The 107,909-nt window shown below is 54.0% G+C and overlaps 5 protein-coding genes across 6 annotated transcripts; 3 read left to right on the top strand and 2 right to left on the bottom strand.

Annotated features, from left to right (window-relative positions):
- Nucleotides 1-2,073: 2,073 nt before the first annotated feature.
- Nucleotides 2,074-12,972, top strand: INIP (INTS3 and NABP interacting protein). The gene is made up of 4 exons (XM_032959199.2): nt 2,074-2,309; nt 4,354-4,438; nt 7,518-7,605; nt 10,984-12,972. The coding sequence occupies exons 1-4, from the start codon at nt 2,288-2,290 to the stop codon at nt 11,077-11,079; spliced, it is 291 nt and encodes a 96-aa protein (XP_032815090.1). The 5' UTR covers nt 2,074-2,287; the 3' UTR covers nt 11,080-12,972.
- A 1,384-nt stretch (nt 12,973-14,356) lies between these two features.
- Nucleotides 14,357-59,767, top strand: DPYD (dihydropyrimidine dehydrogenase). 2 transcript variants are annotated; one of them, XM_076065066.1, is made up of 24 exons: nt 14,357-15,215; nt 28,597-28,679; nt 33,259-33,372; nt 35,429-35,511; nt 36,004-36,091; nt 38,859-39,020; nt 39,660-39,856; nt 41,139-41,220; nt 41,705-41,792; nt 42,021-42,128; nt 43,110-43,282; nt 43,916-44,126; nt 44,749-44,933; nt 45,169-45,384; nt 47,272-47,436; nt 52,722-52,790; nt 53,133-53,216; nt 54,450-54,570; nt 55,924-56,043; nt 56,506-56,648; nt 56,995-57,174; nt 58,216-58,350; nt 58,562-58,702; nt 59,386-59,767. In XM_076065066.1, exons 2-24 carry the CDS (start codon nt 28,641-28,643, stop codon nt 59,542-59,544), a joined length of 3,063 nt encoding a protein of 1,020 aa, XP_075921181.1. In that variant the 5' UTR covers nt 14,357-15,215; nt 28,597-28,640; the 3' UTR covers nt 59,545-59,767. The 2 variants fall into 2 exon arrangements, with proteins under 2 accessions (XP_075921181.1, XP_075921180.1); XM_076065065.1 differs by lacking the exons at nt 14,357-15,215; nt 28,597-28,679 and adding an exon at nt 21,587-22,155.
- Nucleotides 47,584-52,713, top strand: LOC142925121 (uncharacterized). Its single transcript, XM_076067991.1, has 3 exons — nt 47,584-47,589; nt 49,052-50,373; nt 50,414-52,713. The coding sequence occupies exons 1-3, from the start codon at nt 47,584-47,586 to the stop codon at nt 52,266-52,268; spliced, it is 3,183 nt and encodes a 1,060-aa protein (XP_075924106.1). The 3' UTR covers nt 52,269-52,713.
- A 13,901-nt stretch (nt 59,768-73,668) lies between the features above and the next one.
- LOC142924110 (uncharacterized) lies at nt 73,669-75,685 on the bottom strand (the record flags this gene model as incomplete). Its single annotated transcript, XM_076065789.1, has 1 exon — nt 73,669-75,685. A coding segment is annotated over one exon (1,218 nt), but the record flags the coding sequence as incomplete, so codon positions are not given.
- Nucleotides 75,684-96,922, bottom strand: LOC116941685 (prostaglandin E2 receptor EP3 subtype-like). Its single transcript, XM_076065336.1, has 5 exons — nt 96,709-96,922; nt 80,963-82,343; nt 80,798-80,858; nt 80,463-80,588; nt 75,684-79,177 (listed from the first exon to the last, which is right to left on the bottom strand). The coding sequence occupies exons 2-5, from the start codon at nt 82,054-82,056 to the stop codon at nt 78,662-78,664; spliced, it is 1,797 nt and encodes a 598-aa protein (XP_075921451.1). The 5' UTR covers nt 82,057-82,343; nt 96,709-96,922; the 3' UTR covers nt 75,684-78,661.
- Between the last annotated feature and the right edge of the window lie 10,987 nt (nt 96,923-107,909).

The following is a 107,909-nucleotide window of genomic DNA, read 5'->3' as shown; positions in this document are numbered from 1 at the left end:
CTTTATGACGTGAGCCACACCGACAACCCGTGTAGCCCCAGGCCACACCGACCACTGTGTAGCCCCAGGCCACACCGACAACTGTGTAGCCCCAGGCCACACTGACCACTCGTGTAGCCCCGGGCCACACTAGGCCACACCGACCACTGTGTAGCCCCAGGCCACACTAGGCCACTGTGTAGTCCCAGGCCACACCGACCACTGTGTAGCCCCAGGCCACACCGACCACTGTGTAGCCCTAGGCCACACCGACCACTGTGTAGCCCCAGGCCACACCGACCACTGTGTAGCCCCAGGCCACACTAGGCCACTGTGTAGTCCCAGGCCACACCAACCACTCGTGTAGCCCCGGGCCACACTAGGCCACACTGACCACCCGTGTAGTCCCAGGCCACACCGACCACTGTGTAGCCCCCAGGCCACACCGACCACTGTGTAGCCCCAGGCCACACCGACCACTATGTAGCCCCAGGCCACACCGACCACTGTGTAGCCCCAGGCCACGCCGACCACTGTGTAGCCATAGGCCACACCGACCACTGTGTAGCACGGGCCACACCGACCACTGTGTAGCCCCGGGCCACACCGACCACTGTGTAGCCCCGGGCCACACCGACCACTGTGTAGCCCCCGGCCACACCGACCACTGTGTAGCCCCCAGGCTACACCGACCACTGTGTAGCCCCAAGGCCACACCGACCACTGTGTAGCCCCCAGGCCACACCGCCACTGTGTAGCCCCTAGGCCACACCGCCACTGTGTAGCCTACAGGCCACACCGACCACTGTGTAGCCCCAGGCCACACCGACCACTGTGTAGCCCCAGGCCACACCGACCACTGTGTGACCCTAGGCCACACCGACCACTGTGTAGCCCCAGGCCACACCGACCACTGTGTAGCCCCAGGCCACACCGACCACTCGTGTAGCCCCAGGTCACACTTGGCCACACCGACCACTGTGTAGCCCCAGGCCACACCGACCACTGTGTAGCCCCAAGGCCACACCGACCACTGTGTAGCCCCAGGCCACACCGACCACTGTAGCCCCAGGCCACACCGACCACTGTGTAGCCCCAGGCCACACCGACCACTGTGTAGCCCCAAGGCCGCGTGTACGACTTTGACTGACCGCCTGATGATGCTGGTTGTAATTACTGTAAATGCTGAAGTGGGTTTACGCTCCAACACACAAGCGGTGTGTGCTTAACTAGTAATGAATTCACACGTTTTGTTTACGTAGCAGACCTTAACAAATTGGTTGTGTCGGGTGGTGGGGGGATCACGACACATTTACGCGATCTAATCGAAAAAAAAACCCTATTATGGATACTTTGCATGAGTTTTTTTTGTAATTCAGGGACTTTTATTTATCTGCAGTTCAAACCACTCGGTCAAAATGTCATCAATCTAACCCTAGGCAAAATAAAATAATGTATAATTTAACGTGGAATTTGACACGCGCACCAAATAGAGCGTAAATAAAAACAAATATTTAAAGAAATCGTGATTAAGTTGCATTTGAAATGCACAAAACGTTCGTCAGTGACATTGTGTGTGGCCTTTAAAGGGAGGGAACTGAACAGCTGATCAATGGCCCCAGCATTGTACCGTGCTGTGCGTTGAGCCTCTTTCGCACCGTACGTAGCCAACCTCACTGCCCCTTTTCAAGCCACGGTGTCACACAAGCGAAAGGCGTCGAGTTGCCTCGTTATTTATGCGGGCCAACGCAGAATAATACATTTTTAATTGCCATAACATTGTTTGACTTAAAAAAAAAGTTATCTATCCCCTGAGTAAGATGGCGGATGTGTGTGTTGAACTTTAACCGCATTACCTCGATACGTAATACATCATATTTTCCTTCTTTTAAAGCCATGGTGTTTCAGAAGCGTCTAGTTGCTTTGTTGTTTATGGCTTATGGGCGCCAATGCAGAATAATAACATTTGAAGTTGCAAAAAAAAAATGTTTGACTTTAAAAGTTATCTGACCCCCGAGTAAGATGGCGCCGATCGCAGCACAGCGTTACGTCATCAGAATTCGTACATTACAAATCGTAGTTCGCATGCGCAACGAATGAGGGCCATTTCCCGAAACGTCGCCTATTATATGTATTTATATAGATCTTGTTCTGTCTCTCTTTTAAAGGCCACGCGTGTGACTGCCGAACGTGTTTGCGTGGTTTGTTTGTTTTGTTGTTGCTGCTGCTGACGTTTGAGCGCCTTGCGTATGTGAACTACGGAATTGGAGTGCGCGCGGCGGCCTCCGTAGGCGCGAAAGGCAGAGACATGGCGAGTGGACCGTCGCAAGGTGAGAGGGAATGATCGACAACAACAACATCATCATCAACAACATCGTCGTCAACAACAACATCATCAACAACAACATCATCATCACCATGATCAACATCATCATCACCATGATCAACATCATCATCACCATGATCAACACCATCACCATGATCATCATCATCACCATGATCAACATCATCATCATCACCATGATCAACATCATCATCACCATGATCAACATCATCATCACCATGATCAACATCATCACCATGATCAACAAAATCATCAACATCATCATCAGCATGATCAACATCATTACCATGATCAACAACATCATAAACAACATCAACATCATCATCACCATGATCAACATCATCATCACCATGATCAACATCATCATCACCATGATCAACATCATCATCACCTTGATCAACATGATCAACATCATGATCAACATCATCACCATGATCAACATCATCATCACCATGATCAACATCATCATCATCACCATGATCAACATCATCATCACCATGATCATCATTGCTCTCAGCAACATCCATCATCACCATGATCAACATCATCATCATAATCGCTCTCAGCAACATCACGTTCTTCCAAAGAATGCTTAATTTGAAGTTAGGTATGAGTTGTGTGGAAATCCTACGGGGAGTGAATGAGTGCGTGAGAGTGAATGAGTGCGTGAGAGTTAATTTAATGTGTGTGAGAGTGAATGTGTGTGAGAGTGAATGAGTGTGTGAGAGTGAATGAGTGTGTGTGAGTGAATGAGTGTGAGAGTGAATGGGTGTGAGAGTGAATGAGTGCGTGAGAGTGAATGAGTGCGTGAGAGTGAATGAGTGTTTGAGAGTGAATGAGTGTGTGTGAGAGTGAACGAGTGTGTTAGAGCGAATGAGTGTGAGTGAGTGTGTGTGAGAGTGAATGAGTGTGTGTGAGAGTGAATGAGTGTGTGAGAGTGAATGAGTGTGTGTGGGAGTGAATGAGTGTGTGTGAGAGTGAATGAGTGTGTGAGAGTGAATGAGTGTGTGTGAGAGTGAATGAGTGTAACAGTGAATGAGTGTGAGAGTGAATGAGTGTGGTGCGTGAGTGAGTGCGTGCGTAGAGTTTGTACGTTCTCCCCCTGTTATACAGAGAGTGTGTGAGAGTGAGTGAATGAATGGAGTTAGTATGTCTTCACCCTGTTCTACAAACAGCGAGTGAGCAAGAGTATGGGAGTCTGGAGTTTGTATGATCTCCCCCTGTTCTGCAGAGAGTGAATGTGTGAGTGATGTTTGAATGTTCTCCCTTTGCTCTGGATGGGTTTCCTCCGGTTTCTCCCAATTCCTCCCATAGCTAAACCCACACACACACACCCAATGGAACTGGGATTGGCCAAACATTCCAATGCTGAAAAATTACGACTCATTTGGTATTACACAGCAGTAACATGGTCCCCGACAGAGGAAACTTTGTAGGACCCTCTTGAAAAAAGTCTTGAGCGAGGCCTTTTTCGACAAAACAAGCGGGAAAAAAAGAAATTAAGCCACTTCACTAACTTCACCACCATCAACATCAAATTCACCACAATAATAATACAACTATAAATCTATAAGCAATTTAGTATTTTACCAGGTAAGGCCCACTGGGCTGCTCTATAGCTCGTCTTTCAGGAGCGACCTGGCCACAAATGACAGCTCAACAAAGTGGCTTATCATTACGTGGAAATTTTGAGCAACCAAACACTCTAAAATGCGTGACGTTGATTCTCACTGTGGAGGGAAAAACCGGAGGACCCGGGAAAAAATCCACACGGCCACAGGGAGAACATGCAAACTCCAAATATACAACAAGCGTCAGGGTAGGGATTGGATCCACGACCTCCTGTTCACCAGGCAAGGTAGTTAACAACTCGCCACTGCATAAACCTCATCAACATCAGTATCATCGTCGTCAACATCAGTATCGACAATATCACTGTCGAAAACATCGCTAACGAATTCACCCATATCAATAATATTAGCAGCAGCGTTACCATCAGGGCTGTACGTGTGTGGACACTTGTGCTCCAGACGTGCAGAATAAAAACCGCGCGGCCATCCTGGCGGAGCTGAACAAGGAGAAGAAGAAGCTGATGTCACAGACGCCAGCGAGCAGGTGGCAGTGCCAACTGCACCACCACACACTCTTCAGCTGCGCCACCGCACACACCGCCACACACATCACCACACACCACCACCACACACACATCACCACCACACACACATCACCACCACACACACATCACCACCACACACCACCACACACACATCACCATCACACACCACCACACACACATCACCACCACACACCACCACCACACACACATCACCACCACACACACCACCACACACACATCACCACACACACCACCACACACACATCACCACACACACCACCACCACACACACATCACCACCACACACACATCACCACCACACACACATCACCACCACACACCACCACCACACACACATCACCACCACACACACATCACCACCACACACACATCACCACCACACACACATCACCACCACACACCACCACACACACATCACCACCACACACCACCACACACACATCACCACCACACACCACAACCACACACACCACCACACACACCACCACCACACACACCACCACACACACCACCACACACATCACCACACACCACCACCACACACACATCACCACCACACACACATCACCACCACACACCACCACACACACATCACCACCACACGCCACCACACACACATCACCACCACACACCACCACCACACACACCACCACACACACATCACCACCACACACACCACCACACACACATCACCACACCCACCACCACACACACATCACCACCACACACACATCACCACCACACACACATCACCACCACACACCACCACCACACACACATCACCACCACACACACATCACCACCACACACACATCACCACCACACACACATCACCACCACACACCACCACACACACATCACCACCACACACCACCACCACACACACATCACCACACACACATCACCACACACACACCACCACACACACACCACACACACATCACCACACACACATCACCACACACACATCACCACCACACACCACCACCACACACATCACCACCACACACCACCACCACACACACATCACCACACACACACCACCACGCACACATCACCACACACACACCACCACACACACATCACCACACACACATCACCACACACACACCGCCACCACACACCGCCACCACACACATCACCACAAAGATAAAAAGATCCCCCATATAGCCTTAACAGACTGTAGGGGCAAGTGCTGTTAGCGAGCACCTATGAATGCCGGTAACGGTACACGAGGGGGTGGGTGGCCAGCACCACGCCCGACCGCATTAGTCTCCCCAGTGGCAATGTTTTTATCCACCGCACTAGGTACTCATTTGAGGCTGAGTCGACCTAGGGGAGGCCTGAGGCCGGTTCAGATAATCGTCACTGGTGTTGGCCGCGAGCGGGAATCGAACCCGTGTCGCCGGGTTCATAGCGCAGCGCGCTAACCGCTACACTATCGCTCCCCACATCACCACACACACATCACCACACACACATCACCACCACACACACCACCACACACATATCACCACACACACATCACCACACACACATCACCACCACACACATCACCACCACACACATCACCACACACACACCACCACCACACACACATCACCACACACACATCACCACCACACATCACCACCACACACATCACCACCACACACATCACCACACACACACCACCACCACACACACATCACCACACACACATCACCACCACACATCACCACACACACATCACCACACACACATCACTACACACACATCACCACCACACACATCACCACACACACATCACCACACACACACCACCACCACACACACATCACCACACACACATCACCACCACACATCACCACACACACATCACCACACACACATCACCACCACACATCACCACACACACATCACCACACACACATCACCACACACACATCACCACCACACACATCACCACCACACACATCACCACACACACACCACCACACACATCACCACACACACATCACCACCACACACACATCACCACACACACATCACCACCACACACCACCACACACCACCACCACACACATCACCACACACACATCACCACACACACATCACCACCACACACCACCACCACACACATCACCACACACACATCACCACACACACATCACCACCACACACCACCACCACACACATCACCACACACATCACCACACACACATCACCACACACACATCACCACCACACACCACCACCACACACACATCACCACACACACATCACCACACACACATCACCACCACACACATCACCACCACACACATCACCACACACACACCACCACCACACACACATCACCACACACACATCACCACACACACATCACCACCACACACATCACCACCACACATATCACCACCACACACACATCACCACACACACATCACCACACACACCACCACCACACACACATCACCACCACACACATCACCACACACACACCACCACCACACACCACCACCACACACATGACCACACACACCACCACCACACACACATCACCACCACACATCACCACCACACACATCACCACACACACACCACCACCACACACCACCACCACACATCACCACACAGGGGATCCATGAGGACATCTCCACATACACCACGCCCGGTCGCCTCTTGTCTCTCCAGTGGCGATGTTTACACACCGCACTGGGTGCTCATTTGATGCTGAGTCGACCTAGGGGGAGGCCCCGGACCAGTTCAGATAATCGTCACTGGTGTTGGCCATGAGTGGGTATTGAACTCGGGTCGCTGGGTTCGAAGTGCAGCTCGCTAACCGCTACACCACAACACCACCACACACACACACCACCACAGTCCTTGTAGTTTCGGGGTGGTGATGAGCCTGTGTGTGCGCGCGTGTGTGTAGCCACTGGGGAGACAAAGGCGGCCGAGCATGGTGCTGGCCAACCACCCCCTCGTGTGTGGTTGCAGCCTTCACAGGTGCTCGCTAACAGCACTTGCTCCTACAATCTGTTAAGGCTATAGGGGGGATATTTGTCTTTGTAGTTTCACGTTGGCGCGTCCCGTCGCCAAGGAGATGCGGGAGCACGCGGAGCTACAGCACACGGCACAGCAGCAGAAAGCAGCACTGCAGGTACAGCCACAGCTGACACGGCCACAGCTGACACGGCTACAGCCGACACACTCACACAACTGACACACTGCCACAGGTGACACGGCCACAGCCGACACGGCCAGAGCCGACACTCGCATTTCAACTTTGCAAGTTGCTTTCGTTTAACCAGGCAACAACTCAAAAGTGACCAGCATGTCTCTCATTTGCAAGAGTCGTCTGGTGGCAGTAGGGGGCGATGATTGGTAGTGTGTGTGTTTAATCCCAATTTAGTCATTTTCGTATTTGGCGCATGACATCACGGGGTTTATGACGTCCCCTGTGAGTGAAACACGTCGTGTTATTGTTACTATTATCATAGTTGTGGATATCACACACTGCACGATTAGTCAGGGCAGGTACTGGTTGTCAACCGCGAAGCTCTGAAACCCGCTTTTGGCCGTGTCACCGCCCACAGTGGTGGCTGTTGGGTCGAATGTTGGTGCAGCGCACGGAGCGAGGGAGGGAGGTACTCGACTACACAGGGCTGTCCCCATACAAAATGAACGTGGAAGGACAGCTATTTATTATTGGCCTAGGACAGGGTATATTTGGAGGCGCTTTTATTTTTATTGTGACACTCCCTGGGAGGAGTTTGAATCAGCGCACGGGATATCTGTGAAAAAGAGCTTCATAGCTCGTCGGATTCCTCCAGTATAAATAAATATTCTCATTCTGAAATGGCCATCGACCGAGCGCCGCTGATTTTTATTCGTAATGCCAAACACGTGAGAAAATAACTCAAATAAGCCGTTTGATTTGAAAATAAATCAACGTCAAGTGGTTTTTGACTTGGTGTTATTTTTTATATTTGAATATTTTCTTTGGTTCTTTCGGTTAAGTCACGTAGAATGAGAATAAAATAATAAATTGATAAAATAAAATAACACAATAATATTCTCACGACGTTTCGGCCACAACACAAGCGGCCTTCATCAGGTGAAGGGACGAGACTGTCTGGAGGATAGCGCTGTCCTCCAGACAGTCTCGTCCCTTCACCTGATGAAGGCCGCTTATGTTGTCGCCGAAACGTCGTGAGAATATTATTGTGTTATTTTATTTTATCAATTTATTATTTTATTCTCATTCTACGTGACTTTACCGAAAGAACCAAAGAAGATGAATCCTTGCAGTCACGAAAGCTTTAAATCGATATTTGAATATTGTTTAGGTTGGGCACCACCCCAATGGCCCATACAGACCAGACACCACTGCCTGACACAGTCACAGCTGGCACATCTACAGCTAGCACAGTTACAGCTGACAAGGCCTCAGCAAAGACTCCGCCACAGCTGACATAGCTAGTGACGCAGCTAGTGACACAGCCACAGCCGACACAGCTATCGACTCGGCGACATCTCTTGCTACAATAGATGTACAGTGAGGGAAAAAAGTATTTGATCTCCTGTTGATTTTGCACGTTTGCCCACTGACAAAGAAATGATCAGTCTATAATTTTAATGGTAGGTTTATTTGAACAGTGACAGACAGAATAACAACAACAAAATCCAGAAAAACGCATGTCAAAATTTTTATAAATTGATTTGCATTTTAATGAGGGAAATAAGTATTTGACCCCCTCTCAATCAGAACGAATTCTGGCTCCCAGATGTCTTTTATACAGGTAACGAGCTGAGATTAGGAGCATACTCTTAAAGGGAGTGCTCCTAATCTCAGCTTGTTACGTGTATAAAAGACACCTGTCCACAGAAGCAATCAATCAATCAGATTCCAAACTCTCCACCATGGCCAACACCAAAGAGCTCTCCAAAGATGTCAGGAACAAGATAGTAGACCTACACTAGGCTGGAATGGGCTACAAAACCATTGCCAAGCAGCTTGGTGAGAAGGTGACAACAGTTGGTGCGATTATTCGCAAATGGAAGAAACACAAAAGAACTGTCAATCTCCCTCGGCCTGGGACTCCATGCAAGATCTCACATCATGGAGTTGCAATGATCATGAGAATGGTGAGGAATCAGCCCAGAACAACACGGGAGGATCTTGTCAATGATCTCAAGGCAGCTGGGACCATAGTCACCAAGAAAACAATTGGTAACACACTATGCCGTGAAGGACTGAAATCCTGCAGCGCCCGCAATGTCCCCCTGCTCAAGAAAGCACATATACATGCCCGTCTGAAGTTTGCCAATTAACATCTGAATGATTCAGAGGACAACTGGGTGAAAGTGTTGTGGTCAGATGAGACCAAAATGGAGCTCTTTGGCATCAACTCAACTCGCCGTGTTTGGAGGAGGAGGAATGCTGCCTATAACCCCAAGAACACCATCCCCACCGTCAAACATGGAGGTGGAAACATTATGCTTTGGGGGTGTTTTTCTGCTAAGGGGACAGGACAACTTCACCGCATCAAAGGGACGATGGACGGGGCCATGTACTGTCAAATCTTGGGTGAGAACCTCCTTCCCTCAGCCAGGGCATTGAAAATGGGTCGTGGATAGGTATTCCAGCATGACAATGACCCAAAACACACGGCCAAGACAACAAAGGAGTGGCTCAAGAAGAAGCACATTAAGGTCCTGGAGTGGCCTAGCCAGTCTCCAGACCTTAATCCCATAGAAAATCTGTGGAGGGAGCTGAAGGTTTGAGTTGCCAAACGTCAGCCTTGAAACCTTAATGACTTGGAGAAGATCTGCAAAGAGGAGTGGGACAAAATCCCTCCTGAGATGTGTGCAAACCTAGTGGCCAACTACAAGAAACGTCTGACCTCTGTGATTGCCAAAAAGGTTTTTTGCCATCAAGTACTAAGTCATGTTTTGCAGAGGGGTCAAATACTTATTTCCCTCATTAAAATGCAAATCAATTTATAACAATTTTGACATGCGTTTTTCTGGATTTTTTTGTTGTTATTCTGTCTCTCACTGTTCAAATAAACCTACCATTAAAATTATAGACTGATCATTTCTTTGTCAGTGGGTAAACGTACAAAATCAGCAGGGGATCAAATACTTTTTTCCCTCACTGTATACTTGTGTATACCTGTTTGTGAATACGTGTCTATTCATGTGCACGTGTGTGTGTCTTATATGCTGCGTTTAAGTGTATACTTGTGTGTACAGCATGCATTCGTGGGGAGCGGTACTGTGCTACAAACCTCGCCATCTTAGTTCAATTTCCTCTCACAGCCATCACCTAGGTCGACTCAGCCTCAAATGAGTACCTGGTGCGGTGTGTAAACATCGCCACTTGGGAGGCAAAGGCGGCCGGGCGTGGTGCTGGCCACCCACCCCCTCGTGTGCCGTACCGGCCTTTATTGATGCTTAGATGCTACTCGATAACAGCACTTGCCCCAACAGTCTGTTAAGGCTATACGGGGGATCTTTGTCTTTGTTTTTGCAGCACGCGCATGCACATTCCTTCGGATTCTTCATCACGCAGGACTCTGCCTTCGGGAACCTCATTCTGCCCGTGCTGCCTCGCCTGGAGCCCGAATAACACCCCCCTGCTAGCCTCCTCCTCGCATCCTCCTCGCATCCTCCAACCCACTAGCCCCGCCATCCCATCCCTGATCCTACCAGCCCAGTAACAGAAACAACAGCCTCCGTTCGCACCCAAGTTACTGTGACATCACCGCAGTTCTCGTGCCGGGGCTAGGTGCACTTTGAGGCTGCCTGAAGTGTCGGAAGCCTCCCTGGCAGGAGGTCACGGGACAGACCCAGGTGGTTATTTGGGGTCGGCTCGCTGAGATGACTCGCCCACTCTTCAGGTGGCACATTGAGCACGTGCGTTTGTGTTTGTGTGACTTGGGTGAGGCCAGGCCATGGGGACATGGGGAGGGGGGATGCGGAAAAACATGGGGACACAGGAGAGACAGCAGCAAGATGGGCGGTGCAGTGACATGGCAAGACGTGCTCGCTGGAGACAAGAGGACATGAGACTTTTGGGAGGCATTGGAGACACAGAGGCGTGCGATAAATTGGGACGGGGCAGATATGTGGGAGACATAGGGACGTGCAAGACAAATGGAGACAGGGGAGACAGGTTATTGACATCGGATTGAAAGCTGGAAGAACCCGGTGAGCTTTGAATATCGTTTTCAAAGGTGTCCAGCCCAAGCTGGGGGTCGGCTTTTGCAGAAAATGACAGAGATAAATGAAACAACTGCATGCATACTCATATGCAACGTCGAACAAAACATAAGTGTATAGAAAGAAAGAATATGAGCATTAGTTAAAACTCTACAAAGAAAGGATCAGTTACATTTGAAAATGCACAGTTGTCATAGCTGAGAGTCACAGTGGCAGATGTGGGTGTAATTGGCATCGAGTGTGAGTTTAAGAGCAAAGATGAGACAGGGTTTGAGAGCCAGGTGGGAGACATGGGGAGACAGAGGGTCATGTCCTGTCAATTCTGCGAAGGCGTGAATGGAGGTGTCTTCTTCTGTCTGGCTTTTGATGTATGTACCTCTTTCGCACCGCACGTAGCCGACCGTGCTAATCAGAGGTGCGGGAGAAGGACAACAAACTAAACACAAATAGCAGTTCTGAGCAGTTCTAAAGAAATTAGTTTTCAAAGTTGAGACTCCTCACCTCCAATGATACCATTGTAGATGTGATGTCATGAGGGCGCATGATACAGCCGGTGTATTGAGCATTGTGGGGGGAGCGGTAGTGCAGCGGTTAGCGTTACGCTGCGCCACAAACCCGGCGACCAGAGTTCGATTCCCGCTCACGGTCTATACCAGTGACGATTATCTGAACCGGTCCTGGGCCTCCCCTTGATTGACCCATCCTCAAATGAGTACCTGATGCGATGTGTAAAACATCACCACTTGGGAGACAAAGGTAGGCGGACGTGGTGTTGACTACCGACCCCCTCGTGTGCTGTGCCGGCCTTCATAGGTGCTGCTCGCTAACAGCACTTGCCTCGACAGTCTGTTAAGGCTACACGGGGGACCTTTGTGCTAAGCGTGGTCCATGAAACAGCACGCGCTTGTCGTTCTGCAAGGAGTGGGCCACGTGTGCCCCTGTTGCGGTCTAAATTTGGCAAATTTAGAAAAAAGCACGTCAATTATCGCCCCTCCCCACCCCCCTCATGAGAAATCGATCGGGAACCACCTGACAAAAAAAATATTTGGAAAATAAATGGTTCTTCGCTGTTTTACACCGGGGAAAACCTCGCCCAGTCTCAAGTTGTTCAAGAGCGTCCTGCCAAGTTTTCACCAAAAGGCGACCGATGCTGCTACGTTTGCTCAAATTGAGCAATGAGGTTTATGTAACAATATGGGACGGCTGATGTCAAGAGGCGGTCATTCTATGAGGCTGGCATTCGCACTATACTGATTTGTATATGAATGTTTCATTTGTAAAATAAATGTGGAAAATCCCACTTTTGTTAATTATCTGTGTGCTGTAAAGAAGGGACATTGCCCGAAACGTCAGCTATTTGTTTTCCTTTTCGGGTCACAGTCTTGACCAGGGCGTTGTGCGTTTATTTGTTCTTGTGCACCACCGCCAACGCAGCAGCAGTGGTAGTGACACGTGACCTCCCTCGCTTGCGATGCAGGATGGACGTGGGTTCAGTCCCGACCCTGACGCCTGCTGTATATTTGGAGTCTGCGGTGTCTCTCCGTGGTCGCGTGGATTCTTCGGGTACTGCAGTGTTTCGCTCCACATTTAGAATTGACGTCACGCGTGTTTTAGAGTATTTGGCTGCTGCTAGAAATGTCCACATGATGATGGTGAGCCACTTCGTCGAGCTTTCATTTGTGATCGCCAAGATCGTTTCTAAAAAAAGAGTTACGTAGCTCAGTTGGGCCCTTACCTGGTAAAATATAAACAGTTATAAAAGAAAACACCATTAATCTCTGCCCAGTGAGGTCATCGCGGAATGACGTCATTGCGTTGATGTCAACGCTTAGTGACGTCACACCGGTGACCGATTTTTTTTTGGGGGGGGGCAGTGATGAGGGGCCCCGAACCCTGCATGGTCGCGGAGGGGGGGGGGCGTAACGTGAATGCTCGCCAAGCCGCGCGGCCCCGGAACGGGCATAGAAACCCCATTAGTATGTGCGGGCGCCCCTATAGGGCCCCGGAACATGAATGACACTACTAGAGGGCCCCTAAAAGGGGGAAGTCCCGTTTTCGCCCCCCCCCATCCCCAGCAGTCGCTTATTAATTCCACAGTCGCTCGCTCACCGGCGGTGAGTCACCTCCGTATCACTCTTGTATCGCCACTACTACCATGGGGTGAATGTTCCCCGTGAGCTTCCCTTCCATTATTCCCTCGCACTGCTCCCCCCGCTCTCGAATTCCCTCCCAGCATCTTGTTCCACTCCCCCCCAAAACCAACCCCTGCCAAAAGCTCTGACCATCGTTGCGCAGTTCAAGAAACGCGTTCACTCTCGTCCGTGACTACTTTAAGGGTGTCGTTCGTTGCTAGTCTCTTCGTGTTATTTGTGTACCTTTGGGCCCTGTGCTAAGCAACTGTAGAAAATGCTCTTTGGTTTTTTCGGTCAAGTCACGTAGGCGAAATTTAGTTGCTTTATTTTATTTTGCCTACGTGACTTTACCGAAAAAACCAAAGAGTATGAATCCTTGCAGTCACGAAAGCTTCAAATTTAGAACTGTAGAAAAACAATGCGTGATCCCTCTTCTCACGCTCCCTCTCCAGTCTCGCCTCTCCATTGCCTCTCCCTTCTGCCTCTCTCTCTTCTCCAATCTCCCTCCCCCTCTCCCCCTCCCTTCTACCGCCCCTAAGGCTTGGGGCGCGGTTTTCACTCAATCTGCGTCTCCTGCTCCAGATCCCCTCGACACCCGGTTACCCCTCCCACCCCCAAGGGGACCCCTCCCAACAGGTCCCCCCTCTGTCTGCCGGGGAGCCCTCATTCACACAAGGACCCCTTCACGCCAACCCTCGGTTCAAACACGCACACACGCGTGTATAAAATACACAAGTGCCATACACACAGATTCACACACACACGCGTGTATAAAATACACACGTGCAATACACACAGATTCACACACACGCGTGTATAAAATACACAAGTGCCATACACACAGATTCACACAGTCACGCGTGTATAAAATACACAAGTGCCATACACAGATTCACACACACCCGTAGAGTACAATACACAGACATAACTATACACGTAAATCACCATGTAATTACACTCGGTGCCACGCACTCGCCCAAAATCACATGCATACCAACATACAAACAGGTCCACACAAATACGGACACGCGCGCAGTCTCACACACGCTGTAGCGCCATGGGTTACGCCCGTGCCCGCCTTTAACGGGAGTCATCAGCATCCATCGGCAGCAACATCTTCGGCAGCGGCAGGAGCGAGCACACCACCACCACCACCATCATCGTCATCAGCGTAAACATGTGCATCGTTCAGCATCAGCATTATCATCAACACCATCATCATGATGGTCTTCACCAGCAGCAGCATCTGTAGCACTATCATCATAAAACATCACCGACATCATCACCACCACCACCACCACGACCATCACCGCCACTGCCATCATCGCCATCACCACCACCACCGCCGCCACCACCATCATCGGCGTCAGCTGGAGCCGCGCCCTTATCGCTGGAGCCGCCCTGGGTCCAGGTAAGCGCTCTCGGGGGACCCACGGGGGATCGCGGGGACCCTAAGGGGATCCTCGGAGATTATAGTGGAGGGGACACGGGGGTTCTACAGGGGACCCGTGGGGAGCTACGCGGGTTATTGTAGGGGATCTCCCCCCCCCACCTCGCCGGAACGGGTCCCCGCCTCGGTTTTGAAACAGCGCTGTAACGTGCGTGTCGGATGTGTGTAAGGGTGTGCATGCGTGTGGGTAAGTGGAGGGTGTGTGTAAGGGTGTGCGTAGGGGGAGGGTGTGTGTCGGGTGTGTATACGGAGAGGGTTGTGTAGGGTGAGAGTGTCTGTAAGGGGAGGAGGGTGTGTAGGGATAGGGTGTGTGTGTAGGCTGAGGGTGTGTGTAGGCTGAGGGTGTGTGTAGGCTGAGGGTGTGCAGTGGTTGTGTGTGTGGTGGTTGTGTGTGTGTGTAGGGGTTGTGTGTGTAGGGCGAGGGTGTGTAGGGGTTGTGTGTGTGTAGGGTGAGGGTGTGTAGTGGTTGTGTGGGTGTGTAGGGTGTGTAGTGGTTGTGTGTAGGGTGTGTAGTGGTTGTGTGTAGGGTGTGTAGGGGTTGTGTGTGTAGGGTGTGTAGTGGTTGTGTGTGTGTGTAGGGCGTGTGTACGTGTAGGGGTTGTGTGTGTGTGAAGGGTGAGGGTGTGTAGGGGTTGTGTGTGTGTGTAGGGTGTGTAGTGGTTGTGTGTAGGGTGAGGGTGTGTAGTGGTGTGTAGGGTGTGTAGGGGTTGTGTGTGTGTAGGGTGTGTAGGGGTTGTGTGTGTAGGGTAAGGATGTGTAGGGGTTGTGTGTGTGTGTAGGGTGTGTAGGGGTTGTGTGTGTAAGGTAAGGGTGTGTAGTGGTTGTGTGTGTGTGTGTAGGGTGTGTAGGGGTTGTGTGTGTAGGGTGTGTAGTGGTTGTGTGTGTGTAGGGGTTGTGTGTGTCGAGTGAGTGTCAAGTAGTTGTGTGTGTGTGTAGGGCGTGTGTACGTGTAGGGGTTGTGTGTGTGTGTGAAGGGTGAGGGTGTGTAGGGGTTGTGTGTGTAGGGTGTGTAGTGGTTGTGTGTGTGTAGGGTGAGGGTGTGTAGTGGTTGTGTGTGTAGGGGTTGTGTGTGTGTGTCGAGTGAGTATGTAGGGGCTGTGTGTGTGTGTGTGTAGGGTCAGGGTGTGTAGGGGTTGTGTGTGTGTGTAGGGTGTGTCGAGTGAGTGTGTAGGGGTTGTGTGTGTGTATAGGGTGTGTAGGGGTTGTGTGTGTGTATAGGGTGTGTAGGGGTTGTGTGTGTGTAGGGTTAGGGTGTGTAGGGGTTGTGTGTGTGTAGGGTTAGGGTGTGTAGGGGTTGTGTGTGTAGGGTGAGGGTGTGTAGTGGTTGTGTGTGTGTAGGGGTTGTGTGTGTGTAGGGGTTGTGTGTATAGGGTGAGGGTCTGTAGTGGTTGTGTGTGTGTAGGGGTTGTGTGTGTCGAGTGAGTGTGTAGTGATTTTGTGTGTGTAGGGCGTGTGTACGTGTAGGGGGAGCGGTAATGTATCAATTAGCGCGCTGCGCTACGAATCGGACCACCCAGGTTCGATTCCCGCTCACGGCCAACACCGGTGACATTTACATAAACAGGTCCTGGGCCTCCCCTAGGTCGACTGACTAAAAATGAGTACCTGGTGAGATGTGTAAACATCGCCACTCGGGAGGTAAAGGCGGCCGGGCGTGGTGCTGGCCACCCACCCCCTCGTGTGCCGCTCCGGCCTTCATAGGTGCTGCTCGCTAACAGCACTTGCCACAACAGTCCGTTAACGCTATATGGGGGGTCTTTGATTTGTGTGTGTGTGTAGGGGATGTGTGTAGGGCATGTGTGTAGAGGCGTGTATGTATGGGCATGTGTGTTGAGGGGTATGTTTGTGTGTGGAGTGTGTTTGTATGGGTATGTGTGTGTAGTTTGTTGCATTGGTGTGTAAGCCTGTGTGTATGTATATATGTGTGCATAGGTGTGTGCATGTGCGTGTGCACGGGCTATGCAGGGGATCTTTGTATGTGTGCATTGGTGTGGGATTATTGCAGTACAGTATATAATATAGGTGAGGATTGCGTATCTTAAGGGGTGTGTGTTTCGGGTGTGCGTGGCTGGGTGTGGTTTTATGCCGCGTCGGCTTTGCGCTAATTGGCTATGTCGGGTGGTGGCGAGTTTAGCGACGCATTTTATATTTTACGCGATCTAACCCAAAAGGACCTCTATTAGGGATGGGTGTTGTTTGCGCAAGGAGGTTGGCGATGCCAGCTCGGGGTGTGGTAGGGGCCACAGTGAGTGCAGTGTGCGTCGGGGCTTGGCATCGTGTTTTTGGGGTGGGTGTGGGTGGTGTGTACGTGCTACCTGCATATTCGTGGTGTGATGTGCGTTTGGGATGTACCGTGTCGTGCATGGTGTGTTCTGTTTGTGTGCGCTGTGTTTGTCGTGTGAGTATGGGTGGTATGTAATCGTGGTGTGTGTGTGTGTTGTGAGTGTGGTGGCTGCGTATACGGCATGTGCAGTGCGTATGGTGCTGTGCGGTGTGCGAGCAGGAGTGCTGGGTTTGTCGGAATGTCTCGTGAGCGGCTGTGTTCGCGGTGTGCGGTGCCTTATGTGGTGTGTACCATGCTAGATTCAGCCTTCAAATGAGTACCTGGTGCGGTGTGTGTCTGTGTGTTAAGCATCGCCACTAGGGAGACAAAGGCGTCCGGGCGTAGTGCTGCCCCCTCCCCACACCCTCGTGTGCCCTGCTGGCGTTAATAGGTGTTCGCTAACAGCACTTGCCCCGACATTCCTTTAAATAGGAGGCTATACGGGAGGTCTTTGTCTTTTGTGTGCCATGTCCCGCTGAATTCACCCCGCGGTTTAACACGCGTGGCGAATTGAACGTGAACGCGCGTGCTGGTGGGCGATGTTTCCACCGTACACCCCGTGGCACCGGTGCTCGCAGTACGAGCACGTGCAGCGCGTTGAACTTTTTTTCGCACCGTACGCAGCCAACCGTGCTAACCGGAAGCAAGCTCTGGTCGCGCTCACCGAGCTCCCTTAACTCGGGGCTCACTGGCAACCTGTTGCTGCCCGGAGCGCCGGGGGCTGGGCGCGGCTGGCCCCGGGATGAATCTGTGCAGACGTAGCCCGAGGAGGAGGCCGTCACTGGGCGCACAATGTGCCGCGCGCGTCAATGGCGCCACAGGGTCTTTAATGTCCATCGCACAGCACGCGGCAGTCCAACTACTCCCACCTCCCCCCCGCCGTCTCCCTGTCTTCATGTCTCCCGTTCTCACCCCATCGATCGCTGACTTTGTCTATTTGTCTCCTCCCACGTTTCTCCCCGTGTCCCTGTCTACGTGTCTCTCTCACCGTCTCCCTCGATGTCTCCCTGTCTATTCCCCCTCCCGCTCCTCCGTGCCCTTCTCTGTCTCCCACCCCGTTTCCCTCCCTGTCTCTCTCTTCCGTTTTTCTCCTTTGGGTATCGCGTTTGCAAAGTCGTAGCCTCGGGGTTGAAGGTTGGGGGGGGGAGTGGGGGGGGACTATGCGGGTCAAGAAGCGAGAGGGAGGAGGTGGGGTGGGGGGCCACCCAGGGACTCGACCCTGGATCTGGGCCACGTGGTGACCGACTGACGAGTGCGGTGCAGCGACCGAGTTGAGCAGTGGGTGAGCGTGTGAGTTCTGTGAGTTGAGACGAGGCGGGGTGCTGTCCCTGGTGCTGAAGCGCGGTCCTGGCGAGACAGCGACCTCTAGCGCCTGCACGGGGCCCCCCGCCTTCCAGCCCTGACCTCGACGGCCCAGAACCCCAGGCAGCGGGAACCCCGCCTTGCTCTGCAAAGACCCCAAAGCCACAGGACACCCGTACCCAAGACCCCATGAGGCCCCAAGGACCCCCTTCCGCCGTCTTCCGTGCCCAATCCCAGGGCACGATAACCTCAGGACTCCAGACCCCCCCCCCAACCTAAAGTCCCCGTTGCTCGTTCCGACCCCAGATCCCTATGAACCGCGCCCCTCTTGCTTTCATCTCCCATTGCTAGGATCCTCGCAGGCCAAGACCCCCGATCCAGACCCCAGCAGCACCCCCCCCCCGCCCCACCCGTGTGTCCCCACGTGACGCCGCGCGGCGCCCCCGACCCCATTGTCATGCACGGCGCGTGCTGCCCTCGCCCACGCGCACGCGCGCTCCCGCTCCCCTCTCCCCACTCTCCCTATCACCACTCCCCTCTCTCCCCTCTCTCCCCACTCTTCACCCCCCCTCTCTCTCCCGTACGCTCCCCTCTCTTCCGTACGCTCCCCTCTCTTCCGCACGCTCTCCACTTCCCCCACCTCCCTCCCCTCTCTCTCTCTCTCTTGTGCGCTCTCATCCCACGCGCGCTCTCCTCTCCCGCGCTCTCCCCTCTCCCTTCTCCCACGCGCTCCCCTCTCCCACGCGCTCCCCTCTCTCCCCCTCTCCCACACGCTCCCCTCTCTCCCCTCTCCCACACGCTCCCCTCTCTCCCACGCGCTCCCCTCTCCCACACGCTCCCCTCTCTCCCCCTCTCCCACGCGCTCCCCTCTCCCACGCGCTCCCCTCTCCCCTCTCTCACACGCTCCCCTCTCTCCCCTCTCCCACGCGCTCCCCTCTCCCCTCTCCCACACGCTCCCCTCTCTCCCCTCTCCCACGCGCTCCCCTCTCCCACGCGCTCCCCTCTCTCCCCCTCTCCCACGCGCTCCCCTCTCTCCCCCTCTCCCACGCGCTCCCCTCTCTCCCCCTCTCCCACACGCTCCCCTCTTTCCCCCTCTCCCACACGCTCTCATCTCCCCTCGCCCTCCCACGCGCTCCCCTCTCTCCCCCACTCCCGCGCGCTCCTCACTCTCCTCCTCTCTCCCGCGCACTCCCCCCCCCCTCTCGTGCGCGCTTCCAACTCTTCCCCCCGCTCCCCCACCCCCAGCATCACCCCTCCTCCTCTCCTCCTTTTGCTTCTCTCGTGCCCCCTCCTTCTCTCCCGCGCGCCCCCCTTCGCTTAGTAGCGCGTGCACGAGCCACTCCCAGCGGGGAGATGGGGGCGGGTGGGGAGTGGATAAGAGGGGGGAGGGGAGACACAGGGAGTGGCGGAGACACCGGGGATGGGAGATGTAGGGAGATGGGAGAGTCGGGGAGAGACGGGGAGTGGCAGGGAGATAAATGTCACCGTCTGAGACGGTTAGTGGAGAGGAGGCACAGGGAGTGACAGAGAGAGGGGAGATAGAGGCAAAGGGGAGAGGCAGGGAGAGGGAAGGGAGGGAGAGGGGAGAGGCAGGGAAAATGCAGGGAGAGGGAAAGGCAGGGGTGTTGTGTTGGATGCTGAGTGTGATGATGTTGATGAGACGCCGATACAGGGACAGAGACTTGCGATGCTGATAGGAAGAGGGATGCTGGGAGTGACACAAGCTGCTGATTATGGTCACAATGCTGACGATGAGGATGCCGGTATGGTGAGATTATTTAGATTGGAGGATGGTGATATTATTGAGAGTGAGTAATGCTTGTGAGGTGGTGGTGATACCCCAACTAGTAGCGGCAGCAGCAACAGCAGCAACAACAATTGTGCCAACAACAGCAGGAGAGGCAGCAACAACTACACCAGCAGCGCCAACAACAGCAGCACTAGCACCACCATCAACACAAGCAGCAACATCAGTAGCAGAAACAGATGTGATAGCAGTAGCATATAGCAGCAGCATCATCAACACAATCATCAACATCATCAGCAGCAGATGTGATATCAGCAACAGCAGCAGCACCATCAACACAATCATCAACATCAGCAGCAGCAGATGTGATATCAGCAGCAGCAACAGCACCATCAACACAATCATCAACAGAAGCATTAGCAGATGTGATATCAGCAGCAGCAACAGCAGCATCACCAGCACCATCAACACAATCAGCACCATTAGCAGCAGCACCAGAACTGGTATCAACACCATCAGCAGCAGCAGATGTGATATTAACAGCAACAGCAACAACAGCATCATCAACACGATCATCAACAGAAGCATTAGCAGAGGTGATATCAGCAGCAGCGGCAAAAGCAGCAGCAGCATCAACACAATCAGCACCATTAGCAGCAGCACCAGAACTGGTATCAACACCATCAGCAGCAGCAGCAGATGTGATATTAACAACAACAGCATCATCAACACAATCATCATCAACAGCAGCATCATCAGCAGAGGTGATATCAGCAGCAGCAACAGCAGCATCATCAACACAATCATTAACATCATCAACAGCAGCATAGGTGATATCAGCAACAGCACCATCAACACAATCTGCACCACCAACAGCAGCACCAGAACTGGTATCAGCAGCAGCATCGGCCCCGCCGGCCACGTGTATTCTTGGTGAATAATACAGATGTCGCTGTTATTGCTTAAGAATACACGTAGCCGTAGGGAGCCCTGACAGCGAGCGACTTCTACACACGCCGACTCTTCATCGTCGTCGTCGTCGTCAGCAGCAACAACAACAAGAGCGTCAGCATCATAATCGTGAGCAGAAATATCGTCGTCATCAACACAGTCATCATCACCATCGCAGCGTTGTCATGATCATAATCATCGGCAACAGCGAGTATCACCAGAAGCAACAGTCGCAGAAATATCTGTACTATCATCATCATCAGCAGCAACAGCATTCTCAAGACCGCCAGCAACAACACCATCATCAGCAGCAGCAGTAGAAACGGCAGCACAATCATCAGCAGCAGTTTCTTCAATCAGTGGCAGCAGCGTAATGATCAAAATCATCATCATCACCATCATTCGCGTGGATGAAGAATTCTCAAATCACTCTGCCTGCTCAAACCGAGTCAGAGGCAGCGGCTCCTCACCGTGGAGTCCCATCCACAGGAAGAGCGATGACTGACTGCGGCTCGGCCGTGTGTTTGCCACTCCGGACAACGACAAACGCCTCCAGCGACTCTACACCCACATTGCAGGTGTGCATTTACATCACGAATTGAGCGACTGCGTCTCACGGCGCTGTGCAGACACAGCCGGGCGTAGTTGCATTGTAGAGAGCCGGAGAGAGAGAGGAGAAGGGGGGTAAGGCCTTGAGACTGAACTTGTGAAGAGGAGACAAGGAGGTCTGTAAGTCTCTTACCCGAATCTGTGGGTCATGTACGCGCATATGGGTCCGTGTGCGAGTCGGAGGAGGCTCGTGAAGGACGCTACCGGTCACTTGAAAGCAGTCGCCCTCCCACGGAGGGCAGCGGAGCGACGCTCACAACAACATAGCGGAAGCACGTGGTGGATAAAACTCAGCGCGTTGGCACAGTAGGGGGGCACGGCTGGTACATCTGACAGTCATTTCAGTCAGTCAACTCATGGCACCTGCTGGGTCTGTCCCGTGACCTGTCAGCAGCGAGCCTTCGACACTGCACGTGGCCTCAAAGTGCACCTGGCCTGGCACAGGCGCCGTGGTGACGTCACCGTCGCTTAGTGGCGAATGACGGGTGTTGGTTATTGGTGCGTGAGTCGATGTCGGTCTCTGCGAGGTTCTGGGTCTCTGCGTGTGAGCTTGCGGTGGTTTTATGTCGATGCTATGGGTCTCTACGCGGCTCTATGAGATTTCGACGTGCGTCCGTGGGTCTCTGTGGTGAGTCTCTGGTTGACTGCGCGAGTCTTTGAGAGAGAATGGCACTCAGTCAGTGATGGCCGTGGGAGGAGAGGAAGGTCTTGAGCCTGCACGAGCAAGGGAAGTCGACAGCACGAAGGGATGCCTCATCACGACGTTCGCGTGCTGTCGCTTCGCATTGAAACGTACGCCGTTGTGACGTCACTGGCGTGCCATATGATGACGCGTCTGACCAACTCGTGTTTTCTATTTACCTGTCGGTCACTGTAACATTTGCTTTTTTCGGGGTGGGGTGGGGTGGCGGGGGGGGGGGGGGGGGTGGTGGATCACGTAGGGACGGGAGTGGGTGCAGCAGGTAGGTTCTTCACGTGGTGGAGGGTTAGGTGTTGGCACCAGGCGTGTGTTTAGATTATTTCGAATTTTTTTACTGCTATAAATTTCCACATGGTTAAGCCACTTTGTTGAAGCTATCATTTGTGGCCAGGTCGCTTCTGACAAAAAAAAACGTTAATAGCTCAGTTTGCTTTGCCTGGTAAGAAACAAAAGTTGTTTAGTTTTATTAGTATGTATTTTTTAAGTGGTTTAACTTTTCGATACTTTGCACTCCTATCGTGTTTAATTTTGCATTATTTGTTGTTGTAACACTCTGACCCGCCCTCTACTGGACATCTGTGATGAAGAGCTTCACAGCTCATCGGACTCATCCAAGCAGAAATAAACTGATTCTGGGTAGGAACTCGGTTGGATCTCTCTCCCTGCGCGCGACAACGTTACCAAGGGCAACCCCTCGGCCGAGAGCCGAGTGGTTGCCCTTGCGAAAGAAGTTCCACACGCATCCATCACGAGCAACGTGTCCCTCGCTCGGACTCTCACCCGGCTGGACAGGTCAAGTCTGGACACGGCGGATGGGTGCGGCGCGAATGGGACGGGGCTACAGGGTGGGGCTGTTATGAGAAGGGGCGGGGCTAAATTAAGGGGAGGAGGAGCTATTGCGAGAAGGGGGCGGGGTTATTGTAAGAAAGGGGCGCGGTTAAATTAAGGGCAGAGTTATTATGAGGCGGGGGCGGGGCCAACTTGCTATTGAGTTCAGAATCAGAATCTATTTATACTGCAGGAGGAATCCAATGAGCTATAAAGCTCTTTTTCACAGATGCCCTGTCACGGGGTAAGAACGTTACAACAACAAACAGTACAAAAGGTAAAGAAGTCACCCAAACACATAAAAATGAAACTAAACCATCCCCATCCTTTTTTGGTTCTTTCGGTAAAGTCACGTAGAAGGGAAATACTAAAATAATAAAAAAATAAAAAAATTCTCACGATTGCAACACAAGCAATCAGGTGTGAAACCCACAGCAAGAACGTTTTGAAAAAAAGTTATGATGATTGCTTGTGTTGCAATCGAAACATCGTGAGAATTTTATTGTTTCATTATTATTATTATTTCCCTTCTACGTGGTGACTTTACCGAAAGAACCAAGAATATGAATCCCTGCAGTCACGAAAGCTTTAAATGGAAACATCCCCATCCTACCAGGCAAAGCCCACCGAGGGCATTGACTTATTAAATTTCGATTTAAAGCTTTCGTGACTGCAAGGATTCATCTTCTTTGGTTCTTTCGGTAAAGTCACGTAGAATGAGAATAAAATAATAAATTAATAAAATAAAATAACACAATAAAATTCTCACGACGTTTCGGCCACAACACAAGCGGCCCTCTTCAGGTGAAAGAAACAGACCCGTCGAGACGACAGAGCTTCAATGAACGTTGTTAAGATTCGTAACGTTCATTGAAGCTCTGTCGTCTCGACGGGTCTGTTCCTTTCACCTGAAGAGGGCCGCTTGTGTTGTGGCCGAAACGTCGTGAGAATTTTATTGTGTTATTTTATTTTATTAATTTATTATTTTATTCTCATTCTACGTGATTTTACCGAAAGAACCAAAGAACATTGACTTATTGTTAACGAAAGCGACCTCGCCAGAAATGATAGCTCATCGAAGTGGCGCATCATTTGTATATTTATGGCAGCGAAACTAATCTAAGTCGTCTAAACGCGTGGATGTTTTATTTATTTTTAAATGTGGAGGGAAAACCCCAGAGGACCCGGAGATGGCTGCTGCTGTTGGCGGCGATGCAACAAAAATAACAACAAAAATAATCGACTCTAAATCCGCATTCATAATCGATACCACAGGCGACGTTTCGGGGCAATGGCCCTTCTTCGGGAAGAACAACGTTGTGGGGAATGGCCCTTCTGCAGAAGAAGTTGTGGGGCAATAGTGCCACAAAAGGGCCGTTTCACGAAACGTCGACTCTTATATATTTATTTATTTCCCCGATTTAGGCCACAGCATTGGGAGCATTTTGGTGAATCTGGGGGCTGAGCCGTTCAGAGGGCGGGGCCCATAGTAAAGCTGGGCGGGGCCCAAAGGAGAGCTGGGCGGGACCGAGAGGAAATCTGGGCGGAGCCAAATGTAGGCCGGGCGGGGTCGTATCGATTTGGGAGGAGCTATTCTGTGAGTGGGCGGGGCTACAGGGGGAGTAGGCGGGGCCGTGAGACACGAGTGGAGGCATTGTGATTGGATGCATACCGGGGGGCGTCTGAGGGGCGTCTGTCAAGGGGTGACAACAACTCGACCCGTATCACGGGGGGGGGGGGGGGGGGGGTTACGGGAAAATACTTCAGATAAGATTTAAATATGCGTCCCGCGCATACAAACACACGAGTTACATTTATATAAAGTGCGTTTAATCGCTACGAGAGAGACTGCGCCTCTGAGCTGAGGTTCGGAGAGCCGTGAGGCGCTGCAAGAATGGGTGGTGGTCGCGGATTGCTGAGGAGATGGAGTCTGCCTCGGTGGCCCGCGATCACAAATCGCTCTTTAATTCCATCAAAAAAGTAACCTGCAGCGCCACACCTATTACCATCATTAGGGGGAAAGAACTGTGATCCAATCTCCGACCCCCAGGAACAGGTTCGCAGATTTGCTGAGCATTTCTGTGAGGTCCTGGGGGAGGCGAAATCCCTCAGCCAGGAAAACAACGTGGGACAAAGTGGGGATGACCCTGCTGAGGCTGCAGTGCCTCAAATACTGGAGGAGGAAGTCACCCCCTGTGAGTGGCTGGCTGAGGTGCCATGTGTTGAGGAAGTATTGAAGGCGATCCGGAGTCTGAGACCAGGAAAGGCAGCGGGCAGAGATGACCTCCCAAGCGAAATGCTGAGGGAGAGTGGCGTTTGTGCACAGACTGCCCTAAGTGACATCATAACAACAGTCTGGACCACTGGACGGGTTCCGCAGGATTGGAAGGATGCCCTGGTGGTCCCCCTCTTTAAGAAGGGGGACCGCACAGACTGTAACAACTATAGGGACATCTCACGCCTCAGTGTGCCGGGAAAGGTCCTGGCAAGGATTATTCAACATCGCCTTGCCAGGCACGCTGAGGAGAGGCTTGCGGAGCCCCAATGGGGTTTCAGGGAAGGGCGGTCCTGCACAGATGCCATATTTTCTGTCCATCTGCTACAGCAGAGGTGTAGGGAATTCCAACAAGACCTACATCTCTGCTTTATTGACCTGGTCAAGGCCTATGATACCATCAGTAGGCCTGGGCTCTGGGTTGTTCTTCGTGCTGTCGGAGTCCCTGACCCTCTGCTCACGATCATTAAGGACCTTCATGATAATGAGCAGGCCCGGGTAAAACTACGTGGCCGGGAGACAGAGCCATTCCCTGTACACCTTGGGGTGCGACAGGGATGTCCTCTGGCTCCCACATTATTTAACATCTATTTTGGCCACGTAGTTCGTGAAGCCTTCAATAGCTGTACCGGAGGAATTTTCATCTGGTACAGATATAATGGGAGGCTGATCGATGCCCGGGTGTGGTCAAGGGATGGCTCCCTATTGCTCAACCATGTTATGTATGCCGATTATCTGGTAATTTCTGCTCACTCAGAGGAAAAGTTGGAGGCGCTGCTGCTGAACCTGGAGCTTGCCACCAAGAGGTGGGGCCTTACCATCAGCCCCACCAAAACGAAGCACCTGCCTGGGTATTTTGTACCATCGGACACTCCACCACCACAACTCCCAATTGGTGCTAGGGCAGTTGTGGAGAGAGTGGAGAGTTTCCCATACCTTGGCAGTGTACTCATGACCGGCTCCGGTTTAACAGCAGGTCTCACTCCGAATCAGTCGAGCGGCAATATATTTTCATCGGTTGCGTAACGCCGTGTTGAAACTACCTGGTCTATCACTCCGCACGAAGCTTCAGGTCTTCTCGGCCAAGGTCATTCCCTCCCTTCTCTACGCTTGCGAAACGTGGACCGCCCTAATGGAACATCTTCGCCAGTTAGAAACATTTAGGCTGGCCTGCCTACGATCCATCCTGGGTTTAACCAGGATGGATTGTGTGAGGAGCTCACAAATCCTTGAAAGATGTGGACAAAGTCTCATCGGTGAGCTCCTCCGGCAGGCAAGGCTGCGTTGGCTGGGTCATGTAGCCCGCATGCCCAGCCACCGCATGCCTAAACAGCTATAGTTCGCCGGATCGAGGGGGCTAAACGGGCGCGGCACGGGCTAGAGAAGACATGGAGTGATGTGGTACAGGAGGACGTGGAGCTGAGTGGACTTGCCGATGACTGGTACCAGCGGTGTCAAGATCGGCCTCTGTGGAGGAGGCTCGTGAAGGATGCTACTGGGCAGTTGGAGGCAGTCGCCCTCCAACAACAACGGAGGGCGGAGGAGCGACGCTCACAACAACGAGCGGAGCGCCGGGTGGCTAAAGCACAGGAAGTTGGCACAGTAGGAGGCACAGGTGGTGCATCAGCCAGTCATCTTAGTCAGTTGACCCGTGGCACTTGGGTCTGCCCCGTGACCTCCTGCTCGCTGGCGTTCGACACTTCACGTGGCCTCAAGTTGCACATGGCCTGGCACAAGCGTCGTGGTGACGTCACCGCCACTTAGTGGCGAATGGCGGTTGTTGTGTGGTGGTGTGCGGGTGGTGGTGTGGTGGTATGCGGATGGTGGTATGCGGGTGGTGGTGTTGTGGTGTGCGGGTGGTGGTGTGGTGGTGTCGTGGTATGCGGGTGGTGGTGTGGTGGTGTGCGGGTGGTGGTGTGCGGGTGGTGGTGTGGTGGTGTGCGGGTGGTGGTGTGGTGGTGTGCGGGTGGTGGTGTGGTGGTGTGCGGGTGGTTGTGGTGGGCTAGGGGTGTGCTGGTGGTGGTGTGCGGGTGCTGGTGTGGTGGTGTGCGGGTGGTGGGGTGGGGGTGTGGGTGTGGTGGAGTGGTGGTGTGTGGGTGGTGGTGTGTCGGTATGGGGAGCGGTAGTGTAGCGGTTAGCGCTACGCTGCGTTACGAACCTGGCGACCCGAGTTCGATTCCCGCTCTCGTCCAAAATTAGTGACGACTATCAGAACCGGTCCTGGGCCTCCCCGAGGTCAACTCAGCCTCAAATGAGTATGTGGTGCGGTGTGTAGTAAACATCGCCACTGGGGAGACAAAGGCGGTCGGGCGTGGTGCTGGGCACCCACCCCCTCGTATGCCGTTCCGGCCTTCATAGGTGCTCGCTAATAGCACTTTCCCTAACAGTATGTTAAGGCTATACAGGGGATTTTTGGGGGTGTGGCGGTGGTGGGGGTGTGGCGGTGGTGGGGGTGTGGCGGTGGTGGGGGTGTGGCGGTGGTGGGGGTGTGGCGGTGGTGGGGGTGTGGCGGTGGTGGGGGCGTGGCGGTGGTGGGGGCGTGGCGGTGGTGGGGGCGTGGCGGTGGTGGGGGCGTGGCGGTGGTGGACCTCGTTGCCCGTGTACCAGAGACGCCGTGAGACCCCGAGAGAGAGAGAGACAGCCGGCTCGAGATGTCGAATCTCTTGAGTGAGGATGTGCCCGACATTGAGGTACGTGATACTTGCCCCCCTCCCCCTGCTATGAGGTGGGGGGGGGGGGCAACGTGTTGAGTGTGTCGTGGGGTGTGTTGTGGTGTGTTAGCGGTTGTGTCGTGGGGTGTGTTGTGGTGTGTGTTAGCGGGTGTGTCGTGGGGTGTGTTGTGGTGTGTGAGCGGTTGTGTCGTGGGGTGTGTTGTGGTGTGTGTGAGCTGTTGTGTCGTGGGGTGTGTTGTGGTGTATTAGCGGTTGTGGTGTGTTAGCGGTTGTGTCGTGGGGTGTGTTGTGGTGTGTGTTAGCGGGTGTGTCGTGGGGTGTGTTGTGGTGTGTGAGCGGTTGCGTCGTGGGGTGTGTTGTGGTGTGTGTTAGCGGGTGTGTCGTGGGGTGTGTTGTGGTGTGTGAGCGGTTGTGTCGTGGGGTGTGTTGTGGTGTGTGTTAGCGGGTGTGTCGTGGGGTGTGTTGTGGTGTGTGTTAGCGGGTGTGTCGTGGGGTGTGTTGTGGGGTGTGTTAGCGGTTGTGTCGTGGGGTGTGTTGTGGTGTGTGAGCGGTTGTGTCGTGGGTTGTGTTGTGGTGTGTTAGGGGTTGTGTCGTGGGTTGTGTCGTGGTGTGTGTTAGCGGTTGTGTCGTGGGGTGTGTTGTGGGTGTGTTAGCGGTTGTGTCGTGGGGTGTGTTGTGGTGTGTGAGCTGTTGTGTCGTGGGGTGTGTTGTGGTGTGTGAGGTGTTGTGTCGTGGGGTGTGTTGTGGTGTGTGAGCTGTTGTGTCGTGGGGTGTGTTGTGGTGTGTGAGCTGTTGTGTCGTGGGTTGTGTCGTGGGGTGTGTTGTAGTTGCGGGGTTCGCGCGCTGCGCTATGAACCCAGCGAAGAGCCCGGAGACACGACGAGACACGAGACGTGACGAGACGTGGTGAGACACGAGACGTGGTGAGACACGAGACGCGGTGAGACACGAGACGCGGTGAGACACGAGACGCGGTGAGACACGAGACGTGGTGAGACACGACGAGACACGAGACGTGGTGAGACACGAGACACGACGAGACACGACGGGACACAGTTGATACGCGATTAGAAACTGTACACGCAAAACAAACCGGCGCAGGACAGGACAGGTGAGAGAACGCAGAGAGACGCAACAATGAACAACGTTGCGCGTGTGGGGGGTACACGTGGAGCGGTGGTGTCACGTGGAGCGGTGGTGTCACGTGGAGCGGTGGTGTCACGTGGAGCGGTGGTGTCACGTGGAGCGGTGGTGTCACGTGGAGCGGTGGTGGTACACGTGGAGCGGTGGTGTCACGTGGAGCGGTGGTGGTACACGTGGAGCGGTGGTGGTACACGTGGAGCGGTGGTGGTACACGTGGAGCGGTGGTGGTACACGTGGAGCGGTGGTGGTACACGTGGAGCGGTGGTGTCATGTGGAGCGGTGGTGTCACGTGGAGCGGTGGTGTCACGTGGAGCGGCGGTGTCACGTGGAGCGGTGGTGGTGTCACGTGGAGCGGTGGTGTCACGTGGAGCGGTGGTGGTGTCACGTGGAGCGGTGGTGTCACGTGGAGCGGTGGTGGTACACGTGGAGCGGTGGTGTCACGTGGCGAGTGGTGTCACGTGGAGCGGTGGTGTCACGTGGGAGCGGTGGTGTCACGTGGAGCAGTGGTGTCACGTGGCGAGTGGTGGTACGTGGAGCGGTGGTGTCACGTGGAGCGGTGGTGTCACGTGGAGCGGTGGTGGTACACGTGGAGTGGTGGTGTCACGTGGAGCGGTGGTGTCACGTGGCGAGCGCTACGCCGCGCTCCGGACACAGCGACCCCCCGAGTTCGATCCCCGCTCACGGCCAACATCGGTGACGATTATCTGAACCGGTTCCTAAGCCTCCCCTAGGTCTACTCGGCCTCAGATGAGTACCTGGTGCGGTGCGTTACGAATCGGTCCACGCAGGCTCACGGCCAACATCGGTGACAATTGTACAAACAGGTCCTGAGCCTCCCCTAGGTCGACTCTGACTCAAAATGAATACCCTATGCGGTATGTAGTAAACATCGTCACGAGGGAGACAAAGGCGGTCGGGCGTGGTGCTGGCTGCCGTGCCGGCCTTCATTGGTACCGCTCCAGCACTTACCCCAACAGTCCGTTTGGGCTGTTGACCAAGGTGTTTGGTGTGTTGAGTGAAGTTTACGTTGCTCGTTTTATAGTCCGTGTGTATGTTGCCGTATGTTGAACTTATTTCGCACCGCACGTAGCCGCCACCGTGCTAATCGGAGGTCCAAGTGTAACATATGGAACAATGACCTCCTTATCTGAGAGAGTCGGTCTAACCCAGACATGGGCTATGTAACGTTATATCGACGGTCATACAACTCACAACTCGATCTTTAATACATTACTTTACCGAAAGAACCAAGAATATGAATCCCTGCAGTCACGAGAGCTTTAAATCAACATTATTATTAGTTTCTGTCACGAGCTACGGTTAATTCTGGCTCCCTATGGGACTGCCGTCTGTGCTCGTGTGTGCTAAATTGTTTGTTAAACTATGAGCGAAGGCGCTCTATATTTATACATTAGATGCGAGTGAGCGAGCGAGTGTAACAGCGGGGAGCGGCAGCGCTGCGCTCCCGAACCGCTCTGTGACCCGAGTTCGATTCCCGTTCATGGCCACCAACATCAGTGACGATTGTCTGAAGCCGGTCCCGAATCCCTGGTGCGGTGTTAAACGTCGCCACTGGGGGAGACAAAGGCGGCCGGGCGCGGGGTGCTGGCCACCAAACCCCCTTGGTGTTCCCGCGCCGGCATTCCTCGGCGCTGTCGCTCGCGAACAACACTTGTCCCCAGGAATCTGTCGAGGCTCACGATCTTGGTCTTGTTGATTGTTGGTAGTCGGGGGGTCTGTGGGGCCCCCTGGACTTTGTCTGGAGGGAGGCAGAGGGGGGGGGGTGGTGGCATTCTGTCCCAGTGCTCCGCTGCCGCGCAGAGTTCACGGCTGAGCTGTCGTTATGTTAAAGCTACCGTACACCTGGGGTTCAGCCAGCTCGCTGCGAGGGGGGCCTGCTCATCGGCACACAGGTGGGACAACAGGTGGGACACAGGTGGGACACAGGTGTGAGGAGGAGGAGGCTCGTGAAGGACGCGGCTGGTCAATTAAAGGCAGTCGCCCTCCCAACAAAACCAATGGAGGGCAGAGAGGAGCGACGCTCACAACAACGAGTGGGGGAGTACCGGGCGGCTGAACACATAGCGAGTGGGTACGGTCGGGGGTTCACCCGTGGTGCGTCTGCCGGTCTATCTCAGTGGGTCAGACCCATGGCGCCTGCTGGGTCTGTCCCGTGCCCTCCCGTCAGCAGCAAGCCCTTCGACACGTCACGTGGCGGCCTCAAGGTGCACGTGGCCTGGCGTAGTCGCCGCGGTGACGCCGCCATCACCCTTTAGTGGGCGAGTGGCGGCTGTCGACGTGTGTAAGGGTCCGTCCATAAATGACGTCACGCGCCTGGGGGGGGGGGCGGGGGTCAGACATTTGTGACGAGGGGGTGGGGGGTTTGAGAAATGTGACGTCACATCAAAATGCGCAACTTTAAATAAACATAGACAACACGTTCTACTTAATTAAATAGACTTTTTAATAAATGTTTTCTCCTACAACATCAGAGTGCAGCGCCACATTGAATACGCACTACAATGACAATAGTTTAAAGCTATTTGAAGCATGTTTTATTTTTTGGGGTGGGGATGGGGGGGCAGAGCTTTGTGCCGTCATATTTGAGGGGTGGGGTGGGGTCTGACTTTTTGTGACGCCGTTTAACGAAGAGAGGGGGGCGGGGGGTGTGGTCAAAAATCGTCCAAAATCGCGTGACGTCATTTATGGACGGCCCCGAAGTGGACATATTGGCGGTACCACACCGGTGCGGCATAACAACACCAGGCCTCGTAAAACAGTCTGAAGATGTCCACTGTTGCCCGTTGCAGAGACCCATCGTCAGAAGGAAGTTGCCACTTGCATTCAGCAGCTGCTTTGCCCCCGTTCGAGCGTCTGGTGGTGGTGGTGACGACACGGCGATTTATGATCTCTTTTGATGGTCACCGTCCGACAACAAACGATGCCGGGATAAATGAATCTAGGAGGAACCCGTCCAACCGAGCCTAGGGCCAAGGGGGAGGACAAATCTTGCCGCCTTTGGGACGACGGAGCCAGCCAAATCGGCGTCAGGGCTGGGTTGCTGCTGCTAGTGCGGCAATGGACTGTGACGCTTCGTGTTCAGCTGGCCGGCTCGTAGACACAAACGTTCCGTCTTCCTACTTCTTCAACATCCCGAGAACGGATTTTGGCTCGCACCACAACCACCACCACCACCACCACACCCACCACCACAACCACCACCTTCACCCGCTCACCCACCCACCCTGCAAGATTTTCTGACGGGCGGTTGCAAATCGCAGCAAAAGTAAATAATTATTGGGAAAATTCGTATTTTTTAAAAAAAACTCATACACCGCAGACCACCGGTCTAAGCGCCAATAACGTTGAGTAGGCGAGCGCGTGAGAGGTGACGGTGCGGCCGGGTGACCCCGTGACCCCGTGACCCCGTGACCCCCCCCCCCCCCCGGCGCAGGCTCTGCTGCACCTGAACCCGCGGGTCGCCACCTCCGCCAAGCTGCGCTCCACCACGGCAGCGCAGAGCGCCAAGAAGCACTGGAAGAGAAACTCGGCCAAGGGAGGGTGCGACGTGAGTGCTTTCTCACCACTCCCCTCACCACTCCCCTCACCACTCCTCGTCCTCACCACTCCTCACCGCTCCTCCTCACCGCTCCTCACCGCTCCTCACCACTCCTCACCACTCCTCACTGCTCCTCACCGCTCCTCCTCCGCCGCTCCTCCTCACCACTCCTCACTGCTCCTCCTTTCCGATCCTCACCGCTCCTCCTCCGCCGCTCCTCCTCACCACTCCTCACCACTCCTCACCACTCCTCACCACTCCTCCTCACCACTCCTCACCGCTCCTCTTCTCCGATCCTCACCACTCCTCACCGCTCCTCTTCACTCCTCACCGCTCCTCCTCACCACTCCTCACCACTCCTCCTCACCACTCCTCACCACTCCTCCTCACCACTCTTCACCGCTCCTCACCACTCCTCACCGCTCCTCCTCACCACTCCTCACCACTCCTCCTTACCACTCCTCACCGCGTAACTCACATTAGTGTGGTTGGCTACGTCCGACACAAAAGAAGACCAACATACATGAAGACTGACACTGATCCAAAGACGAACCCCAACTCTACCTTGGCGCTAACCCCAGTCAAACAACATCTTCTACAAAATGACCAAAAATAAAATCTGCCTCGTGCACTTCCTCCAGCTCTCCCTGGGAGTGCGTGAACGAATCCCACGAGGCTCCCTGTACATGCCACTCCTCACCACTCCTGTTCCTCAATCAACCTCTTCACTACCTCCTCACTCCACCACCTCTTCCTCCTCACTCCTCTTCACTTCTACACCACCACCACCACCACCTCCCTCGCCTGGTACGCAGGAGGTCGTGGGTTCAGTCCTGACCCTGACGCCTGCTGCTGCTGTATATTTGGAGTTTGCGTGTCTCTCTCCCTCTGGTGAGATGTTAACTACCTCGCCTGGTATACAGGAGGTCGTGGGTTAAATCATGACCTTGACGCCTGCTGCTGTATATTTGGAGTTTGCGTGTCTCTCTCTGTGGTGAGATGTTAACTACCTCGCCTGGTGTACAGGAGGTCGTGGGTTAAATCCTGACCCTGACACCTGCTGCTGTATATTTGGAGTTTGCGTGTCTCTCTCTCTCCCTGTGGTTGCGTGGATTTGTCTCCGGCTTCTCCGATGTCCCCCTCCACGTTTAGAATCAACGTCACGCGTTTAGGATTTTTGGATGCTGCTATACATTTCCACGTTATAATAAGCCACTTCGTTGAGCTATCGTTGGTGGCTATGTTGCTTCTGAAAAAGAGCCACAATATGGGGGCCATCCATTGAGTAGGTAGCAAAAATCTGTCAAAACTTGACCCCTCCCCCCCTCCCTGTACTCACGCGGACTTTTTACACCCCCCCCCCCTCACCTGCGTACGTGCGCCTGACGCACCCCCCTCAGACCCCCCAAATCCTATAGAACGGCCGATATTTAATCCGTGCAGAAACGATCAAGGATTAATAATATTAACGTGTTTAAGCAAACTCATAGTCCACCTTGCACAATCTAACTCATTTGAAGGCCAATGTAGACAAATTATAATTATTATCGAGGCTTCACCCCCCCCCTTCCCGTTTCCTATGCGTACGTACATTGTCAGTAGACCCCCCATTCGCAAGCGTAAGCATTTGGGTTAACCCCCCCCCCTCCATGCGTACGTACTAAATGGATGGCCCCACATCTGAGCGGGGCCTTACCTGGTAAAATAAATGAAATAGTAATGGTTACTCTTTGGTTCTTTCGGTAAAGTCACGTAGGTATAAAAATAAAATAAAACGGAAAATAAATCACGACGTTTCGATCGCTACACAAAGCGGCCGTCCTCGGGCGGAAGAAAATAATCCAGCAGTGGAAACAGCCGAGCCAGCGCTGAGGACGACCGCTTGTGTTGCCATCGAAACGTCGCGCTATGTTATTTTTCGTTTGATTCTTCTACCTGCCTACCTACCTACCCTACGTGACTTCACCGAAAGAATCAAAGAGTGTGGATTCCTGCAGTCGCGACAGCTTCAAATCAAGATCGTCATGGTCACTTCGAGAGCCTCTGTTGTCCCGCTGTCGCCCAGACGTGCGAGTCCTTGGAGAAGAACTTTGAGGACATAAAGCACACGACGCTGGGAGAGAGGGGGGCTCTGCGTGAGGCATCCAGGTACCGCCAGCACACACCGCGGACGAAGATCTCCCTTGCGGCCCACACAGGCTGCTGGGACAAGTGCCGTCAGCGAGCACCTGTGAAGGCCGGCACGTGCGCATCCAATGAGGGGGTGGGGTATGGCCGCGCTCGGCCGCCTTTGTCTCCCTTGCGCTGATGTTCACGCCATGCAGCAGCCGCTCATTTAAGGCTGAGTCAACCTAGGGGAGGCCAGAAGCGGTTTAGATTATCACCGGTCACCGCTGGGTGGGAGTTGAAGCCAGGCCGCCGGGTTCGCAGTGCAGTTCACCGACCGCTGTCCCACCACTTGCATAACGTATTTGCGCACGCACGCACGCACCATGGAATGTTACGATATCGTAGAGGTCACGGCGAGGCTACGAGAGGGGGGGGGAGGGGTCACGAGGGTGAGGGTCGTCGCGGAGGTCGCGGTGAGGACCCCTGACTCCGAGGGGGTTGGGGGGGGCTGCCCGTGCCGCCCGTGCCCAGGTGCCTGAAGTGTGTGGACGCGCCGTGCCAGAAGAGTTGCCCCACCCAGATCGACGTGAAGGCCTTCATCACCAGCATCGCCAACAAGGTGAGTCTCGTCCTCAACCCCTCTGACCTTCATCACCAGCGTCGCCAGCCCCTCCCCTCGACTGCCTTGGGGGCCGTCCATAAATGACGTCACGCGATTTTTGACGATTTTGGACCCCCCCCCCCCACTCGTCACACGGCGTCACAAAAAGTCAGACCCCCCACCTCGAATATGACGTCACAAAGCTCTGCCCCCCCCCCTCAAAACCATATTTCCATTTTGAAAACATGCTTCAAATCGCTTTAAACTATTGTCATTGTAGGAGAAAACATTTATTAAAAAGTATATTTAATTGAGTAGAACGTGTTGTCTATATTGATTTAAAGTTGCGCATTTTGATGTGACGTCACATTTCTCAACCCCCCCTCCACCCCTCGTCACACATCGTCACAAATGTCTGACCCCCCCCCCCCTCCTAGGTGCGTGACGTCATTTATGGGCGGCCCCTTACGCCATTATTGATCTTGCGGCGTGATGTGGGGACGGCGGTCTTGGCTTTCACCGCTAAACCTTGGGGGGCGGCAGGGGAGGAGGGCAGGGAGGGGAGTGTGGGGTGTGTGACGTCACCAGGGGCCGCAGTGGGGGGGGGGGGGCACGTGGACTACCCGGAATGAAAGGTCCAGAACTCCACAACTGCACGTGGCTGTGAACTTTGGCCCCGGGCAGAGAGCTGGAGCAATACATCCCTACACAGAGTGCACCCCAGTGTACCCCTTCACAGAGTGTACCCCAGTGTACCCCTTCACAGAGTGTCTCCCAGTGTACCCCTACACAGAGACCACCCCAGTGTACCCCTATACAGAGTGTCTCCCAGTGTACCCCTTCACAGAGTGCACCCCAGTGTACCCCTACACAGAGTGCACCCCAGCGTACCCCTTCACAGATTGCACCCCAGCGTACCCCTTCACAGAGTGTACCCCAGTGTACCCCTTCACAGAGTGCACCCCAGTGTACCCCTATACAGAGTGTCTCCCAGTGTACCCCTTCACAGAGTGCACCCCAGTGTACCCCTTCACAGAGTGCACCCCAGTGTACCCCTACACAGAGTGCACCCCAGCGTACCCCTTCACAGAGTGTACCCCAGTGTACCCCTACACAGAGTGCACCCCAGTGTACCCCTTCACAGAGTGCACCCCAGCGTATCCCTTGTGTCTTCCCGTGTGTCTTCCCGTGTGTCTCCCTGTGTCTCCCCGTGTGTCTCCCTGTGTGTCTCCCTGTGTCTCCCCGTGTGTCTCCCAGTGTACCCCTACACAGAGACCACCCCAGTGTACCCCTATACAGAGTGTCTCCCAGTGTACCCCTTCACAGAGTGCACCCCAGTGTACCCCTACACAGAGTGCACCCCAGTGTACCCCTACACAGAGTGCACCCCAGCGTACCCCTTCACAGATTGCACCCCAGCGTACCCCTTCACAGAGTGCACCCCAGTGTACCCCTATACAGAGTGTCTCCCAGTGTACCCCTTCACAGAGTGCACCCCAGTGTACCCCTTCACAGAGTGCACCCCAGTGTACCCCTACACAGAGTGCACCCCAGCGTACCCCTTCACAGAGTGTACCCCAGTGTACCCCTACACAGAGTGCACCCCAGTGTACCCCTTCACAGAGTGCACCCCAGCGTATCCCTTGTGTCTTCCCGTGTGTCTTCCCGTGTGTCTCCCTGTGTCTCCCCGTGTGTCTCCCTGTGTGTCTCCCTGTGTCTCCCCGTGTGTCTCCCAGTGTCTCTCCCTGTGTCTCCCCGTGTGTCTCTCTGTGTCTCCTCGTGTGTCTCCGCGTGTCTCCCTGTGTGTCTCCCTGTGTGTCTCCCCGTGTGTCTCTCTGTGTCTCCTCGTGTGTCTCTGCGTGTCTCCCTGTATGTCTCCGCGTGTGTCTCCCCGTGTGTCTCCCTGCGTCTCCCCGTGTGTCTCGCCGTGTGTCTCCCTGTGTCTCCCATGTGTCTCCCTGTGTGTCTCCCTGTGTGTCTCCCCGTGTGTCTCCCCATGTGTCTCCCCGTGTGTCTCCCTGTGTCTCCCCGTGTGTCTCCCTGCGTCTCCCCGTGTGTCTCCCTGTGTGTCTCCCTGTGTGTCTCCCTGTGTCTCCCCGTGTGTCTCCCTGTGTGTCCTCGTGTGTCCTCGCGTGTCTCCCTGTGTGTCTCCCCGTGTGTCTCCCTGTGTCTCTCTGTGTCTCCCTGTGTCTCCCCGTGTGTCTCCCTGTGTCTCCCTGTGTCTCCCCGTGTGTCTCCCCGTGTGTCTCCCCGTGTGTCTCCCTGTGTCTCCCCGTGTGTCTCCCTACGTCTCCCCGTGTCTCCCTGTGTCTCCCCGTGTCTCCACGTGTGTTTCCCTGTGTCTCCCCGTGTGTCTCCCTGTGTCTCCCTGTGTCTCCCCGCGTGTCGCCCTGTGTCTCCCCGCGTGTCTCCCTGCGTCTCCCCGTGTGTCTCCCTACGTCTCCCCGTGTGTCTCCCTGTGTCTCCCTGCGTCTCCCCGTGTGTCTCCCTGTGTGTTTCCCTGTGTCTCCCTGTGTGTCTCCCTGTGTGTCTCCCTGTGTGTCTCCCTGTGTCTCCCTGCGTCTCCCCGCGTGTCTCCCTGTGTCTCCCCGCGTGTCTCCCCGCGTCTCCCCCTGTGTCTCCCCGTGTCTCCCCGCGTGTCTCCCCGTGTCTCCCCGTGTCTCCCCGCGTGTCTCCCTGTGTCTCCCCGCGTGTCTCCCCGTGTCTCCCCGTGTGTCTCCCTGTGTCTCCCTGTGTGTCTCCCCATTTTTCCCCGTGTGGGCTCCCCCCCCACTCCGTCCGCTAGAACTACTATGGAGCGGCGCGCGCCATCCTGTCGGAGAACCCGCTGGGGCTGTCGTGCGGCATGGTGTGCCCCACGTCCGACCTGTGCGTGGGGGGCTGCAACCTCTACGCCACCGAGGAGGGGCCCATCAACATCGGGGGGCTCCAGCACTTCGCTACCGAGGTGCGCGCTCACCAATGGAGGGGGAGGGGGGGGGGTGGAGGCGTGGGATATGGGGAACGTGGTGGTGCCAGGGACGTGGGGGTATGGCGGGGACGGGGGTACACGGGACATAGGGCAAACGGGCAGGGAGATACGGGGATACCAGCGGTTTTGTTCATACACTGGGTGGGGGTCTTGGACTTGGGGTGTGTGAATGTGTGTGTGGGGAGCGGTAGCGTAGTTGTTAGCGCTACACTGCGCTACGAACCCGGCGACCCGAGTTCGATTCCCGCTCACAACCACCAACACCGGTGACGATTATCTGAGCCGGTCATGGGCCTCCCCTAGGTCGATTCAGCCTCAAATTAGTACCTGGTGCGGTGTGTAGTAAACATTGCTACTGGGGAGACTAAGGTGGCCGGGCGTGGTGCTGTTTACCCGCCACCCTCGTGTGCCGTGCCGGCCTTCATAGGTGCTCGCTAACAGCACTCGCCTCAAAAGTATGTTGAGGCTACACGGGGGATCTTTGTCTTTCTGAGCACGTGTGTGTGTGTGTGTACGTGTGTGCGTGTCAGTCAGAGTTGCAGTTCCACGAGCTCTACGAACCCGGTTTGACTCCCGACCGTGCTCCCCCCCCCTCCACTCCCCCTCTCCCCCAAGGTGTTCCGCCTCATGGGAGTCCCTCAGGTGTGGGACCCGGCGCTGCCCCCCGTGGAGTCGCGGGCGGCCGCATTTGGCGAGCGCGTGGCCCTGCTGGGCTGCGGTCCGGCCAGCATCAGCTGCGCGTCGTTCCTGGCGCGGCTCGGCTATTCGCACCTCACCGTGTACGAGCGCGCCGACTACACCGGAGGGCTGAGGTGCGACCCGCTCACTCGCTTGCTCACTCACTCACATACTCACTCGCTCACATACTCACTCGCTCACATACTCACTCGCTCTCTCACTCACTCTGTAACTTGCTTATTCGCTCACTCGCTTGCTCACTCGCTCGGTTACTCTCCCGCATATTCACTCACGCACTCGTTCGTGCACTCACATGCCCATTGGATAACTCGCTCGCGCACTTGCTCACTCGCTCACATACTCACTCACTCTCTCACTCACTCTCTCACTCACTCTCTAACTCGCTTACTCGCTCACTCGCTCACATACTCACTCGCCCACATACTCACTTGCCCACATACTCACTCGCTCACATACCCACTCGCTCACATACTCACTCGCTCACATACTCACTCGCTCACATACTCACTCGCTCACATACTCATTCGCTCACATACTCACTCACTCTCTCACTCACTCTCTAACTCGCTTACTCGCTCACATACTCACATACTCACTCGCTCACATACTCACTCGCTCACATACTCACTCGCTCACATACTCACTCGCTCACATACTCACTCGCTCACATACTCACTCGCTCACATACTCACTCGCTCACATACTCACTCGCTCACATACTCACTCGCTCACATACTCACTCGCTCACATACTCACTCGCTCACATACTCACTCGCTCACATACTCACTCGCTCACATACCCACTCGCTCTCTCACTCACTCTCTAACTCGCTTACTCGCTCACTCGCTCACATACTCACTCGCTCACATACTCACTCGCTCACATACTCACTCGCTCACATACTCACTCGCTCACATACTCACTCGCTCACATACTCACTCGCTCACATACCCACTCGCTCTCTCACTCACTCTCTAACTCGCTTACTCGCTCACTCGCTCACATACTCACTCGCTCACATATTCACTCGCTCGCTCATTTTCTCGCTTAATCACGGACTCTCTCACTCACTCGCTCACTCATACCTCGCACCTTGCAGTACTCCGCAAGCGGTGGTGCAGTGGCTAACGCACTGCGCTACGAACCCGGGGACCCGAGTTGAACTGGTCTTGGGCCTCCCCTAGGTCGACTCGGCATTAAATCAGTACCTGGCGCGGTGCGCAAAAAAAACATCAGTACTGAGTAGACCAAGGCGGCCGCACGTGGCGCGACCCACCACAACGCCCCCTCGTGTGCCGTGCCGGCCTTCATCGGTGCTACTCGCTAACGGCACTTGCCCCAGCAGCCAGCGTTGGCTACACGGGGGACCTTTGCCTGTGTCCGTGTGAGCGCAGCGCGTCGGAGATCCCGCAGTTCCGCCTGCCGCTGGAGGCCGTGCGCTTCGAGGTTCGGCTCATGCAGGACCTGGGCGTCAAGGTAAACTAAAATTTAACAGAAACTATTTTGATTTAAAGCTTTCGTGACTGCAGTAATTCATGTTCTTAGCTCTTTCGGTAAAGTCACTTTGAAGGGAAACAATAAAATAATACATTTTATTATTTTATTGTTTCCCTTCAACGTGACTTTCGGTAAAGTCACTTTGAAGGGTAACAATAAAATAATAAATTTTATTATTTTATAATAAAATTTTTTATTATTTTATTGTTTCCCTTCAACGTGACTTTACCGAAAGAGCTAAGAATATAAAACTATTTTATTTTATTTTACCAGATAAGGCCCACTGAGCTGTTATATAGAGCTCTCTTTCAGGAGTGTGGTTGACTGTGGTTGAGTGTGATTAACTGGTTGTGGTTGCAGGTTGACTGTGGTTGTGGTTGCAGGTTGAGTGTGGTTGCAGGTTGACTGTGGTTGTGGTTGCAGGTTGAGTGTGGTTGCAGGTTGACTGTGGTTGTGGTTGCAGGTTGAGTGTGGCCGTGCTCTGGCTGTGGGAGACCTGACGCTCGAGTCTCTGCGAAAGGACGGATTTGCAGCGGTGTTCATCGGCATCGGTACAACCACAACCACCACAACCACAATCATGAACCACCACAACCACAATCATGAACCACAACCACCACCACAACTATCACAACTCCTCACGCCTCCTCCATTCCTCTTCCTCAAATTGTCACCTGCTCTTCCCGCGGCCCCCTCCCTTCTCACCCATGCCCCCCGCCCTCTTTCTCACCCCGCCCCCTCCCCCACCCGTCACCTCGTCGCTGCGCGTCATTGCTCAGGGCTGCCGGAGCCCACGGTGGCTCCGCTCTTTGAGGGCCTCACGGAGGAGCAGGGCTTCTTCACCTCCAAATCCTTCCTGCCACGCGTCGCCAAGGCCAGCAAGCCCGGTACACGCCGACCCCCAACTCTGCACCCCCCCCCTCCCGGCCGCCTTTGTCTCCCCCATTGGGCGATGTTCCGCTCCACTGATGTGCCCCCCGTGTCTCCCACGTCCCCCGTGCCCCCCCCCACCCTCTCCATTCCCGTTGCTGAGCACGCACCTCGGTAGCGAAGTGCTGGAGCCCCCCGATGTTGATGGGCCCCTCCTCGGTGGCGTAGAGGTTGCAGCCCCCCACGCACAGGTCGGACGTGGGGCACACCATGCCGCACGACAGCCCCAGCGGGTTCTCCGACAGGATGGCGCGCGCCGCTCCATAGTAGTTCTAGCGGACGGAGTGGGGGCAGGAGGGGGAGCCCACATGGGGAGGCGCGGGGAGACACGCGGGGAGACGCGCGGGGAGAGACACGCGGGGAGACACGCGGGGAGACACGCCGGGAGAGGCGCGGGGAGAGACGCCGGGAGAGGCGCGGGGAGAGGCGCGGGGAGAGGCGCGGGGAGAGACACGGGGAGAGACACGCGGGGAGACACGCCGGGAGAGGCGCGGGGAGAGACGCCGGGAGAGGCGCGGGGAGAGGCGCGGGGAGAGGCGCGGGGAGAGGCGCGGGGAGAGGCGCGGGGAGACGCGCGGGGAGACGCGCGGGGAGACGCGCGGGGAGAGACACGCGGGGAGAGACACGGGGTTTGATTCCCACTCACGGCCAACACCACTGACGATTATGTGAACCTGTCATGGGCCTCCCCTAGGTCTAAAATTAGTACCTTGTGCGATGAGTGTAAACATTGCCATCGGGGAGACAAAGGCGGCCGGGCGTGGTGCTGTCTCCCTTTGTGTGTGCCACCGTGGCGGCCTTCATAGGCACTGCCACTCGCTAACAGCGCTTGCCCCCAGCAGTCTGTTAAAGGCTACACGGGTGGCGGGGGCGGGGGGGGGAGACCTTTATCTTTACGTAACACGCGTGTTCGTGCGTGTTCGTGCGTGTGAGTGCAGGCCTGTGTGGGTGCACGTCCCCGCAGCTGCCCGCGCTACGCGGCGTGGTGCTGGTGCTGGGCGCGGGCGACACGGCGTTCGACTGCGCCACGTCGGCGCTGCGCTGCGGTGCGCGCCGCGTGCTCGTCGCGTTCCGCCGTGGCTTCACCAACATGCGCGCCGTGCCCGAGGAGGTGCACAGTCATCATCGCCGCCGCAGTCGTCATCATCAACAGCATTGTCATCATCGTCATCATCACCATCATCACCACCATCATCATCACCACCACCACCGTAATCATCATCACCACCACCGTCATCATCATCATCACCACCACCACCGTCATCATCATCATCATCACCACCACCGTCATCATCATCATCACCACCACCACCGTCATCATCATCATCATCACCACCACCGTCATCATCATCATCACCACCGTCATCATCACCACCACCACCATCACCACCATCATCATCACCACCACCACCACCGCCACTACCACCACCTCCACCACCATCACCACCATCATCATCACCACCACCGCCACTACCACCACCTCCACCACCATCACCACCACCATCATCACCACCACCACCATCACCACCACCATCATCACCACCACCATCATCACCACCACCATGTCACCGTGACCCCTTGTTGTGTCCCCGTCCCCCCCCCCCCCCACGTGGTGTCTCTGCGTGGTGTCTCTGTGTGTCCCCGCGTGGTGTCCCCCCGCGTGGTGTCTCTGCGTGGTGTCCCTGTGTGTCCCCGCGTGGTGTCTCTGTGTGTCCCCGCGTGGTGTCCCCCCGCGTTGTCCCAGGTGGAGGTGGCCCGCGAGGAGCACTGCGAGTTCCTCCCGTTCGCGTCTCCGCGTCGCGTCGTGAAGCGCGGCGGCCGCATCTGCGCCGTGGAGTTTGCGCGCTCGGAGCAGCAGGAGGACGGCAGCTGGGTGGAGGACGAGGAGCAGAAGGTCGTCGTGAAGGCCGACTTCGTCATCTCCGCCTTCGGCTCCACGCTGCTCGACCCCGCCGGTGCGGTGGCGACGCAGGGATTACCGTCTCCATCCCGTTGGGATACGGAGACGCGAGGGCACGGGACGAATCGAACGGGGACACGGGACGAATAGAACGGGGACAGATGACACGACACCAACCAGCACGCATCTACTGTGTCTCTATCCTCGACTCCTCCCGCGTCCCGCCACGTCCCTCTGTCCTCGTGCCCCCCCTGCCCCCACCCCCCCACCGTATTTTGGGGCGCGTCTCTTCCCCTCCTTGCCTCCTCGACCCCGTGCGCCCGTACAAGACACGAGCCACGGTGGCTCGTAAGCACACCGCGTGTTGGAGGAGCGCAGGCTCCTTCAACACGACGAGGATTGGAGCGACAAAACTCGACCAACACTCTGCTGAAGTCCTCTCATCGTAGCCAGCAGACCACCGCACTGCCATAGAGCTCCTGAACGCACCGCCGCTGCCATCGTGCTCACGAGTAGAACTGCGCTCCCCCGCATCCCCCCCCCCCCCGCGTCCTCCGGCGCCCGCAGCGTCGCCCACGCCCCCCGTGTTCTTGAAACCGTTGCCGTGCCCGCCAGCCCCGTGTTCCCCGATAACCCCGCGCGTCCCACGTGTGACCCCCCCCCCCCGCCCACCGCAGTGTTGGGCGCGCTGTCCCCGCTGGAGCTGACGCGGCAGGGCGTGCCGCGCGTGGACCCCGCCACGATGGGCGCCAGTGAGCCGTGGGCGTTCGTCGGCGGCGACGTCGCCGGCCTCGCCAACACCACCGTGGAGTCGGTCAACGACGGCAAGACGGCCGCCTGGCACATCCACGCCTACCTGCAGGTACCGCGTGCACGCTGTACCCGCGCACGCGTGCACGTGCGTGGGTAGCCAACAGGTGCTCGCTAACAGCACTTGCCCCAACGGTCTGTCGCAGGCGCCACGGGGGATCCTCGTTGCATGGGGAGCGGCAGCGCGGTGGACAGCGCTGCCGCGCTACCAACACGGCGACACGGGTTGGATTCTCGCTAACAATTATCTGAACCGATCCTGCGCACGTGCCCCCCCCCCCCCCCAGTCCCTGCACGGCGTGCCGGTGAGCGGCGAGCCGCGGCTGCCCCTCTTCTTCACGCCGATCGACACGGTGGACCTGTCCGTGGAGATGGTCGGCCTGCGCTTCCCCAACCCGTTTGGCCTGGCGAGCGCCCCGCAGTGCACCACCTCCGCCATGATCCGCCGCGCCTTCAACGCCGGCTGGGGCTTCGCCGTCACCAAAACCTTCGCCCTCGATAAGGCGAGCACGCGGTGCCAGTGTGCGGTGTGTGGTACGAGTCTGTGGTGCGAGTGTGTTGCGTGCGGTGCCAGTGTGCGGTGCGTGTGGTGCGGGTGTGTTGTGTGTGGGACTGTAGGTGTGGCTGTGTGTGCGTGCGTTTGTCAATGTGTAGTGAGTCCAACTGAGGCAACACATTTATTGTAACATCAACACGTAACACAAAAGGGGTGACTGCCCCTTCACCGAGGGTGGTGGCCACCCAGCTAACTACGAAGGGTCTGACCCGACCACCTGTAGAGCTTCAGCTTGTAGAATCCAGCGACCCCGGTCCCTCTCAGGGAGCCGCCTTATATCCCCCCACGGGTCGGGGCCGCTCCGCCCTCGGCCCCGCCCGCCTTCTGGAGCCTTCCAGCTCCCTCTCGATCCCTCTCGAGAGCTCTCCCCGGACACGTGATCACCCACTAGCCCCCCCCCCCACCTGGGGCCCTCTCTGTGGACACTCCGGATCACGTGCCCGCGGGGTAAACCAGAGTGCCACGGCCCGGGGCAACTCTGCCCCTGGGGCTGACACTCTCCCGTTCCACACGCGCCGTGCGTGGTGCCGGCGCTATCCCAGCGCACGCCAAGCCCGGCTAGGGCTGGTCCCGCACCCGCCTCCGGGGGGCACGACGTCACCGCGTGGTGTGCGAGCGGTGGCGTAGTGGCTAACGCACTGCTCTTCGAACCCGGCGACCCACGCTCCATTCCCGCTTACGGCCACCCACACCGGTGACGATTATCTGAACAGGTCCTGGAGGCCTCCCCTAGTTCGACTCGGCCCTAAACGAGTACCTGGTGCGGTGTGTAGTAAACATCAAAGGCGGCCGGGCGTGGTGCTGGCCTCCCACCCCCTCTCGTGTGTCCTGCTGGCCCTCACAGGCGCTGCTACTCACTATGGGGCCGTCCATAAATGACGTCACGCGATTTTGGACGATTTTTGACTCCCGTCACACGGCGTCATATAAAGTCAGACCCCCCTCAAATATGACGTCACAAAGCTCTGCCCCCCCCCCCCAAACAAAAAAAACCCATGCTTCAAATCGCTTTAAACTATTGTCATTGTAGTGTGTATTTAATGTGGCGCTGCACTCTGATGTTGTAGGAGAAAGCATTTATTAAAAAGTCTATTTAATCGAGTAGAACGTGTTGTCTATGTTTATTTAAAGTTGCGCATTTTGACGTGACGTCACATTTCTCAACCCCCCCCTCCTCGTCACAAATGTCTGACCCCCCCCCACCTCCCACTAGTTGCGTGACGTCATTTATGGACTGCCCCTAACACGACTTGCCCCCCCCCCCGACAGCCTTTCGTCAACGGTTTACCCCGGGGGATCTTCGCGTGTGCGCCTGTCGTCAAGGTCGGGGTTGAGCGGAGGCGCCGCGTGTGTGTGTGTGCGTGTGTGCGTGCGTGTGTGCGTGCGGTGTGCGTGTGTGTGCGTGCGTGTGTGTGCGGTGTGTGTGTGTGCGGTGTGTGTGCGGTGTGTGTGTGTGTGTGCGTGCGGTGTGTGCGTGTGTGTGCGTGCGGTGTGTGTGTGCGTGCGTGCGTGTGTGTGCGTGCGTGTGTGTGCGGTGTGTGTGTGTGCGGTGTGTGTGTGTGTGTGTGTGCGGTGTGTGTGCGGTGTGTGTGTGCGTGCGGTGTGTGCGTGTGTGTGCGTGCGGTGTGTGTGTGCGTGCGTGCGGTGTGTGCGGTGTGTGTGTGTGCGTGCGGTGTGTGTGCGTGCGGTGTGTGTGCGTGCGGTGCGTGTGTGCGTGCGGTGTGTGTGTGTGTGCGTGTGTGTGCGTGCGGTGTGTGTGCGTGCGGTGTGTGCGTGCGTGCGGTGTGTGTGTGTGTGTGTGCGTGCGTGCGGTGTGTGCGTACGGTGTGCCCAGGACCTGGTGACGAACGTGTCCCCGCGCATCGTGCGTGGCACGACGTCGGGGCCCCTCCTGGGGCCCGGCCAGGGCTCGTTCCTCAACATCGAGCTGATCAGCGAGAAGACGAGCGCCTACTGGTGCCACAGCGTCGCCGAGCTCAAGAGGGACTTCCCGGACAAGGTGGGGGACGTCGCGGGGGGGGGAATGTGGGGGGGGGAACGTGGGGGGGGGTGGGACGTGGTGGGGGGGGAACGTGGGGGGGGGAACGTGGGGGGGGGCATTGGGGGGGGGACATGCGGGGGGAGGGGGGGCAGGGGGAGTGGGCACATGGGGGTACCCAGAGACACAGTGGGGAACAGCAACGTAATTGGAACACAGAGAGACATTACAGGTCACAGAGAGACATTACAGGTCACAGAGACACATTACAGGTCACAGAGACACATTACAGGTCACAGAGACACATTACAGGTCACAGAGACACATTACAGGTCACAGCGACACATTACAGGTCACAGCGACACATTACAGGTCACAGAGACACATTACAGGTCACAGCGACACATTACAGGTCACAGCGACACATTACAGGTCACAGAGACACATTACAGGTCACAGAGACACATTACAGGTCACAGCGACACATTACAGGTCACAGCGACACATTACAGGTCACAGAGACACATTACAGGTCACAGAGACACATTACAGGTCACAGAGACACATTACAGGTCACAGAGACACATTACAGGTCACAGCGACACATTACAGGTCACAGCGACACATTACAGGTCACAGAGACACATTACAGGTCACAGAGACACATTACAGGTCACAGCGACACATTACAGGTCACAGAGACACATTACAGGTCACAGAGACACATTACAGGTCACAGAGACACATTACAGGTCACAGAGACACATTACAGGTCACAGAGACACATTACAGGTCACAGAGACACATTACAGGTCACAGAGACACATTACAGGTCACAGAGACACATTACAGGTCACAGAGACACATTACAGGTCACAGAGACACATTACAGGTCACAGAGACACATTACAGGTCACAGAGAGACACATTACAGGTCACAGAGATACATTACAGGTCACAGCGACACATTACAGGTCACAGAGACACATTACAGGTCACAGCGACACATTACAGGTCACAGCGACACATTACAGGTCACAGAGACACATTACAGGTCACAGAGACACATTACAGGTCACAGAGACACATTACAGGTCACAGAGACACATTACAGGTCACAGAGACACATTACAGGTCACAGAGAGACATTACAGGTCACAGAGACACATTACAGGTCACAGAGACACATTACAGGTCACAGAGACACATTACAGGTCACAGAGACACATTACAGGTCACAGAGACACATTACAGGTCACAGAGACACATTACAGGTCACAGAGAGACACATTACAGGTCACAGAGATACATTACAGGTCACAGCGACACATTACAGGTCACAGAGACACATTACAGGTCACAGAGACACATTACAGGTCACAGCGACACATTACAGGTCACAGCGACACATTACAGGTCACAGCGACACATTACAGGTCACAGCGACACATTACAGGTCACAGCGACACATTACAGGTCACAGCGACACATTACAGGTCACAGAGACACATTACAGGTCACAGAGACACATTACAGGTCACAGAGACACATTACAGGTCACAGAGACACATTACAGGTCACAGAGACACATTACAGGTCACAGAGACACATTACAGGTCACAGAGACACATTACAGGTCAGAGACACATTACAGGTCACAGAGACACATTACAGGTCACAGAGACACATTACAGGTCACAGAGACACATTACAGGTCACAGAGAGACACATTACAGGTCACAGAGATACATTACAGGTCACAGCGACACATTACAGGTCACAGAGACACATTACAGGTCACAGAGACACATTACAGGTCACAGCGACACATTACAGGTCACAGAGACACATTACAGGTCACAGAGACACATTACAGGTCACAGAGACACATTACAGGTCACAGAGACACATTACAGGTCACAGCGACACATTACAGGTCACAGAGACACATTACAGGTCACAGAGACACATTACAGGTCACAGAGAGACATTACAGGTCACAGAGAGACATTACAGGTCACAGAGACACATTACAGGTCACAGAGACACATTACAGGTCACAGAGACACATTACAGGTCACAGAGACACATTACAGGTCACAGAGACACATTACAGGTCACAGCGACACATTACAGGTCACAGAGACACATTACAGGTCACAGAGACACATTACAGGTCACAGAGACACATTACAGGTCACAGAGACACATTACAGGTCACAGAGACACATTACAGGTCACAGAGACACATTACAGGTCACAGAGACACATTACAGGTCACAGAGACACATTACAGGTCACAGAGACACATTACAGGTCACAGAGACACATTACAGGTCACAGAGACACATTACAGGTCACAGAGACACATTACAGGTCACAGAGACACATTACAGGTCACAGAGACACATTACAGGTCACAGAGATACATTACAGGTCACAGCGACACATTACAGGTCACAGAGACACATTACAGGTCACAGAGACACATTACAGGTCACAGCGACACATTACAGGTCACAGAGACACATTACAGGTCACAGAGACACATTACAGGTCACAGAGACACATTACAGGTCACAGCGACACATTACAGGTCACAGAGACACATTACAGGTCACAGAGACACATTACAGGTCACAGAGAGACATTACAGGTCACAGAGAGACATTACAGGTCACAGAGAGACATTACAGGTCACAGAGACACATTACAGGTCTCAGAGACACATTACAGGTCACAGAGACACATTACAGGTCACAGAGACACATTACAGGTCACAGAGACACATTACAGGTCACAGAGACACATTACAGGTCACAGAGAGACACATTACAGGTCACAGAGATACATTACAGGTCACAGCGACACATTACAGGTCACAGAGACACATTACAGGTCACAGAGACACATTACAGGTCACAGCGACACATTACAGGTCACAGCGACACATTACAGGTCACAGCGACACATTACAGGTCACAGCGACACATTACAGGTCACAGAGACACATTACAGGTCACAGAGACACATTACAGGTCACAGAGACACATTACAGGTCACAGAGACACATTACAGGTCACAGAGACACATTACAGGTCACAGAGACACATTACAGGTCACAGAGACACATTACAGGTCACAGAGACACATTACAGGTCACAGAGACACATTACAGGTCACAGAGACACATTACAGGTCACAGAGACACATTACAGGTCACAGAGAGACACATTACAGGTCACAGAGATACATTACAGGTCACAGCGACACATTACAGGTCACAGAGACACATTACAGGTCACAGAGACACATTACAGGTCACAGAGACACATTACAGGTCACAGCGACACATTACAGGTCACAGAGACACATTACAGGTCACAGAGACACATTACAGGTCACAGCGACACATTACAGGTCACAGAGACACATTACAGGTCACAGAGACACATTACAGGTCACAGAGAGACATTACAGGTCACAGAGAGACATTACAGGTCACAGAGAGACATTACAGGTCACAGAGACACATTACAGGTCACAGAGACACATTACAGGTCACAGAGACACATTACAGGTCACAGAGACACATTACAGGTCACAGAGACACATTACAGGTCACAGCGACACATTACAGGTCACAGCAACACATTACAGGTCACAGAGACACATTACAGGTCACAGCGACACATTACAGGTCACAGCGACACATTACAGGTCAGAGAGACACATTACAGGTCAGAGACACATTACAGGTCACAGAGACACATTACAGGTCACAGAGACACATTACAGGTCACAGAGACACATTACAGGTCACAGAGACACATTACAGGTCACAGAGACACATTACAGGTCACAGAGACACATTACAGGTCACAGAGACACATTACAGGTCACAGAGACACACATTACAGGTCACAGAGATACATTACAGGTCACAGCGACACATTACAGGTCACAGCGACACATTACAGGTCACAGAGACACATTACAGGTCACAGAGACACATTACAGGTCACAGCGACACATTACAGGTCACAGAGACACATTACAGGTCACAGAGACACATTACAGGTCACAGAGACACATTACAGGTCACAGCGACACATTACAGGTCACAGAGACACATTACAGGTCACAGAGACACATTACAGGTCACAGAGACACATTACAGGTCACAGAGACACATTACAGGTCACAGAGACACATTACAGGTCACAGAGACACATTACAGGTCACAGAGACACATTACAGGTCACAGAGACACATTACAGGTCACAGAGACACATTACAGGTCACAGAGACACATTACAGGTCACAGAGACACATTACAGGTCACAGAGAGACACATTACAGGTCACAGAGAGACACATTACAGGTCACAGAGAGACACATTACAGGTCACAGAGACACATTACAGGTCACAGAGACACATTACAGGTCACAGAGACACATTACAGGTCACAGAGACACATTACAGGTCACAGAGACACATTACAGGTCACAGAGACACATTACAGGTCACAGCGACACATTACAGGTCACAGCGACACATTACAGGTCACAGCGACACATTACAGGTCACAGAGAGACATTACAGGTCACAGAGACACATTACAGGTCACAGAGACACATTACAGGTCACAGACACATTACAGGTCACAGAGACACATTACAGGTCACAGAGACACATTACAGGTCACAGAGACACATTACAGGTCACAGAGACACATTACAGGTCACAGCGACACACTGTACGTGTGTATGTTGAACTTGAACCGTGTGTAGCCAACCGCGCTAATCGGAGGTGCAGGAGGAAGGGCAATACAAACAAAAAACAATCCTAAAAAAAATAATTTTCAATCTCGATGATGATTTAAGAGCGCATAGCTCCGAGTGGCTTCCTATGGGAAGGAAGAGCGTTCCAGACGGCCGCAGAAGCGCACAACTGAAAGCGCCGCGCGATGATGCAGTCACCACCGTCTTTGTTCGATGGCCGAGCCAAAAATCCGCCGCTGCGAGGATGATGAGCGGAGTTGGTGTGACGATGGTTTTATGGTCCTCGACGAGGGGACATGTCTGGGACACGGAGACACGCGGAGACACGCGGAGACACGCGGAGACACGCGGAGACACGCGGAGACACGCGGAGACACGCGGAGACACGCGGAGACTGCCGAGGACACAGTGACACATGCCCCTCGTGCGCCGTGCCGGCCTTCATAGGATCTGCTCGCGAAACAGCACTTGTCCCAACAGTCTGTTAAGGCTATCCGGGGGATCTTTGTGTGTGTGTACAGATTCTCATCGCCAGCATCATGTGCGGCTACATCAAGGAGGACTGGACCCAACTCGCCAAGATGGCCGAGGTGATCGTGGTGATATTGCAGTGGTGGTAGTGGTGGTGATGGCTATGATGTTGGCCACGATAAAGACGATGACGACGTTGATGGTAACAGTGGCGGTGGTGCGGCTGCTGGATGTGATGATGGCGTTCATGGTGGTTGTGATATTGGTGATGGTAGTCGTTGGTGTTCATGATGGTGGTGACGATGGTTTGTGATGGCGTAGATGGTCGTGGCTGTGATGGTAGAGATGATGGCGGTGATGGTTGTGGTTGTAGTGATGGTGGCGGTCGTGATGATGGTAGTGATGACGGTGATGGTGTCGATGATGATGGTGATGTTGGCGATGTCTCCGCGGTTGCGCAGGAGTCGGGAGCCGACGCGCTGGAGCTGAATCTCTCCTGCCCACACGGCATGGGGGAGCGCGGCATGGGGCTCGCGTGCGGGCAGGTGAGGGAGCACGCGGAGACACGGCGAGACACGGCGAGACACGGAGAGACACGGCGAGACACGGCGAGACACGTTGAGACACGGAGAGACACGGCGAGACACGGAGAGACACGGCGAGACACGGAGAGACACGGCGAGACACGGATAGACACGGCGAGACACGGAGAGACACGGCGAGACACGGCGAGGCACGGAGAGACACGGCGAGACACGGAGAGACACGGCGAGACACGGAGAGGCACGGCGAGACACGGAGAGACACGGAGAGACACGGAGAGGCACGGCGAGACACGGAGAGGCACGGCGAGACACGGAGAGGCACGGCGAGACACGGCGAGACACGGCGAGACACGGAGAGGCACGGAGAGACACGGCGAGACACGGCGAGACACGGAGAGACACGGCGAGACACGGAGAGGCACGGCGAGGCACGGATAGACACGGAGATACACAGCAAGACATGAGACACGATGACACACGACGAGACATGGAGAGACACAGTGAGACATGATTAGAAACGATAGACGCAAAAAAAACCAGTACACAACATGACAGGTGAAAGAACAGAGATGCAACAATACACTGTGCGTGTACATGTGTGTGTGTGTAACATGTGTGTGTGTGTAACATGTGTGTGTGCGCAACATGTGTGTGTGTGCAACATGTGTGTGTAACATGTGTGTGTGCAACATGCGTGTGTGCAACGTGTGTGTGTGTGCAACATGCGTGTGTGCAACGTGTGTGTGCAACATGCGTGTGTGCAACATGCGTGTGTGCAACATGTGTGTGCAACATGCGTGTGTGTGTGCAACATGCGTGTGTGCAACGTGTGTGTGTATGCAACATGCGTGTGTGCAACGTGTGTGTGCAACATGCGTGTGTGTGCAACATGCGTGTGTTCACGGGGAGCGGTAGTGTCGTGGTTAGCGCTACGCTGCACTACGAACCCGGCGAACCGAGTTCGATTCCGCTCACGGCCAACATCGGCGACGATTGTCTGAACCGGTCCTGGGCCTCCCCCAGGTCGACTCAACCTCAAATGAGTACCTGGTGCGGTGTGTAGTAAACATCGCCACTGGGGAGACAAAGGCGGTCGGGCGTGGTGCTGGCCACCCACCTCCTCGTGTGCCGCGCCAGCCTGAATAGCTGCTCGCTTAACAGCACTTGCCCCAACAGTCCGTTAAGGCTATACGGGGGCGGGGGGTCTTTGTCTGTCTGGGTCCACATGTGCAGGACCCCGAGCTGGTGCGGAACATCTGCCGCTGGGTTCGCGCCACGGTCCGGGTTCCCTTCTTCGCGAAGATGACCCCGAACATCACCAACATCGTGGTGATCGCGAGCGCCGCCAAGGAGGGTGAGCCCCCCGCGGCCTTCCCGCCCCATTCGAGCAGTGGGGTAGAGCTGGGGGGGGGGTGAGGGCGGGGTACGCGGACCCTTGGTGGGTAATGCGGCAATGTCCGATGGTGGGATACGGCGAGGTGATTTATAAAACGCGCGAAATCATATCGTGCGCGAGTCGTTGGTGAGCAATCGCGTTGCGCGCACCTGCCAGTGTAGAACAACTGCGGTAGAACGTGAATCCATATGGTGACCCGGAGCGATATGAAACACCTTTCTGAAGACGGTGGTCGTGAAACGTTGTGGGTTTCCGAGCGTGAACGAATGACGGGGCGCGTGCGGAGGGTCCGTGCGTTTTTTTTTGTTTTAATTCGCTTGCAGTTACGAGCTGCTTAGGATCTATCCCTCTCTATTCGAGACCGACACAGGAGGAGGATTTCTCCACAATTCTTTGCCGTCGCCCGACGATGCCGGCTGCAGCTACTGGCGAAACGTCACACGGGTGCTCGAATTGTAAATGTGTCAGTGGGTTCACTCTCCAACACACAGCTGGTGTGTGCTGGACCAGTTACGAACAGTCACGTTTTGTTTACGTGGGCAAACCCTTACCAGTAGGCTGTGTCTCCCGGCAGTGTTGGGGTTTAACGACATTCATATTAACGCGATCTAAACCCAAACAAAACTTATGGATATTGGTCGCGAAAGCCCCACTGAGCGTTAAAGTAACCAGCGAACAAATGACGTCACGCACGCGGAGGGTCTGTGTTTTTTAAAATTAGCTTGCAGTTAACTCCTAGCTGAGATTACCACCAAAAATGGACAATAGGTTCAAATGTTGACGTTCATTATTCATACGTTTATTTCTCAGAACCATGTTCAGAAATTGGAATAAATTTATTCATAACTGGAGGAAATCCGATGAGCTATGAAGCTCTTTTTTTCACAGTTGTCCAGTCGGGGCACGAGGTAAGAACGTTACAAACAGTACAAAAACACCATCGGAGTGCAAAGTAAAAAAAAAACACAGGTAAACACATCTCCCAAACACACACAAATAAAACTAAACCATCCCCCATCCTACCAGACAAAACCCCACCGAGGTATGAACTTATTGTTCATTAAGCGACCTGGCCACCAATGATAGCTCAACATTGCGGCCCATCATCTGGACGTTTATAGCAGCAACAATAATCTCAACAGTCGAAACCGCATGTGGGGTCAGACAAGGGGTGAGGGTGCTGGCTTATTCGGTCGAAACAAAATTCAACAGCAGCCAAAAAAGAAAGTTGTAAGGTCGACAATAACCACCACTGCGTTAGAGGCCACGCCGGGGTTGTGGATCTTTTGTCCTTCGTGCGCGCGCGAGCAGGGGGGGCGGACGGCGTGACGGCCACCAACACGGTGTCGGGGCTCATGGGCCTGCGAGCCAACGGACGTCCGTGGCCCGCGGTGGGGGTCGAGCAGAGGACCACGTACGGCGGCATGTCCGGTGAGACCGCCTCGTCCACAATCTCCGCAGCAACCACGGCAACAGCAACAACCATCACGATAACCACCACACGGCCCGCCACTTCACGTCACAATGAAACCACACCGTCGCTGCTCACCGTGCTGCTCACCGTGCCACACCACAGTCACGGCACAAGCGCTATACACCAGTGGCGTGTTCGGCGAGACCGCCGCCAACCTCAACCAACCGCCGCACTGCACACCGCTCGCCATGCCACACCGCAATCACGGCACAAGCGCTAGATCGTCACAACCACACCAATGCACACCACACCTTGTCCGGTGAGACCGCACCACATCCACGCCACAACGCTGCACATCCCACCGCGCCACGGGATACGAAAGCACCACCTGTCACTTACGGCTTTATTGAACGCGTTTATGCAGGAGTCCTGTATCCAGAAGTCTGACCCCTGTGCACACTGCCTGCGTGCGCCCGCAGGCAATGCCATCCGCCCCGTGGCGCTGCGGGCCGTGTCGGCCATCGCCCAAGCGCTGCCGGGGTTCCCCATCATGGCCACGGGCGGTATCGACTCGGCAGAGGCCGGCCTCCAGTTCCTGCACTGTGGGGCCTCTGTGCTGCAGGTGGGGGCGCTGTGCTGCTGCGTGTGTGTGCATAGTGCACACGCAGCAGCACGTGCGTGGGGTGTGCATAGTGCACACACAGCAGCATGTGCGTGGGGTGTGCATGTTGTGAGCGTGTCCGTGCGCACGTGTTGTGTGTCCGCGCGTCTGATGAGCGTGCGCCTGCTTTGGGCATGCACGGATGTGGTGTGTTGCAGTGTACGTGTGGGCATTCACGTGCCGTGCGCACGTGCCGTGCGCACGTGCCGTGCGCACGTGCCGTGCGCACGTGCCGTGCACGCTGTACGTGCCGTGTGTACGTGCCGAGCGCTGTACGTGCCGCGCCGTGCGTGCGCGCGCCCCGTAGGTGAGCAGCGCGATACAGAACCAGGATTTCACGCTGATCGACGACTACTGCTCGGGTCTGCGAGCGCTCCTCTACCTGGGCTCCATGGACGAACTCCGCTCCTGGGAGGGGCAGAGTCCCCCCACGGCGCCGCACCAGCGCGGCAAGGTCCTGCCCCGCCTACCGCAGCTCCTCGGCAAGGTGGGCTCGCCGGCTCGGGGGCCGTCGTTGAGGGTCCAGAGGGGGCAGTAGGGGCCAAGGGCTGTGGGTTACCGGGCGACACTACAACCACGATGACAAACACCGCAGCAGCAACCGCAATTGGCTCTCGTTCAGGTCGGGGCGCTGCGGTGGCTAAGAGATGTTAACTCCCTCGCCTGGTATGCAGGAAGTCGCGGGTTCGATCCTGACCCGGACGCCTGCTGTATACTTGGAGTTTGCGTGTCTCTCTCTCTTTCTCTCTCCATGGTCGCGTGGATTTTTCTCCGGTTTTTCCCTCCACATTTAGAATCGCACGCTTTTAGAGTATTTGGCTGCGATGAATTTCCATGATGATAAGCCATTTCGTTGAGCTATAATTTGTGATAGCCAGGTCGCTTCTGAAAAAGAGATGTTATAGCTCAGCGGGTCTCATCTGATAAAATATAAATTATTTATAGTTAGTTAATAGGTGGTAGCAGATCACAACGTTGCCTGATCGTGGGAGAAGGCCTTCATCCAGCAGTGGACTGACCGTGTTTGACGATGTTGGTGATGCTGTTGGTATTGCTGTAACCTGCTCATTTAAGCGGTCCTTGCAACCTCTCCCTGCTCTGAGAAGAAAGAGAGATGCGAGGTCTTCCCTCCCGCGACCGCTGCCCGGCTCGCAGCGACGCGTCTCTCACCCCGTGTCTCTCCCCCCGTGTCTCGTCCCCTGTGTCTCTCCCCCCGTGTCTTGTCCCCCGTGTCTTGTCCCCCGTGTCTCTCCCCCGTGTCTCTCCCCCCGTGTCTCTCCCCCCGTGTCTCTCCGCCCGTGTCTCGTCCCCCCGTGTCTCGTCCCCCCGTGTCTCGTCCCCCCGTGTCTCTCCCCCCGTGTCTCTCCCCCCGTGTCTCTCCCCCCGTGTCTCTCCCCCCGTGTCTCGTCCCCCCGTGTCTCTCCCCCCGTGTCTCGTCCCCCACGTCTCGTCCCCCACGTCTCGTCCCCCGTGTCTCTCCCCCCGTGTCTCTCCCCCCGTGTCTTGTCCCCCGCGTCTTGTCCCCCAGAGCCTCCCGCACTTCGGGCCCTTCCTGGAGGAGCGGCGCCGTTTACTCGCCGAGGCGAAGCTGCGGGGCGGAGAGATGGCGGCCCCCACCACGGAGCCCCTCCACGCGCCCAGCAAAGCCACCCCGCATGTCAAGGTGGCGAGGGACACGGGGACAGAGACACAGGGGTACTGGGGCACAGCATCATGGGGCCACAGAAAGACAAAGGCACAGGGCTACTCGGGCACAGCAACATGGGGCCACACAGAAAGACACGGAATACCACCAGGGCCACAGAGCTAGGGACATGGGGCCCAACGAGACACAGGAATCCAAGAGACCCAATGACCTTTGGCCATCACCCCAGGATGTGATTGGCCGGGCTCTGGCGCACATTGGCTCGTACGCCGAGCTGGACAACTCGCAGCAGGTCGTGGCCGTGGTGGACCCAGAGCTCTGCATCAACTGCGGGAAGTGCTACCTGACGTGCAACGACTCGGGATACCAGGTGCGTGGCAGTGCGCGTGTGTCCACGCGGTTTATATGAAGACACTCGACGAGGCCTCGACGTGCACAAGCACCATGGCGATATCACCGCCAGTTAGTGGCGAATGGTGGTTGCTGTTGTATGTAAAATGTTGGCACAGTAGGGGGGAGGGCACAGGTAGTGGGAGCGTCTGCCAGTCAACTCCATGGCTCTACCTGGGTCTGTGCCGTGACAACCTGCCAAAGGGGGCGTTCGACACTTCTGCGTGGCGTTAAAAGTGCACATAGCCTGGAACGAGTGCCGTGGTGAAGTCACCGCCACTCGGTAACGAATGGCGCTTGTTGTTGGCATAAGTAATCGCCTGTAAGCACACCCACGTGTGCGCATGGGTAGCGGTGGTGCAGCGGTTAGCGTGCCGCTCTACGAACTCCGGCTTAGACCCCCGGTCACCAACACCGGTGACGATTAGCTGAACTGGTCCTGGGCCTCCCCTAGGTCTGGTCGGCCTCAAATGAGTACCTCGTCGTGGAGTGTGTAACCATTATCGCTGGGAGACAAAGGCGGCCGGGCGTCGTGAGGGGCCACCGCACACCCCCTTGTGCACCGTTCTGGCCGTCTTGGGTGCTGCTACTCGCGAACAGTACCTGCCCCAACAGTCTGATGACGGCGACACGGGGGATCTCTGTGTGTGTGTGTTTGTGCAGGCGATAGAGTTTGGCGAGCACGACCATGTTCCGCTCGTGACCGATCGCTGCACAGGCTGCACGCTGTGCCTCAGCGTGTGCCCCATCCACGACTGTATCACCATGGTGACCCGCCCCACGCCCTACATCCCCCAGCGTGGCGTGCCCGTCGCGGTGTAACAACACCAAGACATGCATCACAACCACGTACGTGGTCACCGCAACTACCAATTGCATACCTCATCACCACGACTACCACCGATGTCACCGCTGCAAATGCCTGCGACCATCGCCTCTGCACTCGAAGTTTTAGCCATGCTTTTAAATTGCTCGATGAAATGCGCAACAGGGTATATTCTGTGATTAAACCTTAAATAAATTTATCTACACTTTTATAAATCTCTACATCGCGATGCGGCCGAATGATTTAGCGCGAGCCACGTGATGCGGCGACAGGTGGCTTTCTTGTCGCGGCCTTGGTGAATAAATTGGCCACGGCGTGGCGGCAGTGCCCTTGGGTGTCACCCCACGGTACTCATGGCAACACGCAGAGAAGCACGGTACCCACGGCAACACGCAGAGAAGCACGGTACCCACGGCAACCCGCAGAGAAGCTCGGCACCCACGGCAACATGCAGAGAAGCTCGGTACCCACGGCAACACGCAGAGATTCTCGGTACCCACGGCAACCCACAAAGAAGCTCGGTACCCACGGCAACCCGCAGAGAAGCTCGGTACCCACGGTGACCCGCAGAGAATCTCGGTACCCACGGCAACACGTAGTGAGGGACGGTACCCATGGCAACCCGCAGAGAAGCACGGTACTCACAGCAACACGCAGATAATCTCGGTACCCACGGCAACCCGCAGAGAATCTCGGTACCCACGGCAACACGTAGTGAGGGACGGTACCCATGGCAACCCGCAGAGAAGCACGGTACTCACAGCAACACGCAGAGAATCTCGGTACCCACGGCAACCCGCAGAGAATCTCGGTACCCACGGCAACACGTAGTGAGGGACGGTACCCATGGCAACCCGCAGAGAAGCACGGTACTCACAGCAACACGCAGAGAAGCACGGTACCCATGGCAACACATAGTGAGGGACGGTATCCATGGCAACATCGCTCCCTCCCCCCACAGGGGCTGATCAACTACTGCGGATTGTCTGTTTATGAAAAAAGCAGCAGCAGCCCTTCCAATAAAAGAAGGATAGTACCCAATACCAAACGCATTAAGAGCCATGGGTAGCCACAAGCAGATGATTAAGGGCTGGATTGAGTGGGTGGGAGGGGTGAGTGGGATGGATGATTGTGAAGAAGTGAGTAGGTGAATAAGTTGGTGAATGGGTAAAGTTGGTGGACGAAGAGTTCACGATTCGCGGATGAGTGACTTTTACAGTGGACAAGTGAGTGGGTGGGCGAGGTGTGAGGTGTGTCCCCAATAGAGCGATGATGGGAATCCAGCCCGCTGGTGAGGGAAACGTGGAATAGCGGGAGTAGAGATGCTCGGCACCGTCACATGGAGCCAATATGGAAGCGTGGAATTTCCACCCCTGACTCAGGGGGCTGCGAATGGGAGATGGCAGCAAACACCTCGAATCCTCGATGCTCATCCGATTGGCAAAACGACTCTTTCCCTTATTTAGGAAAATGCCAGCGCAACCGTTTTCTCTTGAGCGGAATACATGGGGGTGGGGGAAGTCCAATGTGTTTACGAATCATTTCCTCACAATAAAAAATACATAAACTAAACACTGTTTTGTAAGAGGAACGGTTTACATATACATTTTTTTGTTTCCCAGAGAAGGGTTATTTGGACACCGCACCGGGCGGGGGGTAGCTTGTGTAAAAAGCCCAAGTGCCGGGTTCCGGCGATACTCGGCTCTATATTTGGGGAGGATTCACTGCTCGTGATACGCTCACCCACAGCGAGATCATGGAGAGGGAGGCGGGAGGGGGGTCAGAGGGAAGTTAACAAATTCTCTTTCACTAGAGTCCAGTGGGGCCAAGTTAGATTCCCACTGCTCCCACCAACCCAGAAACGGCTTTTGGGCTCCTGGGATGCAGAAAATGATGTTACAATTTGTCGAGTTTGTTGTCCTCCCCCCGCACCTCCGATTAGCACGGTTGGCTACGTACGGCGCGAAAGAAGTTCAACATACGGGTACACAGAACCATGCATGGATACAAAGGGGGGCAGAGACGGTTAGCAATGGAATTGGGGTGATGAATTTGGTTGGTGTTGTGGTTAGGGAGAGGGATGAGATGAAAATAGGCGTTAGGGTTTGACGAGAAGCAGCGAGTCGCACAACATGACCACCCACTCATTTATACACATTTACAGAGGACTGAGTCAGCCTTGGATAATCATAACAATACTCATGATGATTTATAGCCCTTAACCCACGACCGCATCAAGGCCTCCACATGCAGCGTAACCACACTTTGGTTCTTTCGGTAAACTCGTGTAGGTATAAAATAAAATCACGACGTTTCGATCGCAACACAAGCGATCAGCAGTTCTCCTGCTGTATCTGTTCCACCTGATGACTGCTCAGCAGGAGAACTGCTCACCGTCATCAGGTGTAACAGAACTGCTCAGCAGTTCTCCTGCTGTATCTGTTCCACCTGATGACTGCTCAGCAGGAGAACTGCTCACCGTCATCAGGTGGAACAGAACTGCTCAGCAGTTCTCCTGCTGTATCTGTTCCACCTGATGACTGCTCAGCAGGAGAACTGCTCACCGTCATCAGGTGTAACAGAACTGCTCAGCAGTTCTCCTGCTGTATCTGTTCCACCTGATGACTGCTCAGCAGGAGAACTGCTCACCGTCATCAGGTGGAACAGAACTGCTCAGCAGTTCTCCTGCTGTATCTGTTCCACCTGATGACTGCTCAGCAGGAGAACTGCTCACCGTCATCAAGTGTAACAGAACTGCTCAGCAGTTCTCCTGCTGTATCTGTTCCACCTGATGACTGCTCAGCAGGAGAACTGCTCACCGTCATCAGGTGGAACAGAACTGCTCAGCAGTTCTCCTGCTGTATCTGTTCCACATGATGACTGCTCAGCAGGAGAACTGCTCACCGTCATCAGGTGGAACAGAACTGCTCAGCAGTTCTCCTGCTGTATCTGTTCCACCTGATGACTGCTCAGCAGGAGAACTGCTCACCGTCATCAGGTGGAACAGAACTGCTCAGCAGTTCTCCTGCTGTATCTGTTCCACCTGATGACTGCTCAGCAGGAGAATTGCTCAGCAGTTCTGTTCCACCTGATGACGGTCGCTTGTGTTGCGATCGAAACGTCGTGATTTTATTGTATTTTCTACCTACTACGTGACTTTACCGAAAGAACCAAAGAGTATGGATCCCTGCAGCCACGAAAACTTCAAATCTAGATTGTAACCACACTGGTTAGTGTGGATGGGTGAAGGGAGAGTGCCCAGGACCGGTTGTAATATCACCCGCGGCTGATATTAGCCTTTCCCGGAGCGTCGCGGTGGCTAGGAGATGGTATCTCCCTCGCCTGGTATACAGGAGGTCGTGGGCTCCATCCCGACCATGACACCTGTATATTTGGAGTTTTTGCATGTTCTCCCCGTGGTCGCGTGATTTGTTTTCTCCGGGTCCTCGGGTGTTTCTCTCCACATTTAGAATCAATGTCATGCGTTTACACTATTTGGCTACTGCTATACATTTCTACGTGATAAGCCACCACTTCGTTGTGCTATCATTTTTGATTGACAGGTCGCTGCTGAAAAGGAGCTGTACGGCCCAGTGGGCCGTACCTGGTAAAATAATAGTTTATTCCTATAGTTTTAGTAAACTCAGGCGGCAAGGTTCAGAGCGCAGTGCACTAACCCATTGCTGGCCTGTAAACACCATGTGATTCTTAATTGACAAGAGCATGCCATTGGTGTGCCCACGTCAGAGTACAATTCCCACATTTGCCGCCCGAGACTCTGTTAAAGTGTGGAGCGCCACACAGCAACAATCTGTAGCATTATTAGGTCATAGGCCTCAATTAAAAAAATACAAAATCACCCGGGATGTGCCCGATATCATATCTTGAACGGCAAGCATGTTTGACGCCTGGCATAGTCCTTGGATGGGGGCGCACCGCGCAGGGCCGCTGGGCTCTGTGGTGGGAAGCAAAATTAACTGCTGTACCATACTTCTATGTTCCCACGCATATGCTCCCCGACTTCACCAAACCTACACAGACCACTATCAGGCGAGAGCCATCTGAGACACCAGAAGGCAAAGTCAAACCCTGCCCAATATCTACGCAACTGTCCTATCCACCGCGACTCCTCTCTCTTAGCATTCAAATCCCTCCTCAAACCCCCCCCCCTACCTTCCATCTTGGGCCTTTCCCACTGCACCGATGTTTTCCCTTTGTTAGTTTTCCCCCATACCAACATTTATTTTTGGCGTCATGTCACGTGACGAATAATCAACGTCGGGGGGATTGTGGAGGCCTTCATCCAGCAGTGGATTGACCATGGCTGGTGGTGGATTGAGGCCTTCATCAAGCAGTGGATTGACCATGGCTGGTGGTGGATTGTGAAGGCCTTCATCCAGCAGTGGATTGACCATGGCTGGTGATGGATTGAGGAGGCCTTCATCCAGCAGTGGATTGACCATGGCTGGTGGTGGATTGTGGAGGCCTTCATCCAGCAGTGGATTGACCATGGCTGGTGATGGATTGAGGCCTACATCCAGCAGTGGATTTACCATGGCTGGTGATGGATTGAGGCCTTCATCTAGCAGTGGATTGACCATGGCTGGTGATGGATTGAGGCCTTCATCCAGCAGTGGATTGACCATGGCTGGTGGTGGATTGTGAAGGCCTTCATCCAGCGGTGGATTGACCCTGGCTGGTGATGCCTGAGGGAGGACAAGACGATTGTTTATCGCTATCTCGCCCACTAAAGACTCATCCTGTACCTCGTGAGATTAATACGTTTATTTTGTTTTCACATTTCTTTCAAGTGATTCGTTTACCCTTCCCTGTACTCTGCACTCCTATCGTGTTTTTTTCGTGTTATTTGTTGTTGTAACATTCTTACCCCGGAAATCTGTGAAGAAAAGAGCTATATAGCTCATCGCATTCAGTCTAAAACTCTAAATATTGAGACTGAACGTTGCAACAAACGCGAGAAAGAGCGTTAAACACACAAACGGTAACACAATTTAAGCCTCCCGAACGAACCCCACACGACTAAAATCACAACAGACCACCCCTAGAGTACCTTCTTTAAACAACAACAAAAAAACACAACAGCCGGCGCTTTAACAAACGCGATTCGCATTCATTGGCGATGTCAAAACTGCAAACAAAACTTTTGACAGCGCCTCCACAAACACCCCAGCCCTGTCGCTCGCCACTCCGCAAGTCGAGCGCCGTACAAGTCAACGGAGGCCTAAGCGGCGGCTGAGCGCTCGCGACCCCCCGGGGGGGGGGGTGGAGGAGTACCGCGTCCCGGACTCTCCTCCTCTCGCTCGACACGCCGCGTCTCCCCGTCACCTGCCGGGCCCGCGTCCCGTCCGTCGGTGAACGGGAGGCCGAACGGATTCCGTCTCGTCCATTGTGACCGTGCACCGGAGCAGCGGGGCTACACGAGCAGCCACGGCGACGTTGACGTCATCTCGCTTCAACGGTGACGTGACGTCATCGCGCTTCAACGGTGACGTGCATCATCGCGCTTCAACGGCGACGTGACGTCATCGCGCAAGACCTCATTCCGCGTGCGCGCTGCGTAATGACGTCGCGACGTTAACCGATTGTGACGCCTTAACAAAAAAACATATTTTCACATTATCTTTGGTTCTATTCGGTAAAGTCACGTAGGTAAAAAATAAAACAACAAAAATCACGACGTTTCGGCCACAACACAAGCGGCCTTCATCAGGTGAAGGGACCAGACTGTCTCGAAGACTGCGCTGGAGTGAAACAGAGCCAAGCTCAGACCACGGCCTTTAAGCTGTGTGAGAGGGATTAAGGTGCCTTGACAAAGGAATTAGCATAAAAAAATAGCATTTAATTGGCGGACTTAGCATGATGAAAGGTGTAGAGAGGGTGAACATGCGGGCGCACATGCACACGCATGTGCTGCGAAAGTTTGGGGTACCACTACTTCCTTGTAGAAGGAACCATTCCAGGTAAAGTAGGTGTTGGTGAGGCAGTGTGTGACCAGCGTAGGTACCTCAGGGTTTAGTTCATGTTGTACCAAATTTTCAATTACAAGCAAAATGAGGGTACTGCCATGGGTTCCCCCTTGTCACCAGTGATAGCCAATGTTTTCATGGAGAAATTTGAATTGGACGCCATCCAGACTTCCACCCTCAGACCTTCCCTGTGGAAGAGATATGTGGATGACACTTTCGTCATTTGGCCACATGGCCTCCCAGCTCTGAACCTTTTCCTACACCACATCAATTCCAGACATCCCGCCATCAAATTCACCATGGAAGTGGAGAAAGATGGCAAGCTACCATTCTTAGATGTTCTGTTTGAGAGGAGACCTGATGGCTCATTGGGGCATTCTGTCTACAGGAAACCCACCCACACAGATTCCTACTTGAAACCTGATTCCCACCACCACCCAGCCCAAAATAATTATCTCATCAAAACTTTATACCATAGGGCTCATTGCATTTCGGACCAACACCACCGACCAGTGAATTAAAACATGTACATCTGGCCCTCAAAAGGAATGGATACTCTGACCGTACCATCCGCCAAATTGTTTCTCCCTCCATACAGAAACAACCACTTGATACTCCGGTCAAAACCATCACACTACCATATATAGCAGGCGTTACTAAAAAGATTTCCAAAATTCTAAACAAACACAAGATCCAGGTCCGGTTCAATACAGTACACAAAATTCGTGATCTGATCCCATCCGTGAATGATGTCATTCCTGACTTACAGTATCCCGGGGTTTACAAATTGAGTTGTACCTGCGGTGATTGCTATATCGGGGAGACGAAACGACATGTCTCTGACCGAATTCGCGAGAACAAATGAGATTTGAAACACGGCAGAACGAATTCTTCTGCCATAGCTGATCACTGTTACAACACTGTGGGTGATCACGATATAATTTTCTCCGATACCAAGGTTCTTTGCAAACCCACGGGTTTTTATCAGAGATTTGTTCACGAGGCAATTCAGATCTACAAACACAGACACAATTTCAACCGAGAAGATGGTTTCAAATTAAGCAACCATTGGAAAGATGTTCTAAATCGAACCAAACATTAAACTAATTTTCAATGGTACAGTATATTTTTTCAAGTAGTGGTACCCCAAACTTTCGCAGCACATGCGGGTGCATGTGCACCTGCATGTTCACCCTCTCTACACCTTTCATCATGCTAAGTCCACCAATTAAATGCTAATTTTTATGCTAATTCCTTTGTCAAGGCACCTTAATCTCTCTCACACAGCTTAAAGGCCGTGGTCTGAGCTTGGCTCTGTTTCACTCCAGCGCAGTCTTCGAGACAGTCTGGTCCCTTCACCTGATGAAGGCCGCTTGTGTTGTGGCCGAAACGTCGTGATTTTTGTTGTTTTATTTTTTACCTACGTGACTTTACCGAATAGAACCAAAGAGTATGGATCCTTGCAGTCACGAAAGCTTCAAATCTGGAATATTTTTACATTGATTAATAGGCGACGTTTCTGGCAATGAGCCTTCTGCATGAAAGCGCGTTGACGAGTGTGTTGACTTGTTGACTTGTTGTTGTTGTTGCTGCGATATTCCAAAGACCCTTTCGCCGTCCATTATCCGCCGCTGGATATAACATTCGTGGACAAGATCGATGTAAATAATGTTCGTGCGATGTGAATAAGAGCTTCATAGCTAATCGGATTTCTCCAGTACAAATGAATATTCTGATTCCGTACACAGTATATATATAGTTTAAAGATTTCTCACGCGACGCGCTTTTGTGTTTTTTAAGCTCAATTGCTGTTCGCTTCCTTTGTTGTCATTCGTTGTTTACACTTTGCGCTGTTTATTTTGTATAATGCCACCGTGTGTTGGACCGTATCAGAATTACAATTAATATGGCAAATTTTGATTAGTGTTGTTGTTTTTTTTAGAGATAAAGCGTGCCGTTTCGCTAATAACCTATATGTCACTTAATTTTTTTTTTCTATTGAAAAACTAAAATGTGATTTTTACGTTACGATTATGATTCGCTATCTTTTTTTCATTTCGCTTATCTGTTAATACCTATTGTTGTACATATAGTATATCTTTGTGTTCATTCGTCCCATGCATATCCGCACAGATTCTTATTCGGCTTCTTGTCAAGTTGTTATTTGGTTGTAATTTGGATTCGCTCGGATATTTCGTGATATTTTTAGTTTTTTTTTAATAATTGTTGTTGTTAAGTTCGTTAGACATGCTGTTGCAATGTTGTGGAGCTGACAACTGGAGCATTTAGCTGCACCGGCTATAACATCAGCTTCATTGTGTATGCGACCAATACACTTTGATTGATTGATTGTTATTGTTTATGATTGCTTTATTTTTACTGTGACTTTTGCCGTTTGTGGGAGAGACGGTGGGGGGTGTTGTGTTTTTGGTTGTTGATGGGATTCCGACTTAAAAGCTTCTTGGCTCAAAGCTTCATTTAAAGGAAACTGAAATAGATTTAGTTTGTTTTGGTTTTTCCAACCAGACGAGACTCTCCTTGTCTCTGGGATGCCTCCCCATCGCCCCTCCACTCCTTCCCGTCCCTCCCCTATAACCCTTTCGTGATCCCTAAGTAAAACTATAATAAATAAATAAACATATGAACTACTTTACCAGGTAAGGCCCCAGTGAGCCTTACAAATTAGATTTCGCTCCGCTGCCCTCTGCTGCCCACCACGTGGTCTGTCAGCTGTTAACGCGTGGGGGGGTGGGGGGACGTTATCCACCACGTGGCCTGTCAGCTGTTCGCGCGTGGGGGGACACGTTATCGACCACGTGGTCTGTCAGCTGTTCGGGCGTGGGGGGACACGTTATCGACCACGTGGCCCGTCAGCTGTTCGCGCGTGCGGGAGACGCTTATGTACCACGTGACCTGTCAGCTGTTCGCACGTGGGGGGGGGGGGGGCGTTATCCAAAGCACGATCCAGACTCAACATCTGCTGCGCATTGGGAGATCCAATGGCATTTGGCGCACTCCGAAAGGTCTGCTCAGAGGGAAAACGACAGGGGGCACTGTTTCCTCACCCCACTCATCACGGTCCATCACCTCACCTCACCACCACCATCCATGATTTATCCACTGCTACCACTCCTCACCAGAGTGCAAGCCCTCACTCCTCGCCACCATCATCATCATCCATGATCTATCCACTGCTACTCTTTCTTTGCCAGGGTCCAACCTCTTACCGGGGTCATGTCCCTCACCTCTCAACACCAGGGTTCAATTCCTCACCCTCTCTTCATCATAATGGTCATCATCAACAACCACGATCTATCTACTGCTACCCTACCCACTCTGATGGGGATACATTCTCCACAGGGGTTCATTCCAAACGTCCTCCAAGCCACCCCCTCCCTCGAAATTGCGAAATGAGTATGTGGTGGTGATGGTGCTCCATAAGGAAACCAATAACGCCGAACGCATTAGACACACGGAGAACACACGTACAGAGAACATACACGGGGGACACAGAGCACACACACACAGAGTACACACAGAACACGCAGATAACACACAGGACACACACAGAATACATACACAACACGCAGAGAGAACACACGAACACACAGAGCACACACACAGAGAACACACACACACAGAGCACACACAGAGAACACAGACAGAAATTTACACCTAAAACAGCACACACACAGAGAACACACAGCACACACACAGAGAACACACGCGTACACGCAAGACACACACACAGAGAAGACACACCGCACACACACACACACCGCACACACACACACCGCATACACACCGCACACACACACCGCACACACACCGCACCGCACACACACACACCGCACACACACCGCACACACACACACCGCACCACACACACACCGCACACACACCGCACACACACCGCACACACAAACACACACCGCACACACACCGCACACACACACACCACACACACCGCACACACACACCGCACACACACACTGCACACACACCGCACACACACACACAACGCACACACACACACACCGCACACACACACCACACACACTGCACACACACACACCGCGCACACACACACACCGCAAACACACACAGCGCACACATACACCGCACACACACCGCACACACACACCGCACACACACACACCGCACACACACACACCGCACACACACACACACCGCACACACCGCACCGCACACACACCGCACACACACACACACCGCACACACACCGCACACACACCGCACACACACACACTGCACACACACACACCGCACACACACACTGCACACACACACACCACACACACACACCGCACACACACCGCACACACACACACCACACACACACACCGCACACACACACTGCACACACACCGCACACACACCGCACACACACACACCGCACACACCACACACACTGCACACACACACACCGCGCACACACACACACCGCACACACACCGCAAACACACACACCGCACACACCACACACACTGCACACACACACCGCACACACACACCGCACACACACCGCACACACACACACCGCACACACCGCACACACACCGCACACACCCACACTGCACACACACACTGCACACACACCGCACACACACACACCGCACACACACACCGCACACACACACCGCACACACACCGCACACACACACACCGCACACACACCGCACACACACACCACACGCCAACACACACCGTACACACACCGCACACACACACCGCACACACACCGCACACACACACACGCCGCACACACACCGCACACACACACACCGCACACACACACACCGCACACACCGCACACACACACCGCACACACACACCGCACACACCGCACACACACCGCACACACACACCACACACACCGCACACACACACCGCACACACACACTGCACACACACCGCACACACACGCACACACACCGCACACACACACCGCACACACACACACACCACACACACCGCACACGCACCGCACACACACCGCACACACACACCGCACACACACACACCGCACACACACACACACACACACCGCACACACACCGCACACACACACCGCACACACACACACCGCACACACACCGCACACACACACACCGCACACACACACACACACACACCGCACACATACACACCGCACACACCGCACACACACCGCACACACACACACCGCACACACCGCACACACACCGCAAACACACACACCGCACACACACACACACCACATACACTGCACACACACACCGCACACACACCGCACACACACACCGCACACACACACACCGCATACACACACACCGCACACACACACACACACCGCACATACACACCGCACACACACCGCACACACACACACCGCACACACCGCACACACACCGCACACACACACACTGCACACACACACTGCACACACACACCACACACACACACCGCACACACACACCGCACACACACCGCACACACACACTCCGCACACACCGCACACACACACACCGCATACACAGACACCGCACACACACACACACCGCACACACACACACACCACACACACACACCGCACACACACCGCACACACACACCGCACACACACACACCGCACACACACCGCACACACACACCGCACACACACACACCGCACACACACACACACACACCGCACACAAACCGCACACACACACACACCGCACACACACACACACACACCGCACACACACACCGCACACACCGCACACACACCGCACACACACCGCACACACACACACCGCACACACCGCACACACACCGCACACACACACACCGCACACACACCGCACACACACACCACACGCACACACACACCGTACACACACCGCACACACACACCGCACACACACCGCACACACACACACGCCGCACACACACCGCACACACACACACCGCACACACCGCACACACCGCACACACACACACACCGCACACACACCGCACACACAGAATACAGACACAACACGCAGAGAGAACACACGAACACACAGAGCACTCACACACAGAGAACACAGACACAGAAATTTACACCTAAAACAGCACACACGGAGAGAACACACGCGTACACGCAAGACCAACACACACAACATAACACACAGTACACACACAGAGAACACAGCATACACACAGCATACACACAGAGAACACACGCGTACACGCAAGGCACACACACACACCAGAACACAGTACACACACAGAGAACACACAGCATACACGCAAGGCACACACACAGAGAACACACACCGCACACACCGCACACACACACACACACCGCACACACACCGCACACACACCGAACACACACACACCGCACACACACCACACACACACACACCGCACACGCACACACACACCGCACACACACCGCACACACACCACTCGCACCGCACGCCCTTAGGTTTTGAGTCGGGTCCCACACAGAGCTCCGATTGTCCCACTGGGGTCCAAAGGGTCCCACAGGGGTCAGGTTCCCAATGGGAGACCCCCGGTGGTTTAGTTGTTGCACAAGGGCAGTTCCGGATAAACACAAACACACAAGAACATACACACGCGGCATGTACGACTTACTAACACACACAAAGACAAACCTTGTAGTCTTAACAGGCTGCTGGGGCAAGTGCTGTTAGCGAGTAGCGCCTATGGAGGCCGGCACGATGGCACACGTTGGGATGTAGGGGTAGCCCACAAGGTCGATGTTTAGACACTGCACGATATACGCATTTTAGGCTGAGTGGACCTAGGTGGCACGGGGACCGATTGACATATTCGTCACTGATGTTGGCCGTGAGCGGAAAATCGAGCATACGTACAAATATCCCCCAGACTGTAGGAGCATTACATACGCGCGCAGACACACACACGTAGCCTTGCCATAGAGACGTGAAGACTTCCAAAGAGACCCACAGACTTAGGGCATTTTCCATGAGTCACAAGAGGACTCTGCACCACAGCCTCCTTCGACTTTGGACTCGGGTTACCACCCCCAGCCCCCCCCCGTACCCCCACGGCCCCCCACACACCCCAGCCCCCACACACCCCCAGCCTCCCACACCCCCAGCCCCCACACACCCCCAGCCACCAGACCCACACACCAATCCCCGAACCCCACCACCACATCGCCCAGCACCCCGTTACCAAATTTCGACTCGACTCAACTTCCTGCCATTTGGATCTGAGCCCGAATTCTCGAACTCCCTGGGCACAATTTCACTCGGAAGTCACAGCATGGACCGTCTCCTGCATTCCCAACATTATGATTTCAGGTCAAGCAGAAGTAAATTGATAAACAATGTCAGACGGAGTGATTTATTTTTGGTTGCAAAGATGTGGGAAATTAAACCCCCCGCCGTAATTTAACATTTTGTCGTTTCGTGTAATATATATTTTTACTTTTGATTTAAAGCTTTCGTGACTGCAGGGATTCATATTCTTGGTTCTTTCGGTAAAGTCACGTAGAAGGGAAACAATAAAAAAAATATAAAACAATATTGTTTTATATATTTTTTAATTATTTTATTGCTTCCCTTCTACGTGACTTTACCGAAAGAACCAAGAATATATATTTTTACGTTTAATTCCGTCAGCAAACGGGACTGGACCTGACCTTTATCCCGTCCAAGTATTTCTGGGAAAGAGCCCCGCGTGTGGAAATCGTTCTGGGAAAGAGAGGGCCCCACCAAAATATATCCCCGTCATTAAAACCCGCGAAGACAATCTGGAAATGCCACTTTTGGTTTATTTTTTGTTGTTTAAATATTTAAAAAAAACCAACCCGACTCGAGATGCCCTGCCAGTCTTTGAGTCGACCGTCCGTGGTCAATACTTGGGTGACAGACTCGCTCACGCACTCCATAGATGGTCTTAAAAGGAAAGCCGCGCATGTAGTCGGAGACCCCCATTCGCTCCGTACGAAGATCCGTAGACTCGCTCGAACTGCGCTTGCTATTAAACCGGATTGTGAGGTTCGCCGGCAATTGCCAAATTACTCACACAGAGGCTCCTGGAAATGCAGGGACACCCGCAGACATACAAACGCACACAGACACACACCAACACACACACACACGCCACGTGGACAATTTATACATGTGTTTCTCGTTCATTTCACAGTTGATGTAGCCTACTTGCTGTCATTTAACAGCTCCCCTGCACAAGGGAGGGTACATTCGTGTTACGCGTGAACACACCCACGACAAAGACAAGCATCCCCCATATAGCCTTTGCAGGCGGTTGGGGCAAGTGCTGTTAGCGAGTAGCAGCACCGACGAAGCGCGGCGCACGAGGGGGTGGGTGGCCAGCACCACGACAAAGACAAATATCCCCCGTATAGCCTTAATGGACTGTCGGGGCAAGGGCTGTTAGCGGGCACCCATGAAGGCCGACACCACGCCCTCCCGGCTGTCTTTGTCTCCCCAGTGGCGATGTTTACTACACATCGCACCAGCTACTCATTTGACGCAGAGTAGACCTAGGGGAGGCCCAGGACCGGTTCAGACAAGCGTCCGTGAGCAGGATTCGAACTCGGACCGCCGGGTTCGTAGAGCAGCGTAGCGCTAACCGCTGCGCCACCGCTCCCCCCCCCACGTACACTGATGCACAGACACGCAGCACCACAGACACACACGCGTGCGCAAGTTACACATCGGCACCCTCAAAACTACAACTCCCACCGTCATAGCCTTCATACGTCTCCCAGGTCTCCAGTAAGCTCTGCAAAACGACGCGGTGACCAGCTCATCGCACACAACAACAGCAACAACAAAAACTGCAGTCGCGAAATTGACAACAAGGAAGGAAGGGAAGACCACCGTCACGAGTTACGATCAAACCTCGTCACAAAACACAACAACAACAAACAACAAACGCGACAGAGTTACGAACGACGCACAGGACACACGCGCGCACGGAAACAAACCAGCACTCGGCCTTCGCTCGTCGTGGCAGGAACCGGCAACTGTTGTTCTCGGGGAACCGGCAACTGTTGTTCTCGGGGAACCGGCAACTGTTGTTCCCGAGGAACCGGCAACTGTTGTTGCCGGGGAACCGGCAACTGTTGTTCCCGGGGAACCGGCAACTGTTGTTCCCGGGGAACCGGCAACTGTTGTTGTTGTTGCCGGGGAACCGGCAACTGTTGTTCTCGGGGAACCGGCAACAGTTCCCGGGGAACCGGCAACTGTTGTTCTCGGGGAACCGGCAACTGTTGTTTCCGGGGAACCGGCAACTGTTGTTCCTGAGGAACCGCCAACTGTTGTTCCCGGAGAACCGACAACTGTTGTTCCTGAGGAACCGCCAACTGTTGTTCCCGGAGAACCGGCAACTGTTGTTCCCGGGGAACTGCCAACTGTTGTTCCCGGGGAATTGCCAACTGTTGTTCCCGGAGAACCGGCAACTGTTGTTCCCGGGGAACTGCCAACTGTTGTTCCCGGGGAACTGCCAACTGTTGTTCCCGGAGAACCGGCAACTGTTGTTCCCGGGGAACCGGCAACTGTTGTTCTCGGGGAACTGGCAACTGTTGTTGCCGGGGAACTGGCAACTGTTGTTCCCAGAGAACCGGCAACCGTTGTTCCCGGGGAACTGGCAACTGTTGTTCCCGGAGAACCGGCAACTGTTGTTCCCGGGGAACTAGAAACTGTTGTTCCCGGGGAACTGCCAACTGTTGTTCCCGGGGAACCGGCAACTGTTGTTCCTGGGGAACTGGAAACTGTTGTTCCCGAGGAACCAGCAACTGTTGTTCCCGGGGAACTGCCAACTGTTGTTCCCAGGGAACTGCCAACTGTTGTTCCCGGAGAACCGGCAACTGTTGTTCCCGGGAAACTGCCAACTGTTGTTCCCGGAGAACCGGCAACTGTTGTTCCCGGGGAACCGGCAACTGTTGTTCTCGGGGAACTGGCAACTGTTGTTGCCGGGGAACTGGCAACTGTTGTTCCCGGAGAACCGGCAACTGTTGTTCCCGGGGAACTGGCAACTGTTGTTCCCGGAGAACCGGCAACTGTTGTTCCCGGGGAACCGGCAAGTGTTGTTCTCGGGGAACTGGCAACTGTTGTTGCCGGGGAACCGGCAACTGTTGTTCCCGGGGAACCGGCAACTGTTGTTTTTAGGGAACTGTTGTTCAAAGCAAACGTGACCCGATCTACGGGCAGCGTTGCGACCACAGCACACACACACACACTCGCACATGGGGAACGAGACAACTTTTAGACTCATCATCACACCAGCATAGTCACCACCCCCGGGTCTCCCTTGCTTAGAGTCTGGACAGAGGATCCAGGGGCTGTGTCCGTCACAATCGCCTCGCTGCTAATACGGCAAGTCCTCGCTTACCACGCCGGTGTTCACACTCGAGACAAGTATTCGCGATAATTTGCTCCTGCTGCTTCTTCTTCCATCAAGGAACACTTTTTGCACAAAGCGGAACGCGCGCCGTTATAACGAGGGACACACTCCGTTATAATGAGGAACACGCTCCGTTATGACGAGGAACACACTCCGTTATAACGAGAAACACACTCCGTTATAACGAGGAACACACTCCATTATAACGAGGAATGAGTGCCGTTATACCGCCGTTACGTTATCATTATCACGTTATCGTTATTAAGTAATTACGTTATTTGTTATCAGTTATCGTTATTACGTTATCATTGTGACATTCGTACTCTTTGGTTCTTTCGGTGAAGTCACGTAGGCATAAAATAAAATAAATTAAATCACGACGTTTAGATTGCAACACAAGCAATCATCATCAGGTGGGGGGGAAAAAAACCCACGTCAATACGTTGTCGTTATTACGTCATTGTTTATCGCTCGACGCGCTGTTCGCTTTTGGGCGGCACTCCTCGGCTGGCCACCGACTCCGATCCATAATCAGGGTTCTATTTTTTTGGGTCAGATCGCGTGAGCATGAATGTGTCATTGAACCCGCCACCACCCGACACAGCCAACCGGTAAGGGTTTGTGGCCAATTAGTTACGAGCACTTCAGCACTTGCCGGGTTTTGTGCGTTGGAGAGAAAATCCACGACGTTTGGCTGGCGATTGCATCCAGCATCATCGTCGGGCGACTGTGGCCGAATCGTACTTACGCGCATCTACCCCAACCGCCTCGAGTATGATTACTATTGGTCGCGAAAGCCTCCTAGGTGTCAAACACCTACTACTACGACGACTACTACCAGCAACAGCAGTAGCGCGTTGATAGAGGACTTGCCGTACAATGCACGGCAAAACCCACCACCGACACGCAGGGTTTAATATCCACACATCGCCCCCATGCTCACTTCGCAACGGCAGCAGCAGCAGCAACAACGACAACACAACAACGACAACACTAACAACACAACAACACAACAAAGGATTTTTGGGGTTAGATCGCGTAAGTGTAAATGTGTTTTTAAACCCGCTACAACCCGACACAGCCAACCATCGGGCAAAATCGCGTGTTGGTGCTGGATGTAATTACCGGCAAAAAGTCACGGTACCAAAATTGTGAAAAACAAGAATAGAATTGTACCCTTTCTGGCAATAAAGTAGGAGGTGTTAAGGTGTTCAAACACCAAAATAGATAAACCTTTTTGCAAGGAATCAAGTCGACATTAACCACATGCAGTAGTTGTGGTGAACATGCAAACAAACATGGCTCTGATAATATACGGCATTGTCTCTGAGACTGATTGGCCGACACCAGAGACACCAGCCTTCTTTAGGGCCGAGTCTCACCAGCGTCAGACCAGAGAATGCCAAAAGGCGAACAGCGCAAGGGCAATGCCACACGTATCAGAGCATTTAGAGCTCGAGTTGAGCAGCTATTTTGTGTTTGAACATCTTAACACCACCTGTTTTATTGCCAGAAAGGATAAAACCTATTCTTATTTTTCATACTTTGATACTGGCAAAAAGGTCACATGGGACTCAAATTGATAACACTGTGGCTTACTCTCCAGCACAGAAGTATTGCTGAACTAGTAACGAATTGGCCACGTTTTTTTTACGCGACAAACCTTACTGGTTGGCTGTGTCGGGTGGTGGTGGGTTTAACGACACATTTATGCTTGTGCGATCTAAACCAAAAAACCTCTATCATGAATGTTGGTCGCGAAAGCTCTACTACGTGTCAACACAACAACAATGGTAACAACAATGGCATGGGGCCGTTCGGCAAATGACTGAGCGGTAATGTCGCCGCGGTGCTTGTGCCAGGCTAGGCTGTACATGGGGCGCTGAAACCACGAGAACTGAAAATAAGCAGACGGGGTTAGGGGTAGAGGTAGAACCATGGCTGGCTGGGTGATTGGTTGAGGAATATGGTCTGTGGAAGGGATGGTCCTACAGTAGTTGGTTAGGGTTAGAGCCATTATGAGTGCCTGGGTGGTTAAAGTTAGGGGGAGACCTAGTACCAGTGTCTCGTTAGTTAGTTGGTTAGGATTATGGCTCGCACTAAGTACTCACGTCTGGTTGATTAGGGTCAGCGTTATTGTTTGATTGACCGTCACGTGCTCTAGCCAACCACCCTCCCTACCCCGCACCTCCTCCCTTAGTCCCGTACGGCCCTCTCAGGCCCTCTCAGGGCCTCTCAGGCTCTCTCAGGCCCTCTCAGGCTCTCTCAGGCTCTCTCAGGCCCTCTCAGGCCCTCTCAGGCTCTCTCAGGCCCTCTCAGGCTCTCTCAGGCCCTCTCAGGCTCTCTCAGGCTCTCTCAGGCCCTCTCAGATCTTCTCAGGTCCTCTCTCAGGCCCTCTCAGGCTCTCTCAGGCCCTCTCAGGCTCTCTCAGGCCCTCTCAGGTTTTCTCAGGTCCTCTCTCAGGTCTTCTCAGGCCCTCTCAGGTCCTCTCTCAGGCTCTCTCAGGCCCTCTCAGGCCCTCTCCGCGCCGTGCTCCCATCTCCTGGGTGCCTCCACTCTACGTCCAACGACGACAACAGTTCCTCTCCCGGAGGCTGTGACCTCTTCGCCGTGACCTTTTTCACCTTGACCTTGCCACACAGTGGCGCTTTCTCACCGTGACTCTCTTCACCGTGACCTCCCCACCGCGACCTCCCTCACCGTCGCCTCTCCACCATCGTCCCGTCTCCCTCCTTTACCGTGACCCCCGGCCCACGGCTTCCTCGTCCCTGCAGGTGCCCGGCGTTGCACCCGGCGTCCCCTGCGCTGGCGACCCCTGCCCGGGGTGGGCCCCTGCATGGGCCCCCAGTTCCTCCTGTCCGGGGCCCCCCATCCCACGGACTCCAGGAGATCCTGGCTGAGGAGGCTCAATGGTTCCTTCCTCCTCCTTCTCCCCCTCCACCTCCTCCACCTCCTCCTCGTCCCCTTCCAGCAGCTCAGGGTTGACGACCATCGCCGTGGTGGCGCGATGCCTTGGCCCGGGGCCTCCATAACCCCACAGATTCTCTGAGGTGGGGCAATCAGCCCCCCTTGGGGGGCTGCGTGGGCTCCGGGTGGAGGGTCCACGGGTGGGGTCCGTCGAGAGGCTGCGGCGCAGGCTGGAGAGCAGCGAGCCCATCTTGTGGGGCGATGGCAGGCGGCGGCCCAGGAGGCCGCACAGGGCCCGGAGGACAGCGCGCCGGAGCAGGATGTACACCCAGGGGTCGAGCACCTGCGGTGGAGTACACGGTGGCGGGATGTTAACTACCTCGCCTGGCATGCAGGAGGTCGTGGGTTCGATCCCGACCCTGACGACGCCTGGATATTTGGCGTTTGCGTGCTTCTCTCCCCATGGTCGCGTGGATTTTTCTCCGGGCCCTCTGGGTTTTTCCCTCCACATTGAGATAGACGCGTGTATACCAGGCGAGGTAGCTGCTATAAACTTCAACGTGATAAACACTTCGTCGGGCTATCATTTGTGGTCAGGTAGCTTCTGAAAAAGAGCTATACAGCTCAGTGGGCTTTACCTGGTAAAATAAAAAAGTTTTAATTTATCGTTGACGTTGTTTGACGGTAAACCAACAACCAAGCAACAACAATACCCTCGGATGCATTCCTCGATATCATAAAGAGAATATTTATTTATACTGGAGGAATCCAATGAGCTACGAAGCTCTTTGTTAACAGATGTCAATTTGGGGCACTCAGAACGTTACAACAACAAACACAATTACAAAAAACACGATAGCAGTGCAAAGTATACAAATAAAACGATTTAAAAAATGTTTTATTTGCAGGTGAGGCCCACTGAGCTTTTCTTTTAACCACCGCCTTCCTGGGTAGCGACACGGCTGTTGAGCACAGGGCCAGAAGGCCCGAAGGCCCTGCCGGAGGCCCAAAGGCCCGGAACGTCGCGCGCCAGCAACGGACAGCACCGTCAACACTTTGTGATGACGGCGCAGTTGCATTTACATTTTTTGCGCTGATTTATATGTGTCCCCGTTGCCGTAACTTTATTTCAAAAAATTACTTGGTGGTGAAGGTGAGCACCTGGGAGAGTGTTGGTGAGCGTTGGCGAGCGGTGGTTGTTGTGATTGGTGAGCTCCTATCGCGAGTGGTGCTGAGTGGTGGTTAGTGGTGGTTACCGGTGGTCGGCCACTAGTTGAGTGGTAGCGAGTGGTGGTGAGAATGAGCACCTGTGCTGAGTGGTGGTGAATGGTGGTGGCGAGCACCTGCTTGAGTGGTAGTAAGTGGTGGTGGCGGTGGTGACAATAAGCACCTGTGCTGAGTGGTGGTGAGTGGTGGTGGTGAGCACCTGCTTGAGTGGTAGTAAGTGGTGGTGGCGGTGGTGACAATAAGCACCTGTGCTGAGTGGTGGTGAGTGGTGGTGGTGAGTGGTGGTGGTGAGCACCTGCTTGAGTGGTAGTAAGTGGTGGTGGCGGTGGTGACAATAAGCACCTGTGCTGAGTGGTGGTGCTGAGTGGTGGTGAGTGATGGTGAGTGGTAGTGGTGAGCACCTGATTACTGCAGGCAAATCTGAGCAGCAGGAGGAACCGCTCCTTGTCGGCGCTGCGAAGGAAGACGCAGTCCGGTGCCGGCTCCGGCTCCCAGAAGTAGCGCCATGCCATCATGGCGACAGTCACCTGCACACGGGGTCATGGCCAGGTGTCAGGGGCAGGGGTCACGGCCAGAGGTCACGATCAGGGGTCTCGGGGTCATGGCCAGGGGGCACGGCCAGGGGTCATGGGTCACTAAACTAAAACTATTTTTAATTTTACCAGGTAAGCCCCACTAAGCTGTATAGCTCTTTTTCAGAAGCCAGCTGGCTATCACGAATTATATCTCAACGCACTGGGCTCATTTTCGTCGCTCGGAAATTGATAGCAGCAGCCAAATACTCTGAACGCGTGACGCTGATTATAGGGAAAAACTGGCGGGCCCGGAGAAAAATCAACGTGACTACGGCCGGGGTTCACGCCCGAAGGTCACGGGGTCATGGGTCACAGCCAGGGGTCACGGGTCACAGCCAGGGGTCACAGGGTGGTGGTGGTGCACGCCTGTCATCAGCCAGTGCTGTGGAGGCTCGGCAGGAAAAGGCGGTAGAGCAACTGTGGACGAATCTCCATCTGTTAAAACCTGTGGCTGAGTGTGATGGTGAGCGTTTAGGTGAGCGTCGTGGTGATTGTCGCCGTGAGCGTCATGGTGAGCGTGGGCGAGCGTGGCTGTGCGAGCACGCGCCAGGAAGGGGCTCCAGCACACGGTGGCGACGAGCATGATGGCCACCAGCTGCACCGCCATCTCCACGTCGTGCGGCCTCCGCGCCGACGTGACGGACGAGCGCCGCTCCCCGCACCACAGCCTCCGGCGGGCCCTGGCCAGGTTCACCACGGTGATGGTGTTGCACACGAGGGACGCGGCCAGGCAGGCCAGGCCCACGGTCGAGAAGAGCAGCGCGGACGCCAGCGCCGGCCACCCGCCGCCGCCGCCGGCCTGGCCGCGCATGTCCACGAAGCACCACGAGCCGGGGAAGTGGCGCACGTAGGCCCCGGCGCCGAGGGCGGGCAGCGCCGCGAGCGCCAGCACGGCGGCCCACGCGGCCAGCACGGCCCGGCGGGCCCCGCGCGCCGTCACGCGGGCGGCGAAGCGCAGCGGCAGGGAGACGCCCACGCAGCGCTCGGCCGCCATCGCCGTGCCGAGGGCGAGCGGCGCCAGGCCGAAGAACACCATGCACGTGCCGAAGAAGCGGCACAGCGAGCCGGCGCCGTCGTCGATCTCCTCCCAGCGGAGGCCCGCGCCGTAGGCCCGCGCCGCCAGCGCGCCGGTGATGACCTGCCCGCTCATGTCGGTGAACACCAGCCCGCCGGCGAACACCAGGAAGGAGGCGCGCGAGCGCGAGCGGAAGCGCCGGTAGAGGCGCCCCACCACGAGCAGCGCCGCCAGGTTGCTGCTGGTGCCGAGCAGCATGAAGGCGAGCGACGTGCCGAGGGAGCGGCCCGGCTCCAGCGGCCCCGCCGGGCCGCACGCCGCAACCGAGGTGGCGTTGGGGTGGCCGGGCGGCTCCAGCGGCGGCGGGGGCAGGGAGACGGCATGGCCGCCGGGCGAGTCGCCCATCCTCGACCCTGCCTCCTGCTCCTCCTCCTCCTCGCTACTCTCAAGTCCTCCTCCTCGTCGTCGTCGTCGTTATCGTGGTGTAGACGTTGCCTCCTCTTCTCATTCTCCTCCCTCCTTGCACTCCATGCCCTCGTGTGCCGGTCTCCCTCCTCCCGTCACCTCTTTCTCCTCTTCTAACCCTCCTCCTCCTCCTCCTTCTCCTCCTCTGCTCCTCTTCACGCCTTCTCCTCCTCTTCCTCGTCCCCTTCGCGTCCTCCCACCGACTCGGGGTCCCGACAAAGCCGAACCTGGCCAGAAAGGTGGTGGTGGTGGTGGTGGGGGGTATCACTTGTTAGGAGCGGTGTGGGGGGTGGTGGGAGATGCACGTGGCCCCCGCAGAGGCACCCCGACATCGCAGCCGGAGTGCTTCGCAGCCCGGCGACGCCTTCCCCTAAGGGCCGAGCTCAGCTCTCCCGCGTGCCAGCGCGGAGATTCACGCGCACCGCGAGCCCCTTCGGCGTTGGCCCCCTCCGAGTCGATATTCTATCCCGCAGCAACTCTCGCAGGACGTAAATCCTGCGGCCCTAACCCTCGACGCATTCCCTAAATCCCCGGAGCGCACAGCCCTTACTCCCCCCCTGGCGCAGACGTAAATCCGGCCGTATTATTTATTTACTATGTTGTATTATTTTTATTTTAGCTCCCAGGAAAAGCGTCACCGAGTCTCGAGACTATCAGGACGGTTCCCGGCTGGGAGGCCCAGAGATGGCCCCCAGTGTGACCGGTGGCCTCACGACGGACAACGGTGACATCACGACGGATACGGTGACCTCACTACCGACACGGTGACCTCGCTATGGATACGGTGACATCACGACGGATACGGTGACCTCACTACCGACACGGTGGACTCACGACGGAAACGGTGACATCACTACCGACACGGTGATCTCACTACCGACACGGTGACCTCGCTATGGATACGGTGACCTCACGACGGACATGGTGACCTCACGACGGAAACGGTGACATCACGACGGATACGGTGACCTCACTACCGACACGGTGACCTCGCTATGGATATGGTGACCTCACGACGGACATGGTGACCTCACGACGGAAACGGTGACATCACAACGGATACGGTGACCTCACTACTGACACGGTGACCTCGCTATGGATACGGTGACATCACTAAGGACATGGTGACCTCACTACCGACACGGTGACCTCGCTATGGACACGGTGACCTCACTACTGACACTGTGACCTCGCTATGGACACGGTGACCTCACTACGGACATGGTGACCTCACTACGCACACAGTGGCTTCACTACGGACATGGTCACTTCACTAAGGACACGGTGACATCACTACGGACATTGTGACGTCACTACGGACATGGTGACCTCACTATGGATATGGTGGCTTCACTACGGACACGGTGACTTCACTACGGACACGGTCACTTCACTAAGGACACGGTGACATCATTACGGATATTGTGACGTCACTACAGACATGGTGACCTCACTATGGACATGGTGGCTTCACTACGGACACTGTGACGTCACTATGGACATGGTGACCTCACTACGGACACGGTGACTTCACTACGGACATTGTGACTTCAGAAAGGACACTGTGACATCACTATGGACACTGTGACATCACTACGGACACTGTGACATCACTACGGACACTTTGACCTCACTACGGACATGGTGACCTCACTACGGACATGGTGCCTTCACTACGGACATTGTGACTTCAGTAAGGACACTGTGACATCACTACGGACACTGTGACATCACGACTGACACTGTGACATCACTACGGACACTTTGACCTCACTACGGACACCGTGACCGTGCAATGTGTTCGTTCGCTGTCATAGAGAGAGGAAGAGAGGACGACTCAGAGAGAGAGAGGACGACTCAGAGAGAGAGAGGACGACTCAGAGAGAGGGAGGACGACTCAGAGAGAGAGAGGACGACTCAGAGAGAGAGGACGACTCAGAGAGAGGGGGGACGACTCAGAGAGAGAGAGAGAGAGGACGACTCAGAGAGAGAGGACGACTCAGAGAGAGAGGACGACTCAGAGAGAGAGGACGACTCAGAGAGAGAGGACGACTCAGAGAGAGAGATGACGACTTAGAGAGAGAGAGGACAACTCAGAGAGAGAGGACGACTAAGAGAGAGAGAGGACGACTCAGGAAGAGAGGGCGACTCAGAGAGAGAGAGGGCGACTCAGAGTTAGGGAGGACGACTCAGAGAGAGAGGACGACTCAGAGAGAGAGAGGACGACTCAGGGAGAGAGAGAACGACTCAGAGAGAGAGGACGACTCAGAGAGAGAGGACGACTCAGGGAGAGAAAGAACAACTCAGAGAGAGAGAACGACTCAGAGAGAGAACGACTCAGAGAGAGAGGACGACTCAGAGAGAGGACGACTCAGAGAGAAGAGAGAGAACTACTCAGAGAGAGAGAACGACTCAGAGAGAGAGAGGACGACTCAGGGAGAGAGAGAACGACTCAGAGAGAGAGAACGACTCAGAGAGAGAGAACGACTCAGAGAGAGAGAGGACGACTCAGAGAGAGAGGACGACTCAGAGAGAGAGAGGACGACTCAGAGAGAGGTGACGACTCAGAGAGAGAGAGGACGACTCAAAGAGAGAGGACGACTCAGAGAGAGAACGACTCAGAGAGAGAGAAAACGACTCAGAGAGAGAGGACGACTTAGAGAGAGGACGACTCAGAGAGAGGACGACTCAGAGAGAGAGGATGACTCAGAGAGAGAGGACGACTCAGAGAGAGAGAGGACGACTCAGAGAGAGAGAACGACTCAGAGAACGACTCAGAGAGAGAGGACGACTCAGAGAGAGAGAGGATGACTCAGAGAGAGAGGACGACTCAGAGAGAGAGAGGACGACTCAGAGAGAGAGAGGACGACTCAGAGAGAGAGGACGACTCAGAGAGAGAGATGACGACTCAAAGAGAGAGGACGACTCAGAGAGAGAGAACGACTCAGAGAGAGAGAACGCCTCAGAGAGAGAGAGGACGACTTAGAGAGAGAGGACGACTTAGAGAGAGGACGACTCAGAGAGAGAGGACGACTCAGAGAGAGAGGACGACTCAGAGACAGAGAGGACGACTCAGAGAGAGAGGACGACTCAGAGAGAGAGGACGACTTAGAGAGAGGACGACTCAGAGAGAGAAAGGACGACTCAGAGAGAGAGGACGACTCAGAGAGAGACAGAGAGGACGACTCAGAGAGAGAGGACGACTCAGAGAGAGAGGACGACTCAGAGAGAGAGGACGACTCAGAGAGAGAGAGGACGACTCAGAGAGAGAGAGAACGACTCAGAGAACGACTCAGAGAGAGAGAGGACGACTCAGAGAGAGAGGATGACTCAGAGAGAGAGAGGACGACTCAGAGAGAGAGAGGACGACTCAGAGAGAGAGGACGACTCAGAGAGAGAGAGGACGACTCAGAGAGAGAGGACGACTCAGAGAGAGAACGACTCAGAGAGAGAACGACTCAGAGAGAGAGAGAGGACGACTTAGAGAGAGGACGACTCAGAGAGAGAGGACGACTCAGAGAGAGAGGACGACTTAGAGAGAGGACGACTCAGAGAGAGAGAGGACGACTCAGAGAGAGAGGACGACTCAGAGAGAGGACGACTCAGAGAGACAGAGAGGACGACTTAGAGAGAGAGGACGACTCAGAGAGAGAGGACGACTCAGAGAGAGAGGACGACTCAGAGAGAGACAGAGAGGACGACTCAGAGAGAGAGGACGACTCAGAGAGGACGACTCAGAGACAGAGAGGACGACTCAGAGAGAGAGGACGACTCAGAGAGAGAGAGGACGACTCATAGAGAGAGGACGACTTAGAGAGAGAGGACGACTCAGAGAGAGAGGACGACTCAGAGAGAGAGGACGACTCAGAGAGAGGACGACTCAGAGAGACAGAGAGGACGACTCAGAGAGAGAGGACGACTTAGAGAGAGAGGACGACTCAGCGAGAAAGGACGACTCAGAGAGAGGACAACTCAGAGAACGACTCAGAGAGAGAGGACGACTCAGAGAGAGAGGACGACTCAGAGAGAGAGGACGACTCAGAGAGAGAGAGAGGACGACTCAGAGAGAGAGAGGACGACTCAGAGAGAGAGGACGACTCAGAGAGAGAGGACGACTCAGAGAAAGAGAGGACGACTCAGAGAGAGAGAGGACGACTCAGAGAGAGAGGACGACTCAGAGAGAGAGAGAGAGGACGACTCAGAGGCGCCAGGAGGAGGAACCAGAGACGAGGAGTGGGGAGGCAGCAGCAGCAGCCACGTGATGGTGAGGAGCCCACGTCACCAACAATTGCCCTCCAAGCTCTGCAATCCCCTATATATGAAGGTGTCACCGGCGCCATTAATGAGCGCGTGTACACGTGTGGGAGGAAAACGGAGCGCCCAGAGAAACCCACGCGTGCGAGGGGAGAACACTCTATCCCGTACAGGGGGGGGGGGGTGGGGGGGGGGCGGAAGGTGGAGTTCACATTCATTCACCAGAAGAAGGGTGGACTATTCACCGGTAGAAGAGTGGACTATTCACCGGAAGAAGGGTGGACTATTCACCGGTAGAAGAGTGGACTATTCACCAGAAGAAGGGTGGACTATTCACCGGTCGAAGGGACTATTCACCGGTAGAAGAGTGGACTATTCACTGGTCGAAGGGTGGACTATTCACCGGAAGAAGGGTGGACTATTCACTGGTCGAAGGGTGGACTATTCACCGGAAGAAGGGTGGACTATTCACCGACGGTGGGCATTGGGCGAGAGCTGACTGCATCGTGCAGGCTGCATCGAACGTTCCGTTTGTCTACACGTGGGAAGAGCGGTGGCCAGCACCACGCCCGGCCGCCTTTGTCTCCCTAGTGGCGATGTTTACATACTGCACCAGGTACTCATTTGAGGCTGAGTCGACCTAGGGGAGGCCCAGGACCGGTTCAGATAATCATCACCGGTGTTGGCCGTGAGCGGGAATCGAACCCGGGTCGCCAGGTTCGTAGCGCAGCGTAGCGCTAACCGCTACACTACGGCAACAACAACCGCCATTCACCACTAAGTGGCGGTGACGTCACCACGACGCTTGTGCCAGGCTAGGTGCACGTTGAGGCCACGTGAAGTGTCGAACGCCCGCTGGCAGGAGGTCACAGGGCTGACCCAGGTGCTGATACACCACCTGTGCCCCCTACTGTGCCAACCTGCTGTGCTTTAGCCACCCGGCGCTCCGCTCGTTGTTGTGAGCGTCGCTCCTCCGCCCTCCGTTGTTGTTAGAGGGCGACTGCCTCCAACTGCCCAGCAGCGTCCTTCACGAGCCTCCTCCACAGAGGCCGATCTTGACACCACTGGTACCAGTCATCGGAAAGTCCACTCAGCTCCACATCCTCCTGTACCACATCACTCCATCTCTTCTCTAGCCCGTTTAGCCCCCTAGATCCGGCCAAACAAAAGCTGTTTAGGCATGCGGTGGCTGGGCATGCGGGCTACATGACCCAGTCAACGCAGCCTTGCCTGCCGGAGGAGCTCACCGATAGGGCTTCACGAACTACGTGGTCGAAATAGATGTTAAATAATGTGGGAGCCAGAGGACATCCCTGTCGCACCCCAAGGTGAACAGGGAATGGCTCCGACTCCCGGCCACGTAGTTTTACCCGGGCCCGCTCACCATCATGAAGGTCCTTAATGATCATGAGCATTGGGTCAGGGACTCCGAAAGCACGAAGAACACTACGGCACACACACGGACACAGACCCCCACACACACACTATCACAACTGTCGAATAACTGCGACTTTGAAGGAAGAGCTGCGTATAACATGCGAACGTATCCATCCGGTGCAACGTTCTTGACACGATTCGCCTTGGAGAGTAAGTTCCCTGATGTGAGCATTCGTCCGCTCGCAACTTTTCCTGCGTAGGTTGGGCCCCTCGTGTTCTGGGGTGGCGGTGGGGGGGTTCTCTGAACTGGTGGGGGGCGGGGGGGAGATTCCTGTGATGAGTTGCAGGGGTATGAAGCTCTGGGTGTGACCCCGACTGCTATGAAGGGAGCTCGCGATACAAGGAAAAACGATAACACAGCGCGAATGTGTCCATGTCCATCCGCGCATCCAGCGGTCGCGACACGACGGGAACATTGACCACAAAGTGGAGAAGAGGTTCAAATCTCGTCGAGTCACGGACACCCCTTAGCGACCTACCAACTCATTAATCCACCCACTCACTCACCCACCCATCCACTAAACCACCACCCACTTATCCACTCACCCACTTCACTCACTCACTTATAAATCCACCCAGCCACCAACCCATACCCTCGCCCGCCCGCCCACCCACTCATCCACCTACCCAACCATTCTGCGACCGACCCACCCACTCATCCACCTACCCACCCACCCTACCACTGACCCACACACCACTCACGCACCCACTAATTTCACCCACCTACCTATCCATCCACTCACGAGTCAAACCCACTCACCCACCCACTGACTCACCGACCCACTCACTCACACCCAGCCTCCCTCTCTCGGCGTGGGATGGTGTGGTTGGGTTTGGTGTGGTGTGGATGGTGATATTTTGCTCAGACGCAGCCTAAATGGTACAATAACACACAGCGTTTACCGAAAGAGAACGCACACTGAAGGCTATCTGAAGGCCGATTCGCATCATCACCCCACAGAAATCCTCTCTCATCAGGACCCTCATACATCGGGCTAAAACAGTGTCAGATGGTGAAAGTCTAAGGAGGGAGATTAAACATGTTAAAGAAGCGCTACGATTGAATGGCTACAATGATGCTCAAATTAACAGAGCATTCAATGCCAAACCAAGACCGAACAACAATACTGCTGAAAGTGATCAGATTATCAAAACAATTAAAATGCCATATATCGCTGGAGTTACTGACAAATTAGCCCGTGTTTTGCAAAAGCAAAACATTAAAGTGAGATTTGGTACGGTATACAAAATTTTAAAACTAGCATCTTGTACTAAAGATGACTTGCCGAAATTGTCAACAGGTGTGTATCGGATTAAAATTGAGTATGTGGCAGATGCTACATTTGACAAACGGGACGTAATATGAAATACTCTCAAAAACAACTGTCGGCAGTTGCAGAACATGCTTGCCAACAAGGACACTCAATTCATTTTGACAACGTTGAAGTGTTGTGTAAAACTAATTATTACTGGCCAAGACTAATGAGATAATTCATTGAAACTGAGAGAAATACAAATAACTTGAACCGCTCTGTCAGCTACAGGCTAAGTGCGGCTTGGAAGCGTATTATGAAATAATACATATTACAATTCCTTATAGAGGAAACACATACTAATAAACTAATTAAAAACCTATTATATTATTACAATAGCCCCCCACCCCCTCTGATATCTGCACCTGATTGGGTTCAGGTGATGACGTCGTCCTGCTGAACTATTTAAGACCTGAAGCAGGTGGAATGCTTCACTATTCTGGCAAATCGCCCGATGATCCTGGATGTAATTTACCAGCGAAACGGCGTACTCCTCAAATTGTAAAAGTTGTGGGCTGAAGTAGTAACCATTTGGCGTTTTGTTTACGTGACAAATCCCTTGATGATTGGCTGTGTCGGGTGGTGGAGGGTTTTGGCACATTTATGCTTACGCGATCTAACCCAAAAACCTTTATTATGAATATTGGTCGCGAAAGCCTACGTGTTCAACTGGATGGTGATGCTGCGATGGTGACGGTGTTTGCTGCAGATGGGGTGGTGATCTTCTTCTTTCGTCTAGCCGCTGATGTAAATGCAACGACTACAATTTCACATTCACGTGGTCAAAAGGTCAAATAACCACGTCTGGAGCAGCGGAGAGTACCGCTGTGATGCCTCCTTCGTATTTGTGGATCGGGCATTGGGTCGTTTATACGTTGTTATGGTCTGGTCGTGATGTGGATGCTGCGGTGATGTGGTAGCGGTGGTGGTAGTGGTGTGGTGGTGGTGGTGATGGGCCTGTGTTTGCGATCAGTTTTGTAAACATTGACCCCTGACCCCACACACAACACTTGCCAGACCTGATTTTTTTAGAGATAAAAATTATAATTCTTCTTCTTCACCTGTGCCAGCGCAACGCCACAACAAAAAAAAGATCCCCCGTGTAGCCTTAACAGACTGTAGAGACAAGTGCTGTTAGCGAGCACCTATGAAGGCCGGCACGGCACACGAGGGGGTGGGTGGCCAGCACCACGCCCGGCCGCCTTTGTCCCCCCAGTGGCGATGTTTACTACACACCGCACCAGGTACTCATTTGAGGCTGAGTCGACCTCAGGGGAGCCCCAGGACCGGTTCAGACAAGCGTCGCTGGTGGTGTTGGTGGCCGTGAGCGGGGAATCGAACCCAGCTCGCCGGGGTTCCGTGACTACGACCACCGCTCCCAAGTGTCACGCACAAAGACAAAGGCCCCCCGTGTAGCCTGGGCAGACTGTTGGGGCAAGTGCTGATAGCGAGCTGCTAGCAACCCTGTGAAGGCAGACAACGGCACGCTAATTGCAGCGCCACCGCTGCCCACGCAGGCAGGCAGGCAGGCCCGCGTGGGGAGTGATTTCAGCGCAGCACTTTCTCGATTACAGGAGGCCACGCGGAGTGCAGATTATTACCCCGGTAATTATCGGCCGAATAATCAATATTTATGCGCGGTCAAATGTAATTTGCGATATGAAACGGTTTCGTTCGAGGGAGTTTAATTGGGGGCGCCGCGGTGGCGGGATGTTAACTCCCTCGCCTGGTATGCAGGAGATCGCGGTGTCTGAACCCGACCCTGACGCCTGCTGCTCTACTTTTTGGAGGCGTTTGCGCGTCTCTCCCTCCCTCCATCCCCGTGGTCGCGTGGATTTTTCTCTCCGAATTGTTCCCCCCAACCACGTTAAGAATCAAGCGTCTCGAGTTGTTTGCCTGCTGCTATATAATTCCACGTGGCGACGACGACGACGATGGATGATGATGATGGATGATGATGATGATGAGCCAGCAACTTCGTTAAGCGGCTATCATTCGTGATGGCCAGGGTCGCTGCTGAACATAAAAAAAAAATATCTCGACGCAGCTTGGTGAGCGACTAACGGGCAAATAAAATAGAAACGTAGTTTAAATAATCTTTGATGCTTTCGTTAAAGTCGCGTAGGTAGGGAAATAAAACAAAATGATAGATCACGACGTTTCGATCGCAACACGAGCGCTCGTCCTTAGGCAGAAAAAAGAAATCCAGCAGTGGAAAAAGAAATCCAGCAGTGGAAAAAGAAATCCAGCAGTGGAACTGCTGGATAATTTTTTTCCGCCTGAGGACGGCCGCTTCTGTTGCGATCGAAACATCGTGATCTATTACATTTTTTAATTTTGTTTTATTTTTCCACCTACGTGACTTTACCGACAGACCCAAAGAGTGTGGGGTCCTGCCGTCACGAAGGCTTCAAATGAACGTAGTTTAAGTTCAGCGTCATTCGCACGTGTTCCTGTAAGGAAGGTTGTTTGTCGGGCGCCCATTCCGATTCGGTTGCCTCCGATCTGGTTTCTCGTGCGGAGGAGCTCGCCTGAGCTGTGAGGACGGGCGCGGGTCTCTCATCTCGAAGGGCCGCTGACCCGAAACGTCGACGCGCCGTTGTCTCTTGAAGGAGCTTGTCTGCCGGAGCGCGACGCTCCGGGTTGAGGTTTTGACTTCACTTGACTCCGATGTTTGTCGCGGTCAAATGTTGTAATCAGCGAATTCCAAATTTTGCACACGTACTCAGATCCGGTGACAATGCATCAATTCATCGATTGATTGGCTCTTTTAAAGCAATTCACATTTTGTATGGGCGGCTCATTAATTCAATATTTATTTGGCTAGGTCAAAAAAACGCCGCCGTCCCTAAACTCTGGAATCGCCTCGCCCAAGAAGCAGGCCCCGCCACGTCGTCCCACTTCCCGTTGTCCAATCGACTTATTTACTGTTTAGTGCACTTTAAAATAAAACCGTTGTTTAAAAACAAAACTTTATTTTTTAAAAGGAGTTTATTTGTTGTTGCGGTCTCGCGCGCACGAAGATAAAGACCAAATATGCCCCCGGGTGACCTTGGCCAGAGTGCTGTTAGCGAGCACCTATTAAGTGCTGTTAGCGAGCACGTATTAAGTGCTGTTAGCGAGCACGTATTAAGTGCTGTTAGCGAGCACCTATTAAGGCCGGCGAGGGCGCTGCAAGCGATGTTGTAGCCGACGGCGCGCCCGGCCGCCTTTGTCTCCCCAGGGCAGATGCTTACACATATCCTCGAGGTCGACTCAAAGATGAAGATTCCCCCGTAAGGCCTCAACGGGCTGTTTGGGGCAAGTGCTGTGAGCCAGCACCTATGAAGGCCGGCACGGTGGCACACGAGGGGGTGGGTGGCCAGCAGCACGCCCGGCCGCCTTTGTCTCCCCCAGTGGCGATGTTTACTACACACCTTACCAGGTACTCATTTGAGGCTGAGTCGACCTAGGGGAGGCCCAGGACCGGTTCAGACAATCGTCACCGGTGTTGGCCTGAGCCGGAATCGAACTCAGGTCGCCGGGTTCGTAGCGCAGCGCGTTAACCGCTACACTACCGCTCCCTTCACGACAAAGATCCCCCGTATAGCCTGAACAGATTGTTGGGGCAAGTGCTTTTAGCGAGCACCTATGAAGTCGACTTTACACACTAACACAAAGATAAAGTTTCCACGTATAGGCGACACAGGCTGTTGGGAAAAGTGATGTTAGCCAGCTCCTATTCAGGCTGGAACCGCGAGCGAGGTGGGGGGAGGGGGGGGGTGTTGTGGCCAGCACCACTCCCGGCCGCCTTTGTATCCCCCAGTGTTGATGTTTACACGTAGTACAAGGTACTAATTTTACGGCTGAGTGGACCTAGGGGATGCCAGGACCGAGTTCACCAAACAAGACGAAGACGAAGATCCCGCCGTGTAGCCTAAGACGAAGATCCCGCCGTGTAGCCTCGAACAGAACACGATGGGTGCAAGCGCTGCAAGCGAGAAAACTATGAAGGCCGTGACGGTGCAAGGCGGGGGTGGGTGGCCAGAACCACGCCCGGCCGCCTTTGTCTCTCCACGGCCGATCTATGCGACTCATAAACTCGGTCGGCTCTACACACGAAGACAAAGATACCGCGTGTAGCCTTAACAGACTGTTGGGGCAAGTGCTGTTAGCGAGTAAGCACCTCCGAAGGCCGGAGACGGCACACGAGTGTGGTGTGAGTGGCCAGCACCCGGCCGCCTTTGTTGACACACTGACACACGCGCACTCATTATCCCACGCAGTCCTTATCGTGATCAGACGTCGCTATGAGCTCACAGATTGTTAACAGCATAGAGCTCATGTGCCTAATGAGACCCATTAGCACCACTACCCCCCCACCCCCATCAGCACCACCTCCTCCCACGCATCATCACCACTCCTCCGTGATCATCATCACGACATCGCCATCACCAAAACACCATCATCATCATCACCACCACCACCAAAACACCACCAACATCATCATCACCACAACACCACCATCATCATCATCATAATCACCACAACACCATCATCACCAAAGCACCAGCACCACCACCATCATCACGACAACACCACCATCATCATTATCATCACCACAACACCACCATCATCATAATAACCACAATACCACCATCATCACCAAAACACCACCACCATCATCATCACCATCACCAAAACACCACCACCATCATCATCACGACAACACCACCATCATCATCATCATAATCACCACAACACCACCATCATCACCAAAACACCACCACCATCATCACCACCACCACCACAACACCACCATCATCATCACCAAAACACCACCATCATCACAACACCACCATCATCATCATCACCAAAACACCACCATCATCACCACAACACCACCATCATCACCAAAACACCACCACCAACATCATCACCAAAACACCACCATCAACATCATCACCACAACACCACAATCATCATCACCAAAACACCACCACCACCATCATCATCATCACCAAAACAGCACCATCATCACCACAACACCATCATCATCATAACACCATCATCATCATCACCGCAACACCACCATCATCATCACCACAACACCACCATCATCATCACCACAACACCATCATCATCATCATCACCACAACACCACTATCATCATCATCATCACCACAACACCACCATCATCACCACCACAACACCACCATCATCATCATCACAACACCACCATCATCATCATCACCACAACACCACCATCATCATCATCACCACAACACCACCATCATCATCATCACCACAACACCACCATCATCATCACCACAACACCATCATCATCATCACCACAACACCACCATCATCATCATCACCACAACACTACCACCATCATCACCACAACACCACTATCATCATTATCATCAGCACAACGCCACTATCATCATCATCAGCAGCAGCAGCACAACACCACTATCATTACAACATCATCACCACAACACCACCATCATCATCATCACCACCCCCGCGGTGGATAAAATAGGTACCACGTGGCGACTGCAGCTGTTATGATTCACGTATGACCGGGCCCCGGCAGGGGAACGTGAAATTCCACGTATGACGTCATGTATACACCGCTGAAGACGACCAGCAACGACCAGCACTCGCCACAAGGAGGAGACACCTCGTCAAGCGATGACGGTGATGGATCACCTCGTCTAGCGATGACGGTGATGGATCACCTCGTCAAGCGATGACGGTGATGGATCACCTCGTCTAGCGATGACGGTGATGGATCACCTCGTCAAGCGATGACGGTGATGGATCACCTCGTCAAGCGATTACGATGATGGATCACCTCGTCAAGCGATGACGGTGATGGATCACCTCGTCTAGCGATGACGGTGATGGATCACCTCGTCTAGTGATGACGGTGATGGATCACCTCGTCTAGCGATGACGGTGATGGATCACCTCGTCTAGCGATGACGGTGATGGATCACCTCGTCAAGCGATGAGGGTGATGGATCACCTCGTCTAGCGATGACGGTGATGGATCACCTCGTCTAGCGATGACGGTGATGGATCACCTCGTCTAGCGATGACGGTGATGGATCACCTCGTCTAGCGATGACGGTGATGGATCACCTCGTCAAGCGATTACGATGATGGATCACCTCGTCAAGCGATGACGGTGATGGATCACCTCGTCTAGCGATGACGGTGATGGATCACCTCGTCTAGTGATGACGGTGATGGATCACCTCGTCTAGCGATGACGGTGATGGATCACCTCGTCTAGCGATGACGGTGATGGATCACCTCGTCAAGCGATGAGGGTGATGGATCACCTCGTCTAGCGATGACGGTGATGGATCACCTCGTCTAGCGATGACGGTGATGGATCACCTCGTCTAGCGATAACGGTGATGGATCACCTCGTCTAGCGATGACGGTGATGGATCACCTCGTCTAGCGATAACGGTGTGGATCACCTCGTCAAGCGATGACGGTGATGGATCACCTCGTCTAGCGATGACGGTGATGGATCACCTCGTCTAGCGATGACGGTGATGGATCACCTCGTCTAGCGATGACGGTGATGGATCACCTCGTCTAGCCATGACGGTGATGGATCACCTCGTCTAGCCATGACGGTGATGGATCACCTCGTCTAGCCATGACGGTGATGGATCACCTCGTCTAGCGATGACGGTGATGATGGTTCACCTCGTTTGCTGATAGTGGTGAGTTTTGACATCATTCACGACTCACCACGCGCGCGACACTCACCTCTCAACTCACCGCTTGCTAGACAATACCCACTCACTCACCAGACACTCACCAATCACTAGACAATACCCACTCACTCACCAGACACTCACCAATCACTAGACAATACCCACTCACTCAGCAGACACTCACCACCCACTAGCTGGACACACCACTCACTCACCAGACACTCGCCAATCACTAGACAATACCCACTCACTCACTCACCAGACACTCACCCCTCACTCACCAGACACTCACCAGACACTCACCACCCACTCACCAGACACTCACCGGACACTCACCACTCACTCACCACTCACTCACCAGACACTCACCAGACACTCACCGGACACACCACTCACTCACCACTCACTCACCAGACACTCACCGGACACACCATTCACTCACTCACTCACCACTCACCTCTCACTCACCAGACACTCACCCCTCACTCACCAGACACTCACCAGACACTCAGCCCTCACTCACCAGACACTCACCCCTCACTCACCAGACACTCACCAGACACTCACCCCTCACTCACCCCTCACTCACCAGACACTCACCCCTCATTCACCAGACACTCACCTCTCACTCACCAGACACTCACCCCTCACTCACCAGACACTCACCCCTCACTCAACAGACACTCACCGGACACTCACCCCTCACTCACCAGACACTCACCGGACACTCACCCCTCACTCACCAGACACTCACCCCTCACTCACCAGACACTCACCACCCACTCACTAGACACTCACCACCCACTAGCTGGACACACCACTTACTCACTCACCAGACACTCACCCCTCACTCACCAGACACTCACCCAGATGTTGATAGCGAGCCGTGCACCCAGCTCCGCCTGCCTGTGTACACCCTCGGGTGAGGGACTCGGGTGAGACCTCAGCGAGTGAGTGACTCTGGTGAGGGACTCTGGTGAGTGACTCTGGTGAGTGACTCTGGTGAGTGACTCAGGCCGCGTGGTCCCTGGACCCCCGCATCGCAGCCGCGGCGTCCGAATGGAGGAACCCCAAAAAACTCCCAGAGCCAAACACGAGGGGTGACCCAACCCCTCAGCCCCGCCCCCTCACCCCCTCCACTCACCCCGCCCCTCACCCCCTCCACTCACCCCCCCCTCACCCCCTCCACTCACTCCGCCCCTCACCCCCTCCACTCACCCCCCCCTCACCCCCTCCACTCACCCGCCCCTCACTCTCCCCGCCACTCACTCTCCTCCACTCACCCTCCACTCACCCGCTCCCTCACCCACTCCCTCAACCTCCACTCACCCTCCACCCCTCCACCCCTGCCCCGCCCTCCGCCCTCCCGCTCCCATCCTCAAATCATTCCCTCACCTCAATCCACCTTCCCTCACCAACACTGTCACCCTCACTCACTCACCTCACCACCCTCACTCACCTCACCACCCTCACTCACCTCACCACCCTCACTCACTCACCACCCTCCCTCACTCACCACCCTCACTCACCTCACCACCCTCACTCACCACCCTCACTCACCTCACCACCCTCACTCACCTCACCTCACTACCCTCACTCACTCACCACCCTCACTCACTCACCACCCTCACTCACTCACCACCCTCACTCACCTCACCACCCTCACTCACCACCCTCACTCACCTCACCACCCTCACTCACCTCACCTCACTACCCTCACTCACTCACCACCCTCACTCACTCACCACCCTCACTCACCTCACCACCCTCACTCACTCACCACCCTCCCTCACTCACCACCCTCACTCACCTCACCACCCTCACTCACCACCCTCACTCACCTCACCACCCTCACTCACCTCACTACCCTCACTCACTCACCACCCTCACTCACTCACCACCCTCACTCACTCACCACCCTCACTCACCACCCTCACTCACCTCACCACCCTCACTCACCACCCTCACTCACCTCACCACCCTCACTCACCTCACTACCCTCACTCACCACCCTCACTCACCTCACTACCCTCACTCACCTCACCACCCTCACTCACCACCCTCACTCACCTCACCACCCTCACTCACCACCCTCACTCACCTCACCACCCTCACTCACCTCACCACCCTCACTCACTCACCACCCTCCCTCACTCACCACCCTCACTCACCTCACTACCCTCACTCACCACCCTCACTCACCTCACCACCCTCACTCACCTCACTACCCTCACTCACTCACCACCCTCACTCACTCACCACCCTCACTCACTCACCACCCTCACTCACCACCCTCACTCACCTCACCACCCTCACTCACCTCACCACCCTCACTCACCACCCTCACTCACCACCCTCACTCACCTCACCACCCTCACTCACCACCCTCACTCACCTCACCACCCTCACTCACCTCACCACCCTCACTCACCTCACTACCTTCACTCACCACCCTCACTCACCTCACCACCCTCACTCACCTCACCACCCTCACTCACCACCCTCACTCACCTCACCACCAGATAGATACTAAGACTAGATAAGATAATAAAGATAGATAATAAAGATAGATAAGATAATAAAAGATAGATAAGATAATAAAGATAGACTAAGCATAGTCTAGGATAGATACTAAAGATAGATACGATAATAGAAGATAACTTCCCTCATACCTTCCCTCACCTCACTACCCTTCCCATTCCCTCCCTCACCATGTTCCCTCACCTCACTAATCCTTCCCTCACCTCACCTCACCATGTTCCCTCACCTCACTATTCCTTCCCATTCCCTCACCTCACCATGTTCCCTCACCTCACTAATCCTTCCCTCACCTCACCTCACCATGTTCCCTCACCTCACTATTCCTTCCCATTCCCTCACCTCACCATGTTCCCTCACCTCACTAATCCTTCCCTCACCTCACCTCACCATGTTCCCTCACCTCACTATTCCTTCCCATTCCCTCACCTCACCACACTTCTCTTACCCCCCACCCATCCTCCCCCCCCCCCCGTTCATTGACCATTTCCTTACCCCCCTCACCCCCACCGCTCCCCCCTACCCCTCACCCCCCTCCCCAGTACCCCTCACCCCCCCCCCCCGTACCCCTCACCACGGCTAAGTGATCGCTCGGCATGGCCGTAATGGGCCGGCGGAACTGCCAATACGGGTCACGTGGTGCAATCGAGTCCCACGCGGCGCGGTAGCGGTGGTTGGTGGCGGTGGTGAGGCCGCGGCTACTCACCGCGCGGTGACCCTGCGACGCAGCTGTGCCCGGTAGCGATATCGCTCCGCGCCCGGCGAGTTACTCGGTTCACGGGTCACTCACACAGAACAACTCTCCCCTGGGGTGTTGGTGTGAGTGAACGTTTTGAGCGGACCAATTATTCTTATTATTTTACAAAAAAAATTCAAGGAGCTACATATTTTAAAAAAAGAAATATTTAATGGGAACTAACTCCTTCGAGAACATGTGTTTTCGTTTGAAGTGATAGTCTCAGCACGGTCCACTGACGACTCACACAGAGACCCATAGACTCACAGGACTCACACAGAGACCCATAGACTCACGGGACTCACACAGATACCCATAGACTCACGGGACTCACACAGAGACCCATAGACTCACAGGACTCACACAGAGACCCATAGACTCATGGGACTTACACAGCGACCCATAGACCCACGGGACTCACACAGAGACCCATAGACTCACAGGACTCACACAGAGACCCATAGACTCATGGGACTTACACAGCGACCCATAGACCCATGGGACTCACACAGAGACCCATAGACTCACAGGACACACACAGAGACCCATAGACTCATGGGACTCACACAGAGACCCATAAACTCATGGGACTCACACAGAGACCTATAGACTCATAGGACTCACACAGAGACCCATAGACTCGTGGGACTCACAAAGAGACCCATAGACTCACAGGGCTCACACAGAGACCCATAGACTCACGGGACTCACACAGATACCCATAGACTCATGGGACTCACACAGACACCTATATACTCATAGGACTCACACAGAGACCCATAGACTCATGGGACTCACACAGAGACCCATAGACTCATGGGACTCACACAGAGACCCATAGACTCACAGGACTCACACAGAGACCCATAGACTCACGGGACTCACACAGAGACCCATAGACTCATGGGACTCACACAGATACCCATAGACTCATGGGACTCACACAGACACCTATATACTCATAGGACTCACACAGAGACCCATAGACTCATGGGACTCACACAGAGACCCATAGACTCACAGGACTCACACAGAGACCCATAGACTCACGGGACTCACACAGAGACCCATAGACTCATGGGACTCACACAGAGACCTATAGACTCATAGGACTCACACAGAGACCCATAGACTCATGGGACTCACACAGAGACCCATAGACTCACAGGGCTCACACAGAGACCCATAGACTCACGGGACTCACACAGAGACCCATAGACTCATGGGACTCACACAGAGACCCATAGACTCATGGGACTCACACAGAGACCCATAGACTCATAGGACTCACACAGAGACCCATAGACTCATAGGACTCACACAGAGACCCATAGACTCATGGGACTCACACAGAGACCCATAGACTCATGGGACTCACACAGAGACCCATAGACTCATGGGACTCACACAGAGACCCATAGACTCATGGGACTCATACAGAGACCCATAGACTCATGGGACTCACACAGAGACCCATAGACTCATGGGACTCACAAAGAGACCTATAGACTCATGGGACTCACACAGAGACCCATAGACTCATGGGACTCACACAGAGACCTATAGACTCATGGGACTCACACAGAGACCCATAGACTCATGGGACTCACACAGAGACCTATAAACTCATGAGACTCACACAGAGACCTATATACTCATAGGACTCACACAGAGACCCATAGACTCATGGGACTCACACAGAGACCTATAGACTCATGGGACTCACACAGAGACCCATAGACTCATGGGACTCACACAGAGACCCATAGACTCGGATATCGACCCAAAGACTCACAAGACACACACCAACTCACAGAGAGAACCAAAGACGCACAGCGAGTGAGAGGGTTGGTGAATAAATAATTGAGTGGGTTCGTGGGATGATGACTGAGTGGGTGAGTGAACGAGTGGGTGAGTGAGTGAGTCAGTGAGATGGTGGGTGAGTGAATGAGTGAGATGGTGGGTGAGTGAGTGGGTGAGTGGATGAGTGAGATGGTGGGTGAGTGAATGAGTGAGATGGTGGGTGAGTGAGTGGGTGAGTGGATGAGTGAGATTGTGGGTGAGTGAATGAGTGAGATGGTGAGTGAGTGAGTCAGTGAGATGGTGGGTGAGTGAATGAGTAAAATGGTGGGTGAGTGAGTGGGTGAGTGGATGAGTGAGATGGTGGGTGAGTGAGTGGGTGAGTGGATGAGTGAGATGGTGGGTGAGTGAATGAGTGAGTTAGTGAGTCAGTGAGATGGTGGGTGAGTGAATGAGTGAGTTAGTGAGTGAGTGAGATGGTGAGTGAGTGAGTGGGTGAGGTGGCGGGTGAGTGTGTAAAAGATTGAGTGAGATGATGATTTAGTACATGTGAGTGAGTTAGTTAGTGAGTGAGTCAGTTAGTGAGTGAGTTAGTGTAATGATGAGTGAGTTAGTGAGTTAATGAGTGGGTTAGTGTAATGATGAGTGAGTTAGTGAGTGAGTTAGTGAGTGAGTTAGTGTAATGATGAGTGAATTAGTGAGTGAGTTAGTGAGTGAGTTAGTGTAATGATGAGTGCGTTAGTGAGTGAGTTAATGTAATGATGAGTGAGTTAGTGAGTGAGTTAGTGTAATGATGAGTGAGTTAGTGACTGAGTGAGTTAGTCAGTTAGTGAGTTAGTGTAATGATGAGTTAGTGAGTGAATTAGTGAGTTAGTGAGTGAATTAGTGAATTAGTGACTGAATGAGTTAGTGAGTGAGTAAGTTAGTGTAATGATGAGTGAATTAGTGAGTGAGTTAGTGAGTGAGTTAGTGTAATGATGAGTGAGTTAGTGAATGAGTTAGCGAGTTAGTGTAATGATGAGTTAGTGAGTTAGTGAGTGAATTAGTGCATTAGTGAGTGAGTTAGTGAGTCAGTGAGTGAGTGAGTTAGTGAGTTAGTGAGTGATTTAGTGAGTTAATGAGTTAGTGAGTTAATGAGTGCGTGAGTTAGTGAGTGAGTTAATGAGTGAGTGAGTTAGTGAGTGAGTGAGTTAATGAGTGAGTGAGTTAGTGAGTTAGTGAGTGAGTTAGTGAGTTAATGAGTTAGTGAGTGAGTTAGTGAGTGAGTTAGTGAGTGAGTGAGTTAGTGAGTTAATGAGTTAGTGAGTTAGTGAGTGAGTTAGTGAGTGAGTTAGTGAGTGAGTGAGTTAGTGAGTTAATGAGTGAGTGAGTTAGTGAGTGACTTAGTGAGTGAATTAGTGAGTGAGTTAGTGAGTTAATGAGTGGGTGAGTGAGTGTGTGAGTTAGTGAGTGAGTTAGTGAGTGAGTTAGTGAGTTAATGAGTGAGTGAGTTAGTGAGTGAGTGAGTTAGTGAGTGAGTTAGTGAGTGAGTTAGTGAGTTAATGAGTGAGCGAGTTAGTGAGTGAGTGAGTTAGTGAGTTAGTGAGTGAGTTATTGAGTGAGTTAATGAGTCAGTGAGTGAGTTAGTGAGTTAGTTAGTTAGTTAGTGAGTGAGTTAGTGAGTGAGTTAGTGAGTTAATGAGCTAGTGAGTTAGTGAGTGAGTTAGTGAGTGAGTTAGTGAGTGAGTTAGTGAGTTAATGAGTGAGCGAGTTAGTGAGTGAGTGAGTTAGTGAGTGAGTTAGTTAGTGAGTGAGTTAGTGAGTGAGTTATTGAGTTAGTGAGTGAGTTAGCGAGTTAGTGAGTTAGTGAGTGAGTTAGTGAGTGAGTGAGTTAGTGAGTTGTTCAGGGTGAGAACTCTGGAGGCTAAAGGATAGAATATCATTCGCGCGAGGGACCCTGCGTCACTAATCCAAAAACAACACCACAACTGTGACATCACGCGAGAAACCCAACAAATATCCACAGGAATATCAATCAGTGGTTATTAATAAACTGCCCGGAGCGTAAGCCGGCTCGGGCAGATTCTTTTCAGACCGCCACGGTGGCTCGGAAATGTTAACTACCTCGCCTGGTCGACAGGAGGTGGAGGGTGAGATTCCGACCGTGACGCCATTGTATTCCTGTGTACACGGACAAGGATATAGGAGTCACGTGGGCAATGTTAGTCTATGGGCAATGTTAGTCTATGGGCAATGTTAGGATATGGGCAATGTTAGTCTATGGGTAATGTTAGGATATGGGCAATGTTAGTCTATGGGCAATGTTAGGATATGGGCAATGTTAGTCTATGGGTAATGTTAGTCTATGGGCAATGTTAGTATATGGGCAATGCTAGTCTATGGGCAATGTTAGTCTATGGGTAATGATGCTATGGGCAGTGTTGAGTCTATGGGCAATGTTAGTCTATGGGTAATGTTATTATATAGGTAATGATTCTATGGGCAGTGTTGAGTCTATGGGCAGTGTCAAGTCTATGGTGCAGTGTTAGTCTATGGGTAGTATGCATGTACCGTATGTTGAAATTCTTTCGCACCGCACATAGCTAACCTTGCTAGGACAACACACATGATGATGATGATGAAAATGATTTAATGAGGCTGCTGATGAACTTGACTCTGAAAGTGGTGACCCGGGTTCGATTCCGGCTCACGGCCAACACCAGTGACGATTATCTGAACCGGTCCCGGGCCTCCCCTAGGTCGACTCAGCCTCAACATGAGTCCTGGTGGTGCGATGCGTAAACATCGCCACTGGGGAGACAAAGGCGGCCGGGCAGGCTTGGTGCTGTCCACTGCACACCCCCTCGTTTGCCATAGTTCCAGGCTTTATAGCTGCTGCTGCTCCTCGCTACTAACAGCACTTGCCCCGACAGTCTGTTAGAGGCTACACGGGGAGGGGTGTGTGGATCTTTGTCTTTTGATGGTGGTGGGAGGGTAGCAGCTCGGTTGTTCAATTGGAGAGAAGGTTAAGGTTGGGGTGAGTGATTGGGTTAAGGTTGGGGTGAGTGATAGGGTTAATGTTGGGGTGAGTGATAGGGTTAAGGTTGGGGTGAGTGATTGGGTTAAGGTTGGGGTAAGTGATAGGGTTAAGGTTGGGGTGAGTGATAGGGTTAAGGTTGGGGTGAGTGATAGGGTTAAGGTTGGGGTGAGTGATTGGGTTAAGGTTGAGGTGAGTGATTGGGTTAGGGTTAGGGGTGTTTGTAGGTAAGGGGGTAGTGGTTTTATGAGAGGTTAGAGGGTTAGGGTTAGGGGTGTTTGTTGGTAAGGAGGTAGTGGTTTTATGAGGGGTTAGAGGGTTAGGGTTAGGGGTGTTTGTAGGTAAGGGGGTAGTGGTTTTATGAGGGGTTAGAGGGTTAGGGTTTGGGGTGTTTGTTGGTAAGGGGGTAGTGGTTTTATGAGGGGTTAGAGGGTTAGGGTTTGGGGTGTTTGTAGGTAAGGGGGTAGTGGTTTTATGAGGGGTTAGAGGGTTAGGGTTTGGGGTGTTTGTAGGTAAGGGGGTAGTGGTTTATGAGGGGTTAGAGGGTTAGGGTTTGGGGTGTTTGTAGGTAAGGGGGTAGTGGTTTTATGAGGGGTTAGAGGGTTAGGGTGAGGGGTGTTTGTTGGTAAGGGGGTAGTGGTTTTATGAGAGGTTAGAGGGTTAGGGTTAGGGGTGTTTGTTGGTAAGGAGGTAGTGGTTTTATGAGGGGTTAGAGGGTTAGGGTTAGGGGTGTTTGTAGGTAAGGGGGTAGTGGTTTTATGAGGGGTTAGAGGGTTAGGGTTTGGGGTGTTTGTAGGTAAGGGGGTAGTGGTTTTATGAGGGGTTAGAGGGTTAGGGTTTGGGGTGTTTGTAGGTAAGGGGGTAGTGGTTTATGAGGGGTTAGAGGGTTAGGGTTTGGGGTGTTTGTAGGTAAGGGGGTAGTGGTTTTATGAGGGGTTAGAGGGTTAGGGTGAGGGGTGTTTGTAGGTAAGAGGGTAGTGGTTTTATGAGGGGTTAGAGGTTAGGGGTGTTTGTAGGTAGGGGGGTAGTGGTTTTATGAGGGGTTAGAGGGTTAGGGTTTGGGGTGCTTGTTGGTAAGGGGGTAGTGGTTTTATGAGGGGTTAGAGGGTTAGGGGTGTTTGTAGGTAAGGGGGTAGTGGTTTTATGAAGGGTTAGAGGGTTAGGGTTTGGGGTGTCTGTAGGTAAGGGGGTAGTGGTTTTATGAGGGGTTAGAGGGTTAGGGTTTGGGGTGTTTGTAGGTAAGGGGGTAGTGGTTTTATGAGGGGTTAGAGGGTTAGGGTTAGGGGTGTTTGTAGGTAAGGGGGTAGTGGTTTTATGAGGGGTTAGAGGGTTAGGGTTTGGGGTGTTTGTAGGTAAGGGGGTAGTGGTTTTATGAGGGGTTAGAGGGTTAGGGTTAGGGGTGTTTGTAGGTAAGGGTGTAGTGGTTTTATGAGGGGTTAGAGCTCGGTCGGCGAGAATTCCAAAACGCACGATCCCATGGCCGACAAAGCGCGCGCCCCCTCCCCTACAGATTCGTCTCAATTACGTCAGCCGAGCGTGAACGTCCCACATATCGATCTTATCGATCGAACACAGCGACGAGGGTGGTGGGGGGCCAATCGGCGCGCACGGAACCGCGGCGGTGTGTGTGTGAGTGTGTGTTGAGTGTTGACACAGTAGGGGGCACAGGTGGTGCATCAGCCAGTCGCCACAGTCAGTCGACCCGTGGCACCTGCTGGGTCTGCCCCGTGACCTCCTGCCAGCGGGCGTTCGACACTTCACGTGGTAGCCTCAAGGTGCACATGGCCTGGTACAAGCCTCGTGGTGACGTCACCGCCACTTCGTGGCGAATGGCTGTTATTCTTGTTGTTGTTGTGTGTTTGTGTGTAGGGGGGTGTGGGGGGATGTAGGGGGTGGAGGGGACACGAGTGGTGTTTACACGCACGGTAAACAAGTTACGCGCGGCCTATCGCGTTACACAAAACTGGAAGGGTCGCCCGTGGCGCCTCTGGGCAGGGTGTCAGGCGCAAGCGCTGTTCGCTTACAGACGCGAGGATGTTGTTGCGGTTGACACCACGCGCGGCCGCCTTTGTCTCCCTTGTTGTGGATCGCCGCACACCGCACCGGGGTAGTCGTGTTTGAGGCTGAGTCGACCGAGGGGGAGGCCCCAGGGACCGGTGCCGATAATCGTCACCGGCGGTGCTGGCCGTGAGCGGGGATCGAACTCGGGTGACCGGGTTCGAAGCGCAGCGTAGCGCTAACCGCTACGCTGCCGCTCCCCACACAGGTACACACACAGGTACACACACATACGCAGCACACACACACACAGGTACACACACAGATACACACACATACGCAGCACACACACACAGGTACACACACACACGTCCACACACACGTCCACACACAGGTACACACACAGGTACACACACATACGCAGCACACACAAGTACACACACACACACGTCCACACACAGGCACACACACACACACGTCCACACACAGGTACACACACGTACAAAAACAAAGACAAAGATCCCCCATATAGCCTTAACAGACTGTAGGGGCAAGTGCTGTTAGCGAGCACCTATGAAGGCCGGAACGGTACACGAGGGGGTGGGTGGCCAGCACCACGCCCGACCGCCTTTGTCTCCCTAGTGGCAATGTTTACACATCGCACCAGGTACTCATTTGAGGCTGAGTCGACCTAGGGGAGGCCCGGGACCGGTTCAGATAATCGTCACTGGTGTTGGCCGTGAGCGGGAATCGAACCCGGGTCGCCAGGTTCATAGCGCAGCGCGCTAACCGCTACACTATCGCTCCCCATTACAACAACAACAACCGCCATTCGCCACTAAGTGGCGGTGACGTCACCACGACGCTTGTGCCAGGCTATGTGCACCCTGAGGCCACGTGAAGTGTCGAACGCCCGCTGGCAGGAGGTCACGGGGCAGACCCAGGTGCCACGGGTCGACTGACTGAGATGACTGGCTGATGCACCACCTGTGCCCCCTACTGTGCCAACCTGCTGTGCTTTATCCACCCGGCGCTCCGCTCGCTGTTGTGAGCGTCGCTCCTCCGCCCTCCTTTGTTGTTGGAGGGCGACTGCCTCCAACTGCCCAGTAGCATCCTTCACGAGCCTCCTCCACAGAGGCCGATCTTGACACCGCTGGTACTAGTCATCGGCAAGTCCACTCAGCTCCACGTCCTCCTGTACCACATCACTCCATCTCTTCTCTAGCCCGTGCCGCGCCCGTTTAGCCCCCTCAATCCGGCTGAACAAAAGCTGTTTCGGCATGCGGTGGCTGGGCATGCGGGCTACATGACCAAGCCAACGCAGCCTTGCCTGCCGGAGGAGCTCACCGATGGGACCTTGCCCAGATCTTTCAAGGATTTGTGAGCTCTCACACAATCCAGTCTGGTTAAACCCAGGATGGATCGTAGGCAGGCCAGCCTAAATGTTTCTAACCGGCGAAGATGTTCCATTAGGGGGGTCCACGTTTCGCAAGCGTAGAGAAGGGAGGGAATGACCGTGGCCGAGAAGACCTGAAGCTTAGTGCGGAGCGACAGACCAGGTAGCTTCCACACAGCGTTACGCAACCGATTAAAAGATATTGCCGCTCGACTGATTCGGAGTGAGACCTCTGCTGTTAAACTGGAGCCAGTCATAAGCACACTGCCCAGAATTGGGAAACTCTCCACGCTCTCCACAACTGCCCCATCACCGATTGGGAGTTGTGGGGGTGGAGTGTCCGATGCTACAACATACCCAGGCAGGTGCTTAGTTTTGGTGGGGCTGATGGTAAGGCCGCATCTCTTAGTGGCACGCTCCAGTCTCAGCAGCAGCGTCTCCAACTCCTCTGAATGAGCAGCTATTACCAAATCATCGGCATACATAACATACATAAATAATGCAGCACACACACAGGTATACACACACACAGGTACACATACACACACACACACAAAGACAAAGATCCCCCGTATAGCCTTAA

This window comes from Petromyzon marinus, chromosome 1, assembly GCF_048934315.1.
Source record: "Petromyzon marinus isolate PM22_M1 ecotype Great Lakes invasive population chromosome 1, UKy_Petmar_22M1.pri1.0, whole genome shotgun sequence".
NCBI lineage: Eukaryota > Metazoa > Chordata > Hyperoartia > Petromyzontiformes > Petromyzontidae > Petromyzon > Petromyzon marinus.
This window is presented reverse-complemented; position numbering and strand designations above follow the sequence as displayed.

What these genes read in the sequence shown, in the direction of transcription:
- LOC116941685 (XM_076065336.1), bottom strand. Translation starts at nt 82,056, where the DNA reads ATGGGCGACTCGCCCGGCGGCCATGCCGTCTCCCTGCCCCCGCCGCCG. An exon ending in GTGACCCCTGGCTGTGACCC is followed by an intron (nt 80,859 to 80,962) that starts GTGACCCCTGGC and finishes CCCTATAATCAG; the next exon opens with CGTCACGCGTTCAGAGTATT. An exon ending in GATTTGCCTGCAGTAATCAG is followed by an intron (nt 79,178 to 80,462) that starts GTGCTCACCACT and finishes ACTCCACCGCAG; the next exon opens with GTGCTCGACCCCTGGGTGTA.
- DPYD (XM_076065065.1), top strand. Translation starts at nt 21,988, where the DNA reads ATGAAGAATTCTCAAATCACTCTGCCTGCTCAAACCGAGTCAGAGGCA. An exon ending in AGAGGGACTTCCCGGACAAG is followed by an intron (nt 47,437 to 52,721) that starts GTGGGGGACGTC and finishes GTGTGTGTACAG; the next exon opens with ATTCTCATCGCCAGCATCAT. An exon ending in CGCGAGCGCCGCCAAGGAGG is followed by an intron (nt 54,571 to 55,923) that starts GTGAGCCCCCCG and finishes GCGCGCGAGCAG; the next exon opens with GGGGGGCGGACGGCGTGACG.
- INIP (XM_032959199.2), top strand. Translation starts at nt 2,288, where the DNA reads ATGGCGAGTGGACCGTCGCAAG. An exon ending in TCACAGACGCCAGCGAGCAG is followed by an intron (nt 4,439 to 7,517) that starts GTGGCAGTGCCA and finishes TTGTCTTTGTAG; the next exon opens with TTTCACGTTGGCGCGTCCCG. An exon ending in AGCAGAAAGCAGCACTGCAG is followed by an intron (nt 7,606 to 10,983) that starts GTACAGCCACAG and finishes TTGTTTTTGCAG; the next exon opens with CACGCGCATGCACATTCCTT.
- LOC142925121 (XM_076067991.1), top strand. An exon ending in GTCACAGCGACACATTACAG is followed by an intron (nt 50,374 to 50,413) that starts GTCACAGCGACA and finishes GACACATTACAG; the next exon opens with GTCACAGAGACACATTACAG.